The sequence below is a fragment of the Marmota flaviventris genome, chromosome 4 (genome assembly GCF_047511675.1).
Source record: "Marmota flaviventris isolate mMarFla1 chromosome 4, mMarFla1.hap1, whole genome shotgun sequence".
NCBI classification, from domain to species: domain Eukaryota; kingdom Metazoa; phylum Chordata; class Mammalia; order Rodentia; family Sciuridae; genus Marmota; species Marmota flaviventris.
The window spans coordinates 77,445,547-77,589,725 of record NC_092501.1 but is presented as its reverse complement, the minus strand read 5'-3'; the positions used below and the strand labels follow the sequence as shown (position 1 = coordinate 77,589,725).

At 40.2% G+C, this 144,179-nt stretch overlaps 2 pseudogenes; both read right to left on the bottom strand.

Moving 5' to 3' along the window:
• Window positions 1-34,106: 34,106 nt before the first annotated feature.
• LOC114102436 (signal peptidase complex subunit 2 pseudogene) lies at window positions 34,107-102,834 on the bottom strand (annotated as a pseudogene).
• Window positions 102,835-111,298: 8,464 nt separating this feature from the next.
• LOC114102437 (protein NDRG3-like) lies at window positions 111,299-112,800 on the bottom strand (annotated as a pseudogene).
• Between the last annotated feature and the right edge of the window lie 31,379 nt (window positions 112,801-144,179).

Below are 144,179 nucleotides of genomic sequence, written 5' to 3'. Positions count from 1 at the left end.
AAGTGATTGAGGTGATCAACTTAAAAATGTATAAAATTTATTATAACTCATGGTTCTGGAGGTTTCAGGACAAAATCAGGTGGATCCATTGTTTTGGGGTTCTGGCAGGGATGGCAAATAAGAGGGGAGCATGTGGCACAGGAAAGTGCTTATGTCATAAGCCAGGAAGCAGAGGGAACAAACAGAAACAGGAGAGAATGAGGTCCTACAGTCCCCTTTGAGGGCAACCTCCAATGACCTAAGGACCTCTCACTAGGCCCCACCCCCTAAAGGTTCTACTACATCTTAGTAGTACTGCCCTAGGAACAGATCATTCACAAAGGTCCCCTAGGGACCTTTAGGGGATACTCATCCAAACTGAAGTCTAAGCTCAGTGAGGTGGAAACTCTAAAAGCACACAGGAGCAATGTGAGAAGCACACAGAGCAGGGGGTTGGTCATGGAGGTGGGAGAGAATGATAGGCTTAGAGGAAATGCAACCTGTCGGCATGCATGTGTGACAGAAGTGTCCATGGCAGGAAAGAAAGCTGTAGGGGGAGGTGGGACTCACCATGGGGACATCATCTCTTTCTCTAAAATAAGGAGAGTCACCTTTTAAGCAGAACAGGACAGGGTAACATTCACATTTTAAAACTAATCTGCCTGCTCTGTGGAGGATGGACAGGAAATGGATAAAGACGGCAGCAGGGGCATGAGGGGAAAACAGTTTCCACAGTCCAAGACGAGGTGGATGCTAAGGGTCAGAATACAGCCAGCAGCTGTGGGGGAGGGGGCGTGAAGAAAAGGAGCCAATCCTGGAAGGGGCTGGTGGACATGCAACATGTAGGATGCAGAGCATGTGGGGAGAGGGGACAGGGTCCGAAGAATGACTTCCATGTGTCTGGCTGGGGAACAGGATGCCTGATCCCCTGCACAGATCACACAAACTTCTGATCTTCACAGACATGGGTTTTGTATGTTACTACCTCATCACTATTTCATTATTTCTCTTTTTAATACCCAATGCCAAACATTATTGATTGACAAATGATTAATGCACTATCATGAATCATCTAGAAAGAAAATCCACGTTTAGTTTGACTATGATGTTCTTTTTAGGTAATGTTACATGAACGGGTAGCAGCAGAATGTTTAAACTGTTTATTCATTACGTAGGGATACCTCTTTAAGATGGAAAAAAATAATTCTTATAAATATGCAGAATCCCAGAACAGGAGAGCAATGGTATTTGTGGTGGAGGGTTGTGGGGAAGATGATGTTTATAATCATAGCTATTTCTTAGCATCCTTAGGATTTGGCTGAAATCTCATCTGTTCTTATCAGAGCGTGGAGGCACTGCGTTGGCCCTGTCCATTCTCTCCTGGCTTCCTGATGGGCTCATGGCAGAGGCTGGGTTCTTAGTCCAGGAGTAAGAGGAAAAAATAGTCTTTTAGCTGTGAGAAGTTGCAATGTCAGAGGTGGACAGAGCTGCTGAACTCCCACGATGTATTAGAGATTCTTCATGTACAAGTCTAACGGAACTGCAAAGACCATTATGATTTTAACTATTTTAAAGGTGAGGAAATGGGATTCAGAAAAGAACCTTGGCCAAACCCCTGAGTGGGGAGAGATGCTTTGAAGGCAGGAATGTGAAGTTCCTGCTAGGACCCTACTCTGAGTCGAATCCCTCCAATTGTCAGTGTGGCGTGTGGCCCTCCAGCCAGCCAGCACTTCTTCATGAGTGAACTCACGGACATGGTCAGTGGAGTTCAGGGCAGGGGCCAGGCCTGGCTCCTCCATACCCTCATTGTGTGGTCTTCAAAAATCAGTTAACCTCTTGCTGCCTTGTCCTCCTCATCTGTGAAATGGGGATCGAATTACTTCACTGCAGGTCCCTCTGCCCATCTGAAGTTTTGATGATTAATGGTATAATGGAAGGGATGTGTCAGCCTCAGGGCAGACCCATTTATTATAGAGCAGAGTCCACTTTTCTTCTTTCCTCCACACTCTGTTAAAGATGTTAAAAAAAAAAAAAGTAAAATAAGCTAAGGGGGAAAATTTTTCAGAATCTCATTGCATAACATTTAATAATTACAAACTAATTTACTCTAAAACCCATTATCTTAGTTAATAATGTCAGATTACTCTGAGAAAAACTGACTTGGTTTTGGCGCTAGCATGATTGTCAAGAGCTTAACCAGACTTAGTTCTTTTTATTCCCTAAATAAAAGGGATTATGTGCAAAGTGACATTTCAGATTACCATAGTTTCAAAACACCTATAGGGCTCTGAGGTTTAGTCATTTCTCTAGGGAGCCTGTGGGGAATAACTTAAACAATTCCAAACCAACTTCAGCTTGCTATGACATTTTCCATACATTAAGTCTGCATGAATTTGTATGTTTCTCTTAAAAGTTAAAGCTAAGAGTTAAGCACAGAGCAGTGTTATCAATCATTAAAAATATTAACAAATACTCACAAGAATCATTAAATTGGATACTTAGTCATTGTTCTATGTGAGGTAAGGTAAATGCTGTCTTTCTGAGGTTAGTTAAGAACCTAGAGGGACATATATGCAGAGGTCCCCGTTAGTATCTACAGGGATGTTTTTCTAGACCTCAGCCAGAATACCAAAATCTGAGAATTTTGATGTAATATTTGCATATAACCTACATACATCCTACCATATACTTTAAATCATTTCTAAATTATTTGTAACACTAAATACAATGCAAATGCTATGATGAAAGTTAATTGTATAATTTTAGGAAGTGATTTAGGGAGAAAAAAAATGTCTGTACATATCAGAACAGATGCCCTTTTTTTCCCAATGTTTTCCATCCTAGTTGATTAAATCTGCAGACATAGAATTTATAGACGTTTAGTGTTGACAGTAGACAGATCATATCAATCCAAAGTGTATGGTGCCCAAGGACAGCTGCTTTAAGAGGACAGCATGAGATTAGAATTCAGCAGGGCTCCTTTGTGTGTGATTTTGGTCTGAGAACCTATTTTTGCAAATAGTATCTGATACTTTCCTGGATACCACAGATTCTCTCAAACATTTAACACACTCAATGGAAGCCTAACTGTGTGCCAGGGCTGGTTGCAGAGACCAATAAGGCACTGGACTTGCAGAAATCCCAGAAGCCTGCAGGTGGGATGATTGGTGGGGGCCGGGCAGGGGCATTTCTTGTGAAGAGGACAGCCCGTTTCTGTGCTGGCAACACCACAACCAAAGTGAGAAGTGCTTTTGAGAGACCACAAAAGTTTGAAGTTTTCTATGAAGCGACCCGATTTTCAAATATGGGTAATAGATAGCAAAAACATAATTCTTTCAACACCATGCACTGTGTTGGGCTAAATCAAGCTAGTTAGTGACCTCTGGATGTTATTCCTGCCCGCAAAAGCTCTACTTCCATCAGCAGCCCCATCATTACTCACCAGCAGCCATTGGGCCTCTGGGTAGAGATGCTGCACATGCATCTGAACACGTGATGACTCAATCATGGTATTATTTGATGACATAGCTGCATTATTTCTTAAAGAGAGCAATTCTGTTATTAAGTAAGAGAAGGCATTCTAATCTGAACATAGTATTTGAGGGAACCAAATTCAAAATGAATATATTTCATCAATCCAGCCAATATATTCCTGTGCAATATCTTTTAGTTTTTCCTTCTTCCTGCCACAGAAGCCCATAATGCATTATTTAATCTCTCAATCTGTTCATTCTAAGAGCTTTTTCTTTAAAACAAAATGGAGAGAAGGGAGTTTGGAGTCATTATTGGAAGATGGTTTCCTGTGCATTTCTGTGTTATTTCCCTCTGTGATAGACAAATGGAGAGGCAGAGTCCCCATCAGCAAGTCCATCAGTCCAGAATGAGACATATGTCCCCTAAATGGCAGTCTGACCCATTGTGGTAATCCTGGTATTCTGATGGTCTTGGCTTACCATCTGTCAGTGACTATGCCTGCCCCAGTGTGGCCAAAGCAGACAAATATGCTGAAGGACATTGCACACATCTGCCCAGTATCCAGTTAGGCCAACAATTATAAGTTTTGTGTTGGGGATGCAGAGAAGCAAAAGATTTAGTGATGCTATCAGGAAAAAAAAAAAAAAAAAAAAAAAAAAAAAAAAATATATATATATATATATATATATATATATATTTTTTTTTTTTTTTTTTTTTTTTTCTCATTCTTGTGCTTATTTAGATACACTGGGCAGGATACCCTGGGAGGGTTTAGCAATCTTTCCTACAGCTCATAAGCTAATAAATAGTAAATGCACTTGAAGAACTCTTATGCTTATTCACAAAGGAAAGTCTAGGTGAGGCAGAGAAAAACAGAAGGCATTGACTGTGTCTCCTTTGAGATAGAAGACCACCTGTCTCATGGAAACACAGCTGGTCAAGATCTCTGGCTTGTCTCCTGATGGGTGTCTAAGTTTGAGGTGAGGAAGAGCAATTTGCAAGATGGCAGCAGCTTAATGTTAGCAATTCTTTTGAGGGAGAATATTTGCTGAATTGATACTGTCTTTCTTTTTGAGTAACACCATCTCCTGCTTTGAGAAGCTGTGGGTATAAACAAGAGTTCAGAAATATTTCAAAGCAGTGAGAGTTTATTTGCATGTTAGTGAAACACAAGAATATATATTCATATTTGAGAACCACAAACCTGATTAGCCTTATTTTGAAGTCATTTGGGCACTCACTATATAACCACTGCAACTGAATATAGATATTGACAGAGACCTCTGAGAAACCAAGGCTATCTGCCACAAATAACGTTCCATGACTTAATGAGAACTAATGGGAACTTAAATCAGCAGAAACTACTCATGGTTTAACCAGTTTCTCCAGGAAATAGGTTTACTTACAGGAACTCTAGATAGTTACTTATTTTCTCTGTCACTCAGACATCTTTTTTCTTTTAATTTTAGCAGGGAAAAGCCAATGATGTTGATATTGCATTTACCAAATACCGTTAGCTCTATTATAGAGAATCAATAGCAGATTAAATCACAAACCAGACTATTATCAGTCTTTGCTTAAGTAATGGACTTTGCATAAAATCAAGCTACTCATTCATATGTCAACCTTTACTAGCAAACCATATATATATATAATGGATTTAAAGGTCTTTGGAGGATTAATGCAGGGACAGAAAGATATGTGCTTATTTATGGTATTTCTGAGCATGCTTTTAAGAGCAAATGCCCAATCTTTGGCAAAATCCCTTACTCGGGGGTATTTTAATATCTTGTGGTTTCAATCTCTCACATTCTACTTGCTTAAGTCCTCATTAGGGTCTCAAGTTTCCCAGTCACCACACAGCTACTACAGCTCAGATTTAATCAGCAGCAGATGCCCATGAGGAAGAAGGAAGGGCCATCCCTGCCCTCTGGTAGCCCTCCCATTAATGAAATATTCACCAAGAAAACAGTGTCCGAATGCAAACAAATAGCATGGACCAAATCCTTGCTCCACTTCTAACCTCCTGTGATCTTTGGCTTCTGTTCAGTAATTGCATTTATTTTTACTTCATTAAAAAATGTGAGAGATGGAATTTCATTTAGGTCTAAAGTTCAAAGATTTACAGCCCTGATACAGCAGGGAGAGTTGTCTTGGCGTTTGTATCAGTTTGGGGTTAGAAGCCCTGGTCTATTTAAGATGTGTTCTTGCAAAGGAGCTAGCAACTTCTCCTCATATTTTGTCAGCAATTTTCCAACAATTTAGAACATTCTGTCACAATCATTTTTCTCACTTGATCTTTTCAATCACTCTGAGTTAACTGTGGTCATTTTCATTTTATAGATTTCAAGTCACCTCATTTTCCCAAACTTTGTAAGATTAAAGATAAAGTGCTTCTAAGGCATCCCAGATTGAAATAAGCAGCTATTTCCATTCATAGGTGTCTATAAACTAAGAGTGCCCCTTCCTTGTACCAAGTCCTTCATGCTGAGCTGACAAATACAAATATTTAAAGCCTTAATCCCAAACAGTGTTATTTATAATGGACACATCAAAAAAGAGGCAAGACATTAACAATTTTACTATTACACATTAAATTGAAAATCCACTTTGATTATAATATTTTACAAGTTCAAATTGTTAGATATAGTTTAAAAACTATAATATATATTTGTGAATTATTATTTTCAAGATGAGAATCACCCTTGCCAGATATCTCCCATTCTGTGTCCCCCTATTTCCACATGTAATGGAGCAATGCTCTATCACTAAATGGGGAATGTATCAACAAAAGGGAACCAGACAGTTGCCCCTAACAGTATGGCATTCTGAAGAAATTACTGAATCATAAAATCATGTAAAATATTTACCAAAATTCCCAAACAGAGATGACAAAACTAAGGTTTAGAAAGATTAAGTATCTAAACCAAGTTAAGATTACTATATATGACAGAAATGTAGGGGTATTTAGATTAGCTTGATGAGTAACAGACTTGATGGATGAGTCAAGAGCACAAGAGAAAACCACTGAAAACTACTCTAAGATAATATCTCACTCCAGTCAGAATGGCAGCTATTATGGAGACAAACAACAATAAGTGTTGGTGAGGATGTGGGGAAAAAGGCACACTCATACATTGCTGGTGGGACTGCAAGTTGGTACAGCCAATATGGAGATTCCTTGGAAATCTAATAATGAAACCAACATTTGACCCAGCTATCCCTCTCCTTGGACTATACCCAAAGGACTTAAAAAAAAAAAAAAAAAAAAAAAGCATACCAGGGACACAGCCACATCAATGTTTATAGAAGCACAATTCACAATAGGTAAACTGTGGAGCCAAACTAGATGCCCTTCAATGGATGAATGGATAAAAAATGTGGCATATATACACAATGGAATTTTACTCAGCAATAAAAGAGAATAAAATCATAACATTTGTAGGTAAAATGGATGGCGTTGGAGAAAATAATGCTAAGTGAAGTTAGCCAATCCCCCCAAAACCAAATACCAAATGTTTTCTCTGATATAAGGAGGCTGGCTCATAGTGGGGTATGGAGGGGGAGCATGGGAGGAATAGATGAATTCTAGATAGGGAAGTGGGGTGGGAGGGAAAGGGAGAAGGCAGGGGATTAGCAAGGGCTGTGGAATGTGATGGACATCATTATCCAAAGTACATGTATAAAGACTCAAATTGGGTGTCAACATACTTTATATATAAATAGATATGAAAAATTGTGGCATATATGTGTAATAAGAATTGTAATGCAAAAAAAATACAAAAGTACATGTATAAAGGCATGAATTGGCGTGAACATACTCTCTATACAAAGATATGAAAAATTGTACTCTATATGTGTAATAAGAATTGTAATGCATTCTGTTGTCATGTATTTAAAAAATCAATAAAACTAAAATAAATAAATAAATAAAATTTTTATAAAGAATTGTAAAAAAAAAAAAAGAAAACCACTGAAATTGGACTTGAGATGTGCTCTGGGGACAAGAAATAGGCAAGTGCTAACCACAGCAGCAGATGCAGACTGAAGACACTGAGTACAACGAATATGTATTGCAAATATGTATTGTTGTATTGCAACAAGTGGTGACACTTGTTGAGAAAAGAAGGATGCTGCACCATGCAAGAAGTATATTTTGTGAGCTTGTATTTTAAGCATCTTGATGTACACAGCTGCCAACGGAGTGTCTGGCTCAGAAGGGCATTGATAACAAAGGCCATGAATTCTAGGTCAGCTGAATGGCCAGGACATCTGGGTCAGAATTCTTTCTCAATAGGAGCATACATGTGCTTTTAGATCTTTTCCCATTATGGTCATGAGACTGACACACTCAATGATAGTTTTATCATACTGAAATTATTATTATTATTACCAACTATTCTCTCCTTAAAATGTTTACCTTTTCTTTTCACTCTGAGTTGAAAGCAAATTCTCTAAATATCAATCTTAACATTTTTTTTTCTTGTTAATTGTTTATAATGGCTTCCAAGAGTGGCTCTGAAATTCAATATGAAAGTGATTGTTTTTCATTTCCTCTGCTTATTTTTATCAGATGACAATTAAAAAATAACACTTTGTCCTTACTTGTCCAGATTGAACAAAATTGTTCAGATCAGGCATAGTATTAGGACCAATTTATGACTTCATATTAATGTGTTCCACATTTAGGATGACAAATTTATTTGAAATTAAGGACTGTGTGAGACATAAATAATGGTGTCATTGGTAACTTGTGGAGATTGTCAATGTCTCACCCGACGAAGCGTCACAAGGTTGAACTTATTGAGACTCCAGCCAGAGGGAACTGGCCTCCTTATTTCTTTTCTCTTCACATGGACAACTCTTTCACCATTTCTCCCACAGTAGAACTTTGTAATGACTTACATAAACATAAGAGCTGGCACTTTAGAAAAAAAAATCACAACTATATGAACATACTTGGCTAATATAAAAGAAGAAATAGGGGGAATAAATCTAAAAACCTAAGAATGTAAAAGAATATTAACCATATAGAGACCTCACAATTTAAAAAAAAAAAGAAATCCAAATTCACATGTTTTAAAATATTTGTGAAGGGAGCTATTTCCCAGGAAAAGAGAAATGACTAAGATTAGCTAAAGAAACATAAAACTTGAAAGAATTATAGTAATAGAGATAAGGGTGACAAGAACATGGTAAGAATGTCTCTCTGGTAGCAATATTGATAATTTAAAAAAATACTGGAAATGTTTACATTATATTAACTGTTCCAGAGAATATAGCAATGTGTAAATTTTCCCAAATTACTTTTCATGTTAGCATAACTGTGGTATCTAAATCTGAAAAACTAAAACAAATGAGAAAACCTCAGGCATACTTCAGTTATAAATGGCAAAGCACAAATTTTACATTGAAGACTAGCAAATAGCACTCAGCAACAGATTTCCAAAATAACACCCATGTCTAGGTTTTCCTCAGGAATGCATTGCTGACATATTAAAAATAAATCCATTAGTAGAGTACTTACTATAAACTGGCCGAAAGGGAAATTATACAAGTTCATTTGAAAAACTATCAAGGGTCATTCAATAAATTTCAACATATATTCATATGAAAACTGTGGGAAAATCAGCAACGTGAATGAAAAGAAATATGTAATGAAATTCTACATTATGATAAGAAATTCTTGAGGCAAGGGAGAGTGTTTTTTTTTTTTCTATTATTATTTACTGTCCTTCTGGAAGTTCCAGACACAATGTGGAGATATGCAGACAAAATAAGAGACGTTAAGGTGAAAGTGTTTGCAAGGGTTAGCTCATGGATCACAGTGGCTCTGTGGTTGTCATGGTCTGTTTTCTACTGCTATAACTGAACACTAGAGAGTGGATAATTCACAAAGAATAAGAGTTTATTTGGCTCATGCTTCTGAATGCTGGAATGCAAAAGCAGGCAACTTTATTTGGGGGATCCTTCTTGCTGGAAGGGACTTTGCCAAGTTCCAAGGTGGCACAAGGCATCAGATGGAAGTTAAGTGTAAGTGCTTGGGTCTCTCTCTCATTACTTCATCTTATAAAATCTCTAATGGAATCATGGGGCTGCAGCCTCATGACCTCAGCTGATTCTAATTCCCTCCTAAGGGTCCCACCTCCAAATACTGCTAACATATGACTTGGATTCACTTGGATTAAGTTTCTAATACATGGAAGTTGAGAGGCACTTAAGCCATAGCAATAGTATGAACAATTTTATATATATATATATATATATATATATATATATATATATACACACACACACACACACACACACACACTTTCACATATGACATTTCACATCCGTATGTGAAGCTGGTCATCCTAGTCCTTTCCCCATCATGGGGAAGTACACAAGGAAAGGCAAGTGGTGTCAAACTCCCGTTTACCCTTTTGTAGTGATATAAATTGTGTTTTCCCCAGATTTATATATTAAAGACCTAATGCCTAGTTCCTTGGAATATGATTGTATTTTGAGAAGGGAGTCTTTAAAAGAAGTAATTAAGTAGAAGTGGGATTATTACAGGGGGTCCTAATCTAACACGAGTGGACACAGACGTACACAGAGAGGAGGCCATGTGAAAACACAGGGAGAAGACATCATCTGATAGCTGAGGAGAGGGGCCTCAGGAGGAACCAACCCTGCTACACCTTGAATTGGACCTCCAGCCTCCAGAACTGTGAGCAATAAGCTTGTTGTCTTCAACTCTGTCTGTAGGTCTTTGTATGGCAGCCCAAGCATGTGAGTCTATCCATTTCCCTCAGTGTGCTTATGTGTTGTCCATAGGTGTGTTCAGTATCTTGGCTCCAGCTGCTCTGTGACCCAGTGTGCTGCACAGACATTTGGTGGCAGAGCCGTGAGATACTCTGAAGCTCAGTGATCACCAGCTGGCCCAATAAGTCCAGGTTCGGAACTGCTGCAACAAATCTATTGAGTGGTGTTGATGCTATTTTGTTGTGTCACAACCATGATTCCAATGAGAGGAGATAAACAGGCTCTTCCTTTCCAAATTCACACTGCCCTCTGTAATTCCAAATTTTCTGTCAGAGCCATTTATCTGGGATGACTCATGTGTTGTGGCAAGCATCTGGTGGCTGCAGTGTGGTGGGTTTCTCCCTCCCAAAGTCCACGTGGGTTAGTCATTTGGACTAGTGTCTTGTCAAGCTCCACAGGTTCTGTCTACTCCCTGACCCCATAAAGTGGGTTCTGTCAGTCTCTCAAGATCCTGAAAGCTCCTGTGTTTCTGGAATATCTCTGACACTGATGGTGTTAAAAAAAAAAAAAAAAAAGTATCTTTAAGTTCTGACTAATGTACTGAAAACCCCTCCCCAAATGAGAGACAATGTGGTCCTAACGAGGAACAGATGAAGGGCACAAATGTTTTAGCCAAAACTCCGAGAAAGTTGAGAAAGAGGAAAATACCAATATTGCCAAATCTTTTTGAGCTACAAGTTCAAAAACAGGTTTCATTCAGCTATTGGTTTACATTTGGTAATTCAATAAGAATAGCATGCTTTTATAATTATGTCAAAATGAATTCTATTCTCATGTATTACTAAAAAGAACCAATTAAAAAATAGCATTGCCCCATTGAGGAGTGCTGAATTATGTAGAGTCAAGACAGAATTTAATCAAGAAACTACCACTCAGATACATTGAGGAGAAGGCATCTTCATTTTTTCATGGAGCTTAAGGTTCACTTTTTCTTAGAAAAACTGCAGTAATCCAGATGAAAACCTGTGACTAATCACCATGTTTAGCTGGGTGGGAAAAATACAATGTAGCAAGACGCCAACTGAGAGTGTGATGTCTTTGTTCAGACAATGTCACACATAATTGCTTTGCCATAAGAGCTCTGAGCTGTGTAGGATGCTCCAAATAGACACACAACAATAGATTCCTTCACGTCTCTCTTCATTTGCTTAACTTTGCGGAGCCGCCAATCCTTATTAGTGCTTTTCCCTGTGAAAGTGTAAAGCATTGTTGCTGGAGGGGTTCTGATGATAACAACAAAAAAACATAACAAAAGCTGTGAAGTTTCTTCTCTCAGCTCTTGTGCAGGATCACAAAGACATGTACATAAATCTCTATAATGCAAAACCCAATCATTGGACAGTCAACAACAATACTGGTTTTTATCAAATGACAGAAGAGGAAGTGGTATCAGAGATGTAGGTTTAGGGATGAGCATGTGGCTCAGTGGTAGAGCACTTGCCCAGCACTGCAAAATAAATAAATAAGATAAGATAAAAGGGAGGATGGGAGGGCAGGCCCAGGTTTGCCTTTTTTTTTTAACCTAATCCCACCTCTTCTTTTTCACCAGTGTCTCTACCTCAATTCTCACCCTGAATTTCGAAAAAAATTTCCCAGAAGCTATAAACATTGGCTTAAAATGAATTAAAAATATTTTTAATACGTTTATTTTATTTAGTTATATGTGCTGCTGAGGATAGAACCCAGGGTCTCACAAGTGCTAGGCGAGCGCTCTATCACTGAGCCACAACCCCAGCCCATTGAAAATATTTTTCAAACATTTCTTAATGATCCAGATCCTTTCCCCTTGTAGTATATATTTTTTTTCTTTTTTAACTGATATGAAAAGAAATCAAGTTCATTAAGAAAATGAGAAAAATATAGAACAGCAAATGAACAAGAGTATACAATCCTATAGTCTCACTCAGGTGGCTGACATCCACTAGGACTCACATTGTGTATGTCCATACACAATTTTCTTATTAAAATTAAATTACATAGACTGGATTATTTGTCTGAGAAGAATGTTCCAGAAAATGTACTGAGGGACATCATTTGTTCTAGCTGTTCACTTCTTAAAGTTTCTACACAGCAGGAAAAGTTTCTGAAAAATCAGCAAAACTCTTTAGAGATTTTGATAGTGTATAATATGTATATTTGGACTTCATCTCAGTTTCCTGGCATACAACTCCTAATATCTTCAGACATAAGTTACTTTTATATGCTAATGATGGACTGATGGCTGGCAGCCCTTAGGTAGCTTTAAGATGTGGCTGGTCACCAGAAAGATTAGTAGGATTAGAGAGCTGGGACTTTCAGCCCTGCTCCCAGACTCAGAAAGAAAACAGTGACTGAAAGATCAATTGATCACCAATGGCCAATGATTAATCAATCTTGCCTTTCTAATGAAGTCTCCATAAATCTGGAAAAGGACAGGGATCAGAGAGGGTAGCACCCAGAAAAGGTGGGAAAGTTCTGCCCCTTCCCACATCACCTTGCCCTATGCACCTCTCCATCATGTGATATTCTTTATTTCTTGTATTTGCTAGTAAATTAATCAAATTGGAGGGGGATTACAGGAATGCCTATTTATAGTGAATAAGTCAAAAGCATAGTTAAAACAACCTGGGACTTGTGATTGGCATCTGAAGTGTGTTGAGGCTGTTGTTGGAAACTGAGCTCTCAATGGGTGAGTTCTGATGTTATCTTCAAGTAGGCAGTGTCAGAACTGAATTGAATTAGAGGACACATACCTGGTGTCCACTATGGAGTGCGTGTGGGGAAAACCTCCATGTATCTGAGGCCTCACAAGTATGGGAGAAACTGAGTTGGGTATTTCTATATTCTCAGAGTGATGGATCAAGATTTATAAAACTACCTACCAGGATGCATCCAAAATGACCCAGTAGTTAGATGTTTGTTTCTGACCCAGGGGTTGTTTGACTAAATTGTGTTTCTAACTTGAATAAAGCTGGTTTGTTAGGCCAACCCACCTAAAACTGAACTAGTGTTGCCAAAATTGTGTACAACACATCCAAGAGGCTTTCTCAATTTTTATCTTAATATTCTTTTCTAGAAAATTTGATCTCCTTTGTCACTGTCTTCTCCTTGGCCCCATGAGAATATCCCCTGATTCTTCACCTGGCTTTCTGTTTCAATTTATGTGTCTTCAAAGTCCCTGCTCCGAGAAACTCAAATCTGTTGGAGAGAAACCTAGGGATGTTTGTGAAGTGTGTAGTACTAGTAAGTACCAACCAACACCCCCCCCCCAAAAAAAATAGGATGTACCTACTGTTATTTTCTTAGTCTCTTTTTCAAGGATACATATAAGGTACTTTAAAAATCTCTTTTAGAATTTAAGAATCATGATTTGTAAGCTCCTTTTCCTCACATAAGAATTGAGGTTACCAAGATGAAGAGGGTGCATGTGATTTGCCTGTGTACAGAGGTAGATTTGAAATAGGTCTAACTATTAGAAAGTTATTTTCTGTACAGAGCTGGTTGCACTATTAGGATATGGCAGGCGGTTTTTGTATGACAATGAAGGAAATTTTAAAAACTAGGCATAAGGTTAAAATCTCGCTGAGTTTTCAAATTCAACTATGGCAAGTTCTTTCATAAACCTTAAATTTACAAATGTAAATAACATTCCTCTGGGTACTGCAGAGCTATTATTTAGTAGTTAAGAAAACAGACTTCCAGAGGAGCAATTGTTTTTGTGAACTTGGTTGGCACAACAGTATGTGTTTTGTAAAAAGTCAAAGAAACATTATTTACAGGGGGCCTGTTGCACAATGTGGCTTCACATGTGTGTTCGCACAGTTGAGGTTCAAAGGCCAGGGAGAAAGTGTTCAGATCAGGATTGGAAGGGACCAAAGTGCCTCTGCTAGACACCAACAGCTTTGGATCTGAGCTAATAGATAGTAATCAATGGTAATCAATCTGAGGGGCTGTTATTACTGGGTGCACTTCCCCTTCATTTAATCCTCAAAACAAACCTGTAGTACACATCTTTTGGAGATGGAAAGATTGAGGTACAGAAAGAATAAGGACCCAGCCCAAGATCACCAGCTAATCCATGGAGCTGAGCCCAGGCAACCTGGTTTAGAGTCATTCTAAGACATTGCTTTTTCTGTGGTCCAATGTTCTCAGATCCAATGCCAAGAGTATTAGTCCAGAAAAGCAGTCCCTCTAGTTCTTTATAAATAAAAGAAAATGATTTTGGCTAAAAGAGAGGAGGGAAATATACTGTACTCATTTCATGTCCATGTGAATTCAGGGGCAAGTCCCAAGCATTCTCTTCCAACTGCATGGTCAATAGAAGGGAGAATGGCCCTCAATTGAATCCACAAGTGTGGCCCCTTGGCCTATCTACATCATCAGATCCACACCCTCAGTCTCTGCATTTTCTGACCTGTACCTGCCTCTCTCACAGGAGCCCCCTTCCATACCCAGAGTATGGTTTCACTTGTTTACAGAATCAGAACAGAAAATGCTGGGAATACCACTGTGGTTCCAGGAGGAAGCCCTACCTTCTGCTAGGGAGGGTCAGCGAGAGCTGCCTGAAGAAGGTGACTTGGTCCTTGAATGCAGGTATGATATCCATCAGGCAGCAGTGAGTAAGGAAAGATTTACTTTAGGAAGAGCAAAAAAAAAAAAAAAAAAAAAAAAAAAAAAAAAAAAAATCTCATGAGCAGAAATCCCAGCTCTTAAAGATTGGCACAGTCAGCTTGGCACAGATGCATGAGAGCTCCCAGGAGCCCAGGAAAGGGCTCACTGAGAATAGTAGAGCCAAGAGTGATGTGGTTTTTCAACCCGTCTGTCTTCTGCATCCTGTCCTCTCCAAATCTACATAAAGCATATGTTTACATGCTCTGTTATGGAGGGATCCTTATCTGCCTATCCCCTTCTAAAAAGGTGATGAGGTTAGGAAGGCACATAGTGGAAGAACCCAAATGCCAATCTAAAAAGTTTGAAGATCTTATAATAGGAGCAGCATGTGTGTGGCAGGGGGACTCTATAAAGTCCTTTGTCCCAAAGAGTGATACGATATAGGCAGGTATTAGTAGACCTGAGGCATGTCAAATAAATGGAAAAGGGAGGAAGGAAGAAGAGGAAGAGAGAGGAGAGAGAAAGGGAAGTAGTAAAGGAGGGAAGGCAGGAAGAAAGGGATAGGAAGAAAGAAGACAGTGAGTAAAGGTAGAGAGGAAGGGAAGAAAGAAGAAAGGAAGGAAGCCAGGAAGGAGAAAGGAAAGAAAGGAAGGAGGGAAGAAGGATAAAAGGAGACAGGAGCCCTGTGCAGAGGCAAAGGTCATATTCAGGCAGTGGAGAGAAAATGGAAGGCACCAGAATCTTCTGGATGCTTCTCTCTAAACAGCTCATCCCTTGTGGAAATTGTACTGTCCCGGGTCACCCACTCCACCTCCATGTTCCTCTCCACATCTCACAGGGGGAAAGGGGAAATTTGATATTTTGCAAAAGAATAAATGATCTCATAGGAGGAAGGCCAAAATAAGTGTTGAAATTGGTGAAAGATGGGTCGTCAAGCAAATGCTTGAGAAAAAAAAAGAGATTATGTTCCATCACGAATACTATGAATTCAAATCCTGTGAGGTTATTCACTGTTTTCATTGTCTTGAAATGTAAAACAAACACCAAAAAAAATCCGATTCATATCCTTAACCTCTGTCTTGCCCCAGCTTTGTGCATGTGTTATACTAGGCATGACTGAAACACAGTGATGAATAAGATGCAGGCCCTTGATTCATGTAAAAATGGGGAAGGGTGCTCATAAGTGGTGGGAGAATGAACCTCTCAAAGTCCAAACACTGTCAATACCCACTGAATTCATCCCCTCATGTGCAGTGTGGTTTTATTGTGGGCAGGGATAGAGAATGTTTTGAAATATTTATATAAGACAGTATGCAGCTTTGCAACCTTCACCTACATATTTGCCAATGTTGGTCTGATCCTTGCTAATTGCAAGTGAAGGCCTCTGGCGAGACATTCCAGATCCAATGTCAACCGCTGGCAACAGTACAAATGTTGGAGAAAAACCCCAGCACAAACATGGTCCTTTTCTGTCCATGGGAAGAGGCCTTTTCAGAGAATTGGAGGGGACAATGATTCTGACCAAACTATGGGAATATGTTGCAAGACAGGAAAGAGTCTGCAATTCCAGCTGGAGATCCCACCACCTTAACCCAGGATTATGCTGGTGTCCCATTTCAAATGCTGGCTCCAGGTTTGTGGCTTTTGAATTTTAATAAGGATGTCAGAGCCTAGAGGATTGTTTGTTCAATGCAAAGCCCAGTGTCCCAGGCTGGGTAGATCTGCTCAGGAAATGGACATCACCTTGCAGAGGCTCTTCCAACTTACCTGGAAGAGGAGGTACAGAGTGGGCCTTGCCTCTTGTGCATGGAGCATCATTTATGTAGAAATTTCCCTTCTACATTCACATTATAAAGGGAAATGTTGGCTTTGATTTCTTTAAGAAGGAAAGTCTGGCTGCAACCAATTCAGTAACCCATTGTGAAGTTGTTTCTTCAAACAAAGGCAATGGTGATCTTTGTACATCTCAAAGTCATGGGCTCATCTAGGCAGTCCTTTGGCCAGTGGGCCTTTCTTCTTTGTTAGAAATTGAATAAAGGAAGCCCACACCCATAAACAGACTGAGTTGTTTGCTATTTGTCAGTTTCTTGGATTGCATGAGAATCCTCCAGTACCACCCATATACCCCTCCTACTACCCATCTTACAGCATCATGGTGTCTGGAAAGCAAGTTAGCTTAAGGCCAGAGGCAAAAGCACCATTAGGGGCTCTCTACCTGCATCACCCATCACCAGAGACTTTATTTTGAAAGGAATCTTAGGGAAATGGCAAGGGTAGGGATGCTGATTGGCTTCCCAGAGAAGGATGGTTTGTGCAAAGGATGGCAAGGCCTGACACTTTCAAAGAGGCTCCACAACCTCATAGAGTCACCTTTCCCATGGAACACTTGGTCTCCATGATCTGGGTACCACAGATCTGGGTATCCCCTCTAATTAAGGGCATTCTGAGGCCCTGTTGCTGGTAGGGACAGGGTCTCTAAGGAAAAGTAGAGGGACAGGGTCACTGGGCAAAGTCCCCTCAGACATTTCCTACTGCAACCCCAGCTGAGCACCTGGTATCTTTATAGTGGGCACTGGTTTTACCAGTTCAACTAGAAGGTTTCCTTTCTATTTTAGGACTTTTTATCACTCTGCCACAAAGAGATATATAAACTGACTTACCAACAGTGGACTACTTGTTCCTCCCTAAATCTATACAGAGCATCACGGTGCAACAACTACTAAATCTCCCTCAGGAAAACATGGATAATCTGAATCTAGAGGAATTGAATGTGTGGTGAAAACCTTTCCACAAAGAAAACTCTGGTTCCAGAAAGCTTCCCTGGTGAATTCCATCAAGGAAAAACTGATACCTGTTCTATAAAAACCACTTTCAGATAATGGAAGAGAATGTAGTTCTTAACTCAAACTCTGAGGTCAATGGTGATTCCAATCCAAACAAAGGCATGACAAAAAGAAAATAAATCTGCATATCAATATTCCCCAAGAAATAAGATACAGGGATTCTAAACAAAATGTCAGCAAACAAAATCAAAGATATACAAAAAAGATATACATAGTAGTCAAGTAAATTAAGGTTCATCTCAGGAAAGCTGTGTTGGTTAGTGTTTGAAATCTATCAGTGTAATTCACTATACCAACAAGCAGAAAAGAAAAACCATATGATCATTGAAATAGATGCCATTTTGTTGTTTTTGTTACAATCTCTTACCGTTCTTCCTGATAAACTCTCAACACACTAGAATAGAAGGGAATTTCTCAATTTTATAAAGAACATCTACAAACCTCATGCTATTATTATACTAATTAGTGAAAAATAAAATGAGCTTCTTCTGAAATAAGGATAGGAAGCCCTGTCTCATGAGTGCCACTGAGAGCTGTACGGAAGTTTCTAGCCTGTACATCCATGTTGAAAAGGAAGAAGCACAATCGTTTGGTTTTGTTTAGTTTAACAATTTTACACACAATTTGACTGCGTAAGTAGAAAATCTAAGTAGTAGGAATCTACTCAAAGCTACTAGAACTAATAAGTAAGGTTAAGAATATTTGTTTAAAACAAGATAACATACCAATTGTAAAAATCTAAAATATTTCTATATACTACCATGAATAATCAAAAAAATTTTAAAACAGCACTGTTATACTACAGTAATGCAGCCACATTCATGTTTATAGTAGCACAAGTCACAATAGCTAAGCTACGGAGCCAACCTAGGTGCCCTTCAACAGATAAATGAATAAAGAAAATGTAGTGTATATACACAATGGCATATTACTCAGCCATAAAGAAGAATGGCTTTATGACATTTACCAGTAAATGGATGGATCTGGAGACTATCATGCTAAGTGAAATAAACCAATCCCCCAAAACCAAAGGTTCAATGTTTTTTCCCTTATGTGGATGCTGACCCAAAATAAGGAGGCAGGGAGAATAGAAGTTCAGTAGATTAGACAAAAAGGAATGAAGGGAAGGGAGGGAGGATAGGAAAAGGAAAGATAGGGGAATAAATCTGACATAACTTTCCTATGTACATATATGAATACACCACAGTGAAACTTACTATTGGGTTCATCTGCAAGAATAGGGTCCTAGTTAGAATAAGATATATTCCATGCTTGTATAATTATATCAAAATGGAGTCTACTGTCATGTATTACTAAAAAGAATCATAAAAAATATTCTGTATTCTAAAGATTCTATATTCTAAATTCTATATTAATTTAAAAAAACAACACTCTTTATAAGGGCATTGAATAATGTCAGTGATAAATCTAACAAAATATATGAGAAATCTATACACTGAAAATTGTGGAGAGGTGTAATTTGTTCATATTAGAAGGTTCTATATTGTTATAATTTCAGTTCTTCCCAAAATTGATTCATAGATTAAAAGTAATTCCAATAATAATCCCAGAAGTTTTTATTTTTTAAAACCTTACAAACTAATTCTCATAAACTTATGGTAACGCATAGGATCTGAGATTTTTCAAACACAAAAAACACAGGTGGCTGGCCAATGCAAATTAATTTGAAGACTCATTATAGAGTTAGAGTAATCAAAACAGTGTAGTATTAGAAAAAAAGATAGAAAAGTAGTTCAAATGTAACAGAATAGAGTTCAGAGACAGACTGAAAACTATAGAAACAACTGATTTTTGACATAATGTGTAATGTCAATTTGGAAGAGCAAAGATCACCTCCTACAAATGGTGCTAGAATGAGTGGAACCATATAATGCAAACAAGTTTGATCCATATACAAAAACTAACTCAAAATGGGTCATAGATCTAAATGTAAAACTCCACATTAAAAAATTTAGAAAAAAAAGAAAATTTTTGTGAAGTTGCATTTTGTAATGCTTTCTTAGATATAGCAGCAAAACCCCCACCCCATTAATAAAAAGAAAGATAAATTAACTCCCTTAATATTAAATGTTCTGCTATTCAAAAGAAGAGAATGAAAAGACATACTATTACTGGGTGAAAGTACTTGCAGAGCAAATATCTAATGAAGGAATATACACAGTATATAAAGTACTCTCAAAAGTTAATCATAAGTATGCAAAGAACCCAGTGAAAAGATAGGTAAAAGATTTGATCTTCGCCAAAGATCAAATAACACAAGAAAAGATGCTGGACAGAGCCATTTGGAAAATACAAACTAAAGTCATTAAAATCCACCGTAGGCAGAGTAGATGCTCATAGAAAAGAGTGACTGCACCAAGTGCTGGGTACATGTGCAGAGGCCAGGGCTTTCACACACTGAGGTGTGAGATGATGAGACTTGAGAAAACAGTTCCAGTTTCATACAAAGCTAAACAAAAACCTACCAAATGATTCAACCATTTTATGCCTGGGTATTTGCTCAAAAGAAATTAAAGCATATTTCTATAGAAAGATGCGGATAGAGCTTTATTTGTAGCAGATAAACTGCAAACAATTCAACCCTCTATCAACATGTCAGTGGATAAGCACATTGTAGTATATCTGCTGGGTAATAACTACATTGCAGTAAAAAGGAATCAACTATTTACCTGCAACAACATGGGTGAGTTACAAAATAATATAGTGAGTGCAAGAAGCCAGAATTAAAAGGCTTCTTTTTGTGTAGGATTCTATTTACAGAAACTCTAGGAAAAACAAACCAAATATTAACAACAGAAAGAAGATCAGTTGGATTGCCTAGGTATCATAGGCAGAGGAAGGGGATGGGGTTTAAATGGATATAAGGAAACTTTTGGGGTGATGGATGTGTTCACTCTCTGGCTGTGATGATGCTCCATGAGAATATACTAGGTCAAAACTTATCAAGTTGTACATTTTCAATATGTGCAGTTTTTTGGTATATGAATTTTATCTCAATAAAGATGTTAAAAGATAAGAGATAATTAAAACAATAGTGAGATATCATTACACACCTGTTAGAATGGCCAAAATCCACAACACTGACAACATCAAATGCTGGTGAGGAGGTGAAGCAACAGGGATTCTCCTTCATTGCTGGTGGGAATGCAAAATGGTCCCCGCACTTTGGAAGATGGTTTGGTGGCTTCTTACAAAGCTAAGCATGCTCTTGTCACATGATCCTGCATCTATGTTTCTTGGCATTTGCCTTGAGTTGAAAACTTATGAACTTATGGCCACATAGAAACCTGCACCTGAATGTTTATAGCAGCTTTGTCTATAATGGCCTAATCTCGGGAGCAACCAAGATGTCTTGAGTTAATAGAAAGATAAATAAACTGAGGAATGTCCAGACAGAGGAATATTATTCAGTGACAAAAAAGAAATGAGTTATTGAACCAGGAACAAACATGGAAGAAGCTTCATGGCATATTACTAAGTGAAAGAAGCCAGTTTGTGTGATTCAAGCTAGGTGCTTATATGGGTCAACTTTCTGCCCAGTTTTTCTGTAAGCTTAAAAGTGCACTAAAAAATAAATTTGATTAAAAAGTAAAATAAAAGGAGAGAAAAAGAAGAAAAGGAAAGATGGGGAAAGAGGGCAGGAGGAAGAGAAGAAGATAAAAGAAAGAAAGATAGGAAAATATACAGAAAGGATTCTCTGGATTAGGTGGCTCTGTTGTCCCTAGGCTTGGGCACAGCTTTTCCAATATCTCTGTGGCCTCTGAAAAAAACAAAACCAAACAAAAAAACATTTCATATGTACTGATCTCTGTAACATGCTCGTACCATGGTAGAGAACTTTCTGTTATTTCTTAGTGTGGTTTATAAGAAATTATGATGAGGTCCATTCAGAGCTTCTTCTCTGCTATCTCAATGCTCTTTGCACCTATAGTTATTTTTTAAATATTTTTATTAATTGTTGATGAATTTTTAAATTTTATTTATTTATGGAATGTGGTGCTGAGAATCGAACCCAGTGCCTCACACATGCTAGGCAAGTGTTCTACCACTGAGTCACAATCCTGGCCCTGCACCTGTAGTTCTTATGCCTGGAGTACCCTCTTCAACATTTTTAATTCTATCTAGGTCTATAGGTCAAAGGTATATATTATGGACACGAGAGCCTTTCCTTTCTCCACTCCCAGGCTGCATTTGATTGCTTGACATCAGCCATAGACTCCAGTTTCTGATTCAAAGCCAATTTGAAATCACAGTGCTGCCTAAAAACAGAAGATGAAACTTGGCCTTTTCATTTCATCTCATTTGCAAAACCACCCCAAAGTGTCGTGGAGGTCTTTGAGTAAAAGCCAATACCAACCTGCATGGCTGCCTGACCCTGTTTTGCATCAGGCCCCAGCTACCCTTAAAAATAACACAGTGAACACAAAACTTGCAGCAAATTACCTGCCCTGCATGGTTGTGACCTCCAGGGCAAGGAATTCCCTAGATCCTCCTGACTTGCTGGGTTCATAACCAGGTTGCTGCCCATTGCATTATAATGAAATGAGTTACTGTAATTTTGAAATCTGAGTGCAAAGAGCAGCAACTTCAACAGTGAAACCCGAACTCAACACAATTCCCCTTGGAGGCTTGTGGGTTCTTCTCTAAAATCCACGAGCTCAGCTTCCCGGCTTTGCCTTGAGTCTGTCTATAAATTACTTTTATAGGAATGTTATCACATTATTGAAAAATAATAAAAATCCTCCTAGAAATGTATTTCTTCTGTTTTTGTAGTCTTGCTGTGGATGAAAGCCTATGTGTTGCCTCTCCTGTCCTCATCCAATCTTCTCAAGCCTTTTAAAACCTCCTTCTATATCTTTCCCATAGTCACCTTTTAGCTAAAGAACATAAAGTATGCTCCAAATGAAATAATATTACCACCGGATTATTTTTGTATCTCAATATCTATATAGGGAGCTAACAGCTGGATCAAAGAATGCAATAACATGTGGATTTTATTTGAGAGTGGATTCTTATCAACAGGGAAGCTGCTATCCTCTTTGAGTTGCTATAAAATGGTTTTCAAATGCTTGAGGTCTCCAGTGCTCTTCCAACTTTGCACACTGCTTTTCTTTTTCCTTCTGAGAGTTAGAGGATCATCCCAGGGCTGGGCTTACCCCATTCCTAGGAGCTGGGCAAGTTCCCTGAGAGTGTGCTTGCAGAACCCACCTGCATGTCCTTCCCTGGACTCTTTAACCTGCTACTCTGGGAAGCAGTCTGGAATTAGAAAGGGCAACATGGCATGTGGTCATCACAGACACCTATAGCATTATTTGTGACTGGGACCATTGGAACCATCTCCCCTGAGGCATGCACTTTGAGTCTCCACACAAAAATCCAAGTCTCTCTTGCCAGAATGAACTGCCCAACACTAAATCTAACCATGTCACTCCATATCTAATATCCTCAGATACACCTGCTATTTGCAGGATAAAATCCCACATCCTTCTCTGAGAAGCCAGATGCATCAAGACCTGGCCCTGCCTACTTCTCACCTGATTCCTGACCCACTCTGTCTTGGATATTCCAGGCTGTGAGGCTTCAGCCCCTGCCAGTCTGACAGTGCCCTAAGTGAAACACACACACAAATTATATCTATATAATATATATAATTTTCTGTAATATATCTTATATATTTTCTGAAATATATCTTATATATTTCCATATATATATATATATATATATATATATATATATATATATATATGTATATAAAATTTTTCACACTAGAAGAGAATAGAAATCCACCCAGGTGAAAATGAGACTGAGTGGGTAGGAGTCTTGGGCAGGGGAGAGACCTGGAGGCCCAGGAGCATTCCCACTCACACCTCCTGCTGTGTAATTTGGAGTGTGTGAGTCTGCCATGACCATGGCAACAGCGTGCCATACACTGGGTGGCCTTAACATCACAAATTTATTTTTTCACAATTCCATAGTCTGGGAGGGCCAAGATTAAAGTGTCAGCAGGATTGGTTTTTCCCAAGGCCTCTCTTCTTTAATTATAGATGGTGTTTTCTTGTGTCTTCACATGGTCTTCCCTCTGTATGTATCTGTGTCCTGATCTCCTCTTATAAGGGCACCAGTCATGTTGGCTTAGGGCCCACCCATAGGACCTCATTTTACCTTAGTCATCTCCAAATCCAGTTACATCCTGAGGTTCTAGGGCTTCAACCTAGGAGTTTTGTTGTTAATGGTGTTGGGGGTGGTGGTGGGCACAGTTCTGCCCATCATGACTGTATGTATGTGTGTGGGTCCTTTCTTCTCTCTAGTTTCAATTAAATCTCTTCATCTATAACATGGAAGAGACAAATATACAGGAAATCTTGTGGGTCTTTTACATCTTTAGATTTTTCTGGATTAAAAATCAAACAATGTGAAATAGAAGTTTATATATTTAGATTCTTGTGTGTTAGAAAACAAGCCAGGTGTTTCAGACCAAGTTACTTGTGTAGATGCTTAAATTGTCCTTCTTTTCATATTGTGTAGTTTTTCTGTTCATATGGAGAGGTGGGGGGTGGCGGGGAGAGACAGAAAGAGAGAGAGAGAGAGAAACAGAAGGTGAAAGGGAAAATGCTTAGATTTGCAGGTCATCCACAAGTAGGAGAGACAACCTTTTTTAAACCATGAATGGCTAAGAGACACAGAGCAAGTAAAGGAAAGAAAGTAACAGTGCTAGCAGTGTCCATGTCCCAAAGGGACCACAAAATTCCATTTGAGATCCACAGTGGCTGGAGAAGTAAGTGGCCACTCAAGAGGGGCCATAGTCATTTCCTTCCTTTCTCCAGTATTTTGGGATTGCTCCAACATATTCCTCTGTCAACAGTAGAGAGATTCTCCATCACTGCAGGAGATGTCCCTCTGGAGTGCCTGAGGTTGCAGGGCATGGGCTGGGGAAAATCTCTTTTTGGATTTCTCTGAGTCATCCTGGCAAGGTATCTGTCTTGGAGAATGTGAGGCATGGAGCCCAGGGGCTGTGGTGTGCACTTTGGGATGAGAAACACCTAACTCTGCTTTTTAAAAAATTTCTGGTGTATTTATTTTGGAAACTACCTTGTAGTCTATCCTAGAGGGTTGGCAGTAACTTGCTGGTTTTGAAAACAGGTAGTACTCTGCTTCCACTTCAGGTCTAACTATAGAAACATGTTTCTTACAAGGGCCAAGGGAGTGACGGTGGATTCTGGATTCTGTCATGAATAGTATTGATATGGCCACAGTCACATAGATGCCCATTATTAATTCCCCTCTGTTCAAGCCCATATGTGAACTAAACACAGAATATTCTGCTAAGGTTATACAAAGGAAAGGCTAGCCTGGTACCTCCTGAGGTTTCCTCTTGGGGGAAACTCTTTGACCCTTCCCCCAGCTTGGACAAGCCACTCTGCCACTCGTGTTCCTTCCTGAAGTCTCCATGTGTAGTAGTGGGGACTGTGCACATAGCACAGTCCATATTCATGTATCAGAAATATGTACTATGAAATGACTTGTTTTTCATGGATGCAAGTTACATGTCTGTGACTGGGGCAGGGGCAATCTAGCCAAGGTAATTAATTCTAACCAAAGTATTTATAGGCTGCTTATAGGGCTGAGTACCTGGTGACTTGCCAGTCTCCTTATGGACTGTGAGCCCAGCAAGCATCAGCTACCTGTGCAAGAGTCATGGTGGGGTCCCAGCTTGTACCTAGGGCCTTTGATGAAACAAAGAGATTGACAGGGATCTGAGTAAGAATCTCTGAAGTGAGGGCAGGAGAGGGAATGAGTGGGGCTCCCAGAGTTGGTATGAAAGTGCTGAGAGCCACAGCCAAGTGGGAATGGCCCCTGGCATTTTGCCAGAAGTAATGGTTGAGAGGTGAGCCTTTGGGATGATGATGATTAAGTTAAGCTGTCTATAATTGCTGTGACTGGATGATGCTGGATTGAAACAGGCTGTGTATTCAATTGTATATAGACCCCTGCTGTCCATCTGGGGGGGGCCTACTTTGGAGTTCTCGAGGGGATTCCTGGGGAGTTTGCATTGGTTGGTAGAGGGAGTTCCGATTGGTGTGTGGTGTTCCTGGAAGGGCCGCGTGGGTGGTGTTCGCTGGAGTTCGGGCAATAAAGGAGTTCCTGTTTGAACCTACAAGTGCCTGGTGGCAGCTTGGTTATTTTGTGCCCAGCCAGACTAAGGCATGAAAGCAGAGGAGAGAAGGCCTAACAGGGTGCTTGAAAGCATGGGACAGATGTGTGACCTCTAGCAACATCCTCACCCTTGGTGTCCTTGTGTTCCCTCGTTTAAAAAAAAAAGTACAAGAATAGCAACTTTGGCAAGAGGGTCTATAGGAGAATCAATTGAGCTCATAGTTTTTTTATTCACTGCTCATTTTACTTAAATTAACAGTATGTATTAAGTGTGTACAACATGATGCTTTGAAGCATACAAATTGTAGAATGACGAAATCTATGCATAGTAACATATGCATTACTTCACATAGTTAGGATTTTTATGGTGAGAACACTTTGCATTTTTCAAGAACACGATATTGTATGTTGTTATTAACTGTAGTCACTGTGTTGTCCAACATTTCTCTTGAACTTATTCCTTCTGTCTAACTGAAAGTTTGTATCCTTGGATCAAGTTCTTCCCAGTCCCATTCCTCATAACTACCCTACTACTTGACAGCCACCATTCTACTCTCTGTTTCTATGAGGTCATTTCTTTAAGATTCCACATATGAGTTAATATTTCTAAAGTGCATAAAATACCACTTGGCATAGAGATGGCAGGATACAAATGTTGAATAAACAAATAAATAAAAGAAAAAGAAGAAAGAACATTAGCCTTGACAATGTAAAGTTAAGCAAGAATTAATATGGAACTGGAAGGTAGTATGGGGTGGGGAGTTTAAGGGAGAGGGAGGTGGAGATGCAGCTTGCCCAGAAGGGCCTTGAGGAGACCCCAATGATGGGCTTAGCTTTCCTGGGCATTCATAGCCTCCCAAATGCATCTTCTGTGCACCTGCATCACCACTACTGCCCTTACTGGGGCAGGTGTTAGCTAAATGGACTTTTTTTTCCAAATGTATTTAGGAAAGAAACTTAAGGCTATCGACTGTAAAAGGCCACTTATCTCCCTGAGTCTCCTGGTGTGAGCATAGTTACTACCTCCTCCCTTCATGTGACTTCTGGGTTTTCCATGTAAAGAATCTTATAGCAAACCCACCTCTGGACAAAGCAAATTGCTAGGTCTCAAGGCCAAAATTCATGTAATTTGTGAAGACTGAATTTTCTAGTTTGTAAGAGGTAGATAAGAGGCAGAAACAAATGTGCTAGGAAAATTGTGAGGTCCCAGAACTAGCAACTGTGGCCAATAAACCTCATTTTTTTGCCCCCAGGAGGCTGGAAACCATGCATGCCCCCGCAGGATGCAGCCAGAATGTCATGAAAGCAGGGCATCACAGCGGTCTTCGGTTCTCTCCTTGAGGATATGTACCATGTTAACCAGGAAGTCTCCCTCCATCCTCTTCTGTCTCAGACACTCCATGGGTTCTCACTCTAGAACTTCCTCTAAAGAGAACAGTCTCTGTCTTTCATAGTTGAGGAGATTCATCCTTTCTGAATGCAGTCGTTTCGTCTTATAAGGCAGCATGGGAGAGAGGTATCCTCTGACCATACCACTGTGGGGCCCAGGCTCAGGGCAGGCCAGAAGCTGGGGCTCTGAAGAGCAGATTTGGCCTCAGATCATACAGGGTGTCTGCTTAAACTTTTAGAGTTCCTGGGTACATGCTAGAGTTTGAATATGGGTTGTCCCCTCCAAAAGTTATATTGAAGTTTAATTCCCATAAGAGAGAGTAAGAGGTGGGTCTTTCAAGAGGTGTTTAACCCACTCATATGATTAACAGATTGATAGGTTAGTGGATTATCTTGAGAGTGGTTTTGCTATAAAAACCAATTTGGCTAGGTCCCTGTGTGATTCCTGCCTCTTGCCGTGATGCCCTGTGTTGCCTCAGGACTCTGCTAGCACGAATGCCATCACCATATGTGACTCTTTGACCTTGAACTAGAAACAAGAGCCAAAATAAACCTCTTCTCTTTATAATTTACCCAATCTGTGGTATTGTGTCAATAGCAATAGGAAACAGGCTAAGATAGGTTGAAAGGGGCTTTGTATACCCACAACCATAACCTGTTTTTGAAATACCTAAGTTGTTTTAAAAACTTACATTGGGGAAAAATGATAGGAATACTATAAAAAATACCCAGGGGGTTGTCAAAATAAGAAATAAAACCCATGCTAGAGCCTGGTTCATTCAGTTCTGTACTGTGCTGCCTCACTGTCATAAGCTGAATACAGCTGTGTGGGTGAGTGGGAAGGGTTGTGTCACACAGACTGAATAGGCCAGAAAGTCCCCACTCATCTTGCAGGAAATGTAAGAGACAATTAGCTTCCAATATCACAAAAAGCACAATCTGTGAGATAGGATAGCTGGGCCCTGGGTTTAGCAGTGAAGGAGCAGTCACTAGCCCTGGAGCTCTTAGCCAGGAATGTTGTCCCTGGGCTCCAAGCCTGTGCCTTCTTGCTTAGGGAGGCTGGGGACATGGGGGGGGGGGGGGCTTTTGCCAACCTTTGAGCCTGTTGTTAATGATAGAGTATAATATTCTGCCTGACCAATACCCTGCTTCTTCCTTACACTTCCTCTAGAGCAGTCTGGAGGTCTTCCTACTTCATAAGTGGATAGGTAGGACTCCTCAGGGATGCTTTCTGGCCTTATTTGACCTTCCCCAAAGAAAGTGCCCACCCATGGCTTACCTTTCCTTCTGTCTCATCCAGTGAGCATGCAAACAGTCCTTGGTGAAGAGTACAGATGTGTGCATATGTGGGTAGTGACCTTGGCTATCTCCTGATGGCTATCTCTCTTCTTGCTTCTCCCAAAGGTAGGATAACAGAGAACAGGAAGGGAAGAAGGACACCTTAGCAGAGCTAAGGCAGATCTTCTGTTTTCAGTCTTGAACAAGAAATCCCCTTACATCTCTTTAGGTAGTACATGGATGATGAGGACATTATCCATGTACTTTTATGGGAATGGGATTCAAACAAGGGACATAAAAGATCCCCTCTTCCATCCTGGATTAGTTCCCTGACCCCCTCGCCTTTGGCAATTCAGCCCAGAACCAAATGAACTTTGAGATAGGACCATTTTCATAAAAATAGTGGCTTTTCTGTACTTAGAAAATTCAGCCAGTGTCTGGTAATACAGAGCTGGCTGGTACTGGGTGAGTAGGTATGCTTGGGGTTGGAGTCATTACTCTGGGGGGCTCTGAGAGGGCTGGAGCAAGGCCTAGAAAGAGGGCCTTTTGTATTAATTTGCCTGTGAACAACTTTATCTTGACCATGAGTTCTCCATCTAAGTGAGCATCTCCACTCCAAGAAGGGCAGCCCTCCTCATGGAGTGTTCCCATGGTACCTGGCTGGGGGACTTCATGGTAGAAAAAAGGCCCACCCACCCATCAATAGTAAGAGTGTTTGTGGTGCAATGATGTGGGCCCTGGGGAAAATGAGACAGAGAATGAGTTAAAGTCAGGTGGTAGAAAAAAGGGAAGAGGCACCAGCAGATGAGAAGAAATGGGATAACCCCATCATTACTCCTCCACACCCTATTCCATCCTTAAGCAGGGTGCCCCCCTGGCTCAAGCATGCATGGTTTTGGGTATAAGGACAATATACAAATGGATATTGGTGGTGGTAGCTTTGCTGAATTTGGGGGAGGTGATCTTGGTGCCCTCTTGCAGTCATGCTTGATGACAACATACAAGATCTCTTCCTTGATACAGTTTGCCCAGTGGGGTTAGGTCTCTATCTCATAATTTTCACTACCCTGGAGAAGCCTGTAGCAGATGAGGCCTTAGGTAGGTTTTTGATCATGTGCTAAGTGGTCCTGGGCTTTCCCTGATCTTTACTCAGCTCATTGGATTTGGCCCAGACATTGGCAACTAATGTCCTCCTATTCACTCCCTCTTTTAGTCCAAGGTGGGTGGCTCCTTACAAAGAAGGTCCTACAGAAGTTGGAGCCACTAATAAAAGGTGCATGTGAATTCCTCTGATGGGAACACAACCCTTGAACTGAATGCATTCAAACTCTTCTACCTCTTGGTTCAAGGCAGTCAGTAGCTCTTCCAGAGTCAGGTGGGCTGATACAGTGAGAAAAACCTGCAGTTCACAGAAGAGTTCTGTTCTTCATCATCTAATCCTATGACACATCCATGTATAACATAAGTTGTGTTTTCCCAAATTGAAGTTTAGAGGAATCTAGTCAATCAGTAGGTTAAAAAGGAAATCAGGGTTTGAGATGTTGGAAGAAGCAATTCTCAGAATTCATCAATTCTCAGTGATGTTTTCTTCTGAGACTCAAGACTTCACATTATGAATATATGATGGCTGCAAAGGGTGGAGGGGCTTGAGTCACAGAAAAAAAATCATTCCTGGATTTTAGGTTTTGCTTATTTCCAGAGACCTAGAGCCTGAGGCAATGAAACAGGATTAACACACAAGGGCAATATTAAGGGTGACATTGCATCCTCCCTCCAAATTTATATGTCAAAGTTCTAATCCCCACTACTTCAAAAGACAGGGTCTTTACAGAAGCAATTAAGTCAAAATGAGGTCATTAGGGTGTACCCTAATTCAATATGACTCTTCATAAACAGGTGAGCTTTGGACATAAGAGACAGATGTACACAGAGGGAAGACATCTCCAGTTCTTAAATGGTTTTTAGTAAATAGCTTTTATTATTGTTATTTGAATCCCCCTCTTGTAGAACTGAGTAGTTCACAAGGTTCAGGACAATATGCGTAGAGTCCATCAGAATGATCTGGAAAACAGCTCTCTTTGCCACACTGGATCATATCCTTCCTCCAAGTTGTCATGGTCCACTCACCATTCACATGAAATGGAAATAAACCTGCAGATGCAGTCAGTTAATTGTGAATCAAAAAATGTTTTAAACAGGCTTAGCCTACCAAGTTGGAGCTATTATTATTATCTCTATTGAAAAAATGGAATTCAATACCCACAATAAGAAGAAACAAAAAAAATGTTGTTAGAAGTAGAATTTGTAGAGATGATAGGACTCAGTGCCCTTGGACAAGGAAAAAAGTGAAGTCTGAAGGTAAGACAAAGCAATTCCCAAACCTTGTGCATTTGTTTATTTCTTTGCACAAAAATAACCTTATTTGGACTTTATGCAAAGTATACATGAATTGAAACATCACATGTTCCCCATAAATATGTATAATTTTTATGTATCAATTTTTTAAAAAAGTAACCACATAAGGAGATGGATGTGTTAATTAGCTCAATTTTGGTAATCACTTTACAGTGTATGTATGTATCAAAATATCATGCTATATGCTGTAAACATATACAATATTTATTTGTCCATTATACATTAATAAAGTCAGAAAATAAAATTTTAAAAATAGCAGTAACCATTTATTAGTTCTCATCCATGTGCCAGGCTCTCTCTTAGGAATTCCTCCATAGTTTATACTTAACGTTTACATGATGCCAGAAGGAAAACGTTATTATTAACATCTTGCAAGTGAAGAAAAGCACGGCTTACAGAAGTCACAAGGTTTGTCCAAAGCCACAATTAGTAAGTTGTGGATCCTGGATTACTGTGGCCCTAAAACACATCTGTTTTTCTTCACACCCTTCAATAAATGCTTGCAGAACAAGTTCCCCTAATTCCAGATGGCAGAGTGAGAAACAATGGCCACTCTTGCTAGAATCTAAGAACTGCTACACAGGAGTTTTAGCTTGAGGAATCTGCAGTTCAAGCAGAACCTGTGTCCCTGTGGATTGTGACAGTGAAGACAGTTCAGCATAAAGTCAGGCAGAGAGCACAGAATTTACAGAAGAGTGTCATTGAAGCTCAAACAACACAAGACTTTGGGAGACTGCCACTTTGCTCAGAAACCTAGCATGGTACCACTGCCTGAATTGCATAGGGCCAACAGGGACATCAGAAGGAGCCTGGACAGCATAAGCAGCTCTTATTTTTCTAGAATCTAATGTTTCAGTGGGCCTCAACAAATGTGATGAGCCTTGTGTGCAGTCCATACCTCTGTCTCTATATTTAAAGTGCTAGGTACTAGCCGGGTGCAGTGGTGCACACCTGTAATCCTAGCAGCTCGGGAGCCTAAAGAAGGAGGACTGTGACTTCAAAATTGGCCTCAGCAAAAGCAAGACACTAAGAAAATCAGTGAGACCCTGTCTCTAAATAAAATACAAAACAGGGCTGGGATGTGGCTCAGAGGTCGGATGCTCCTGAGTTCAATCTCAGGTACCCGGCCCAAAATAAAAATAAATAAATAAATAAATAATAAAGTGCTAGGTACTTTAAAATATGGGAGGGAGAAAAGTTTGGGAGCCTGGAGTACTCAGGACCCTGAAAAGGTTTAATGCTGATACTGGAAAATTCAAAGGGGGTGCAGTTAGTGCCCTTAGTTAAAAAGAACGTCTCATGTCACATATTTCAGCACATAGCATCTTCAATCCCTGTTGAAATGCTGAATCACAAGCTGAAAGCTGAGACTCAGAAAGATTTCAGTAGTTTTCTCAAAGTTCCATGGGCTGTCCATGCTTGGTAGAGAATAGCAGTTTCTCAAATATGATATCAAACTGTAAATTGGGCACAGCTAAGGAATTTCTCCTGACACTGGGGGGTACCCCTCAGAACAAAACTAGCTATTGGAATGAACCAGTTAAGCTTGCTTTTTCTTATTTTGAGTCATAAAAGGTGTAGTGAATCTGGAGTAGAAGATGGGACAAGCCCTGTGTCTGGGGCTCAGCATCAAAGATAATGGAGTCCTGTAAACTCTGTGAAGAAGACTAGCAAACTGTGAGCCCGAGGTTGTTGTGAGGAGAGCAGGGCTTCTGGGATGGGCCAAAAGTGGGAATGTCAGCTCTGCAGGGTTCCAGGCTGCAGGGGTAATATAAGCAAATGCATGACCTCCAGCAAATTCTTAAACCTCTTTATACTTCCATTTTCTTCTTGTAATTGAGAATTATTATTTATTCCTGATTTGTGTATGGGAAGATTTAAATGAATTACCTTATACTAATATAAGTATACTAATACAGTAATATGTAAATTTATATATGAGCTGACAACCCTAACTTTTAGGCCCTGCAGTGGTGAGAGGTGGTGGAGATGGGACTTGAACCCTGGAAGTTCAACTCCATAGTCTGTGCTCTTTGCTTCTATTAGTTCTGCCCTAGGCCCAGGCTTTCCCTTTCTGTGTCAGAATGAGCCAAAGATGGGCAGAAGAAAGTGTCCCAGAGGCTTGCATTGCAGCTGACCATTAACCACAGTTGGCATATTTGAGGAATTGGGCAGTGTGGAATGGGGAAGGGAAGTTCATGTCCCTTGACCTATGTATGCAGCTAGAATTCTCCTCTGCTGCTACCTAGTATAGAACTTGAGTGAGTGTGGAGTATCTCTGCAACTCAGTCTGCACCTGTCAAGCATGCTGATATCCAACCTAAAAGGTCCCTGATAAGATGAAGGGAATGTGTGTACCAAGTAGTAGTTACTCCTGACATGTGACAGGTGCTTGGTGAATTCCCAAGGAGCTAGCTGCCTCACTTCTTCTTTTTCTTCTTCCACATCTTTTTTCCTTTTATTTAAAATTTTAGAAAATGGCAGTTAATAAAGGGTACAAACAAATCAACAGAGATATAGTAGTGGAAAATAGACAATATAAAACTAAAAATGCCACTGTCTTCTTCAATTGATTAAGAACCAAAAATGTAAGAGGCAGGCCTGCTTTAAACAAAGTTAAAAGCTGTATTTTGTGTGTGTGTGTGTGTGTGTGTGTGTGTGTGTATGATTTCACCCAAATCAGATATACACACCCCCACAACAATGGTGTGCAAAGGAAAACTCTCATACACAAGAAGTTGTATCCTCAGGGAAACAGTTGTTGAAACAGAAATTAACATAAACTCAGCAACAGGTTACACAATTTTAAAAACTGAATTTTCAAATGCTGCATAGCACAAAGCTATACGACAGAAAGTACTACTAAGTACAAAAGAAAAAAAATCTTGTACAGCTTTCAGCAAGAATGCTTTTCCAATGCATGTTAAAACAACATAATCTGCAGACCAAGGAAGCTACAGCTAGACAAAAGAACTAAAATTTCTCATATCTGTGCTAGAAAATCCTATTTTTCCAGAATAGATGACAATTTCAGGCCATAAAAAGGACATTTTAAACATTTTTCATTTTACCTATTTTAAGTTCTGTTTCTTTTCCGGCCCATACAGTAATTCAGCATGATCCAGCAGAAAGAGACTGCTTTTAGAATTGGCTGCTTTATTTTCTTTCTGTGGCAAGACTGTCATGGAGCCTGGATATTTCAGACTTTTATGCATTCATGACCAGTATCCCGCTGTGGTCAAAAAACTTAGCAATGAACTTGATGAATACAGCTTCCTGCTGCTGCTTTGTTCTCTCACTGATGAAGGTCAGCTTCAGGGTATATTTGTCATCAAACCCTTTGAGACTGGAGCATAGTTGCCAAATATCATCAGGATCCATCTCAGTAGGATCCTTCCTGTGAGCCATAAGAAAGGTACTCTTCTCCTTATATGAGGTATAAATGGTCAGATTCCCTATCATCGCAAAATAGGATATGACTGCATAGAGCCAAACTGGCTTGGACTCAGAAAAGGGGTGCATATATATAATCTCCAGTCAAAACCACTATGGCAAAGAAACAGGAGATGGTACAGATGGTGAGGCCACTATCAGTTAGCCCCAAATTCTAAACATACTTGTACCTTTTTGTAGAATCATCCAAAGAGTTTTCACAGCTGATCTACCCATTTGTCAATTTTTTCAGGCTTATCATCAATCTTCCACTTATCTAACAAGCTGCTGCGGCTGCTGCCTGTACTGCAGCTGGGGCCACCACCAGCCACACGACTATCTTCACCACCACCCCTTCTCCCATCCTGTGCCGCCACCACCCCCTCCTATCTTCTGCATCTCCCTCCCTGCCTCACCTCTTCCCAGCATCCCTGCTCCCTGTTCACTATGAGCATGGGGTTTTCTGCCCATTATCTTTGCTCACTTCTGCCCAGGAAATTTCTTCAGCGTTCCCACCCCCTCATTTGCTCTCCTCATTCGCTCGCTTCCCTCATCTCTTTCTCAAGTGATGTTTGCAGGCTCTTTCTCTTCTGTTCTTTCTGAACACTGGGGTTTCTCTGTGTTCCACCGTTGGCCATCTTCTCTAGTCCTGTCCTTAACACATTATGAGGGGTCATAATCTGCACATCCGTATCCTGACAGCTCCTAATCCTACACGCTCAGCCCGACTGTCTTCCTGAATGCCTTACCCATATTTCCCATGGCCATTGCTACTGATATCCTCTTTGTTATGTCGGAATGGAGACCCTCTTTTTAAATCCCTGTATCAGTGAAGGTTCTCCAGGGATAGAACCATAATAGGGGACAGACAGGCAGATCAAGAGAGAGATGGAAAATGAAAGGATATTTATTAAAGGAATTGGTTCACTTGGTTATGGAAGCTGGGGAATCTCACAGTACATCACCTGAAAGCTGGAGAAACAGGGAAGGTGGTAGCCTGGCTCAGTGATGGGAAGCAGGTTGTAGAACTTTCAGGTCAAGACTGATGGCCTGAGAACCAGAAGGTCCGTGGTGCATGTCTCTGGTCTAAAGGTCAGAGAATCTGCAGTTTGTCTAACAAAGCGAAGGCTCCAAGAGATAGCAGGCAGTGTGCACTGTGGACCTGCTGGACTGGTAGCTGGGGCCTCTGGAGGGCAGAGAAGCTCTGCACGAGGCAGAGTCTGGAGGCTTCCCTGGGCATTTCACTCTCTCATTAGATAATATCTCTATTACCTTATTACATTTTATGAGTAATAAAATGCTTTAAAGGAAAGTCTTTATAGATTTTTGTTTTTTAACTGCATGTCTTTTCCTGGTTTTTTGAAAAGGGAGCCCTCCTTTTCATGTTGCTCTTGGCCCCACAAATAATGTAGATAACCTTACTGTCTAGACTTGAGAGAGTGATTTAAATTTAAAACAATTTTTAAAAAACCAGCAGAGAATTAGAAAATGATATGAAAATGTGGAGTGACTTTGCAAAGGTTGAATAGAATAAAGGAAAATAAGTAAAAATTATACTGTGTGAGAAAGGCTGTTTCCATAAAATGGTTATTGATGAAATTTTAGCAGTAGTGATAAAGAAAAAGACAGTTTTTAGAACTGCAGGATCAGCAAAGAGCCTATGAAATAATAGAAGATACTGAGTTTAAAAACAGCCTAGTGTGTGATCTTGGATGTTGGAAAATAAATTTTTCAGTTGATTTCACCAAACTGAATGATACCTAAGGGATAGGAAGAATTAATTATTAATAGATTATTTCAAAAAGGAGAGAAAATTGGGGAAGGAAGAAGTAAGGGGGGATACACACACACACACACACATTGTACTCTGTACTGTATATACTGTACCAATCTGTACTCTGATTGCTTAAAAAGGGAAAAAGAAAAAGAAACTAGTATTTACTGCGTAGTCAACATTTGATTGTGTATTTACTTAAGGCATTTAAATATATCTATAAGGATTCAGATAGAAAAGATACAAAAGATATTTATAAACATAAAGATATTTATGTATATATATATGTATATATATATATATATATATATAGAGAGAGAGAGAGAGAGAGAGAGAGAGAGAGAGAGAGAGAGAGATCTTTATAAAGATCTTTATATATATAATGCATACTCATTTGTCCATGCACATACATGAATATATGACTCAAGATTAAATAAATAAGATATATTTAAAATTATAAAATTGATAAACAAATGTGTGATCTATACATAAGCTCTATGAATCTATTTGAGAAATCTATATAAATTTACCCATGTATAAATAATAAAATGGAACAAAAATTTATTATTTAATAAATTGCCCTATATGACCCACAGAAACTGGAGTTGAACTCAGGATTCTCTGGTTCAGAATTCTGCAATTTCTGGTAATCTAGCTCCTTTGAATCTGCCACAGGAACTTGATAGTTTGATTTCATTGTTTTATTTTTTGAGTTCAGATAAAACTTTATTCTATCAGTTAGAGCTAATATATTTTTTAGAAGAGATGATTTTAATATTTTGGAAAGTTTCAATAAACAGACGATTTTAAAAATCGCCTAATTTATCTCAAGTAACCTGAAATATTAAAATACAATGCAATTTAGAGTTAAAAACTGAGAACTGGAAAACAAAGATAATACTAGTTATACCTCCAGGCACAAGAAAAGGAGAGGAGCTGCATGAATGAACAGCCAAAGGAAGGGCTCGGGGTAAAAGATGAAGCAAAGACACACTGTGGCTGAGCCTGGGGGAGCTTGATGGTTAATGGGCTGGAAAGGCCCAGGCCTCCAGAAGCACTCTGCTGAGACTTCCTAAGCACAGTCCCACTTCCTGCCCTCTCCACATGACTAAACTTGAAAAAGATTTCTGCCTTTCTTTTTTTTTTCTACTCTTCAGTTCCCCATTATTGGCCACACAAACCTGCTGAAACTGTTCTTGTCTAGGTTTCCAGTGATTTTCATATTCCCAAATCCAATGGTTAAGTTTTTTTGCCCTCGTCTTATTCTATGGCATAACAGTATTTGACAGAGCTGGCTACCTCCATGTTCTAGAAATGCTCTCCTTTCACAGACTGTGTGATGCCACATTACACATTTTTCACCTGTTCTTGTGCTAAGAGCCATAGCCAAGTAATATGATGCATGGCATTTTTGGTTGAAAGGTGACGCCAGCAAGCCATTGAGATGATATGATTATGTTAAGATCTACATTCATATGGATATTAGACCCCTGCTGTCCACCTTGGCCTGCTACAGGACTCCTGGAGAGTTCCCATTGGTTGGGGAAGTACGGTAGGAGGGAATTCCAGAGGAGGGATTTCCTGTTGGTGTCCCGGGAGAACGCAGCGTGTGTTGGTTGGCATATTTTCCCAGGAGCTTACGGGGCATTGGCGGCAGTTTCAAAATTAAAGTTTGTTCCTGTTTGAGTGTCTAGTGATTTTGTGCCCAGCCAGACTGCGGCATTCTTGTTTGGAATCTTTTCTACTTAATCCTGTTTTCATAAAGGTTGCTATCCATTCCACCCATTTGCATGACATTAACCAGTATGTGTATGTCAATTTTATAGCTGTAATTCCTTCATATTAATAATCATATTTTGTAGAATCACATTGGTTACGCAGTCACATGTACAATCAGAAAAATGAGAAATTATACCCCATCTATGTATGATATATCAAGTGAATAAATGCCATGTGTAACTAATTAAAACAAATTTAAAATTTTTTAAAAAATCATATTTTCTAATTTGTTTGTTTATTCTTATTACTTATCTTTTTCTCCATGAAAATATCAGCTCCAACACAAATTTGACTGTAAACTTGGTCACTCAGAGGTAAAATAAATAGGTTCAAGTTCTTAAAATTAGTAAGTGGCTGAACCAGAAATGGATCACAAATCTTCTTAATTCTAGGGTTATTGCTGTATTTTACTCTGCCACTCATAAAACAAAAATTAGAGGGAATTTCTGTGTTTGACCATACAGAGTAGCTTAAAGTAGACCACTACTTCTGCCAAGAAAAATTTAAAAATCCAGATACAATGCAAAATAAACAGCTGTTGAATGCACTGAAGGGATGCCAACATAGCAAAGAATTAAGTGGGAAAAATCCCTGAGAGAAGGAAACCACATAAAATAAGCTCACCACTTGGTGGTTTTCCCCTTAAGGTATCTGCTGAAATCTTAAGCTGTACAAGTCAAGAGAGTATGAAGCAAAGCAGAAACAATTGGATAACAGAAAAAAAATGAGCACTGATATTGGACTAAGGAAACAAAATATGTAGTTCAGTACTCACTAAAGATGAGGAGCTCTGGAAACATCTAGTCTCTTTGTTGAGACAAATGGAAGGCTACCAAGGAAAGGTGGGAAAACAAATAGATTTGACAATGACTGCAACCCTGTCTCATGATAGCCACTCTATGGTTGAACTAAATTATTGTATCCTCCTCTAGTTGCCTGTCTAAGGAAAGGGTGATTCATTATCTCTGGGAGAAAATGGCACCATTCAGAATATCTTTAGTGTTTTATATTAAATGTTTTTTATTTAACCAGATTGTCAGAGATATCAAGAAATAAGACCAATGAAAAACACAATTAATACATTGGAGTTAACACAGATTTTAACATACTTGTGATTAGCACATTCTAAATAAATAGATTATAAGTTGGGAAATGCCATTAGACAACTGAAAGTTGTACTTAAAAATGTGAAATGGCATGTCAAAACAAGATAAAATTAAACACTTAATGGGATAAAAGCAGATTTGACACAGTTGAAGAAAATATTAGTGAACTGGTAAACAGATCAACAGAAAAATGCTGGTAGAGAGATTCTAAATTTAATAGAAGAAAAAATAGGTCCAAATCTCCATCATGTGGGATTAGGCTTAAACTTCCTTAAGAAGACTCCTGTGGTGCAAGAATTAAAATAAAGAATCAATAAATGGGATGGACTCAAACTAAAAAGTTTCTTCTCAGCAAAAGAAAAAGTCTGTGAGGTGAATAGAGAGCCTACATCTTGGAAGCAATGTTTACCCCTCACACATCAGATAGAGCACTAATCTCTAGGGTATATAAAGAACTAAAAAATCTAAGCACCCAAAACCCAAAAACCCAATCAATAAATGGACCAAGGACCTGAACAGACACCTCTCAGAAGATGATATACAATCAATCAACAAATATTTTTTAAAAATATTCATCATTGCTAGCAATTAGAGAAATGCAAATCAAAACTATTCTAAGATTTCATCTCACTCCAATCTGAATGGCAGCTCTCAAGAATACAAACAACAATAAGTGTTGGAGAGGATGTGGAGAAAAAGGCACACTCATACACTTCTGGTGGGGCTGCAAATTGGTGCAGCTGATATGGAAAGCAGTATGCAGAGATTTCTTGGAAAATTGGGAATGGAACCACCATTTGACTCAACTATCCTTCTCCTCTGTCTATACCTAAAGAACTTCAAAACAGCATACTACAGGGACAAAGCCACATCAATGTTTATAGGAGCACAATTCCCAATAGCTAAACTGTGGAACCAACCTAGATGCCCTTCAAAAGATGAATAGATAAAAAAAAATGTGGCATATATACACAATAGAATATTGCTCAGCAATAAAAGAGAATAAAATTATGGCATTTGCAGGTAAATGGGTGGAGTTAGAGAAGATAATGCTAAGTGAAGTTAGCTAATCCCCCAAAACCAAATGCCAAATGTTTTCTCTGATATAAGGAGGCTGATTCATAGTGGGGTAGGGAGGGCGAGTGTGGGAGGAATAGACAAACTGTAGATAGGGCAAAGGGGTGGGAAGGGAAGGGAAGGGGTATGGGGTTAGAAATGATGGTGGAATGTAATGGACATTGTTATCCAAAGTACATATATAAAGACACGAATTGGTGTGAATATACTTTGTATACAATTAGAGATATGAAAAATTGTGCTCTATATGTTTAATAAGAATTGTAATGCATTCTTCTATCATATATAAATTAAAAATATTAAAAAGAGGAAAAAATGCCTGTAGTACAAAGAAAACTAGATGTAAAACACAGAAAGATTCAAAATATACATGTGGACTCAATATAAAATTTGGGCCAGTGGTATGTTCACTGGCCCATACAAGCTGGTGAAAACCAACTGGTGATTTTTATGAATTTGCTGAGTGTCTTATTAAATTGTTGTTATCTTGAAATCAGAATGGAGTATATGTAGCCAATGTTATTGATTAGAATCTTTTTTTTTTCTTTCAAGAAGATCATCTGGGAATATTGCTTATTGGTAAAGCACTTGGCTAACATTCCAAGGTCCTGAGTTTGACCTCTAGCAGTCTCCCCACCAAAAATGTAATGCCAAAAGCAGAAATAAAGTAAAATTATCTCATATGAAAATATATAAATGGAGGAAGGTATGAAAAGTAATGTCAGGGGTAGGTAGACATATGGGCAAATACAAATGAAAATTGAGTATATAAGACAACAAAATAAATAATGAAAACACAAAAAAGCAAGTAGAGTGCAAATGAAAAAAGTGATCTAAATTCTAGAATTGTTGGCAAGTGAGAAAATTTTGTTACATATATGAGAATCATGTTAAAGGTGTATGTGTTTTAATTTGTAGAATAATCACTAAAACAATAATGAAAGGATGCATAGCAACAAAATTAATAGAAGAAAAAATAATCTGAGCATAAACTAAGTAGAACAAATAATAAAAGTAATAGATAATTAACATAAACCCAAATGTATTAGTAATGATGATTAATGTTAATAGTTTAAATAGTACATTTAGAAGGCAAAAGATTCACCCTGGTGTCATGGCATACACCTGTAATGCCAGCTATTGGAAGGCTGAGGAAAGAGGATCAAAAGTTTGAAGCCAGGTTGGGCAATCTAGTGAGATCCTGTCTCAAAATAAAATCATGAAGGACTAGGGTTGTATATCAGAGGCAGAGCACATGCCTAGCATGTGCAAGGCTGACAGATGATAGGTTTAAAAAAATCTGTGTGCTACAAAATTGAAATATATCATATAAAATAAAAATAAAGTTTGAATCTTATTTTATGTATAGGAAGTCCATCAATGTTAGATTAAGTTGTAACTCTAAATCATTATAACTTCTAGAAGAAGATTAAATCAACTCTTCATAAAACTGGATTGAGAAGCATGTCCTAAAACAGTATTCACTGGTGACCAAAAAAGTAAAAGTAAATGCTGAATTGATCTGTGAAATATGATTAAGAATTTATGACTAGAATATACCATTAGCCATGGGTATTTCTTTTTTGTTTGCTTGTTTGCCTGTTTTTTGTGCTGGGGATTGAACCTAGAGTCTTGTGCATGTGAGACAAGCACTCTACCAACTGAGCTATATCCCCAGCCCAAAGCCACAGTTTTAAGAACATTTTCACTATCTATTTATGTATCTGACAAAGCTCTCATATCCAAAATACATAATGAACTCATATTTAAGTAAGAAAAAAGAATCTAAAATTTATAAAATGGTTAAAAGTCTTAAAAAGAAGAGCTTCACACACAATAATTAAATGGCCAATAGACATATGAAAATGCACTTAGCTTTATTAAAATACTAATAACATCACTTCTAGGTGTAGCAGAATTACATATGCATGCATATATATCTTAAGGATACTTATTGCAACATAATTTACAATAGTATGAAACTATAAACAAAAACTATAAACTAAAAAACTATAAACTAAACCATCAGTAGCAGAATAGATAAATAAAATGTAATAAAAATCATACAAAGAAATACTAGGTAGCAATAAGAAAGACTGAAATATTGCTACATGCACCAATATGCTTGCATCTCAAAGACACAATGTTTGAGTGAAGGCAGCCATACCCCAAACAATATGACCAGTATGATTTCATTTTACATAGTGGAGAAGACAGTAACTGGAACTCACCCCAGGGCTTTTAGGGTCCTAGCAATGTTTTTTCCCCCCCCTTTATCTTGGTAGTGGTTATATAAATGCATTCATTTTGTGAAAATTCAATGAATTGAACATCTATGACTTATACATTTGTAATTGTGATATTCTTCAATGAAAATTATTTCTATAAGTGTAGAAAGAATTAGAAAAAATATGGAGTCACAACATTTTTTCCAAAATCTGGAATCCTGGTGGGCAAAAGGCAAAATAATTCCATACAGGTGCATACATTCAGCATATGCATTTCTCCATTTATAGAAGCAAAGGCATAAATGATGAGCATCTCTGAAAACATGAGTTGAATTCTGCAAATGAGCATTTTGATCTTTTAAGTTTTAGCTCTGCTGCATATTTCATATATGCCATGACTTTGTCAGAGCAGGAAAAAAACTCAGGCTTCATCAGATAATCTTTTTTCTTATCAACATCACAGAGAAGAACTGGTGCTCAATTACTTACTTGTCTTTCTTCTCCTCTGGAGATACACAGAAGGAGGGCAGGCTTTCTCCCTTTGGAGGATACACTACCATTAACACCCAACACTATGCCAAGTGTGCAAATGAAAATGATTATCTCAAGTCAATTTTCTGAAAGTCTAGGTTAAAAAAAAAATCTTTCTGGTAATGAGTATTGGGGCTGAAAAGGTGAGAGGAGAAAGTTGGATAGAGGATGGTTAACAGGTAGAGGAGATGCAGTTATATAGAAGGAATAAACTCTAAGGTTCATAGTACAGCAACTCCGATTGACAACTTTTAATTATGTAATTCAAAATAGCTAGTTGTTATGGTTTGGATGTGAAGTATCCCCCCCCACCACCACCAAAAGACTCATGTGTTGAAGGCTTAGTCTCCAATGGGCAATGTACAGAGGTCAAGTTTTGGGGAAGTGATTAGATCAATAGGTCTCATCCATAGCCTTATCAGTGGATTAATGCATATAGCTGAATGAACTACTGGGAGGTGGTGGAGGCTGTGGGAGATGGAACCTGGCTGAGTCGGTCACTGGGGGGCATGCCCTGGAAAGGTATTTCTTGTCCCTGACCTCTTTATTTCTCTGCTTCGAGGCTGCCAGGAGAGAGTTTTCCTACATCATGCCTTTCCACCAAGATAGTCTGCCTCACCTTAGGTCCAAAGCAGCGGAGCCAGCCAAACATGGACTGAAACCTTTGAAACTGAGCCAAATAAATCTTTTCTTCTCTAAGTTGTTTTTCTCAGGTATTTGTCACAGTGACAAGAAGCTCAGTAACACATGAATAGAAAGGAGTTTGAATGTTTCCAATATAAAGAAATGATACGTGTTTTGAGGTGACAGGAGTACCATTACCATAATGAGCTGATCATTGCACATTTCATACATGTATTAAAATATCACACCACACCACATCATGTACGTGTTATGCAATTGCACATAATGTGCAATTGTTATGTGTTAATTTAAAAAAAAATTTAAAAGAAAAAAAAAACCTTTTCCACCATTTGTTCTCATGGTTAGGGCCTTTGAGACATCATCAGGTTAAACTACATGCCAAAATTCATGTAGGTTTTTGGGAGTTGGAGACAGTGCCAGACAAGAGGTCCTGCTGTTACTCAAGTGTTGGGTATTTGGCAGGTCAGACCAAAGTTGAAGCTCTTGATCCTCAAAGATGGTGAGGATGACCCTGGGGGGCGGGGGTGGGCATCTTTCACTCAGCTGTTTCTCACGACATGTTGTAATAGTTCACGTGTTCAGGTATGAAACCACCCGCAGTCCCGACTGTCAACTTCAGTTGGTCTGGTTAATGTGATGATACATGTTTGGCCTGGTTTTGCTTGTTTGTGACTTCTATGTCATTTCTGAAACTTGCTGTCAAAAAAGGTCCTGGTATGACCCAGGTTGCTCTCAGATTTATTGTTAATGAAAACATTATCCTAATGTCTACTCCCCAGTTTGTATCTGGGTCCTTAAACTCATTGTCCTTATCCCAACTGGTAGATTTGGGTGCTCTTAATCTGGCAAGTTTGAATAGTAGACTTTATGAAAGGGAAGAACTGGGGAGATCATCTATCTACCATATGCTGGGCGCTTTGTATAGGGATGGGCTATTTCAACGTTTAGCATTTTCTGTATATTATACATGTTATTAGCCCCAAATTACAAAGAAGGAAAAACTTTACAGTGGATGAGTAGAATAGCTAGGAGATGCTAGCTAGGATTTGAGCCCAGACCTGGGTAAATCTAAAGCCAGTTTCTCTACTGTACTGCCTTGCTATGCCACTAAGAGGAAAATCTGCTGATAGTTGAGACCTTAGCTGAGGCTTCCTCTCCCTCCTTCCCATCATATTTTCTGCATTCCTTAGAAAGACTGCTCTATGAAGAGAATTAAACTATCATGAAGATCTCATCTTTGCCTTAAAAAACCTGTGGTGCTGCTTGGCAGATTCATAATATTGCTGAGGTTTGAGAGTGGCCTCTCCTACGGCCCATAGGTAACGCTTAGGTCTGGCGTTAATAAGTACTGGGATTTAAAACACATGGTGAATGGGGTCAAGGCTACACCATCATCCCAGCCAGAAACATTGCAAAATGTTCTTCCAGCAATCATGCTGACTCTGAAAACTTGACAGCAAAATAGCTCTGGGAGTCTGCTCTACTTGGGGTGGTCAATACCATCCCTTTCATGCTCTAAAAGCAAGCACAGCCTTGTTGCAGGACTTTCTCACCAGGACTAGGCAGAGAAGGATTGAGTCCCAGAGGAGGTTTGCCTGCCTCTATCCCAGATGATGACCCTGGAGAATCCACTCTGACAGTTGAGAGAATGCATCTCAGCCCAGATTCCTAACATCTGTCCAGCTGTGTGGTCACAAGGGCCTTGAGCTGCCAGTCACATGGGAACTTCAAAGCCTGCGTGACCCTCAGATAAACAAAGCAAGAGTTGAGGTAAGAACAAAAATCAGGCAAATATTTGCCATAGGAACTGCTTCTGAACTTTGCCCTGTTGTGTAGGTCCTAGTTTGGCAGCACAACCTGACCTCAGTAACCTTGCTCTCTGCTCCGTATTTTGAGATAATTTGTATTATTCCAGAGGTTTTCCACAGGCTTAGTCTGAATCAACAAGTGATGTTTTGACCCTAAAGCATGCCATTTGGAGATCCTCCACAGGGAGTACAGTAGCTCCTGAGAAGATTGGTAATGGTTTTGTCTTTTTTGCTAAAACTTGAGCTCTTATATGTTATGAAGGTTGTAATAAACTAGAAAATGTCTCAAGGAATTTTTTGAATTATAAAGTGGCTCAAATGAATAAACTAATATAAAATACAACCTATCTTCATTAATTCTTGGTTCTTGCACTGTAGTTCTTAATTAACTTATTAATTAATGTCTGATAGAAAAGAATCTTGATCCTTAAAAGGTGTGGGTTTATTATGAATACCATCATTAAGAAGAAGGAGGGCTGGGAATGTAGCTCAGTGGTAGAGCACTTGCCTAGTACGTGTGAGACCCTGGGTTCCATCCCCAGCACTGAAAAACCAAACCAAACCAAACAACAACAACAAACTAAAAGCAAAACAAACAAAAACAAATCCCAGAAGAAGAAGATTGGGAAGATGAAGAAAGAAGGGTGAGGAGGAGAGAAGGACATGAAAAAGGAGTAGGAGGTGAAGACAAACACAGGAGGAAGGAGATAGAGGAGGAGAATGGGAAGAAGACAACAGAAAGAGGAGGAGAGTTAGAAGAGGAAGGTGGGGAAGAAGAGAACAATTATTTACTGAGTGCTCAATCATCAAAACAATCTTATGGGTTAACACTAGTATTTCACTTTTTCAGATGAGAAATTCAGTCCTAGAGAGGTTTGATAACTTCCCCAGGCCAGGCATGCAAGAGTGCGGGGTACGGAGATGCAACAACAGGATGCTGTGACTTCAGGGCTGCACCCCTGCCCTGTGCTTTTTCTGGCATCTCCCTCTACACACGGGATGACACTGTAGGGGCAAGATCACCCTGAGAGGGAGAAATTAATAAAGGGGCACACAGATCCCCATAATTATTAGCTGGGTAAAAATGAAAAGTAGACCCACCAAGAGATGGAGGGGACCCACAGAGAAGTGGAAGGATGAGGAGATTGTGTTATTGCAGAGATAAGAGAGGATATTTCCCAAAGGCTGAAGGCAGGAGGGACATTTTACTAATCTTTGAACCAACAGTTATGAGGACCTCTCTCTCACATCCTTTCTCCTGAGTAAAGCCTACTAAGCTCTCAGTGACAAAGTTTGAATAGTTTCATTGAAATGGATCTGAAAAGTACTATAAGAAATTGTTATGTGTGTTAAAACTGCTCACCAGAGCCTTAGAGCTGGATATAGCACAAGTTTCTCTGCAGCCAGATAAGGTCTTCCAAGGCAGGCAGGGAGTCCTCTTAGGTAGGAGGCTTTGGGGACCTTGGAGCTCTCCCCTCTACCTTGAGTATCCTTGAGGTCACCAGCTCTGACTTCCTGAATGACCAGGGTTGCTTAACTTTAAGAAAAACTGAGTAAATAGAATAACACAAAACAATGGATAAGAAGTCTTGTGAGATCATCAGGTTTATGATGACAATCACTTGTTGGCTATCTGTCTGGCACACTTTAGGTGCATAAGGTGGAGATTTCTACTTTTCAAAGGCAAGAACCCAAGTCATGGTGCTTGTGAGTGAAGTTAGAATCCAGATGAAGTTGTCTGTACAATGGGCCCACCCTGCTGTGACTCAGAAGTGTATAAGCTGTGCTGAAAATCAAGTCGTGGTTCCTAAGTGATAGGTAAAGATATTGAGGTGTGCCTGGGTCAATTCATTTCTATAACCATGCCTGGAGCCCCTCTAGCCAGGCATGTTGACATATGATCAGCAATATGGACACAGAGGATAACTCAGGTGAGTCACCTTCTGGATGACAAAGATAGTAAGTTAATGGCCAAATGATTTCAGAATGTGATAAGTGCTATGAAACAAATAAGGTGAGGTGAAGCAAAGTGACCCGATCAAAGGGCTATTAAAGACTGAGCTGTTTAAGAAAGTCTCTTCTTGACCTTAGCCAGAACAAGACATAAAAAATTTACCTGAAAGATAATCTTTTAGACTAAAGAGGCCCAAGTTCTAGGAATCAACCCTGATGCTCTAGCATCTTGGAGCTTCCTTCAGGCTGTTGACTTGTTCTGATTCATTAATGCCGCATTCTGATGCTAAGCCCTAGCAGGAGTGTTAATGCCTGGCCAGGGACCTGGGGTCTTCTCACCTATAATATTTACCACAGGGACTAAGTGGATTTCATTTCTAAATCAAGGTAAATACTACAACAGTCAAACAGAGCTGACCTATAATAAAGAAGAGGTAAATTTATAATAAAAACAATAGAATGTGTTGGCTTATCCTTAATGATTTACAAGCTCTTTACACCAAGAGAACTTTCAAAAACATCTTACTTCTAAGACATTGACTAGAACAAGACATTACACTTTTATTTTAAAGCCAGTTTTGGAGACTAAAGAGACCCAGTGGCTATATAGTGCCTTTTAAGCAGAGATGGCACCTGTGAGAGAAACCGTTTCTCTGACAAAATATCCATATGCAGGGGCCAAAACTGAGATGGTACCTCAGCTAAATCAAAGCACAGTGGATTGGAGTCTCATGGGGTAGGAATGATGTGTCAGGAAAGAGGGGAGATAAAGATTTCAGATAGCAGATCCTTCTGCAGAGCTCAGTGCAAATAGAGTATTTTCCCTCCTGAGTTTTATGGGGAAGAAAATATAAAGAAGGGAGATGAGAACAGAGGAGATTAGAGGAGAGGAGAAGAGAAGAGAGGAGAGGTGAATGAATTCTCAGCAGGACAGAGATGGCAGGATGGTAAAATTCTGACTTTAATGGAATGAGCTCTGAGAATTGCAGTGATTACTGGGAGAGGCAGGGATTTGAGGGAAAGCCTTGTGCTTGCTGATGAGGAAATTGGGACTCACACACACTTGGCCCTTGAAGGAAGCTCAGCCGGTATCTCCTCTGTGGATGAGTCTCCTAGGCACTCAAGTCCCTGGAAAGAGACTTCATTTCTTTGGAATTGGAGATGTCCTGGCAGGACTCAGGCCTGAGGTAGTGGGGAGGAAACTCTTGGTCCAACCTGGCCAAGGGCAAGAGTCATCTGTTGGAGGTAGAAGACACTGGATAGGCAGGATTTGAAGACTAACCCAAGTTCAGGTCTCCTTTCCCTCTAAGAAAATCCCCTCCTAAAAGAATTGTCTCTCCTGAAGTAGAATTCTATTCTTTCTTCAGATAGCATTCATCTGTCCTGGTACAGGTGAAGAGATGTTTCCCAGGACTTGAGGGTCTGAGTCATTGCAGTTAGAGGAAGTGAACAGAGTGAGCAGGCTCTCAGTGCTGTGGGAATGCATGGAAAGGATGATGTCAACTCTTCCCTTCCAGGCCTGGCAGGTTTCCTGGAAGAGGGGCAGGTAAAAACAGGATAGGGACCCTGGACACTGCTCTTAGATCTGATTTTCTGGGGACTGTATCTGAGGACTGTATCCACCTGTTGAGGGAGCACTTGGAAGGAAGAGGTCCCACTGCCTCATGTGGACATTTCAGGCCTGGCACAGAGAGGGTATATTAAAGCAATCACAGGCTCAGAAAGTCCAGGGATGTCCTGATTCAGCCCTACTGGCTCAAGCAAGGTCTCACCTCGATTTCTCCATCTAGAGTTGGACTCATGGTTTTGTCATGGAGATAATTCATTGCTAAATGGACCTACCTATGCCTGACCCAGGAAGTGCTCACAGATGCAACATGTATAGCTGCATCCTCCCTGTCCCCACCTGGAAGTTTGGATGGAAAGTTACTCAAACGTGTTTCTCTGTGTCATCTGACTAGTAGTCTTGCTCACCTTTCCTCTCCCAAGCTTTTTCCCTGACTCCTCAGACCCTTGTTCTCTAACCTCACTAACCTTGCAGGGGCTGCTCAGGTGTTCCACTGATGCCTCACTGCCTCCCAAGTATGCTCTTGGGTGTCAGCCAGTCCCCAACTTTCTGAGGTCCTGACCACCATCTCTAGCTTTTTACCTCACAGTCTGCTTGTATTGGAAAATGTCTTTTCCCCAATCATGGTGGGTAACTGATTGTGCCCCTGCTGGCCTTCTTCCTGGTCGACTTCCCCCTGAGATCTTTCCTTGAAGTCTTACAGTTGGTTCTACTGGGTTATTAATTTAACACTTCACCGACACTTGTCTTTTTTCCTTCCTTAAATAGAACCCTCTTGAGATTAGGGTCAATGATCTCATCTTTAAGTCATCAGCTGATTGCCCACAAGACACATCTATGGCATTATGTCAAGAGAAGGATCCCAATGAATGTGACAATCCCCAGGAGAAAGAAAACAATGTATTCTAGAAAGTTTTAAGTTAACAAATGAAGATTCATATTAAGAAGTTAGGAATATTTGTAGAAGAAAGAAAATAATGCAGCACAGAAGTTAATGAAATAGAAAAATATACCCTAGAGAAGATGAGTAGAACCAAGGTTGTTTTGAGAATACTAAGAAAAATGATGCATGCCCACAAGATGGACCAAGGGATCAGTGAGCGTCTATTGATGGTTCTTCAACCATATGCCATCCAGATGCTGGGCTTAATTTGTCAAAACAAGTCTGAAATCCCTGAAAGACATTCCAATAGGAACCTGCTGGTTCATTAACATTTACTTGGCACTCCTCTCCAAGCATCCTCCTACTGCCCCAGGGTCTCAGGCTCACAAATCCAGTGTGCTGAGGAGGAGGAGGGGTAGGAAAAGGGGGGGGGGGAGGAAGAGGAGAAGAAAGATGGGGATGAGGAGGAGGGAAAGAAGAGGATCAACAGGCAGAGCTCTGGAGCCTATTAAGCTCTAACCTTTCCTGGTTTCAGAGATCTTAAGCAACTTGGAAGATAGAAATCCATCCCCAAGTCCCTGAATGACTACAGGTCATGAGAGATCAGAGAGGAGCCAAACAACTTTCAAGCAGAGAATGTAACTCAACCCCACACTTGAACACAAATGCATGCAGGCAGGCATATGAGGAGGTGATATGCTGAAATGCTCCTAGAAGACAACACTGCCTTGGAAAGAGGAAACCAAGATCAGAGTTCCAGCCTGCCACCAAACTGAATAATGAGCTCCCACTGGCTGAGCTATGGAAGCAAAATTTCAAAGCTCTTCGTTCTAAACGGATAACTTGCATTAGAGAGACATTTGCAAATTTTGCTAAACATTTATTGACATACTGTGAGCATCTACTCCAGGACTAATGGAGATGTTTCTTAATTGGTTAAAAGTAAAATAAAGACTATTATCTGGAAAGAAAAACTCTAGTAAGCTTCTTGGAAATAGATAATGTGAGAGTTAAACTTCAAATAAGGCCCTTCCCTTCCGCTTGGGAAACTGTCTACCCAGTCAAAGAGACCCTGAAGTCCCCCTTCTTTCCACCATACACAGAAAGCACAGAGGAAAGTACTTTCTGTGTGTTCAACACTAATTCCTGACTTTCAGCTGAAACTAGGACATCTTGCAGTTCAGCTGGGGGCTGGGGACACTAGATGAAGCAGGTGTAAGTCTTGCCCTTGAGCAACCATGGTCCATCTGGGAAAACAGTCATCTTAACACAAATGTAGGGCTCAGGGTAGAAGAACACAGGTGCCCTTTATGAGTGAGTAAATGAAAGAATAAGTGGATGGATGAAGATTCTGGTACAATGTGTCTTTCAGTGCCAGAAGACAGGTTCTCTTCATGTCTTCTCCTACCAAGACATATTGGATAAAGTGAGCATAAAAAATTAACTCCCACAACACTCTTAAGAGCAAATGTAGACCTGTAAATTATTTCTGAGGACAACAGGAGTGAAAGTGGAAATACAGAAATACAGGAGAACATAACATAGAAAGATTCTCTCTCTCACTCTCTTTCTCTCTTCCCCTCTCTGCCCTCTCTCTTTGAAGCGCTGAGGATCTAACCCAGGGCCTAAAGCATTCTAGGCAAGTATTTATACCACAGAGCTATACTTTCAGCCCTATTTTTAAGTTTTTGAAAGTGTTAATTGGTAAAACATATATAATGTAAAATTTGCCATCATAACCATTGTTAAATGCATTCATTGTTTAGTTGTGCTAGGTACATTCACATTGTTGTACGTCCAGTCTCCAAAATGATAACTTGCAAAACTAAACCTCTATATCCCCATTTCTTCCTCCCCCCAGACCCTGGCTTCACCATTCTATTTTGTTTCTATGACTTTGACTACTGTAGAAATCTCATGCCAATGTAATCATACAGTATTTTTGTGTGTATGTGTGTGTGTCTGGTTTATTTCACTTAGCGTCATGTCCTCAAGGTACTTCTACTGATTCTTGATAAGTATTAGCACAGCATCAAGTTCACAAATGCCATGACATCACTGAGAACTAAATACTGAAAGTGATTGCATCATTGTTATTCTCAACTGATTAGATTTGGTTTGAGCTTTCTTTACTTTTATTTGTTTCCAGTGGGCTATCAATGTTTCAGGAATTCCTAGACTCTTAGGGTACAAGTTCCATTGTGGAAAAATTCAAGTTGTACAAAGCTCTAAATATCTCATTGTCTAGGAACTACTTAAAGAAAGACCAATCAATGCTCTGGGCCTGACATGCTGGACCCATGGACATGCTCTGGTTTTGATGATAATTAGTATGTGGGAGATTTTGTTTGTTCAGAGACTCCTAAAATTTAGGGCTCATGGCTATTTTTATAAGTTTATGTAATCCTTTACTTTACTATGGATTGTATGATTCTGTTTTATTTGAAAGTATAATGTTTCAAAGAGCAAGTTACAGAAATAGTATATAAAACATGTAGATAGATAAATAGTATGATTGAATATATATTTATAGGTCTGTAAAGTTACAGTCTAAGCTATAATAGTACCTAACTCTAGGGAGTTGAGGATTTTTTTGAACTCCATATCATTTTATACTGTTTTATGAATAACTATATATTTTAAATGGAAAAGACTATACAAGGCAGTCATTTGGAACCCAGGATGCACTTACACTTGAAACCATTCACTCACTCATCCAATCAGCCAACAAATGCTATATGCCAAAGTCTACTCCAGATATCAAAATGTGACAGCAGAAAAATAAACAAACAAACTTGCCATGGAAGAACTGACACTTAAAGGGTGGGATTAGATATAACATTTTCTTAAAAATCAATAATATTTTTCACTTAAAAAAGTTTTTCACTTAAAAATAATAGCCAGTGTTTTCTTCCAGAATATTGAAAAAATAAAATTAATTGATAAGGATCCTTCATTAGAATTTTTATTACAGAAATAATAAAGTTTCAAAATCTGAATAGAAGAATAGTAAGTTAAATCTTTTGAGAAAATGGAGAAGATTTTTGAATTTATATTCTGTTGAGTAAATTGTAGTAAGACCTGTGCTTTTAACAAGTAATATATAGCAAATTTTCAAAAACAGAGCTGTCTTAATTTTAATAATAGTATTTAAAATTTCCTACCCCAATCAGTATAAAAAAGATTTCATAGTAAATTAATTCTGCACAGAATTATTAAGAAGAACTATATAATTATTGAAAAAAATCTTAATGAATACTGATTCATTCATGAACTGGTAAGTATTAATTGACCGTACTTAAAAAAATTCTCATTAGCCACTATGTAATATTTTTATCAATCAGCATTTATTACACATTCCAAATTTTCATATATAACTAGTTTGTTTGAAGTAACACAGGGGATAGGTAATAAAGTAAAGCTATTTAAAAATATGTTTTAAAATTTAACTTATGAGAGTGATAAATGCTATTCAGACAATAAAACAATTTAATGTGGTGCAAAGTAGGTGGAAGTCGAATACAGAGCAAGAATCCTTTGGAGAGTGTTAGAAAAGAATTTTCTGAAGATGTGAGTGCAGAAGAAGTTAGTATATATCATCATTATACAAAATACATGTATGAAGATGTGAATTTGGTGTCAACATACTTTATATATAATCAGAGATATGATGAATTATGGTATATGGTGTATTAAGAATTGTAATGCAAAAACAAATAAATAAATAAATAAATAGAAGTTAGTATATGAAGACCTGGACAAAGAACATTCCAGGCAGGCAAAATGGTGTGCCTAATGTCAAAGTTAGAAAAAATTGGCATGGGCTAGGACAAGTAGGGGAGAATCTGGTGAATAATGAGTGGGTCCCTGAGGAGATGGAGTTTGTCTGAGGGATTTATAAGGAGGACAAGGACTAAAGATAACAGAGAAGTGGTGGTTTAAGGATCAAGTCAGTGGTGTCGTGGATGGTGCCTGAAATGGGATGGGGAGGCAGGGGCAGGACAACTTCATGGTCCTCCAGTAGCCAACACTGGAAACATCAGCAGTTTGTGCATTTTTCGTTTCCGTGAGTATTTAGTTTCCAAGCTTGCTGTGTTGCTCTGTTATCTAGTTCTTTCTTTAACCTTGGAGGTGCCCGTACATGAAGCACACCAGCTGCCCAGTCCTGGAAGGCATACTGATTCCATTGAGCTGAGGATGTGATCTCCTAAGAGCTTGGGGCTTGGGAGGGGAGGTGGAAAGTGGATGTAATGGGAAGAATACTGGGCATGGGTTTGAATCCTGACTTTGGGAAGTCACCAGTCATATCTGTTTTCTCATTTATGAAATGGGAGTGATCATTATGTACAATTTACAAGGTGATGGCAAGTTTTAAATGAGCCAATGTGTCTGCAGTGCTCAGATCACACACTCAGCAACTAATTTCTGATGCTAAGGTTTATTTCTCAGGAGAATAACTAAGCTGTGGGTTCAGAGTGATGGTCAAACTGAGGAAGTTTGCTGAACAAATGTGAGGAGACTAAGCTGTTCTGTTCATGTTGCTCTGTTCATATTTGTAAAACTTCAACAGGACTTCCCTTCCCTGAGAAATAAAACCAAATAGTCATATAGAGGTCACTAGAAAACTGGTACTGGAGAAATATGGCTTGTAGCCATGAGTATTGCAGATTAACTAAAGTGATGGATTTGACTTCAGACTTCTATGTTAATTTTGTTTTTTAACATACATTCACCCTGGCTCCTATGTTGCCTCAGTATCTCTGTATTCTGTCTGCATTTGGGATCATGAAAAAGCTGTCTGCTAAGAGAAAAAGAGACAGGGGTTCTGGTTGTCTTCTGTGTGCACGGAAAATGGAGGCAGGCAAAGGAAAAGTCCATGGATGAGTGAATATTCATAGAAGAGATGTGTCCATAGAGAGGTGACTGTCCACAGGAAAGCATAACTACGAATAAATTCAGTGCAGAAATCACATTCATAAGAACAATTATTTTGGCTCTTCTAACTTATTGGTTTGTGTCTTAATTGAGTTAATTAACAGCATGGCCTTGGTTTCCAAATCTTTAAATGGATAGCACCTTAATATATTGTCATTGTGAGAGTTCCTGAATAATTATCTCACAGTTCTTATCAGAGTTCTGGCACTCCAGTAAAAGTCATGTTATCCATAACTCTGCCCATTTCATACCATGGTTACATGGACACTCTTATCCTTGCTCTAGATGCGAGCAAAGAGAGGTAAGCTTAAGTAACTTTCTAGCATAGAAAGCTGCCAGGTGGCAGAAGCAGGTCTTTAGCCAGAACTGTCCCCAGTCCTATGTTCTTTATGTGGGTCATGTCTCTCAAACTTGAATTTAAGCACTAAAAGAGAGGAAAAAATGTGTTTTAAGGTGATATGATGAAAGTGCTTCGGATGTTGTGAAGCCCTATGCATAAGTAGGAGGTAGGCATTGCTTCTAATCCCTACCAGTACAAGGTTCTTCCTGCAAACAGAAGAAGGACCTCCTGTTGATAAATGGACATGAAGTTTACATACAATCTCTAATGCTGCTTCATTGTGAAAAAATACCAAGTGGGGAAATCTTCTCCGATCAGGTTGTCCTGGCCTCACCAGTTTCCAGGACTGTGTGGATCAGGGGCTTGCTCTCTATATGGGTACGAGAGTATTCATTACTCTAATAGCCTCTGCTTCTCTATGACCTGACCCTGAAATCTTAATGCTGCTAACACAACTCAGTGTCTTACTCTGTAGCCAGCTATAGCTGATGGAATTTTGCTCTCCCCCAGGACCACCTTCCCAACCAGCACCCTCCCAACTGTCTAGCACACACATTCAATACTTCTTGTTCTCAGAGTGACTTGATTTTCCTACTTATACTCTTTTAAAGCTAGACCTCAGTGCTTAAAAAGTTCTTCCCATCCAATGGGTATGGGCTCTGTGGTTGGTTTGTTAATCAAATAATCAATTAAGAAAAAAACACAAAAATAATATTTGGGTATCATAAATGTTTTATTTTACTTGAAAATATATACATGAACTTTTGTTCGGTGTTCTTTAGACATCAAGCCAAAGCCTCTTCTTAGTCTATGGTCCCTGGTGAGGATTCCAGGGTGTCTTTCTCACATAAATCATATCTCTAATATATCCTGTGCAAATTCTATTGTTGATTTCTTTAGAAAAGGCTTAGAGATTTAAAACTGGTGCAACACATTCTGATGTGGAATCTTAGAGGCTTTTTACTACTTTATTTTCTTAATAGTTTATAACCACTCCGAAACCATTCAATTCAGTAGCATTATTTTTTTTCACTGGTTCAACTTCAGTATCTCTTTGCAAAACTGACAAATGAATTTTCACAAATTTTCAACTCTTTTTGTGCCCATGATTCATCAGTTTGAATAAATTCACTTAAATAACTTTAATAACCAATATGACAGTTATAAACAGATTTGAGGAAAATGTAAGACTGGTCCTTGACAAGCATCCAGCTTAGATTAGGGAAGATGGGGTGAGTACTACCTATGAGCAGTGGCTCTCCATATGCCTTCTTCATGTTTGCAGTGGGAGTGGGAGGGTGTCCATGGATCCAGAGAACTGGTCAAGGGACAGGTAAGAAAAAAGCTCCTAGTGTCCATGCTGATCCTTTTCTTAGAATATACCCCACATTGATGTTCTAATCTACTGTTCATTCTTTGGTTTATACAACATCTCCTCTGTTAAATCTTTCCTCCTCTTTTGCCAGAACTGTTTGTTCTAGATACATCAACTGCACCCAGAAGTTTCCATTATCATAGAACTTAAGACACCATTTGCAATTGTTTTTCCATTTGCTATCCCCACTACTAAATTAGAATTTTCTTCAGGTCATGCACTTAGAATATTTTTTATCATTTTTTACATGGATTCCAGCACAGTGTCAATTTCCAGCAAATATGAAGGTAATTGAAAGAATAAACAAATCTAAAATAGTGGGGTTTTATTCAGCTCTGGGGTCTTATTCAGCTCTGGGAACACAAACACACACACACACACACACACACACACACACACACACACACACCTACCTTAGACTAAGCTCAAAAGATTGGTACATATGACTGGCCCAAATACATGAAATCTATATTCAATACAAGAAAAGATGCTTCACATTTTCAGAACCTTCTCACTGGAATCCAAAATAATTCCATCCAGTGAGTTTCCCCTTGACTGAAATCTTGGCTGCAAGTTGTATTAATGAGCTCACCAGACCCTACCCTTTGACTGGTGCTGGGGTCTGCTGTGCCTGAGTGTCTGGATTGAATCCATGCTTCTGTATTTTCCCATTTGGGGAAGATTTAGGCAGGAGGGTGTCTTGCCTTGACCTCCTGACTCAAGCCCACTTGTAGCTGACCCAGCTGATGTGGGTCTATGTGAAGACTGATGAAGGAAAGCTGGAGAGGTATTCAGTGACACCATTTCTGGTGATCTTACACAAGTATCCCTGAAGCAAGCCCATGTTTTGTGATATCTTTCCAAGGTGGGGCTGCTTAATATAAGTTTCTCTTAATTCTGAAAACCAAAGTCCTAGAGGACCAAATAGGAGTTTCAAAATTTCCTATATTGAGTCTACCAAAAGATTGAAGAACTTGTTTGCTAAAAAGTCTTATCTCCTATCCTGTTATTTCAGGGTTCTTATGATGGAGTTTCAGATCCTCATCATAAGTGGACACTGCAGTTAATATTTTCCACAAATGGATCAATCAGGTAACTATGAATGTAATGTGATCAGGTTATGCAGAAATAATTCCTTGTGGCAAATATCAAAGCCTAGGCAATCACATTTTTGTACAATCCAGGTGTTTAAATTTGATGAACATGAACTGCAACCTAATACCCCTCATATTCCCAATAGGCAACTTTCCTTCTAATTACCCACAGGCTTGTGTGTATTATTGAGTTCTCCATGTCCGTCACATAGCATGTCTAATTTGTGTTACTCTTGATTTCTTAGATTGGTTGCTTTTGGTTAGGATGTTGGCCTTGAGGCAGTTATAAATGTCTTGTAATAAAATCAGGTGTGAACATCTGGAAAATATTTTCCGTTTTTAATTGTCAGTGGTTATGCAAATAATTCTCCATTAAAACACTCAAGCCAAGATTCCCATTCTCATTTGCATTCTGTTTATATTTCACAGCAACCTAGTAACACTCAATCTGAGAAGTTTTGCCCTGAGCAAGGGAGAAAGGACAACCCTCAGCAAAGGAACTAATCCTGGGTACCTCTCCAAAAGGGGAAGCGTGTCTGATCTTCCAGATTTCTGCTTGACACATTTATAATCCCAAACAAAAACAGAATGAAAATGAGCAACACACATGCGCACACACAGAGACAACTGTAACAACAGCCTCCATGAGGGAAGCCATGCCTCAGTGAGCAGGTTTGTGAACCTTAGACTGGACAGAAGCCTGGTCTTCAGTCAATCATTGTCTCTCTTGTACCCTCAAGATAGCTGTGAGCAGAAAATTTCACTCACATGACATCCACAGGCCCAGCACAGCACCACTGTAACAATAAGGGCCCTGACACATGTGCACAACTACAGACAAATGACACCTGGGGAAGAACAGATTGCCTTGAGTAGTGGAGAACTTGGGGTAACAGAGGGACTGGCACAGAGTCAGAAGTACCACTAGGACCTCTTTTGGAGGTGTTGACTGGCCTAGGTCCATGAGCACCTCCTAAAGACCATGAGATCTGCTTAAAATTATTATACTGATAAAACATGAATAAGGGTTAACAAGATAGACCACATACTTGCCTTAAAAGAGAAAAGATCAATTTTTAATTTTTAAAGTCTATAATAGAAAAAAAAGCTTCCACATCAGTAAACAAAAGATTTTTTAATTTTTTTAGTTGTTTATATTATTTACTCATCTCTTTATGTTTCTGTCCATTATGAGAAGCAGTTATACTGGTCAAAGTCTAAGCTATTTTTCCCTGTAAGGTTCACAGAACTGGTTACTAGCTGGACAGATGGGTGTGGCCCTGGTCTACATCGTCTCCCTCTGTGGGGCTGGAGCCAGGCCTTGTGCCCTGTGGGAGAAGGATACTGTGTGGATATTCCTCAGCCTCTGGAGAGCTCCTCCTGCAGATTTTCTCTCACTCCTCACTTTCCCAGCTCCCACTCAGTACACAATTCTCTTTTAAGATCCCCCAGCAATGTCAAGCCCAGCCCCTCCCCAAGGTTTCCTGTGTTGAAATGCTAGACTCAGCATTCACCTGTGGCCACATGTGCTCATTGTTCACAGTTGGGCTCTCTCCTGGTCCCATAGAAGGAGGCTGGGCCTCAGCTCTGCAGCATGGAGTATTGAGAAGAGGGGCAGACAGGTGGGTTTGAATCCTGAGACCCCAGGATGGGACAGAGTGGAGAAGAAAGAAGCTCTCATTTCCTGGGCTTCAGCTGCTCATTTATTAAATCAACTTAAATTAAGCACACTTCATACTGTAACACTTTTTAGACTTTTAATGTATTTGTAGGTTTACATGCAATTGTAAAAAATACAGAGAGATCCCTAATCACCCAAATGCTAACATCTTGCATAAGAATAGCACACTGTTGCAACCAGAAAATTTACATTGATGTAATAATCATGGACCTTATTCTGATTTTACTATATTTCAGGGTGTGTGTGTGTGTGTGTGTGTGTGTGTGTGTATGTGTGTGTTTATGCACTTCTTTTACGTGTTTTTTTTTTTTTTTTTCTGTGACTACTACAAGTGGAGATGCAGAGCAGTTCCATTGCCACAAGGGCTCTTTGTGTCACTGTTTAGATAGGGCTTTTTTCAGCCAGACATGTGCTGGTGAGACCTGAGAAGTGCTGTGTGTCACGGTGTCATGATAAAATGTCAGCTAATACATGGACCAAAAGTTTATGTCTCCTCAAAATTCATAGGTCCAAATTCTCACTTCCCCAAGGAGATAGTGTTAGGAAGTAGGGGTCTTTGGTAAGTGATTAGGTCATGAGAATGGAGTCCTCATGGATGGAATTAGTGTCCTTATAGAAAGAAACCCAGGTGAGAACACAAAGAAAATATACCATCTGTGAATCAGGAGGCAGGCCCTTGACAGCAAGTCTGCCAGTGCCTTTACCTTGGACTTTCTAGCCTCCAGAACTGTCAAAAATAAGTGTCTGTTGTTTATAAGCTACCCAATTTACTTTCTGTCACCACAGTCCAAGTGGACCAAGATAGCACATGATATTTCCTCTCTTCCTCTGAAGGAGCTTCCTCAGGGGCTGAGGAAGAAATCAAATATTAGCCTACAAGAGGGCACAGGTGAAAGGCAAAATTGGTTGTCAGGATGTCAATTAGAGTCTTCCCTTTTGCCACAATATGTCGTTTGCTTATGGAAAGTCACAGAACTTCCCAGACTGTTTCCATACCTCTAAAATAGGCATAAGACCATACCCTATTGCAGAACATGGAGCTTCTGGGGATAGCTGGCACCGTGGAACGAGCAGGGGAACTCATTCTACCTTCCAGAATGACCCATGCAGCCTCCCGAGAGGCCTCCTGTAGGTTCCTGGTTGCCTCTGCTTTCTTTCTGTGTCCTGACTGAAAACCAGAGTGCCTCAACCAGTCTGTAACCCAGTTATATGCAGATTTTTCCTTCAGGCTTGAGCTCAAACTAGGACCTTGAACATTCCTGAGCACTGATTAAAGTATTTAGATTGTTAATGAAAACACTGAAAGAAAACTGGAACCATCCTAAGCCCCAATTCCACAAATCTTCCTATAAACTCCATACCCAAAGCTCACTGGGGACATGCCTTGGTAGAACATCATTGTATCTTGCTCTTCTTTGTGAGGATGAGCTGCAGCACTCTATAGTTTCCTCTAATAAATTTCTTGGCATTTAGTGTTTCTTTGGAATCCCATCCAGCCCCAGCCTGAGACAGTTTGGGGGTGTGCCCTTGTGGGAAGTCCCTGCTACCATTTTTTTAGTTGACTGTAGCTCCAGGTTTGGCAGGATGAACCAAACTCAAATCAGATAGGCTTTGAGCCTTCAACCCATCACCACCATGCACTTTGAGCATATTCACTTGGTAACAACCATGTACCATCCAACATGGAGACAGAGGGCTTTTCATGGAGGTATTTTTATGTTAACCCCAGGCTTCCCCAAGAATTTCTAAGACCAGTTCTCAGAGACCTTGGAGAAGGAGGTGGGTGGGGCAGGTAGCCAGAAGGTTTTTCCCACATGCAGGACCTCCTTAATATGAATTTTGTAGGAACTATTCTAAGAGGTCCCAGCCCATGATGCTGAGTGAGCTCCTGCTCACTGGTATATTGTGATCCCCACAATGACTGCATTACCATACCACAGGCTCAATGCTCTTTACAGCTGGAAGCAAGCAAATACCACCCCCTGACATAAAGAGGTCAGATATTTAGTTTTTACAAATGCCTTACAAGGTTTGATCCTTCTAAATTTTGGGAAGGTGCCAAAAAGTGACATGACTATCCATTCTACAGGCTCAGATGGAAGTTATTTCAAACACATACTGACTCATGGTAAAGTAACAATAATTGTTTTTCACCTGGGCAAGTCCTTGCCAAGTCCCCAAACACTTTCCCATGGGGTATTTAATTGAGTCCAAGTTACATAATTTAGAGATGTTCATTCCTTTCTCAGAATTGTCTTTTAAAAAATCAGGTGCTTGGTTATACCCTTGAAGCTCTTTGGGGAACAAACTCAAACGTCTTTGGAGCCTGAGTCACACTCTTATGGGACCCCAAGAAGTTTGGGGTAGAGAAGATGCCATTAGCTCACATAGTTAAACAGTGGCAACCATCTCTTAATTCTGCCACCCATTCCCTCACAGCTTCTGTAGTTTTGCTCTGGCCACTTCTCTTAGTATTGTATTCTGTTCACTCAGAATATCAGTAGCCTTCTGACACCCAAACTACACCTTGGTGTATTACTTATCTAAGCCTGCATAATGAGGATAATGCAGAGCTGTCTTCTTGCTTAGCTGGAATATAAAAATGTTGGGAAGCTGCCATGAGAGCCAAGGTTCTTTTCCTTATTATATTTTTGGGAGATAAGCTATCACTATTTGAGGTACAGTATCCCACAAAGTTTCCTTAGATTGCATTTCCTTTCTATGTTGACTAATTTCCATACACAGCCTTTACATCCATTCTCTTCTGATATATTTATCTTTGTTAGATTTATTTGTGTGCTGGCCAAAAAGAAAAATACATGGTCAGAACATCAGCCAAGGATGGTGTGAATGATCCCATCAAGGCAAGAAGCTGCCAAGATGCCAGCTCTGAGCACATATGTGTTCATCCACTGGTATGCTCATGTGTAGGTATATGAATGAACACATATGTGTGCACATACATCTTTGCATGTAGATGCAGGACTCAGTCATAATCAGTGTTAATTCTAAATCCAATCTGTAATCCACATTCCTCTAGAACTCCACTGTCCAATATGGTAGCCACTAGCTACATGTGACTACAAACATTTAACCCTGAACTAGTTAACAACAAAATTAAAAAATTTGACTATACTAGGAGAATTTCTAATCTTCTAGTCACACATGGCTAGTGGCTATACATCAGGTACTGCAGGTTGAGAACAATTCATCACTAAAGAAAGTGGTTTTTTTGTATAGCACTGCTATAGAAAATTCTGAATAGATACAGGTGTGACCTTCTTGCCTTTAAATATTTTCTTCTAAGGTCCATGAGAGAAAATTTGTGTGCTTATTGGCTTTTGAGTCTTGCTTTTTCTCTTAGTGTCTTTATTGTCAGTTTTCACTAATCTTTGAATCTATACTGTATAGTCTATGGTGCTGACATCCACTCACCTTGGTCACTCAGGTGATATTACAATTGCAGATGCTTAAGTTTATCCCTACCAAGCTTCATCTTTAAAGGAACTTTAGGGTATGAAGTGGCCAACAGTGAACCCAGCTCTTGATTCAACATTAGGCTATGTAATCCCAAGAATAAAAAAAGAACAGAAGGGAAATACATTTAGGCTTTAGGAAAGCCTAAGTCCAAATACAAAGTAAGCATCTCCTCTAGAAAAACCACTCCTAATTCTTGATGTTACTGCAGAGAACACCCTGTGGAGCCCCAGACCCCTGAGAATTTAGGCCTCCTGAAATACTTGCAGCTGAGCTACAAGGGCACAAAGAGCACCTCACCTTTTCTTTTCATATGGTTCCCAATCCTCTTCCTTAGTCTGGGGCTCACAGTGCCTTCTTGTGGCCTTGTCTCTGTAGTTTCTCCCTGTGACCACAATGCCAGAGTGGCTGGGGCATCTGTTGACCCTCAGGCTGGGACCCACAGAATGTTGTTGGCTCCATGCTCTTCAGCCATCATTCCCTCCCCTGCCCTCTCCTAAGCCCAGAACCCCCAAGGCCAGCACTGCTCTTTTTTCTTGAAAACAATTCTGCTAGTTGGCACTATCTCCTGTACTGGCATTTAAAAAAATTGTCCTTCATCTCTGATTCAGCTCCATATAACCTGCATCCTAGATTATTTATGTAGAACCAGACTGCGTTCTAAGCTGTGTCTGTGTATTCTCTCAAATCCTAATGAGGTAGATGCTTTCATTATCCACATTGCGCAGATGGGGAACACTTAGACAAAGAGAAGTGAAGCAAGTGATCCTAATTATAGAACTAATTGTGAGTGGAGCCAGGATTCAAACCCAAAGAGTTTGACCTAAATTATGTTGATCAGTTATGTTACAGCAGTGGTTATTAGTTGCTTCAGATTCTCATTCAAAATTATGTGTAAGATACATGCTTTTTTCTTTCCCCCACTGACAACATCTTAGTCTATGTGTCACAATTTTGAGAGAAAACTAAATAAGCCAAAGGATTCTATCACCCTCCAACTGCACATCTCAGTACAGGGCAAGGCCCTGGAGGGCAGCCCCACACAGAATTCAGTGAAGAATCCTAAATGAGCATTCAGATTGCTCCCAGAGTGTACTTAGCCCAGAAGCAAACAGACACGTGTTCTCATTGGAATTTCTGTACCTCCTTCCTAAAATCCCAAGCCAGGACTTGTAGCCTGCCCAGAGCCAAGCCTGCTCAAGCTGAGCTCTGAGATGGTTAGGGTTCTGCAGCTGCCTGAAGAGGAAGTACATATTCATGTGAGACCTCAATCTGCTGGCCTTTAGCCAGGAGGTCTGCTCTGATTTTGCTCCTAACAGGGTATCTATCCATGCCCTGAGGAAAAGGCTCCCTGCTGCTGACAAGCCTACTCAAAACCTTAAAACTGACACATCCAATAACACTGAGATGTGCTCAGAGAGGGGCTTCCATGGCCAGAGCCGATAAGCTCAGGTGGGTTGAATGGAGCAGTAATAGTCTGGGCTACAAGTAGCCCTGAAGCAAGTAGACAGCCTTCAGGGGCAGAAGGAAGGTCATGGGGTAAGTTTGTGACTCTCCAAACAGGTCCAGAGTGTGTACACTGGTCAGAGAAAATTAAAGCGGGTGGGGAAAAAGTGGGGTGGCTCAAGCAGGGTCTCAGGTCTCTCCTAGTGACCTCTGTCAGTCTGCTTCCCTCTTTCTAGATGCCACAGAGGACTCCCATTCTGTCTCAGAAATGTGGGAAGCAACAGCTGTGTTGACTGTGCCTTGGAGCCTTCATCCTCTCACCCTCTTGATGGGGTATTTTACCCCTCTCAGCACTCCACTTCTGCACCAGGGATGAGGTGAGTAATGAGTAGGGAAGTGCTTCATGAGCTGGAGAATCTGATTTCTGAGTTGTTCCCACAGACCCCAATAGGCGCATCATCCCAGCTGGTGGTGGCGCCAGGGAACACATGCATCTTGCTTGCCACACACCTGGGAGGGTAGGAAGAATAAGATCCCCAGCTACAAGGTTCAGACAATTTCAGAGCCTTCTTCTTTTAAGTGCTAGAACCTACGCAGAATTCCATTGGCTAAACCAAGTAATTGAGTTCAGGATAGATTAAATCCAGACACATGTCGTGTTTAGTGCCAATTATTCACCCAGGCAGGGGCGGGTAAGGGGTCTGGACTATGTCACGTCATGCCTTCTAGAGACTGACAGGTCCTTTGAGTTCAAGGTGAGCTGACCTAAAATAATAATAGTCATGGTCTTAGCTTTGTTTCCCTTGGAGCTGGCACTTAGCTTGGATCTGCTACTGCTCAGGAGGACAGCTTCTCCTTACCTTGTTTACAATGGATGACAGAACATGCAGGACCATTTGTCCCTGCTTCTGTGCTCTGGTTCAGCAAGAGAAGTGGGAAGTAGGGAGTGGAGGAACTCTACCCCGTCTACTTCATTCACCCAGGCACACAGCACAGGCTGGGTGTCTGGCCTCCTGTGTGCCCTTGGGATTCCCCATCACTGTCATTGTCTGGAGATAGCTGTGTGGATGTAAGCTTGGGAGGGCGGGAGGATGCAAAGATGCTGTGATTTGCCATCTAGTGCTGAGTTCAGAGCTTGGGAGGACAACAACCCAGGCTTAAAACTCTGCTTCTCACTGTGAAATGACTTAAATTAAGCCATGGCTTTCAGCCCAGGGCTGGGAAGCCCCAGCTGCACCCTCCTCAGGACCACCTGACCTTAGTCTTCATATCAACCTCAATTCACATTCTTCACTCAAAAGCTCAAGAAGGTACAAGGCCAGTGAGGAAAAAAAGCAAGGACTCCAGAAAAGAGCACTTGGGATGGTGAGCTCGGTACTTAGAGTGGGTCAAAACATGAGTCAGAACCTGGAAAGACATTGGGGAGAACCTCAGAATGAACCAGGAAGTGGCAGGGCCCCAGGCAATGAATCTGGCTGTTTGGAAACATGGCTTGTCACCCACAGAGAGGGAAAGGATTCATTGGTGACCACGGGATAATTGAGACTGTGACAAAGGACCAGAAGAGAATCCTGTTTTTGAGCATAGGCAGGAAGGATAGCACTTTTCCTGGAATTTTTCTTCTGTTTCAATGCAGCATTTTCTCACTGTTATTAATTGTTCTCTTAGCAAATGTGTTAATTATTTATTGCTGTAAAACCAATTGCTGTAAACTAACTCAAACATCAATCAACAGACATTTATTGTATCACATAGATTTCCAGGGTTAGGGATCTGAAAGTAGCTTGGTTGTGTGGTGGGGTGGCTCAGGTCGGTGGAGAAGTTACAGTGAGGATGAAACCAGGGCTGCAGCATCATTGGAGAGCTTGACTGGAACTAAAGGTCTTGCTCTCAGGAGGTTGTCTGCATGGAAGCCTTGGGTCCTGGCTAACTGCTGACAAGAGACCTCATTACCACCCACGAGGACTTCCCCACAAGACTGCTTGAATGTCCTTGTTATATGGGAACTGGCTTTCTCCAGAGTAGGAGGTCTTGATGACCAGGGTGATAATAATTCTGAGATGATCTCCTTGTTCCAAAGAGAGATTATCCTTCTTGGTCCACCCTATTCAGGTGATCTCTTAATATAGGCTAGAGATATTTGAAGCCATGAATGTTTTTGTTGGTCTTAATGGAGAAAAGTACCATATTGTGGATGAAGCCCAAGTGTCAGACCCCAAGTACAGCCTCTTTGGTGGAGTTCAGATGACAGCCTTTAAAGTTAAGAGTATCCATAGTCAACAGGCTAAAAGATCTCATCCCTATAACACTAGGACTTCAATTCTACCAAGAACCTGCATGAGTTTGGAAGAGGACCCCAAACTTCACTTGAGATCTCAGTCCTGGCCAGTGCCTGCATTTCGGCCTTATGAGACTCTTGAGAAGAAGACTCAGTCACACAATGCCTAGACTTCTGGCCCACAGAACCATGAGATAATCAATTTGTGTAATTTAGGATAAGTTCATGGTAATTCGTTATGCAGCAATAGAAAATTAATATGCTCAATTTCTGAAGTTGAACCCATCACTAATGCCTTTATTCTATTTGTCCAATGAGTCATTATGTCCACCCATACTTAAGGGGAGGGGTTCACTATTAAAGGGAGTGTTTAAGAATTTTCAGACTTATTTTGACCTGGCACAGACTAGCAATGAATGCCACAGGGCCATGTCGATACACCCATCATAGAGAAGAAGCCCATGCTTCTAACATCCAAAGCGAATTCACACGAGTTGACTTAACAGGCTTAGGTAAGGCGAGGGAGAGTTTTCTTTAAGGGAGTGACAATCCTAGCTAAAGTGTGGGAGGTTGGTGCTCATTCCCCCCCCCCCCTTTTTGATGTTCCCTTGTGAGCAATCTACAGAGTAATTGTGTAGAAGCAGGACGAGGATGAAACATTCCTGTCTTTAATTTGAAAGTTACAATGTGTTAATCAGCCCCAGTCTGAACCTTGCGGGAGTGCTAAATTTGGGAATTATTAGCATCTTCCAGATGGGATGGTGTGAGGGGGGACTAGGGTGGAGTTCAGATGACAGGCCACAGACAAAATATTTGGGGACATTTTTAGCAGGACAAAGCTCAATGTCCTCAAAGCTACATTCTATTTCTTTGCTCTAAAATAACTTGTGTCTTTTTGACAACCCAATCTCTAGTGCTTGTTATCAAGTCAGTCCTTGAAGCAACTGGGTGTTTTCTGAATCAGCATGGACCATGAGAGATCATTCTGAAAAAGCACAAATGCTACTAGGAAGTTCCTTTAATTTCCACAAAATTTTCTATTTTATAGCTACATTCTGCTCCGCTTTCTCTGCTCCTACAGGCTAAATACATCTGAGGGCTGAATTGAGATGTTCCCTGTGGTGGGTGACAGTGGTCTAGAAAAGCCATTACCTTGTGAACAGACAGGGTCCACAAGCCTGAGGCTTTATCTTCCCAAGCAGCAGAGAAGGAAAGCAAAACTGAATAATTTAAGAATGTGTCAGCAATTTGGCAAGTCAGAGAAGTCAAAAAGCCATATGAGTTCATAAATAAGCCACAGACCCTGGCTGGAGTTAGTCAAAATCCCCAAAGTCTTTGCCTATTGACACCAGTTTAGTTTGGTTTTATTTCATTTTTAGCTGTGGCTGGCAGCCTGCATAGAGCTGTGGGGGTAGAAGGGTGAATTCATGCAGACTGCTGTAGGCAGGGGGTAAGAATGGAGACCCCTAAAGGGCCTCAGATCTGTAGGTGGGACTCAAGAGGAACTAGACCACCTCTTGGGACTGGGCCTGGCCTGGAGTCTTAATGAGGCTGCATTATTGTTGATGATGATGGTGATGGAGCAAAACAAAGAGGCCCAGGGGCCAGGGCATGGGCTTTAATTATTTGGTCCAAGCCCCACAAAAAGCCATTCCTACTGGTATACCTATCCTTCAGATCTTGGTGCAGAACAGAGTACTGATGCCCCCACAGTGCCCTTCTCTGGTCTATTCTTGCACATGTCTTAGTATCTTTGTTTATTACAGACACAGGAAACATGGAGAGGAAATCATCTTGCACCATGAGGCATCTATCTATCTGTCAGAGGCAAGTTTCTTGATATCAGCATAGAGAGACCTCTGATTTTTGCCACTTTCTCAAATTGGGCAGGGGAAGGTAGGTGGTGCCAGTTGACTAGTCCCCAGAAATTCCTGAACCAAGTTGGAAAACAGTGGAGAGCTGAGGCTTGACCTAGACTGCTCTATTGACAGCAGGTGTCAGGATAACCAGCAGCCTGTCCTTCTCCTGTACCCTGACCTGAGCCGTTAATTCTCAGTCAGGGCTGGTGTACTAAAAAGTTGAGGTATTACATACATGCCTTTTATTGTTTAATCCTTGAAACAATCTCAAGAGCTAAAGGTTCTTTTGTCCCCTTAGCAGGTTAGAATTCCAAGCAGTGAAAGTCTTGTCCAAGGAGTGAGATCTAATCATTAGCTGAAACAGGACTTGAGCCAACCACATCTCATACAATAGCACCTTCATATCTATCCACTTCCCACAGTAGGAGTATAGACTGTTGCCTGAGGAATCTCTGGGATGAAACCTGGCACATAGATTTCAAATTGGTCTAGCAAGCACCCATAGGAGCCAGGGCAGCATGGAAGAATTGAGTCTATGTGACAGAGAAACAGCTAACCTGGCTGCTGGTTCACTGCTGGACTTGCTTATCTTTAGAGAATTTGTATAGGTTGTATTTCTGCCCCCACCCTTTTTGAGCTACACCCCAGCCTGTGGATTGTATTTTTGATACCCTTTCAAAACTTGATATTTAACACTTGTCCTTCACTACATCAATACCATATGTGGTGCACTGGGGCAAACAGAACTCCCCTCCAAAGATATATGTGTGACTAATTCCCCCAAACCTGTGAATATCACATTATATGGCTAAAGACATGATTATATTAAGGACCTGGTGATGAGGAGCCTGTTCTGGGTCATCCAGGTGCCTAATGCTATCATGGGTGTTCTTAGAAGAGAGAAGCAGAGGAAGTTTTGTCTCAGGTCTACACAGGGAGAAACCCTTATGAAGATGGAGGAAGAACATTGGTGTGATGGGGCCACAGCCCAGGAATGCTACAGCAGCCACTGAAAATTGAAGAGGAAGGATTCTTTCCAAGAGTCTCCTGAGGGAGTATGGCCTTGCTAACACCTTGAGAGAATAAATGTCTGCTGTCCAAAGCTTCTGAGCTTGTGGTCATTTATTATAGCTATTCATAGAGCTGGCAAAACCCACTTCTCCTCTGAACACCCACCTGCTTTTAACTTGACCCAGGAAGGGAGATGTGCTGGCTGACTACTGCTTGCTTGCATGTGAGTGGAGAAGTGAGTGGAAAGAATCAGGAAGTGGTTCTCCAGGCCAGCTCTGAAGACTGCCAATCCCAGCCCAGAGTCAGAGCAAACTGCCCTGATAGACAGCTGCAGAAATTTCATGGAGGTGCTACCAGGACCTTGTTCCCAGTGTTTAGGAACCAAGATGCCCAGAAGTGGGGTTTGGGTGGAAACTAAGGAAATAGAATCCTTCAAAATATGCTGTCTTGCAACTCTGTTTTAAAATTAATATTATATGTGGGACCATTTCCCACTCTAGAGCAGGATATGCTCTCATTCCTTGCACCAGCTGTATAGTATCTCATTGCAGGAAATCACAAGGAAGAAGAGAGGGAAGGTTCTGTTAAAGCTGATGTTAAAGTTAAAATTCAGATTCAAAGCTAGTGTTGACATGTGGAAATAGGCCTAAAATAATCTGAATGACAGCCTTTGTCCAAGAAGAGGGTGTATCTCATGAAAACTGGAGAGAACACATTCTGTTCAGAGAGATGCTAATTTAATCAACATGACATTGAACTGAATTTAAAAAAAAAAAAAGGTGCACAAGAAGCCAAAGCCCCAGACCACACATGAAAAGGAGTTACTCAGGAGGGTATGGAGTTACTCCGGAGGGTATCAGGTGATGTGCCTAACTAAGAATGGCAGGAAAGGAATGTTTGCAAATTCACAAGGGATAAAAATGATTAGGATGTGAATTTGAGATAATCCTCACCCCTCAGGTACATAAGTTCCTGTACATGAAACCAGAAAGGGAATGGGAGGCTTGAGACCATCAACAGGAATAAAGGTAAGCTCAAGCCTCGCTGAGACTGGTGGAGTGGGGGTGTCAACTGCAGTGGCAATGGCAGGTTGAGAATCAGAACCTGTACGTTGATGAAAGGTGGGGTTTTGTGGGTGAAAAGCCTGGATGAAGGAGTTGCCTCAAGGGCCCCTGGCAAACTTGTTCCACCTGCTGTGCTCTCTGAGCCCCATAAGACCCCCAAGATCCTCACCTCTGGCTGGAGCCCTGCACTTGTGCCTGCAAAGAGCCAGCAGTTTCTACAGCAGAGGAGGGAGTGTGGGGGCTGTTCCCAGGTTCTGTGAGGTTTACTAAACCCTGACAGGTTTACTTTCTGACAGGGCTTCTGATGGACCCAGCCATTATGGGCCCCTCCCAGTCCTTCCTGTGTAAAAAGTCTGCTTTGGTCTCTTGCCCTTGTATCTTTGGTCCTTGAGGCTGGTCATGACCTATCTCTTGTTTGTGGCATCTTGAAATGGACTTCTCAATGTTGTGTAGGAGGAAATTAGAGTTTTTTCTCAGTATCCATGTGGGATTGACTCCATGACCCCAAACAGGTACCAAAATCTCAGGATGCTCAAGTCCCTTGTTTAAAATAGCAAGATATTTGCAAATAACCTACCCACATCCTCCTGTATACTTAAAACATTTCTAGATTATTTATAATATCTACCACAACATAAATGCTATGTAAATAATTGTCACACTATATTGTGTAGGAAACAATGACAAGGAGAAATTCTATACATATTTATATACACATAATATTTTTTAATATTTTTTGTTCATGGTTAGTTTAACCTGTGGATTCAGAACCCAAGGATATGGAGAGTGGGTTGTAAAACAGGGTTTCTGTGGACTCCTTGGCTTCCCTTCCTCCTTAGAGGCAGAGCCAAGAGAACCCTTAGAACCTGCATGTATGATTAGTAAAACAATTATTCTGTACCCCCATTGTCCCGTTTGTTTGAACTGTGGTAATAAATCTTATAAAACTAATCAAAACATTATAAACACAAATTGAACGTTTAGTCCAATTGCTTATCTTCCTTTTGTTAATTCATTACCTTCTCTCTCAGTTTTAGCCTTTCCCCATTCAAGCATATTTATTTTATCAAGAAAGGGATGTGATAAGGCAGGTAAAAAGAAAGCAGATTTTTTTTTTTTCTGGACTTGGTCACAGTCCCAAAGAAAGGCAGCTGAGCAGAGCTGAATGGAAAGGCCTTGATGAATGATATAGTTGCAACGAGAGTTAGACACACCCCTTTAGAATGCATGAGGAAGGTGAAAATACCCTGTAATCTCATGTATCTTTTCCTAATTCCCAGAACCACCATTAGCATTTGGAACATGTTCTTTGAGCCTGTATCTATGCAAATGCTATGTTTTCTGAAGAAATATGTGTGGTACTGAAATTTAGTTTTCATTTAAGATGTCAGTGGTATTTTATCATGGCAATCCATATAATTCAATCCATTTTACTGTTTTCAATGGCAATATTTAATTCCATATTATTCTTGCTTGATTGTAGGCATAATTTGTTGAACAAATCCCCTCTCATGGAAAGTTGTATTTTTGCAAACAAATTGTATGATATATCTCATGTACAGAGCATCTTCCACGTACAATTATTTGTGGTTTTTCAATTTTACCATTGTGCAAAAAATGCAGTGTTCAGTATATTACATGAGATATTATAAAATGGGCTTTGTGTTAGATGATTTTGCTCAACTGTGGCCTAATGTAAGTGTTCTGGGTACCATTAAGGTAGGTGAGGCCAAGCTATAGAGTTCAGTAGGTAGAGTGTAGTAAATACATTTTGACTTTAGATGTTTTCAACTTAAAATAGATTTATCAGGTCATAACATTATCATAAGTTAAGGAACATCTGGGTATATGTTTAAGTACCTGAGAACATGTTTCTATATTATAAATTCATAAAGTAGAACCTTAGTCACAGTATATTTTATTTTAATAGATTGATGACATTTCCCTCCATTAAGTTTGCATCAGTTTATAGCCCCCCTCAGTGTATGTTAGAGTTTCAGACTGACCTTTTCAGAAGTTCAGAAAACCAAAACCAAGACTTAGGAACTTGCCCAATGCAGATGAAGCCATCAGAATCCTTGGATGACCCATGTGTGAGGGGATTTTCCTAAGGGGATTGTAAGATTTCAGGACTGAATAGAGACTGAGAAGAGTAAAGGGTGTAAGGATTGAGTGGCTCAGGCAAGAAACCTTTAGTTAGCTACCATGACAGAAGGAAAACATGCATGCGACTAAGTTAATTAAACCAAGCTGTATTATTTTTCTTGGCATTCTTTGCTTCCCCTTTATACTAGTCTTTCTGGAGGGCAGCCTGTGCTCTGTCCCTTGTAAGAAGCTGATATGTCACCCAGGAAGGGGGCACAGGCTCCCCCTTTCCCCCTTGATGGTGGATTCACCCACCAGATTCCTTGATATTTTTGTAACTGGTTTTTAAATTTCATTTCACACATGCTACAGAGGGTTTTACTTTTTCATATGTCTTTTATTAAAACGATTTCTGGAAAACATGCTGAGCTGTGGCTTTTGGAAACAACAGGGGAGGAATGCCGCCTGCCTCATAAAAACATAACCAAAAGCATGTTGATGAGTAAAAGGCTGGGCTTCCAGGGCTGGCCAAGTGCATCTTTGGATTGGGTCCTTCAGAGCAACTGCAGAATCACTGTTATTGGCCAATGTGGTGTTGATGAAGCAACAGCAAAACATGCATTTTTTTTTTCACGCCTGACAGAACCAACTCTTTGACAATCATCTTTTATAAACCTGTGACCACATCAAGAACTCACTGGCAGAATTCATAATGTCTTGAAGGTTTGTGCATTGTGCATTATACCTGGACTTGGTAAGCACTTTCTATTTTATTTTCTTCCATGAAATATGTTGGTGATCAATAGACACAGCTAAATGCATCACAGAAACCCAGGCCAGGAGGGCCATGGGCCCTGGACTCTCCTTCACTGTTGGATACACAATACCTTGGATAAGGCCAAAACACATTGCCAAGGTTCCTGCTTGGCAGAGCCAAGAGAACCCTTAGATGATTTTCTGGACCTATGTTAAATAATCTAAAACATAGCAGGAGTGCCTGTCAGAGCTGCATTTCTGCAGGCTAAAGGAGAGGCCACTGGGTGGTGTCACAATGAAATGGAGAACCATTGGCAGAGCAGGGCTAAAAATCTACAAAGGAGGCAAAGCCAGGTGGGATGATGAGAGTGGGAAGAAGAGAGAAGGAAGAGAAGGAAGGAAGGAAACAATTAGCAGTACTACATGCTGCCAATGGCAGAGATGAGAAGAAAGGAAAAGGTTTCCTCTGTGGTTAGCAATTAGGAGGTTACTCGGATGTTGCCAGGAGTGACCTCAGTTGGATGGTTATGGCAGCAGCCAGAGCCCTCGCTGCTACAGCTTGCTCCTCTATGTTTTTTGTGCCTTCTCCTGTCCCCCACAGAGGCCTCCTGGAAATGATGCTGGTCTCTGGAAGAGCTTGGTTCATCAGCATGTGCCACAATGAGCTACTGAGGACACAGTTGCAGGGACCCTATACCTTCCCTTTGCAGCTGACTGGGATGGTTATGGGGAAATAAGTGCTTTAGTATCTTGCCTTGGGGCCCTCTGTGCATAATAGGACTCTGATGGGGACATGTCTCTGTTAAGAAGTGAGTTTGGAACTTCAGGCAGGGATGGCTATCCACTGCTCAGTTGTAACACACTGTTTCTCTCTCTCTTCTCTAGAGTGTGGGGACCAATCCTCTATCCCCTTCTCTCTCACTTATTTTCTCCACTTCCCTCTGGTCTTCCTGCCACAGAGAAGCATTTAGAGGAAGCTCCCCTCCCTCATCAAGTTTTAAACTCAGTCCAAAGACCTAGTTAAAGGACAACAGACTCCCCAAAACCAGGATGGTGCTCTGAGGATGCTGCAGGGATGTGGAGGCAGGCCCTGCCTGTCAACACTCAGACCACATTCTGAGGCTCTGAGGGCCTCTGGAAGCCAGATCGGAAGCTGAGGACATTTGAGTTCATTGTCTGAGGGTCTTAGAGAGGAAACTACAGATGGTCTCTACTTATGGTTCAACTTAGGATGTTTCAACTTTAAGACAGTGCAAAAGTGATAGGTGTTTGACAGAAACGGCACTTTGATTTTTGATCTTTGCTTGGGAGTAGTGATGTGCAGTACAATATTCTCTCAAGATCTGGGCTAATGTAAGTGTTCTGAGCATGTGTAAGGTAGGCTAGGCTAAGCTGTGATGTTTGGTAGGTTAGTGTATTAAATGCATTTTCAACTTGAGGTATTTTCAACTTATGCTGAGATTATCAGGATGCAAACTCATCATAAGTAGAAAAGCTTCCATGTGAATAATCGCTAAACTGATGCAGCACTTACTATGCACATGGTTCTAACTCTGTGTATGCATTCTTAAGTTAAACCTCACAAAGGATAGAGATTTATCTACCTTTGCCCACTTTAGTGATGAAGAAATTGAGGCACAAGTGTAAAATTGACTTGCTGAGACCTTTAGCCAGTCAGAGGCTGGGCTGTATTCTTAGGTACTTCAGTCTGTGAAAGATCATGGAGATAGTAAAGTCTTTAAAGTTAAACAGAAATTGGTCTCTGCCTGGCCCCCACGACTGACAAATGTGTTATAATATGTACGGGAAAGCCTTGTGTGATTGCACTTCACTTACTGCACTTTGAACATACTTTGATAGTGTTAGTCAGCATTTCGTCACTTTAACCAAAATAATCAATAATTTAGCAGAAGAAAAATTTATTTTGAGATCACAGTTTCAGAGGATCCAGTCCATAGTTGAACAACTATATCTTTCTGGATCTGAGGTGAGGCAGAGCATCATGGCAGAAAGGCATGGAGGAGAAAAGCTACTCAGCTCATGGCAGGAAGTAGCTCTCTACAGGAAGTAGAGAAAGAAGGAGGAGTCAGGGTGGCAAGATTTAATTCCTCAGGGCACATCCCCAGTGACCTACTCCCTCCAGTCATGCCCCCACCATCCTAGAGTTACCACAGAGTACAATAGTCCTTTCAAATTATTAATCCCTCAAATGAATCCATCAATTGGGTTACAGGTCTTTTACCTCCTTCATTAACATAGGAATTTGGGGGGACTCCTCATATTCAAACCATAAAGGTGATATTTTTTTCAAATTGAATGTTTGTGGAAACCATGTTGATTGTTTATTAATGCCATTTTCTAACAGATAATCATTAGCATTTTTCATAATGGATTAATATTTTTCAGTACTGGGAGTTGAATCTATGGCCTGCACAAGCTAGACTAATGCTCTACCACTAAGCTACATCTCAGGTCTAATGAAATATTTTTTAATTAGGTCATGAACATATTTTTAGACATAATCCTATTGAACACTTAGTATACTATAGTACAGTGTAAACATAACTTTTGCTGTACAGGGAAAGAAAAAATATTTGTGTGACTCACTTTATTTGATAATCACTTTATTTTGGTGGTCTGGAATCATATCTGTAGTGTCTCTGAAGTGTGCCAGTATACACCTACACTATGTATATTATAATATGTTTGTTACAACATAAAGTTTATTATATATATGCCTAAGCATATATACATTTCCACATATCAATATCACATTTTAAATCTTTCTTATCTCCCTTAACTTGGTACTGTAGTGAGACCTTTCAGGCGTATGTATATGCATGTACACGTATGTCAAGGACAGGGGAAAGCACAAAGCCCGGCTTCCCCATTCTATATCATTCTGTGTTGCTGAGAGTGAGTACATCATACCCTCAAAGACAGTCTTAACGGAAAAAGCATCTGCAGGCCTCACATGTACCTCAGACACAGGTGACACAGAACTTGGCTTTGACTCCCAGTTTTCCTCTGTCCTTCCCAAAAGGGAGAAGCAGATGAGAGACATTAGACATGTTGATATAATCAAGTGATTTTCCATGCAAAACCAACTACTTTTCACTTTGTGGTTTGTGTCTTGGAGAAGCTAACTCCTCAGGGCAAATAAAATAAACTCTGAACCATAGGCAGCCAGGAAGTCTACAAATGCCATCCCACTGGGCCAACTTCCTTTCTCAGAGCTATGTCATGTCCTCTGGGGAACCCAGCCCTGCACACTGTCCAGCCTTTTGCCTTAAACACAGATCTCCTTGCCTGGTTGTGACTCCCATAACCTCCCGTGGAGGTTTGCTTCCTGGCGTCTTTGACTCTGGTAGCTTTGACTTTGCAAAGTTGCTGTGATGGTGATAATGCAGTGTCACAAAAAACAAAGGAAGCAGAAGATTCCAAAGACCAGTGCCAGCTGCTAGGGAAGCCTTTGTTTCCCTGGGCCACAATCTCATCCAGGCCCAGAGAACAGGCAGGTTTAGCAGGAGACCCCTTCCTCCCTGCCTTAGCTCTGCCTGCAGTGTGTTCTGTGACTTGACAAAAGTAATTTTTCTTCCAGACATGAGTTTCCCATCTGTAAAAGTGGAAACACAGGCTGCAGCATTCCTGTCCTGAATGCTGATGTTCTAGAACTTTGAGAGCCAGCGCCCGGGGGCAATATTACACACTTATGGCAAACAAAAACTTTTCTGTATGAATTCTAAATTAAAGGATGAAATCCTTGCTTAAATTTTGCCAGTTTTATATAGATTTTCCATGTAATAATGTAAAATATAAAGGAAGTGGCTTCATGCCTTCTGGGAATACATGTCTTTTCTTCATCTTCAGAAGCAGGTACAAATTGACTCATATTAATTAGATTTGCAGCTGTATGTTAGCAAAGGATGGTCATTGGTGGTTATCTTATCTCTTTACCCTGGGACCAGTTTTTAAAACAAAAATTATAAAGTGGATATAGGAAGAAATTGGAGTTTTATAATTCTTTATTATCACTTTTTATCAAAGCAAATCATGAGTAGATCTAGATTGTGAATAATCATTGTAATCTGGAAACATACTCAAGATTTTCTATGCATTTAATCTCATTTGTTCTTTATGCTTACCCTGTGAGGAAAACTCTATTATTCTAGTTTATTGGGATCCTCAGTTAAGTAAACTGAGGCATGACCAGGTTTGGGACCCTGCTCAAGGTCACTCAGTTAAGAAGTGATGAAAATGTGCAGAAGTCAAGAGTAGATAGAGGGTACCAGAGGGTGGGAAGGGTAAGGGAATGTAAGGATGGAGAGAGATTGGTTAAGTGTACAAAAACATAACTAGATAGGAGAAATAAGTTCTGGTGTTTTATTACAAAGGACAGTGTGATTAACAGCATTACATTATATAATTATAATACAATATAATTAATAATATTATATTGTAAATATCAAATTAGCTAGAATATTTAAAATAAAGATATAATGTTCAAGATAATAAATCCAGAGTCAATTACTACATAATATACAACACATGTATCAAAATGTTCCACTGTACCCCATAAACATGTATATATGTCCATTAAAATAGATTAATTTTTTAAAAAGAAGTATGGACATCAATTCCAAGTCAGCTTGACTTCAGCTCAGTGGTTTTCACAGTGCATCCCCAGTCAGCAGGGATAGTATCACCTGGGAATTTGTTAGAAATGCACATTTGTAAGACCCACCCAGATCCCATGGAATCAGGAATGTTGCAGGGAACCAGCAATCTATTTCAACAAGTTCTCCAGGTGATTTGGGGGCATGCTGAAGTTTGAGAATTGCTGCTCTAAAATCAAGGCTTTTGCCATTAAACAAGTCACTTTCCCAGACATATACTCTGTGGAAATCAAATCATGTTTAGTTGTGCTTAGTGAGTCACTAAGCTTCTGCATCTCTGAGCAGATTGATGGCTCATCATCCTGGGTGTGGGCTTCTTGTATCCAGATGCTTTGGTTTGGATATGGTTTGTCTCCCTAGGGTTCATTGCTGGAAACTTGTACCCATTGTGGATCATGTGGAGCACGATTAGGTCATGGGTACATCACCCTGAGAGGAGATTAATAGAGTTCTCACCAGGTACATTTTCACAGGAGTGGATTGTTATAAAGAGAAGCTAGGTCCCTTATGCAAGCAGTTGTTTCTTTACCTACTATGTTGTGATAGCCAGCAGCCCTTGTCAGAATGCTGGTGCTATATTGTTTGAAACCTCCAGCCACCAGGATCATGAGCTAATAAATCTCTTTGTTTTATGTTAACCAACCTCAGTTAGTTTTTTATACTTACACTAAATGATCTAAGACACCAACCAAACAGGCAAATGAAACATCTTTCCCTGCCCTTTGCCAATTACATTGACTTTCCTCAGTGTTAGCCATTTTCATTTGGCCAAATTTCATGGATAATTATGTGAATTCTACCTGAATTTATTGTGTATATAAGATCCATATCCTTAAGTCTACATTAATTAGTAAATAGTTAAGAACCAGTCTCTAACTTAATGTGGCTGTCACACAGAACAAGCAACCTAAGAGCAAAGGAAGATTAGAAACAAGTATTTATTGCTAACTGAAAATTTTCAGTGAAGTTAACGTGCTATATTCATAAAGCAATTAATCCACTATAGAAAAAATTCAGTAGCCCTAAGAAATTAATATGGAACATATCTTAAAACAACAAACAGGAGAGAAAATAGATAAAGATGGTATGGTGCATACCCTTTTGCTTCCATTCCAAATCCTGAAAAATTCCAAAGTAAGCATTTTATAAAATCAATAATATAGTTAGGAAAAAAAAAAGCACAACAATAAAGTAGACTAAAAACAATGAAGAATCCTTAAAAGATGGAAAATAGATGGGATCAATTTGATGAAGGAAACTATCAGCCAAATTAACCTAGGAAAAGACTTTTGCAAAAGGTGGGTACAATACACCAGGTGTTGGAGCCCAAAAGGTAGCAAATGAGGAGGCAGGAAGGGATCCTGGGACATAGGCAGGGGGATATATTGGGGCAGCAAGTAGGGCAGCTGGGAGGACAGACCTGACTCCTGCTCCATTGCTGTAATTGGGTGGAGATAGTCAGTTGTGTATTTGGGCCCAAGATTTAGGTAGTGACCTAGCATCTGAATACCCCAGAAGGAGCTAGATTGCCTCTCCCACAGGAGCATAGTGTGTAAGCACCTGGCCATTGACCCATCTCGGACATCTGCTATATCATAACAAATAGGTCTTACCTTACAGTGAATGCAGAATTCAAAGGTGAGCTGATACCAAGAATCACCAAGCACTGAGGAATTCAGTACCAGTAACAGAGGAGCCAAGGTCAACAAGTAGGATGTTCAGGGCATTGTACCACAATAATTCACATTCCTCAGGGATCTGAGATGATATTGATCTCCATGAAGCAAGTGCAGGCTACTATGAAAAAGAAATGATCACAGTTCTTGGAAACATGTATGTATGTAAGTACATGTAAATACAAACACACATCCATTATCATAATATACTGATATACTAAGTATACCACATTGTAAATGAACTTTAACTGAAGAAAATAAGACTAAAAAATTCCTCCTGAAGAGACAAAAAAGAAAAAAAAAATGGGCATAATAATTTGAAAGTTAAGAAATGTAAATAGATGTCTAAGTTCTCAAATATGTCCAGAAGTTCAAAACATGGAAAATAGCAGAGAATATGCAAATAAGTAATTTGAAGAACATTCTCCAAAGTTAGAGAGGAAAGATCACTTATGTTAAAAGATTTCAATAAATGCCCAGCTATAAAGAAAAAGTTGCTAACTTTAATAACATCAAATTTGTAATTTTAATATGACAAAAGCAATAAGAAAGCAAAAAACTGGGCAAAAGATGGGGCAGACTACATGAAGAAAGGAAAGCCAGATTGGCAAGAAATACAAAAGAAAATTCAGTCTCTTCCACGACCAAGAAAAGGCAGATTGTAACAGCAGCAGCAGAACATTGTTTTGCCCATAAGATTTATAAAAATTAAAATAAAGTTGGCATTAGAAAGGATGCAATTGGTGGTAGTAACAAATGGCCTTTGAAGAGAAATTTGACATTATCTGTTAAATTTTAAATTTATTTTTGACATTTTAAATTTTTGGTTGACATTTTAAATTTTAGCTAGAAACTTTGGAGAAACGTTAACATGTACACAAAGAGACATGCATAAAGATGTTCATTGCAGTATTGTTTAAAATAAGAATAAAAGGGAAAAAAAGCAGTTATCCTAGAATGAATTGGAGTTCTGTAGATACCCAAATCCATGGATGCTCAATCCCTTCTATATAAAAAGATGTCATACTTTCATATGCCCTATGCACCTTCTCCTGTATACTTTTAACTATCTATAGATTACTTATGATTCACAATACAATGTAAATGCTGAGTAGCTATTATACTATATTGTTCAGGAAATCATGACAAGAAAAAACTTCTGAATATATTCAATACAGAAGCAACTATTTTTCTTTGAATATTTCTGATTGGCAGTTGTTTGAATTTGTGGATGCACAAATTGTGGCTGTGGAGGACTGATTGTATTCAAATATTCATCAACAAACACAGTTATCACATGGAATTCAGATGTACCTGCACCATGAAATGCAATACAGTAATTTACTTAAGCACCTCTCATTTACTGACCTGAACTATTTCTATGGCACAGGTAAAAAAAGAAATTTGGAGATGATGTGTGCTATGATAAAAAGCTAAATGTTTAGTATATGAAGATGTATATAAAATGATAAACATCTAACTGATAATCCTTGAGGATGGAGACAAAGAATTAAAAGTGGAAACTTTTATTTTATGGGTAATTAAGAGTATTTCAGATATAACATATTGAAAACAGCATATTTCTGTATTCATGTGATTAACAAGATGGAAATCATAACAGGAGGAGTCAGAGGCAGTAGAACAGGTCTAGGAGAGCTGCTGTATTTGTTTGTAGGAGCAAAGCTGAGCCCAGGCCTTCAAGGCTACACTAGAGTGGGCAGTGCCTCCTGTCTCCTAGGAGGTCCATCTCAGGTAGGCTCGTGTATCCTCTCTACAGCCTTGCTGCTGCAGAAATAGAGTTTTGGGTTACCAGCATTTACCTCTGTGTCCCCTTGAAAGAATGCAGCCCCCTGGAGCTGGCCTTGGAGAAATGCGAGGCAGCCAGAGGCTTCCCTACCTTTTCACTTTGTCCCTTAAATGGACACACTAGACTTCCCTAGTGCCACTGGGCCCAGTGAAGGCCAGATTCCTAATGGCTTGAGATTCATGAGAGAGAAGATGACAGAACAAACACACAAACCAAGTGACACTGAGGATATAGAATCTACAGTGACATGCTTCCATCTGAGGCCTATCAAGTTCACACCTGCTGCTATAGTTTAAATTTGTCCCTCAAAATTGGTATGTTGTAAACTTAGTGCCCAGTGCAACAGTGTTGAGAGATAAGACCTGCATGCTGTGATTACATCATGAATTATTGCTGTTATTATGGGGGTGGATTTATCATGGCAGTGGATTTATTGGAAAAGCAAGTTTGGCCTTCTCTTGTTCTCTCTCTCTCATATGTACTCTCTTGACCTTCAGCCTTCTGCCATGGGATGATGTAGCTCAGAGGCCCTCACCAAATATGAACTCCTGGAACTTATGCTTCCAGCCTCCAGAACTATAAGGAAAATAATCTTTATTCTTTACAAGTTACCCAGTCTCAGGTATTTTTTTTTATAGAACCTCAATATGGACCAAGATACTTGACTTACCCTGGTCAACTTTTGCTCTCCCATCACCCAGGGAGAAGGTGAGTCTTTGGATACCTCCCTCCTACAGTGTCTCCAGTCCCACACAGCTGTTCTTAGGCCTGTCCCCTAAAGCCGCCCTCTGTATCTTGCATCTATCATCTTTGCAGTCATTATAGGAGAAAATCCCACAATTATTAGGAAATAAGTGAGTCCACCTTTCACCCATTGAACCTGGATATTGGACTCCAGTCAGCCCCTGGGTAACTCATCAAAAGGCCATGGCTATATCACACCTGAGGGGTTTGTTTGCTCTGAAGAGTGCCTTCTGTGTGTACTGGAAGAAGTAGAAGCTGGCTGGATTCCAGTAGTACCTTCCAAGTGAGCTGTGAAAATGTATCTTGTTATTCTTCCTACTGGCTCCTGGTGTGCAATGCCATGACACACATATAACACATGAGCACACAGGCACACACACACACACATACACACATAGCATCATGCATGGATATACTACACAATTATGTACCATCCATACAGTGCTCACACTGAGTATATCACACACTTACACAGGCCATACATACATACAATATTATATGTAGTATGCACACCAGACACATCACACACATCATATATCTTACCATACCAGACACACACAACATAAAAACATAGCATATCATATATACCACACATATTAATGCCATACCAGATACACTAACCATATGAACATACATGCCAAACACATCACAGCATACACCCACAAATATAACTAAACATGCCATAAACCATGCCATATCACATATGCTATTGTATGTTATACCATATACACTTACCAGGCATACCACACCCACCATAACACACCCTGCTCCCCACACAAACCACCTCAACTTACCACACCATATACACACATCATATATATATGCACTTTACATATATGCAAGGCATATCACTTACAAACACATATAACAAACATTCTCATGTCCAACTCACCACACTAGAAACACCACACACATATCATAGGCACACATACTATCTACCACATCATACATCCACACACCACATATAACTGCACACAACTTACACATTCTCTGTACCCATCACAGACATACGCACACATATATACATAGACACATATATTACAAATGCACCCCACAGCTCCACACACTCACCACAGACACATACCACATACATAGACACAAACCACAGAATGCCACAAAGAACATATTCCAAATACCTAATGTGTATCATCTATACCACAAACACATACTCACAACCACATCACACAAAATTTTAAAAACAAATATCCTTCATAATCTAAACTTAGATCAGTTAAAAGAACAAATTAATTCTAAAAGAAATGACATTGAAATATGTGCACTTTTCCTCTCCACCAAATAACTGCCTTTTATGTTATCATGTGCTTAGTTTCTCATTTTTCTTTCTTAAATGGGGTCTTGGAAGCCCAGACAAAGCCACACTGAATAAATTTCTCCAAACACACACAAAAGAGCCAATTCAATCTTCTCCCTGGCCATTTCTATGACTGTGGGCTATCCAGATCGGATATGGAAAGGTAGGTGGAGGGAAGGAAATCCAAGATCTGTCTTTCTCTTCAAAAACTTGTTCTATGGACACCACTTCATTTTTTACAAATAAAGCAAAATATAAGGTCAAGGTTGTTTTGTTTTGTGTTTTGTTTTTAAAAATAGAAATGTTACCACTGGAAAATATAAATTAGATGTATACCTTGCCAAATTCTGAACACACAAATATGTACAGATGTTACTGGATCAACCTACTGGAGGAAACAGATAAAACAGGAAATGTCAGATCTATGATAAAAGTAAAAGATAAGATAGCAAGAGTATGACTGAACATATCAGTTACCAGGATATAGCCAGCAAATAGGTGGGATAAATATTCTTATCCAAATACAGATTATCAAACAGTGCTTTAAAAGGCAAAACCCAGACATATCCAAAATAAATTGAAGCAGAAAGTTTGAGGCTTTGACACCTAAGAGATGGGCAAAGATCTAGCAGATAAATTCAAATATAAATATAGAGAGGTAAGGAATACTAATGTCAAATGTAGAAAAAGGCTAAACATAGTAAGTAAGTGGGGCTGTTTTTATTAATAACATGCAATCTACAATGATGGTGATACAGTCAGAAATATTTTTATTTCAAATACCAATCTCAGACGAAATTATGCAAAATATAAAGCATTAAAGACAATTAGAAAAAAATGTTTGGTTTTGAAGAGTTTTAGAACATTGCACAGGATTTTGCAGATAAAAAAACAAGAGGACTTGAATAACATAATTAACAAATATGAATACCTTAATAATACAATTAATGGATTTAACATACCAGCTACAAGAAACATGTTGTAATTCATAAAGAGATAAATCACATTCTTTTAAAATATTACTCTATGAATACAATCTTTGTAAATGTTGATCTTTACCAATCTTTATAAGCTCTATTCAATCTTCATAAGCTCTATTTTAAATAAAGCAGACATTTACAAGCTTTCTTCTCTGATCATATGTGATAAAATTAGGAAATAATAAAAAATAGCAAAAAAATTTAAACACATGGGATTATAAATCTATTCTTTCTGTCAAAGAGCCCCGATTTCAGGGAGGATGAACTTTTTAAAAATGCAAATTACTGGCCATCCTCCTTCAGACCCCTTATAAATAATCTAGGTCATACATAATTTTATCAGACATTGATGAAATAATTAAGGCTATTTTGAAGGTCACAAAACATAGAAATCTTAACTATATTCTTACACTGATTAGATAAGGCTAACATCATATTTAAACTAAAACTCAGCAAAAATAAAAGCATCTGTAGACTTCTTTATGAATGTAGGTGTACTTGGCAATACTATACTTTCACACCAAACCCAGGAAAAATTCAGAGAATAATATAACATCAGCTACCCAAGATTTAGTCCTAGGAATATGGATATGTTGTTAGTATGAAATATAGTAATATAATTTTAAGTTATATTAACATAAACTAAATTAATATAATTAATATAAATTAATATGATTGAGTTACTAAATTTATAGTAATATAATTTTTAATATGTTAATGTGATTAAAGGAGAAAATCTAGGTGGTTATCTCATCAGTTGCTTAAGTGGCAGATAACAAAATTTAAAAAAGGCTCCTTGCTGTCTTTTTCTCAATTATGGAAAATTTTAGAGAGTATTCATCAGAAATACTCATTGATCATTACCACAAAGTGAAACATATTAGGGATCCATGGGAAAGACAGGAAGGAAATAAGGATGTCCACACTCAGTATTGCATCTCAGCCATGATTTAGCAACTTCAAGAAGGAAAGAGTGGATTAGAGATGTAGCTCAGTGGTAGAGCAATTGCCTGAAATGCATGAGACCCTGAGTTTAATTCCCAGTACTACAGGAAAAAAAAAATCATATAAATATGGAAAGAAAGAAACAAATTGTTTACTGTATTTAGATAATGCTACTATTACAATACTCTGCAAGATAACCCACAAATTTAACAAAATGCCAGTTGCATCCCAACAGCATATATTTCAAATTTCATCTGGAGAAATGATTTTCTGAATCAGCATGTGAATGCTGAGGCAAGTGCAGAGGCACAGAGGTTGCCTGAGCAGCTTCACAATCTCTCACCATGCTGTGATGTGTTAAAGAACCATCAGGAATACCACAGAGACACACATGAGCTTACATACATGCAAACATGTCTCTTTAAATCTATGGGAAAGGGACTGATCAGCCAGGGAATGTATTGTGTCAATCTCCTATCCATCTTAGGGGAAAATAGTGTTACATTCCTACCTTATACCAAAATGAATTCCAGATGGCTAAATATTTTAATGTTAAAAAGAAAGAAATCATAAAGGCAATAGAAGAAAACAGCTAGTGAAAAGTTGTATGAAGATATAATTATGAAAGTTCTTTCTGAGCACACAATCAAAATTTGAAGGAATATAAAGAGAAGATTAATAGATGTTAATACATAAAATTTAAAGTATGCTTTGCAATAAAACAAAGACCTGCCATGTGCAAGATTAAGAGATAAAGAATATTGGAGGAAAGAGTGGGCTGGGAATTGGAAATATAGAAATAAGGGAATTGTAAATATATACAAAAGGATTAATATTGCTGTTACATAAAAAGATCTTATAAAACACGAAGTTAAACATGCTTGTTTTTGAAACCAAGAAGAGAATATAAACAGGAGATTCAAATAAAACAAAATGTAAATGATCAATAAATATGAAAAAGCATCAGTGAGATATAATTCAAGACTCTGAATCAACTTCAATTAAAAAGAATGATAAATGTTTTCAAGGATTATGTATGTTGTTGCTCATTAACTGCTGCTGGGAATAATTTTAAGATTGATGTGCAGGCAATGGGTACAAATTCAAATTTCAAAGCAAGCTCTGCTTGCTTTGAACTCAGCCTCAGAAACCAGTTCTTGTTTTGCTTTTGTTTTTGTTTATTTAATTTTGAAATGGAGTCTCCCTACATGGTCCACATGGGCCTAAAACTTCTGGGCTCAAGTGATCCTCTCACTTCAGCCTCCAAAGTAATTGGGACTACAGGTGCAGTCACCATAGCATAGGCACCCGTTCCAAGAAAGAATTCTACTCTGCACAGCTACACATTCAGGTAAATGTCATGTGCTTTTATTTCCCCTTTTTTCTTCTTAACTAAAAAAAGAAAGAAAATATTTAAATGGTCATTCACTTAGGATTAAGGGGAACTTGTAACTTCTGTTCTATAAAATATTATACCAAATTTACATATGAACACAATTCTATGCTTACTGACATGAAAGCTCTCTGTAATGACTATTAAAGAAAGGCATCTAGTTAGGGGCTGGGATTGTGGCTCAGTGGTAGAGCGCTCGCTTAGCATGTGTGGGGACCTGGGTTTGATCCTTAGCACCACATAAAAATAAATGAATGGAATAAAGGTATTGCATCCAAATACAACTAAAAAAAATAATTAAGTATATTTTTTTAAAAAAAGAAAGGCATCTAGTTAAAGAACAGTATGTATAAGTAAACAGTAGTGTGGGCATCTTTAGAAAAGTGTGACCCTAAGTATTAGCAATGTTTAAATTATGACACGCCAAAATGCTAAAAGCGTTGTTAGCCTATTGCTTTCAGTCTTAGAATGTGATTTCTAGTCTCTGTCATCCTCAGTTTCTCTCTATACACGATATGGATTTAAAAACCACTAAAATGTTAATAGAAATTTTCTTTGGATGGAGAGATTTAGAAACATTATTTCTCTTTTTCAATTTGTATTTCTTCAATTTTCCATGGTAGGTACAGTAGTCACCTAGGACTGCCATAATTAAATACCACAGTCTGGGCAGCTTAAACAACAGAAATTTATGTTCTCACAGTTCTGGAGGTTGCAAGTCTAAGATCCAGGTATCAGCAAGGTTGGTTTCTCCTGAGGTCTCTCTCCTTAGCTTGCAAGTGGCACCTACCCTATGTCTTCACATGGTCCTTCACATGATCCTTTCATGTACATACTCATCCCTGGTGTTTCTCTGTGTTCAAATTTCCTCTTTTTATAAGGACATGGGTCATATTAGATTAGGGCCCACCATACCTACCTCATTTTAACTTAATTTCCTCTTTAAGACTCCTGTCTTTCCTCTTTAAAGACTATGCTTCCAAACATAGTTTCATGATGAAACATAGTTTCATCATGATTTTGAGGAGAGGATACAATTCATCAAGTGGGCATATGTCAATTCCAGACAGCAGTCCTCCATTTTCCTCAATTTTACTTTGTGGTTTTGTTACCTGCTATCATTCAAGGGCCAAAAATATTAAATAAAAATTTTGAGAAATAAATAATTCATACATTTTAAAAAACTTTTATTACAATATATTGCTATAATTTGATCTATTTTAGGTATTGTTAATCTCTTACTGTGTCTTTGTCATAGATACATATGTACAGGGAAAAAAAAAACAGTACATAGAGGGTTCAGTACTATCTATAGATTCAGGAATCCACTGGGAGTCTTTGAACATGCACTGTGGATAAGTCAGATTACTTTACTCTGAAAAAAAAATGTTCAAAACGAAAGAAGGAGGAAGAGAACAGGGGATTGGGTTGGAGCCTTCCTGATATCAGCATCCATGCCCTTCTCCCATTGCAGAACTGCAGGCCCTGAAGTCAGGAATGCTAATCATGGCACATGCTGTGCCTGAGCATTGGAAGCAGGTGCATGGCTCAAGCCATGCTGTGGTGTGCAGCAGCCATTGCTAACACCCCTATGCACCACTGGCATGAGTCTGGTGGCCTGTGCCAGGAAGGCATCTGTCCAGAGTTCTGACCATGCTTTGAACCTTTTCCCATAGAAGCCTTGGCACCTCAGAGAATTCCTGAGGCATTCTTCAGAGCAATCCAATTCTGAGAGGTCCAGTTCTTTAGAAATGTATGTATTTACAAGGCTGTGGTCCTAATTAGAATAACATATTTCATGCTTATATGATCATATCAAAATGGACTCTACTATCATGTATAAATTAAAAGAACCAATAATAAATGTATATATTCAGGTAAAATCCTCTAGATGAGGCACATGTGCTTTTAGTTCATCCCAAATAGCTCTTTTATTTCTGTGCCACATTACACACTTATGCGGTAAGATTCCTTACTGAAATGTTCTAGACATGGGCTCTGCTAAAATTGTGAGTTTTGCTAAAGCAGTTTCTCTCCCTTGGAGTCATTATGAAGTCCATCAGCTCTGGGGATGCTCTGGGCCTGGAGGGATAGTAGAAGGCCACTCTGTGATGTGCACACCACAACCTGACTTTTGGTCAGGAAAGAAAGCCAGGGCTCTGCATCTTTCTGGGGTTCTTTTGGGATTTCTGATGCTGGATAAAAACAAGGCCACTCAGCTCTACTGGAAATAAAAAGAATTAAGTGATGCAGAGATCAGGATTAACATGAAGGAACATATCCAGAAGCATTATTCTTGAGCTTCTCAGTGGCATGGTGGTGTTTGCATAGCCCCTGATGTAATAAATAGAATCATGGCATTTTGACCATATGCTATGGGTCACTGTGTTTATATCATGGCCCAAGAGACTCTGAGTTCCTGATGTGGAGGGCAATCTGTGTAGCACAGGACCCAGCATAGTGCTTCCCTCATGTTTCAAGCTCAGAGAAGTCCATTGGATGAAAAAAAAATGAGCCCATGCATAACAACATAAATAAATAAATAGAGGTGTTTTAAAATGCAAATCAATTATTATCATTCAATTTATTATTTGAGCTTACCTCACCCTGTATTCATCTGGCTACTTTTTTCTTCAGCAGAAGATGCCTAATTGCTGGAAACTATGTTACTCAGCACCTTGCCAGCCTTAGTGACAGACATACCCTGAGGCTGGGGCCCTGGCTCTGTTCCCTGGAATTATGTGGGCTCAGTAGTTCTGATTCACCAAAGCTGGTTCATTGACTTGTCCTTCTTGACTTGAAATTGTGCCTGACCTAATAATGGACCTAACAGCCCATTATTCTTAGAGTTAAGACCCTGTGGCTATGATCTGAGGAGTTGTGGTGGTCATCATGATTCTAGGAATCTGTTCGTATGTGCTCATTTACAATCTATCATAAAGAATAGCCCATAGATTGCCACATCCCTCACAGCCACCTGCTTCCCACTGCCCTGGACCTAATTAATCTCCCTGTGTCAGAAATCTGTTGGTTCTGAGCCAACTGCAGAAGAGAGTGATGCCAACTCATTCAACCATGCAGAACTGAGAGCTAGCAGCCAGCATAAAGGTATCAAGGCTTGGACAATGAAAAGAGGAAGAAAAGCAGAGCACCTGGAATGTTCCTAGACTTTGGGGCAAATTAGCAAGTATTAAATGGGTGATCCTTGAGAGAAGAACCAACCCTAAGATTTTTAATAGCCCAAATAAGGAAATAAAAATGTCTACATCAAAGGTGGCCAAGACAATGTCAATGTTTAAAGCAGGATATCAGAGAAATATTTGGAGATGCTACAAAGTGGGGACATGTTGCTATAGTGGTGCTCAAAGTTCTTATCTGAAGGCACATGGATCCTTCCAAATCACAGAAATATGCCTACACTGTAGTCACTTAAAAATCCTTGTTAATACAGCACATCAAGAGGAATATAGCATTATAAAATGCACCAGGACAAATCATCTATTGTGTGACACACATGCTACTTGGCATATCTCCAGCTTTCTACATCTACCATCAAATGAATTGAAAATTGAGAAATAGAGGTGTTTCAAATAACCCACATTTCTCTTTTCTGCTCCACCCCCACCTCCCAACTCCTGTAAAAGCCATAGCCCAGGTGCCCCTGTGCTGTGAGGGTAGGGGTATTTCTGAGGAGGTGGTAGAAGGGAACTAATAGGATTATGTTCCAGAATGGTTGTCTGCCAAGAGCAATTCACTGTGAGAGAAGTGCTTCCATTGCCCTCACCATTTGCACAAGCATTTTCCAAAGGTGGTGAAATGGTTTTAATAAGTTATGTGTAATCAAGTATGATTAAATAAGTTATGCCAATCAGGGGCTCTGCTTGGGTGGGCCTCAAATCAGCCCCATTTGGGGGTTCAGCCTAGGCAATGTTAAGATGCATCCCATCAGAAATATCATGTGCCCTTTGGCACTGTCTTAACCCCAGGTTGTTGAATCTTCATGAGTCTTGGTTCCTCATGTATAAAATGAGAATAACAGAGTAATTGTCCCAGGAGCTAACAGGTGCAAGTCCCTTGTCTTGTCATATACAGGGCACCCACTCAGGTTAGCTGTTACTGTCATTGCTATTATTGCTGTCATTAGGTTGTCACTTTTTGAACAGGGTAATAATCCAAAGTATCACATGCCTAAGTTAAATATATTGAGTGATGAATATTTGGAATAAAACAAAAACAAGTATAACATTTCTCCAATTAGGAAGATTTCAGTCCCCCAAAAGAGAAAATGAATCCTAGTGGGAAATAAAAAAAATAAAGAAAGGAGTGCTGAATGCTGAATATAAAGAGACCCAGGTCTAAAATAATCTTTTCTAAACTTTGTCAGTGTAAATCCAGTCCATATATAATTGTATTTCTGGGTTAGTCAAGGTTTTACTGCAAATCCAGTAAAGAGATTCAAAAGCAACCGCCAAGAATATTAAGAAAAAGAATATATTGCATTTTATTATCAGTAAATGAGAACATTTTACTTCAGGGAGTTAGTAATGATGAAATTTCTCCCTTTTCCCATTTAAACTTAAGTTCAAATACACACATCAAAAAAGCATGAGAAAGATATAATGCTTATGAGAGTTGTGTGATGGGATGTGACATGAAAGGTACCTGCACGGGTCATTTCTTCCCCAGCAGCAGTGCCCACAGGACCTCGCTCCATAAGATGCCAGGAGGAAGGTCACTCTTGAGGAGCTGCTATGCCTCTGGGAGGACAGAGCAGAACAGTCACCCTCCTTCCCTGTGGACAGAAGCATGGGGTGTAAATATGTTTCACCCACGTGGTCTCAGTCCATCCCACTTCACCTCATTTTACACCTAGGAAGGAAGTTGTATGAGGCAGCCTTGGCTTCATGAGATCAGGCAACTCGTGCAGGAAGTCAGAGAAGTCACCAATGGAAATTGGCCTTGGTACCTTCTGGTCTGTCCAAGGGACACATCGACATTGGACTTGGACTACTAGCAAGAGGTATGAGCTAGGTTGTATTCATCAGCACTAGTAAAGAGGCCAGCAAGAGGTGGAATGGCAGGGGAAAGTTGAAGAATGGGAGAAGAAAAGTAAATGGAAGTGCCAAGAAACTAATAATGTCACTTTACCAAGTGAAATGTTAAGAGCAAGTTAATGGAACAAAAATAAAAGAATGAGCATATTATTTAAAATTACATTGTTACCAACAGAGGGGCTAGAAATAATCTAATTCTCAAACACTTCAAAGTACAGAGAAAGAGGTTTGGTTGTAAGGAATCAAATCTCCTACCTCAGTGACAGCGTGTAAATAAATGGATCTGTAGAGATAAAACATATTATTGGTTATGAAAGTATCCTTCAGAAAAAGTGAAAAATCTCTGTACAGATGCTCTTTGACCTCTGATGGGATTCTCCAAAATGAAGCCTTGTAAACTTAAAGTATCATAAATTAAAAATGCATTTAATGCTTCTACTTATAGAACACCCCAGTTTAGCAACCCAACAGTGCCGGATGTTCATCCCAGGATTATGTGGCTGATGGGAGATATGGTCGCTGCTGCCACCCACTATTGAGAGAAGATTGTATCACATATTACTGGCCTGCAAAAAGACAGACATTCAATTATTGAAGTACAGTTTCTACTAAATGTGTATCACTTTCACACCATGGTGCAGTTGAAAAATCCTTGAGCCAAACCAGATTAAAACAGGGCCCAACTATATGCAGTTATGGGCTATGGGAGCATCTAGGAATATGCCTGTCTTAATATTTGATTTGTTATAATGACCATGCATTATGTTATTTTACAAAAGGGACATAGGACCAAATTGCTGTGTTTTTAGTCCAGAGGTACTTGCTATCTTCTAATAAAGAACATTTAAAAGAGAAATACCCACAAAAATTATAAATAGCATGCTTGTCATTCTGAATGTCAATTGTTTGTGGACTTTGGTTTTAAAATACAGTCTTCGTTATTATTTAGGCTTGGAGGAGGCAAGAGATCAGGACACAACTGCCATTGGAAAGTCAATTTGTTGTTCAGAGATCCCAAGAGGAGAGGGCCCACGATGCCAAGGGGTCTACATGAGGAAGACTCAGGGTTAGATAGAAGGCAAGGAAGGAAACTAAGAGCATTTTCTATGCTTTCTTTGGGAAGGAATGGAAAAGGCAGAGTAGACAGGTTCAGGATTGGCTAGTTTGATGATCTCAGAGGACTCCAGGGCACAGACTATTCCAGTTGGTTTGTCTGCACTTCAAAGGTGCATTGGCAGGTGAGTTGTTCTAACACTGGGAAGCGCAGTCCCTCCAAGATCAACAAGACCTCAGGATATCAAAGCATCAGAACACAGAAAATTAAATACATATTTAAAAACACCTTTGGAAATAGTTTCTCCTGTTAAAACACACCCAGTGTCCAATGCCTAACATCAGCAAAATAACACTAAAAAAAAAAGAACTGATTGTTAGATACTGTCAACCCGGGCAGTGGTCATGGACTGTTAGCCCATTTGTTGTCAGCTGAGCATTTCCTGTCATCCCTTCATCTGTCTCTGAGCTAGAAGAACATGTCTGGCCCATCCATGAGTAGCCCATCCTCAAGAGTATAACTCTGCTGGTCCTAAAGCCTTGCACAGATAGCAACCATCTGGCTTGGATTCCGCCAGCCTAGTCAAGAGAAATGCCAATCCTGTCCACAGGAGCATGAGACATCTCAGATCACGTTAACAATTAATGCTTTCTCTTTTTTCTTTTTCTTTCTTTCTTTTTTTCTTTCTTTCCTTCCTTCCTTCCTTCCTTCCTTCCTTCCTTTCTTTCTTTTCCTTCCTTCCTTCCTTCCTTCCTTCCTTCCTTCCTTCCTTCCTTCCTTCCTTCTCCTTCCTTCCTTCCTTCCTTCCTTCCTTCCTTCCTTCCTTCCTTCCTTGTGTTGGGTATGGAACCTAAAGCCTTGCACATGCTAAGCACATACTCTACCACTAAGTTACACCCTAAATCCCAATTTTTTTTTAAATTTTTTTTTTATTACCATACCCTAACTTCCATTCCAGAGCCATCTCCTAGCTCTGTCACAAATGGGGGATATCATCTGTATCTCTGAGCAGTTGTCCCCACTAAGATTCTGTAGTCTGTCTGAACTTTGATCGCTGTCACTTCAATGTTAATAATAGTTTCCGTCAAACCCCTGGCCATATGGTAATTAGAAAAAGCTTGAAGACTGGATATAGAGAGCAAAGGTCTCAACACCAGCAAAGGGAATCTAAGTGACAGCCTTTGTTTGGGACCTAGCTAGCTTAGTTAAATTTTCATAACAAAAATACTCTGCTGTTGGAAAAAAAAATCTGGGACATATCAGCCTTTTTCACTTTTCCCAGTGAATGGTTGGCAAAAATCTTGCAAGTTGTTTACTTAATAATTTATTTAAAAGTATAGTTTTGCAACTGTGCGATTTGTTTGCTTCCCCCCCCCCACTCTGAGAATCAAGTGTTATAATCAAGCATTGCTTGTTATGATGGAAGCCGTGTGGACGATTTGGACTTTGAGTGATGTCCACCCCCTGGCCTGCATGCAATTGCCTTACAGGACTGCCCTGGCTCCCTTTTTTACCCTGCTCTCGCCTTTGGCCTACTCTCTGGTTTACACAGCTCTGCCAGCGGGAAGGGGAACCACTGGACATAAACAATTGCACTAATCCAGGTACAAATGAGTTTTGTGTTGCTGCTCATTTGGGGGCTGCTGGCTTCCTAGGAAAAGTGAAATAAAGTGAGTTTATAACAAGCAGTCTATGAACCGTGTTCTCTTTTAATCATAAACAGACAATTTATCCACTGGGAACATCACATGACTCAAAGAATCAGAGCCTTTAGAAGAGTGATTCATCTGGTTTCATATTAGAGAAAGAGAGGGAGAGAGGAAGGGAGGGAAGAGGGGGGTCCAGAAAATAAAAATACTAGAGTTCTCCAGAGAATCAAAATCAACAGTGTGTGTGTGTGTTTGTGTATGATTATATATAGATATAGATAGATACATAAGAGGAAATTTATTGTGGCAATCAGTTTTCTTGATTATGGAGACTGAACAAATTTAGGACACGCTAGCTTGCAAGCTAGAGAACCAGGAGAGTGGGAAGTGTAATTCAGTCCAAGTCCAAAGAACTGAAAAACAGGGTTGGGTTGGGGGGATCAACTGGCATATGTCCAAGATTCTGAAAGTCCTTGAACCAGGAACTCTGATGTTTGAAGACATAGATGCCCTAGCTCCAAAATGGAGAGAAAATTTGTCTTTCTTCTTCCATTATGTTCCACCTGGGCCTTTAATGCATTGGAAGATGCTCACCGTGATGGTGGGGTCCTGACTTCTTTACTCAGTCCACTGATTCAAATGCCAATTTCTTCTGGAAACACCTCATAGGCAAACTCACATAATGTTTTACCAGCAATATTGTTATTGCTTAACTCAGTCAACTTGACATCTAAATTAATCAGAGTCAAATATCTATCTATTGAGAGGTGGAGAGAAAGAGAGTACCCCCAAGATGCCCTAAGCAGGTAATAATGCACTTAGGGGAATTTCATGTGTTCTACCTTCCCATCAGCTCCTGATCCCAGGAGAAGCCACCTGGACTGGCTCTGCTTGTGTGAACTAATCACTGATGATTCTGAACAACAGAGAAAACTCCCCTGGTTACTCCATCCACAGATGAAAGCCTGGAGCTGGCTGTGCACTTTCATAAGCTGGATCTATCACAGATTGGCCGGTCACCGAAGTGCTGTCATTGCTGATCAGTGGGGATATGATGGAGGAGGGTGAATAGAGAGACAGAGGGGGAATGTCCAGGTTTCAAAACTCTGAACCATGCCCAGACATCTCTGTAAAAGGCTGGCTGCCTCCCATGACAGAGAGAGAGAGAGAGCAGAGACTTGGCCCTTTGGCTGTGGGCATCAGTTTGTCTTATCCCTCTTTCTCCTGAGGGGAAGGCAGTTGAGATTGTTGAATTTGCTAGGCTTGTAGGGAGCAGCCTAACAGAGCAACCCATTTGTAATGCAACAGAGCTTACCCTACGGAAACCTGTAGGGAAATTTTCACCTTATTATGTGAAAAGGTAAAAAGCCATTATGGGTATGGAGATTTGGCATGAAAAATAGGACTTTTTGTATTTGTTTTGTTTTATATCCAGGGCTGGTTGGGTTTCATATCATCATCAGCTGAAGCACACAGAGCCCTTGGATGGCTCATTTCTGAGCAGCTGATCCCCAAGGACAAGGCAGAAAAAGGGCCTTCTGCTCTGTCTATCTCTTGGCTTCACATGGGTAGTCTCTTGTAAGATGAGAAGTGAGCAGATGTGCACAGACCCCAAACAAGAGGTCAGGAGAACAGGTTTGGTAGAGGGAGGAACCATCATGAAGGTGTCAGGGGAAATCTCTAAGCCCCAAGTGGGAATGCGAGAAATGCCAGCGCTGTGGTCTAGCCAGTATTTCTGACACAGAGGAAGGGGCGGGAATGGGCTGCATTTGAATGGCCATTGTGCCCTCTGTAGGGGACCCTTCCCTAGGTAAGGTCCACAACCTCTCTCATCCCGCCTGCCTCACTCAGCTCCACGGCCAGCCACCTGCAAGGCTTTGCATTTGTACTGATAACCTATGGTTCTCAGTTCAGGTAAACATCTTGCTTCTCCCCACACCTTGCCCGCTTTCTCAGCTTTCTACCAGTCCCCACCACCAAGCCCGTGCCATCTGCTTCGACTGCAAGTCCTCTGCTAGCACTAGCAAGTTGCCCAGGGAGCCGGCCGGCGCCCATCGGTGAGAGCGCCCTCTGCTGGCTCTATTAGGACTGGCAGGATGGCTGCGTCTCTAGGCTCAACCCGTGGCAGGATGCTAGGAGCGAAACCGCCCACCCACTCATGAATCATCTTATGCCATCCATGGAAAGTAGCTATTCAGGCTCTGCTGGAATATTTGCAGTGACGGAGCTTATTAGCAGTCCACTCCGTTGTTGTCAACACTTAACACTAGAAATGGCTTTCTTATGCAGAGTCCTTGGTCTCTTACTCCATATCTCCTATCTCTGCCCTTTCAGATCACCCTGAGCAAGGACTGCTCTACTTTCCTTGACAACCCTCTGCTATTTGTTTGTGGTGTCATCTTCCCACTTCTTATGCACTCTGAGTTTATGTTCAATTTTAATCCCCTTTATATATACTACTAATTAGTCCCATCAATTCATCTAGTCAGCAAACATTTAATTCTCACTATGTGCCAGGTACGTGCTATTACTATTTGTTTAATCTAAGAGTATATCTTCATGATTTTTGCATTAAATTTTATCCTGTTTTATTAAGTCCATAATTTTATCATGTCCATAATTCTTATCCACATTCCTAATCCAAAAATCCTAAATCCCAAATGCTCCAAGATTCAAACTTAATTTTGAAGCATTTGGGATTTTTGAACTTTGGAATATTTTGGATTTCAGACTGTCAGAGAAGAGATGTTCAACCTGTAAAGTCTCTTTAGATATTCCAAAATCTGAAACACTTCTTGTCCCCAGCATTTGGATAAGGATCATTGTATGTAGATTATTTGTAGATCAAATGTGTTGATCTCAATTTGTAGGTCAATCAAAATCATGTTTTTATATAACCAATATATCTCCAACAGCTTGCAGATCAATTTAATTGTAGCGTTGTTTTGCAAAAATTTTTATATCCTATTGCTTCTGAACACCACATCCCATCTTAACATTCATTTAAAGAAGTGGAGGAGAACCTATAGAGCTCCCTGGGGTCTCTTCTTTGTGAAAGATTGTTCAACCAACTGCTAAGTCTTTTAGAAATTACCCAAGAGGATTTTGCCCCATCATCTTTAGATTGATCAAAAAGCTTTCACCTTGTCACATGTTAAGAAATCCAAAAACACTGAGGCCATCATATTCCCCTGATGTGCAGACTAGTAATTCCATTAGCATTCTCCTTGCCTTGCTGTGTGGTTTTGACATGACACCCTTCATTGCTTCTTGTAGTCTCTAAACCTGTTGCTGGCTGGGCTGGACATTGAGGTCCCATTGCTACACGCAGAGTCATTCTCAATTCTAGCTCAAAAGTCTGTTCCACATTCCTGATTTAGGCAGGAGATTGGGGCTCCAGCATTGTCCTTGAGCATCCCCCTGGGAGGTGGACACTTTGTTTCTCTCCTGGGCTCAGCAGTGCCTTGTCTTGGCTGAAATGCCTCAAGTCATGGGATTTCCCCTGTGTCCCTGGGGAAGCTACTTTAGTCTAATAATAGATGGCATTCTTAACAAGGACTTCCTATTCATTAATCATAAATTATCTTGCACTGATTTTCCGCTCTTATTCTTGCACCTTTTGTTTTTAATATAACTAATACCTAGTTCTTCAGGATGTGCCTGAACATGTGTGTTATGTGAACAATATGTAGAACAAGGGTCCTGTGCAAATATATTATATGTTATGTCCATGTGGAAGTCAAAGCAATTTCATCACACTTTAAAATATAATAAAGTGATGACTGAGGCCTAGATGTATCCTTGGGGAGGGGGAGGAGTGTGTGGGAGCGAGAGGTTGGAGAGATGTGTCTGCTCCCTCCTGCTCTCTGGGCCTCCTAATGTAATGATACTGGGACAGTATTTATCCAACTATTCCTCCCAACTCTCCCACAACATACGGGGCTAATCACTTACACCAGAGACACATTTCCTCTGAGACCTGGAGTGGATGTTTATAGTAATATTTCAGGTTGAGTATCCTTTATTTAAAATGCTTGAGATCAGAAGTGTTTCAGATTTGGGACTTTTTGAGATTTTAGAATATATGGGGATGGGACTCAAGTCTAAGGTAATTTTACACAATACTTTAAGTGCATCTGTATTTTAACTATGACCTATCACATGAGGTCAGGTATGGAATTTTCCATTTGTGGTGACAAAAAAATTTGGATTTTATAGCATTTAAGAGATCAGATTTTTGGATTAGAGATGCTGACCTGTACTATTCTACTGCTAATAACAGTAATTAATATTTGTTGAATATGTATCTGTGACTTTGGATTTGACAGTTTGCTTAATTCTTCAAAACAAACCTATGAGGTAGATACATAATTCTCATTTAGTGCTGAGGAAGATTGAGGCCTGGTGTGCTTAAGTCACTTTCTCACATGAACAGTCCATTATGTGACAGCCAGGAAGCCAGGTCTCTCTGAATCCATTATATTCTCCTGCCAAGGGCTGCCACATGGGGTGTCCACCTGAGTGGACAAATGGAACCTAGGACTGTGCAGTCCAGTGTCTAATATGGGAGCCACTAGCCATATGTGCCTGCTAAGCACTTGTAATTGGTCAGTGTGAATTTAGAGGTGTTGTGTGAAATAGACACTGAATTTTACATAAATGTAAAATACCTCATTAATAATTTTTTATATTTATACCATATTGAAATGACATTTTTGATATGTCAAACTGAATTGTATATATTTTGAACATTAATTTTGCGTTTTAAAAATTCTTCTTGATGTGTTTACTAGAAAACAGAAGTGGCTCTCATTTATTATGGCACAGGCTCTATGTCCATCAGACTGTGCTAATTGAGAGCATGCATTTAGAATGTGATCTCCATATTGTTTGGCTTTTCAAAGAAGGAAAAGAGGGCAGAGATACCAAAAGAAAAGAAAAATTTCCATCTATGTGATAAATCAGAAGGGAACATTATCTAGGTAACTTAGTTTCTTGAACCCTTGAATAGGGTGATTTTGCAAGCTACATTGCAGAGAAATGTGGAGGAAAAATATGTGTTTTATTAAGAGTGAAGGAGAGAGGGCTGGTAGTGTAGCTTACTGGTATAGTACTTACCTAGCATGCATGAAGCCTAGTCTTAACCTAGGCTTAACACACGCACACACACACACACACACACATGCATGCACACGCACATGCATACACACACACACACACACAATGAAGACGGGGTAAGAAGAAAAATCTTAAATTCAAGCTAGCAAAATAGGAAAATTAAATAATTTAAAAACACAGATCTGAGAACTGTTTCACAGTTACTTTAGAAGTACACAGACTCTCATCCAGGGGACATGAATTCTTCCTTCACATAGCTCTGAGCTACCTAGTACCTGTAACCTCTCCCAACACCAGGAGCCAAGTCGTTGGTCTGCAGGTTGACCTCCCACCTGAACTTTTCTACTAGGCAGCTAGTAGCTGCTTCATGACAACTCCACACTTCAACAACTTCCAAAGAACCCAAACATCATTAAGCCATTTAATAGCAATCAGGGGTTGCTGGTTGCTCAGATGTGGTCCCAGAATTTCCTGTCTAGCCAATAATGAAAAAGGAGTCAAGGTCTCTGAGGGGCCCAGCGCAGGGCTGAGGGCACCAACACAGTTCTATAGCCCAGCACAGTTCCTGTTGAAGCCTTGGCAATGATCCCAGTACAGTGTCTGGAGAAAGCTATGAATGTTCTAGAAGTGGGAAGTCTATTAGAGAGACTGCTGCTACTGTGTTTGCACAAAGCACCCTCTGGGCTGCTTCACGAAATTCAATGAGTAGAACCACAGAGAATGGTCCTCACCTCATGAAAACCACATGGAGATAATCCTGGGGTGGGAGAATCCGGAGGAGCAGTGGGAAGTTTCCTGATTAATAATAATACTGAGGTGTGCATAACTACAAGGAAATAGTATTTGTGGAAATAGCGCCCCATATAGAAAGGATGACAGAACAATCCAGAACAACTTGGCTTGGTTAGGGACAAATAAGAAAAATCATGAGTTTCCCAGAGAAGTGCAGGGACCAGCTAAAGGAGGAACAGAGATATCCCTCTCAAGGTTTGAGAATGGATGTGAAGAGCATGTGCTTCCTAGGTGTTGGCCATGAGAGGGTGGCACTCAGCTGGCTTCCTTTAGTCCAAGCCCTAAACAGGAGGCTTATCAAGAATTACTTACATTCAGTTGTTTAATCCATAGAAAAACCTTGTGGTTCAAAATCATTATCCCATTTTACAGATAGGAGAAACTGAGGCTCTGGTTCAAAGTCCACAGCAAGTAAGCGCACACACTTAGCCTTATTCTACTCAGCCCCTAAACTCTGCTAAAAACAATTTCAAAATTTTTCAACATTAAAACAACTCTGGAAGTAGATGGATGAATCTGGTCAGAGTCTTGGCGCAGCCACTTATTAGCTGTTTGACTTGAAGCCAAGTACTTAATTTCTCTAGCTCTCAAGTTTCTTGGTTTTAAATTGGGGGCAATAATAGGACATACACATTTCTTATAAGGATGAAATGATAAAATGCACATAAAATGTGCAGCAAAGTGCCTGACACATGGTGAAGACAGTAAACACTGACAAATGCCTATGTGCGCACGCTTGTGGCCCGTGAGCAAGAACAACGAAGAGTCACTCATTTGACAAAACACTTCTATCCCCAGGTGCCTCCAGCAGACAGCTCTCCTCAAGGAGCTCATAATCTTAAAGGCAAGACAGAAAGAATAAAGCGCAGGGTGTAAATGGCATGAACAGAGGCCTGCCTAAGCAGGAAGAGGAAGTTTTGGACATGAGGGGCTCCCCGGGAAGGTGACCGGTGGAGAGGAGTCTCCAGGAGTCAGTCTAAGTTTTTTAGGCAGGAAATGCACCCCAGGAGCTACATGTCAGCCTGTGACCCCATTTGGGAAGTGTGAGCCATCCTCAGGATGCCTGGTATGGAAGGAGGTTGTACAGTTTTGAGAGTACAGTACAGGGAAGAGCTGGGAGAGAACTGAGAAGGAGCAGAAGAGCAGTAAGGAAGACAGTCATTTTCAAGCTGTGAAATGAGCAACAAAGAAAGTTTTGAATGGAAGGCTGACCAGGTTACATTTGGTCAGGAAAAATGTGATTTTTGCAATGAGGATTCACCTGGCCCACACATGGGGTCCGTGTATACTCTGATTTTAGTTTTTTTTTTTAATCATGGCACCCAAAAACCAGGGAGAGGTAAGAACACAGGGTCTATCTCTGAACGTCCTTTCACTAGAACCAGAGCATCATGGTTCCTTGCTGTCCTTTTCCCCACAAAGATGGTACCCTTTTACCTCCCCCTACCCATCTACTTCTTATGTTTCCAAACACATTGCTATAACCAACGGAGACCATTCCCTGTTGGTACTGGAATCCATCATAGATTCACTTCTGAGCACTACTCTGGAGATCTGTGTGGTGTTAGAAGGAGAGAGGAGAGTGGGCTCACACTGCTGGAAAAGGGGATCCCAGGAAGCCATGAGCTGAGAGGGATGCTGTTAGCCTTCCAAGGAAGCACCAGTTCAGGAAACAAGGATTACAGAGGCACCCAAGAGGCTCTCAGACAGGTTCCTCCCTGATTTAGATCCCCTGGATCCCTTAATGTCTGTGCTGGCCATATTGGACTGGGAGGTGACTTCTTCTTTGGAGTGGAAGAAGGGCATGACTACTAGCAGGCTCTTTGCTTTCACTTCCATTTCTCAGTTGAAGAGACTTGGGCTCAAGGAAGTTCTGTTCTGCTCAAGATGACCCAGTTTACAAGGGACACAAGTAGGGTTCATATTCAATTTTTGCTACCTTAGAGTCACAGCAAAATTCAGCCTTTCTTTCATAAAACATTCAGCCATAAAACAATCAGTATCAGTTTTCCAAGCTTCTTCAACTTATTTTGAATCACTTCTCTATCCACATTGCTTTGAGATGCAAAAGAAAGGAGTTAGGTTTCACCTGTTCCTCACACTGCCTCCCCATTACCTTCCTCCTATAAAGAGATAATTGTCTTAAACCTGCTCCTAGCTAGTCACTTGGCAGCTGCTCTTGCTATAGCCCTAGCCCTAGCCACCACCAGCACTGGCTCCTCCCACCATCTTTGGCCCCTCCCACCAGAATTGTCTCCTCCCATCGGCATCAGCTTCTCCCACAAGGGCCAACCCTTCTTACCTGCCTTGTTCCTTCATAACAGTATCGTCTCTGCTCAGTGGCATTAGACCCTTCCACAAGCATTGTCATCACCCACTGGCATTGCCCCTCCTGCTTGCCCTGACCGTGTCTACCAATACTGGCCCTTCCCATCAGCCCTGGCTCCTCTATGGACTTCCATAACTCTCTTTGCTGCTGGTGACCACAGAGCCCTTCCATGGCCTCTAACATCTTCTTTGAACATTGTTCTTTGAAGCCATGACCATAAATGTGGGGGAGGTGGACACCTTCCTTCCCTTTGCTGTCTGACATCTGTGTCAGAGTACCACCTCAGACTACCACTCTAAAGGAAGCAGAGGTCTAGAAGGTTTAAAGGCTTGAAAGGATGGGCAGGATGAAATGCCAGCAGCATATAGGAAACAACAACATCGAATGTTTGCCAACATGTTTTTCAAATAATTCAGCCACCCTGGGAGTTTCTCACTAAACACATTTAGATGGGCCATGTAACTGTCCCTCCTTTCCTCCCTCCCTCCCTCCCTCCCTCCCTCTCGAACATACCATTTCATGCCTTCTCTGACCCCACATTCCTTTTTATTTATCAGATAACATGTTTTCACTATGTCTTCAGTTGTGTCTTTCCAAATATCATTTTGGGAGCTCCATTTTCCACAGTATAATGGCATAGATCACCCAAGTAACTCAGATGCCAGTTAACAAAATGAATGTGAAGTAATTTTGTTGTTTTTACTCAATTATACACTCATAAAAAACAAAACAATGCTTTACTACCTCTGAGAAGGTGCAGGGTGAGAACACCATCCACAACCTGACCCCATCATACATCCCTCTGGTGCTCTAGTCCCTAACTCTGACCTGAGGGGCATCATTGGTCCCTTCTTGGTGCAGCCTGAAATAGCCAGAGAAAGCAAACTTTTCTATTCTCTGAAGTTTGGGGCTGTTACTTTGCCAGGATCTGTGGACACTGTGCTTGTGGTCATTGGTTTAAGAAGTCCTCTGGCTCCATCTTTTAAATGAGGCAGCTGCAAGTGTTGTAATTACAGTGACATGTTCCAACAACTTCCAGATTTCCTCTTTAAAATATTTTTTCAATTATAACTTGAGTTTATCATTTCATCATCAAATCACTTAATAGAAAATGCTACATTTGGGTCCCATCATGGATAATCCCCCCCCCCCCCAAAGAAAGGGTTTTATTCCAGTAAAGACTGAGTTCAAGAAAGTCTCTGGCAAACTTAAGGCTCTTGAAATCCAACTGTCTTGGCAGGCTGAGCTGCATGAAGTCAACCTGGCCAGGAGGGAGTAGGCACTGTCTTTCCCTACTTCTCTATCCCTGTACCCTAAGCCAGGAGCCCTGTCACCCTGTGGAGAGGAAGAGCGCTTCCATTTTCAACCTGTGGCTTCACTGCACACTGCAGCAGACCATGCTGCACCTAGCCCTGGAATGGAAGGATCACAGGCTCTTTGTGGCTGCAGTTTGTATTGGCTTCCTCCCTGCAGCTGTGAAGGGAAGCAAACCTGTGGAGCTCTCTCCTCTATTTTTCCTATTGTTGTCTTATCATTATAATCACTTCTGACCAGAGAACATAGCCCATTTTAGGTGCACATTCTCTGATCTGATGCCCTATTTCAGTTCATGGAGACATTGATCAAACATGCATTTTGAACCCAGAATATGAACATCAGAGACCTAGAGCACAGTTCTAGCTCCTTGTGCCATGCTGCAGAAGGCAAAATTGGCCCCTATGTGTTCTACATGGTGCATCTTAATCATGAACCACATTATCTGCAGATATGCACAGCACTCTAAAAGTTACCAATCATTTTCACATCTATTCTTTTTCTTTGCTATTCATATAACCACGAAGCAGATGCAATTTTCCCATGTTCCAGAGGGGGAAATGAATTCTAAAGCAGATAAAATGCCTTTTTCATAGAAAGAAAGTGCTGGGTTTTCTGACTTCTGGTCTAAACTGTTTTAGCCATAACAGAATGTATCAAAGATAATATATTTACATATTATTCCATTAAATCACAGGATATCATTATTTAGGCTTAAATATATTATTCATAGTGGGAAAAGTTGTTTTCTGGAACTATGATTATACCAACATAGCTTTGAACAGCGTTTGAGGTGTGAGAGGTCTAGCAAATAAAACTAACTGGTACTGAGAACCACACAAAGAGTTTATGCAACTCAATAAGAGGCATCTACAAAAGACTCACAGGATGATCATACTGGATGTGTTTCCCCTATAATCAGTTACAATGCCAGGATGTCTGCACTCATCATTCCTATTCCCTAGAGATTCTATCATGGTGGCAATTTAGCAATAATAGTTTCTTTTAACAAAAAGGACTCCACTCAGGTTGGAAAAGAGAATTAAAATTATATGTGTTTATATATGTCATGATTATGTATTTAAAAAATACTGAGGAGCTTGCTAAAAATCTATTAAGACAATTATAAATGAATTGAGCAAGTTTTCTAGATACTAATGTATACTGACTATAATATCCACCATTGCATTATAGTAAATAATTTCACTAAATCCTCTAAATCCTCTGTCCTCCTCTCTACTATCCCTAAGACCCCACTAATCTTCCCCTTTCCATACTTTTGTCTTTAGGCTGTCATCTAGTTGTTCACCAAGTCATATGCATTTATATCACCTCCTTGTCTTTTCATATTTGATGGCCATTGTCTGGATGTACCACAGTTTTTTATCTAGTCACTTACTGAAGGTATCTTGATTGCTACCAAACAAGACAATTGCTATAGCAACTATAAATAAAAGTTAATTTTTAATGGAAAAGTTTAAAGTTCATTCCCTATACTATGCCTCTCATTCCCTGCCATCTCTTGATAGGGCAGGAAGTAGAGGCAGCACCAGAGTCCTGAATACCCATGAGTTAGTCTGTTATTTGCTAAATAGGCCATGATTGCAAAATGTTAAAAAAAAAAAAAAATTAGCTATGGACAACAGACTCATTCTTCATAATCCTATGAATTTCCATTGACATAAGGGTCAATGAAACCCCTAACAAAATGAGAGACATGTATTTTAGGAGAATCTAGGGAATGTGTATCTATGAGAGTTCCCAGGTTGGAAGTTTGGGTGTGTCTTGCTGGTTGTGTGATGGATCTGTGTGGCTTGTGAGCACAGTTTCAGTTGCACTCCTAGGTAACAGTTGACCATCACCATCCTGGCTCCTATCTGCTCCTGAGATTTCTACACTACTAGGCATGTACATTAGCCTAACATCATGACCTCCAAGGTCTGTCCTGGCTCACCCTTCAGACTTTCCTCTGCAGTATCCTGGAAGGTAACTTCATACTGACCCCTATTGCTGGGTATCTAGAATAGAAGGAACAAAAGAAGTGAGAGAGGGCAAGGATTCCAAACCAGAATCTCTAGGCATCTGGAGACCAGCTTCCCATTCACCAGCTGTCATATTGTGTGAACCAATTAGTTTACTTGCTGGTAAAATTGGAATAACTTTAATATACTTGTTCTTCTGTGTTTTTTGGGATTAATTTCAGAATCTCCTGTGCCTGCCCAAATCCACAGACACTCAAGTTCCTAATATAAAGTGTAGAAGTAATTTCATATAACCTACCCCTGATATGCTTTAAATCATAATATTATTTATACTATAATAATTATAATATTATATTTAGAATTAATATTATATTTTGTACAATGTAAATAGTTGTCAGACTGTATTTAATGGCCTAAAATAACAAGAAAAAGTCTATACATGTTCAGAACAGAGACAGTTTTTTTCTGATATTTTGATTTGTGGTGAGTAGAATCTACAGATGCTAATACCATGGATATAAGGTATTGACTGAACTTACTAGGAAAATTGTTTTAAAGATTAAAGAAATATGTGCACAAAGGACACAGAAATATGCCAAGTGCAAAGTCGTCTTTAAGATAATCTCTAAATAAGATTCAAGAAATGCTTTATCCTCTAAATGTTCAAAGCTTGGTTCACTGGGTAATGTCTGCTCTGATCCCTGAGAAAGGAACAGTCTATGGGAACAGTTGTATTCTTTGAGGAAATGTTTTGAGGGAGAAAATAGGACATTGTTCCCCTTTTTATGAACGGCTTTTAAAAATAACGTGGGCAATCTCTCCAAACCAGTCTTCTCTACATCCTCTGAAACCAACCAGGTTTTATCTTTAAATATTTAAGGATATTTATTATGTTTTCTGGAATCTTTATTTTAGAGATAAAAATGAGTGGAGGTCTAATTGTGTATATTTATAAAGTATTTTCCATACATTTTTAAAGAAATTAAGACAGTTTACAGGAAAAGCCACATTTATAATTTCAATTCGTGATACAGAGAGGATGGATTTTTACATACACTGAACATTTTATAAAATGTATGTTGTTCTCTTGTATATTAATGGTGCATCCACAGCTACTATTTTAGTGAGCTGTACTGCAAAATCCATTTTCCAGCAAGACTGAAAACTGGTTCCAATTTGGCCTCAGTCTTTAAGTAGCTGTGTGACTTTAGCTTTACTTGTTCTGAAGTTCAATTTTGTTTTTAAAACTTGGCCCCAGAGAAAGCTCCATGATATCAGTTATCCTCCAAAATATTATAAGAATGAAGGTCATTAGTTCAGATTTTTGCAACAATTTCGATTTGCTAAATTCACTGTCTTCTTAAGACATATTTTTAATCTCTTTGATATAAACATAAATATGTATGTATTGTGAGTTTGTGCGCGCGCACACACACACACACACACACACACACACACACATATATATATATATATATATATAAAGACTGGTCAGGAGTCCAATTCCAGGGTACTGTGGTCTATGTATCTCTGATTTTGCTATCAAAATAAATTATTTAATTACTGGCTCTGTGTCATTAAGCAAATGACTTAGCCACTCTCAGTCCATAATGCAAGTGGTCTTTCTGTACCCTTATCCATATTTGTGTTCCATTCAACATTTTCTTCAAAACCTGGTCACCAAAAATTGTTCATCTTGATTTTTACCATAGCTGATCAAAGCCAGCACAACACATAGTTGTTTTCTGGTGGCAAGGGATTTTATTTTCTTTTCTTGTCATTTGTTTTCTTTTCTTTTTACTTATTGCTTGAATTAAATGATAGGATCATATGGCTTTCCTCTTTAGTCTGCTGTTATGTTGGATTCCACTGATTCATTTTTAAATGTTTAACCAGCTTGTATACCTGCAATAAATCTAACTTAGTTATGATTTATAATTCTTTTTATACATTACTGGATTCACTTTGTGGATATTTTGTTGAAGAATTTTGAGTCAAAGTTCATGAGAGGTATCAGTCTGTTGGGTATTATTTTTATACAGACCAAACTTTGGTATTACAAACAAAGCTAATTTCATTTTACTAACCAGTATAATAGTACCCTCATAAAATGAATTGTGGTATGATCTTTCCTCTAGGAGAATTGTGTAAAATTGATATCAATTTTTCTTTAAATCTTGGGTGGAAGTCTCCAGAGAATTCATCTGGTTCTGGATGTTTTTTTTTTTTTTTTTTTGGTCAGGGGGACTCTTAATTTGCAAATGCAATTTCTTTCTTGGGTACAGGACTATCAGTGTTGTTTGTCTATTTCATCCTCATTAAATTTTGGTAGTTTGTGGTTTTTGAGGAGTAGGTCCTTTTCTTCTAACTTATTGAATTAACCAAGGTAAAGTTGTTTATGATATATTTTATCATTCTTTTCAATGACTTCAGAATTAATAGTGCTGTCCTTTGTTTCATTTTGGATATGTGTGATTTGCATCTTAACTTTCCTTTGTCAGCTTTCTTAGATGTCTGTCCTGTTGGTTTTAATGAATTTTTTAAACCACTGATTTTTTTCCTATTATTTTCCACTTTGTGAATTCAGATGTTTTCCTTTTCTCCACTTGTTTTGGGTTTATTTTGAACTTTTCCCCCTCAAGTTTCTTGAGATAGATACCTTAAGTATTGAGATTGTTCTGCTTTTTTAAACAATTTAGGGCTAAAAACCCACTCTAGCACTGCATTACTTCACCCCACATATTTTAATGTGTTGGCTTTTATTTTAATTTAATTATGTATTTTTTATGTTTCCTTTGAGATTTTCTTTTTGTCCCAAAGGTTATTTACAACTAAATATGTGGTTTCATTTCTATGTAGTTGGAGATTTTCCTGTTGTCTTTCTGTTACTGATGTCTAGTTTGATTCCATTATGGTTAGAGAACAATACTTTGTATTAATCTGGTTATCTTAAAAATCTTAAGGTTTGTTTTATGATGAAAGAGTATTCCATCTTGGTCAATGTTCCATGGACACTTAGAAAGAATGTTTGTTCTGTTCTTATTGAGTAGAGTGGTTTATAAACAGCCATCAGTTCCTGTTGCCGATGGTATTATTCAGTGTTTCTATGTCACTGAGATTTTCTGTCTAGGAGTTCTGTTCATTGCTGAGAGTAGGGTATTGAAAATTGTAACTGTAATTGCAGATATGTCTATTCCTTCTTTCAGTTCTGTAAGCTTCTTATGTGTTATTTGAGGCTTTATGTTTTGGTACATGTATAGGTAGGATCTTTATTTCTTCCTAGTGGATTAATGTTTTGATCATTATGCAATCTCCAATTCTGTCTCTAGTAACCTTTTTTCTTTCCTCCAAAGCCTATTTTATCTGTCATTTATATAACTACTACTACTTTTTAAAAAATAATGTTTTCATAGTATAACTTCTTCTATCCTTTTACATTCAATCTATCAAGGTCATTGTATATTAGATTCATGTGTCATTGTACTTTTTACATACTTTTATTTTGAAGACAACATGTTTTAGGCCATGTATTTTTAAACAATGAGATATATAAAGCTTTAGTTAATAATTTGTGAATAGTCATACTCTAGCAGAGTGCATTCTTTAACTCAGTAGAAAGCCCACAATGTATCTAGAAAACTCTTTCCCAAGTCTCAGAACCATGCAATTTTTTTTTTTTTTTTTGGTGGTTGTGGTGCTGGGAATTGAACCCAATGTCTTGTGCCTTGTGCACACGAGAGAAGCACTCTACCAACTAAGCTATATTCCTATAACAGAACCATGTAATCCTAAGCTTATATCTCCATGTTCCCACTAGCTGGGCTCTTGCTTTGACAGTTGGTCTTCATGGTTCTTTCATCTTCCTCCCAGTGATACTTTATGGGTGAGAAATCCCTCATGTAATAGTAAACAGGAAGCCAAAAACAATTTACCTGAACAGGAGAGCCTATTATGTTAATAGCTATTCTTCTCTTCCCTCCCATTTTCTCACCATCTCCATAAACTTTAGGCCATACCTACCCCTTCTGGAGGGACTGAAGGATGGAGAACACTCTCCATCATGGGCTTGGGAGGCACTTTGTGCAGATAAGTGGTACCAGACACTGTAGTGACAGCAGTTTTTATTTGCTGAGCAGAGATCTGGCATTTTGGTCTCTACTCTCCTTTTTCTGGGAGCCCAGTAGTTAAGCCACACTCACTCCTTGGAAAAAAATCCATATTGTGTCAGAATCTCATTAATCATGGGTCTCTAACAGAATACATCCCTCCCTTTAATTTATAGAAATGTATGTGCAAATTGATTTAGACAGAAGAGGTAGCTGGCAACCCTGCCTGGCCCTCTATATAGAAGACACCGTTTCACTATTGGTCACAAGCAAGCAACCAACCAACCAAAGAGTAATTATGATCTTCCATGTTTCTTATAGATTCCCCTTCCTGAAATTTCTCTGAAAAACTCTATTGAGCAATTTGTAACCAAAAGAGATAGCAGTGGCCTACTCAACCTGGAAATGTGTTCTGTACATTTCCCTTAAAAATTCCAATGAGAATACAAAGAAATTCCTATTTTGTTGTTTGAAGGAGCACTTCCAGAAGGCATGTATAAAATGACAGAACTGTGTACACACAAACAGAGACACATATGCTTGCGCACACATGAAGTTGAGACCAAAGAATCTTATTAGATACATACTTAGAGTGCAGGAAAAAATTGGTGTGAGAAGACATAGAGATCAGATCATCCAAAGATGTTAGAATGTTAAAGTAATGGCATGGAAGTAATTTTGGGTACATACAGGGAAAAAGAGTTGGAGGGGCATTGATGGGTAGAAAGAAGGTTAAATCCAGAATGCTTGAGAGAGGCTCAGTGACCGTGCATGTGTTAAAAATAATGGAGGACAGTTTATGGGATAAAGTTATATTATGGAGGGTGGAATTTCAAGATCCAGGGAAAAAGCATCTCCTTAGCAGGGCAGCTCCATGGTTTGGCGTTGGCCCAGAGCATCAAGGGACTCACAAGATTCTTGAGTTCCATCTTAACAATTGCTGGTGACAGACTGGATGAAGGAAATTTCTCCAAAGCCAGTGATACTTAATTAAGGTAGAGTGAATTCAACATAGAGTGAACTGGGTTATGCTGGCAGATAGATGGTAAGTAGCTGATTCCCTGCAGAAAGGATCAGGAAGATTCCCAGTCTGAACTCTGGGTGCAGTCCCTCACAGTCCACCATTGGTAGTTAAGTTGTTTCTATAGATTTTGGACAATAATTGCAATCAACCATAGCCTCAACTGCAGGTAAATTTCCCCTACTATCAGTAAAGAGAATACTTCCATATTTTCAATCAGATATTATGTTGGCCCTTATAGATTTTTCAATCTCTAGGCCTGTGAGTTTATTGTAGGAACCCAGGAAGAGACATAGATTTTTTTTTGGTTGATATTTTGTGTAATACACAGACTGTAAGTTTAAATCAGGTCCAGGTTGGCCTGCAATTCTTCCTATTCAAAGTAATGAGCCAAAATAATATTCACAACATTGGTTGTCAAGCCTGGGAGTTTGGAAGCTGCCCAGTCAATCCAACCTTTAGCACAAGGGTCAATGTTAATGAGCACAAGTCCTTCCACAAGCTCTGGATGACTGAATGCAAATCTGCTAAGGCTGTAAGCTCCAGTTCCAACTGTAATCCTAATAAAAACAGGAGGCAGCATCTTGGCCAGTTCATCCATTACAGGGTAAGGTATCCTGTTGAGAAGGAAGGTTCATCTTTCTGCAGGGAAGGGGTAGTCACAAAAGTGCTAGGGAATCTCTTGCATATCCTTAATGCAATCCTTTAAAGAAGGCATTGAAACAGGATTTGTGGTTAAGGTCAGTGGCATGCTATATCACCATAACTGGTCTGTTTCCCACAAGCAAGCCTCCTATAGCTATGAGACCATCATGGATTTTTTTTCTGTGTCTTGTTCCTGACAGTCATAATTTCCTGGAAGTTTCATGTGTCATTCTGAGGCATAGATACCTGCCTTTCGTGCACTGGCAGTGGTGGCAGCAGTAATAGCAGCCATGATCGCCTTGACTGTGTGTTTAATCTATCTTGTCCATTTCTAACTTTCAACTGGTATACGTAGATCATTTACCTTTAAGGCAATTGTTGACATGTTATGGCTTAAGTCTGTTGTTGCCTTTTGTTTCTTGTTCTTTTGTTTCTATGTGAAAGGCTTATTTCAGTCATTCCCTAGGAGGAAGGTAAAAGCCATAGCACCCAGGACCCAGGCTTCTTTCAGAGTAGAGCTCCCATATTCCCAGGGCAAGACTCTTTCCACTTTTCAGTGAGGAACATTTTATAGAATTTAGTACCTGCAGCAGTGGAGCCTTGGGTTACAGAAATCATCAAGACTAACCATCTGGGGCTGGAAACAACTTCTCAAATTTATCATGGGAGGATTACCTAAGAGAAAATACACTGTGGTGGCTTCATCTTATACCCGCTGCTAGTTAAAATATATATCCCAGAGACATCATCTCTATCTCTTCCTTACTTAGAATTATCTACTTGAAACCTTCCCCACCGTGACCTGTTGAACTAAGATGGTATGCCTTACATAGTGAAAAAGAGTGGAGGCAACTTTCATGGCCCTTATGTGCCTCAAGTGAAATGGCAGTACATAGTCATGAGCAAGTATTTTTCTTAAGATGTTTAGAGCTCTCACAAATATGATCTCATTAATCCTTGAGGTAGACATCAAAGTCTTTATTGCTCTGCCATGAGTAGGAAGATTAAACAATGGAAACTTGCTCAAAGTCACATGTAAGCCAGTACTAGTTGAATGAGAAAACTCCATTCTTAGATATATGAGATAATTGGATATGCTACTTGATGTCTGCAACACTAATTATTTCTGATGCTTAGTTTATAATCCAACTGGACTTCTGCCTTCTCAGAAAGATGTTTGCAGCCTGGTTTGGGGAGAGCTGGCTCAGTCAGGGTTTATTTAGCATGATATATAATAATATATGTGACATACAAGGATGGTATAGACTTTTGCAGCGGTCTTTCACTGGATTTGTTCACTCATTACTTCCTGCATTCATTGAACACTTTTTGCCAAAAGCCGCTAGAGCTGAGCATTGCTTGAGTAAGGAGGTGCAGAGGTAAAAGTACAGCTTGTTGAGAAAGGCAGCCAGGCAAGCAGAGACTTAGGGAGAAGGGCTAAGGAAAATAGAAGGATGAGAAACCAGGAGATTTAAAAAAAAGTGATCTAGATAAAACTTTTAAGAAGTGGCTGTCCTTTATTTAGAATTGGGAAGGCAGCCAAGAGGTCAACAGCTATTCTAAGTAGAGAATGTTCCAGATTGCAGGGAGGGACAGCCAATGCAAAGACATTGACTTAGATCTAATAGTGCATCCATGAAAGGCAAGGAATTCAGTGTGGCTGGAGACCTGGATGGCAAGTGTAGATTTATGGAAAAGCAGATCAAGGGGAGAATCTCGGATGAGACTGAGAGGCCTTGAGTATCTGCCACCTCCAGGACAGTGCATTGCAATAGAAAGAGCACATTCATTAGGATCAGAGGATCTAGTTTCAGTGCCCACGCTGACTTGTTAATGGAATTCCTGTCTTTCCCCTCCTCCCAGCCACCCAACCAGTTGTCCAAGGTGTCCAAGGCATTAAGAAAGAATGGATTTACAAACTCATAAAAATACCAATGCAATGTCTCCTAATAGTTTGTGTGTGTGTGTCTGGATTTAAAATCAGCCAAGTGGAGCTTGAAGCCACTTTGCTCTGGTTATAGGATCTGGTGAAGCTTAAGAAACTGGCTGGGGACCAGGCCATGCAGAGTAATTGTTTGCCAACATCTGCTTCCAAGGTACCTGGAGCCACTGCCTTCAGCAACCACTTCCCGCTGTTCACTTACAATGTGTCTTGGGAACACATTCTCCAGGGACACAGCTCAGCGTTAGGAAAATTGACAAATAAATCTGAGGACAGGTTAACTATATCTACTAATAGCACTTTTCTTCACCCACTCTCCCTGAACTCCTCCCTGGGAAAGAAGCTTCTGGGATCATTATCAGTTAAGATTGATGTCTTTTCTCTTCTTCCTTTCCTTTTTTATTCCTTTTTATTTCCTCCAGGGAAAATGATTTATTGAGTTCAGTAGCCAAAACTGGAATACATCTAATACCATGTCTATTAAGCCAGAACCAATGCACTTACCACTCCGTTTAGAAAGCTGTCTACACCTAGACCCAGTAACAGCTGTGTTGACAGTCCCAGGATAAATGAGGAAAATGTTAGAGAGATTTAAAATGTGTGACCAAGTGACTTAATTCTTTGATGCTTCACTCTCAAGAGTGCTTGAAAAGCTTTGATATTGCTGGAGTTAAATTCAATGACTGCCAAGGGTGATCACGATTTTCCAGGTTTATCTAAGGATAACTATTTGATGTACACACTTCACCAAGAAAAGTACATGCACTGGTACATACCCCTATGCCATAAAACATGTGCATGCACCTTCAGAGAGACATTGTGGGTGTTACAGTTATGCACTTCCACTTGAGAAGAGAGTGGGAGTAAATTTACATTATAACAGCTATGACCATAGATACATAGATGACTAATACTCTCAGTAACTTCTCAAGGAAAGCATTGTCGGTTTCACTCACAGGTGAAGAAACAAAGTCTCAGTGAGGCTGGGTCACTGGCTCAAAGACACTCAGTAACTGATACAAGATTTGTCTATGCCAACCCAGATCATCTTCTACAAATATGAGGTCTTTTACTCACAGAGAAATATAATCATTTCCTTTGCCTCCCATACTCTTCATTCATAAATATATTTATTCATTCAACCTGTTTATACATGCAGGGTCTACTACACACCAGGCACCACTCATTTTGAGAAACCTGCCACAGCTTAGAGTAAACACAATGAGAAGCAGCTCCATCTAGCTCCGAGTTTTGTTTGATCTCACATGCAGAGAAACAGACCATTGTACAAGTCAGATAATCAAAATAATAGAAATTATCAATATCTTTAAATGTCATTTCAATGATTTCAACAGGGACTTTCTTGGTCCTAAGGAGGATCATTCATTTCTCAGGGCTGTTTTAACAAATTGTCATAAACCAAGTGACTTAAAACATAGAATTTTTTTTCATAGTTTTTGAGGCCAGAAGTCAGAAATCAAGGTGTTGGCAGAGTCACATTTGCTCCAAAGCCTCCAAGGGAGGATCCTTTCTTCTTCTTCCAGCTTTTAGCCATTGCTGGCAATCCTTTGCATTCCTTGACTTGTGACAGCACAATCTCAACTCTGTTATTACGTGGCCTTCTTCCACGTGTCTGTCTCTGAGTCCACTCCTTTTAAGGACAACAGTTATTGGATTTAGTAAGGGATACCTGTGTTAATTAGCTTTATGTTACTATAAAAAAATACCTGAGTCAATTGATTTACACAAGAGGAAAGATTTATTTTGGTTCATAGCTCTGGAAACTCCAGTTCAAGATTAGATGGCTCCATTGCCTTTCGTAAAGGTGCTAGATGGCAATGGTGAGGAGTGTCTATTATAATCGGATACTTAAATCTCATAAGGCAGAAACAAAGAGGGGGACTGGCTAGGGTAACACAATACCCTTTGAGGGCATATCTGCAATGACCCAAGGACTTCCCATTAGGCCCCACTTCCTAAAGATTCTTCTAGCTCCCAATAGCGCTACACTGGGAACCTAGCCTTTAACATATGAGCCTTTGAGGGACATTCAACATCCAAACCATAGCAATTCCTAACCCAGTATGACCTCATTATAACTTCAGTACATCTGAAAATATTCTATTTCCAAGTAATGTTGCATTCCAAGGCTCCAGATACACATAAATTTTGAGGGGATACTATTCAACCTGCTAAAATAGGAATGCAATCAGGAAACATCTGGTTTGGCTTCTTATCCACTTGTTTGCTACCAACACCACTGTTTCCCAAGGTTGTGCCCTGCTGCCCACCATCTCACCCTATTCCCCTAACAAAAAATCTTGGTCAGAAAGTCTCTTGAGTGATGCTCTTGCTCAGTAAGTCTTTTTTTTCTTCAGACCTGGATGTTCAGAACAATGGATCAGTATTCTAAAATTCTTAGCTAAGAGAAAAGAAATACCAGTGGAGCATAAGATCCAGATCAGACCAGACTGGGTTGATGATCTTGGAAAAGTTCTGTGAACCTGTTTCCTCATCTGGGTAAGAATTGGAATGTTTAAATCATGGGGCTCTTTAAAGGATTAAATTAGGTAACAATTCAATGTTATCAAATGGTAGCTAGTAGTAATAGTAGAAAATAGAAAGAAATGCAAACTCTGGGGGAGTTACAGTAAGCTCTACTGCCTGGTCCATTATGACTTGGATGAATGAAAGTGGGAACTTCCTTCCCATTCAGTTTGCTCCAAAAACTGGTATAATTTTCTAATCACTGGATCAAGGAGACCCATTTTGCTTTGATACAGAGATATGAAGAGATCAGATTTCCTAATAGCTCTGTCCCTGTTCATGAGCACCACTGCCTTGACACTTTATGGCTTGGCTTCCAACAATCCATAAAGTTTTCTTTCCCTATCTGTTTTGTTTCCTGGTGGAAGAGTAAAGTTAAATGGGTAGTTAGGAGAGTTCCAAAACAGAAAAATGAAGGGAGACATATTATAAAATAATAATAATTAAAATAATGTACTTGAAACAATAAAAAAGATGAAAATAGCCACTGCATTCTATTTATGTCAAAAGATGAAGTTGGAAAGTTAGATATAAAATGATGCCATTTAGAATAAGGTCAATACAAACCACAGATCTAGTAATAAATCTAATGAAAAATGTATAAGATGTTTATTCAGAAAACTCTAAACATTATTGAGATAATTTTTTGTGCATGAAAATTCACAAGTTAAGATGAAAGTTTACATATAAAAGGCCAAGAGTAGAAGATCAAAGTGTGAGGAGTTGTTTTGTTGAGTATCATGTTTTACAAAGCTTTGGTAATGAAGATTTTGTGATATTAAGAAAGAGCACACAAATAGATAAATGACAAAAAAAAAATTCAAACAAACCCAAAAATGATTTATGATAAAGTATTAGGGCAATAGTAAACTAAGTATGTTCATAAAATGGTGCTAGGTCACCTCAGATTTTTATGGGAGAAAGTAATGCAAAAAGTACATTGCAGATGAATTATGAATATCAATGTAAAAAGTAAACTAATAAAGTTTTGAGAATATAATAAAAAGGAATATTAAATGATTTGGCAGATGTAAACATCAGCTAAGTGGGAAATAAAAAGCACAAATTACAAAAATAACTTGGTTAAATTTAGGATTTTTTTTCATTTAAATATTTAACTAACAAAATTATAAGGCAATTTATAAATTGGGAAACTAGTTGATACACAGAAAACAAAACAAAATAAACATAGATTGTATCCAGGGTATACAAACAATTTCTACAAATTAGTAAGAAAAGGCATATAATACAATCAACAAAACAACTGGCAAAAGATTCGAACACAAAATAGAATATCAGTATAGTAAACAAACATAAAAATTTTCAACAGCATTAGTAAGCAGGGAAATGAAAATAAAAACCACACATCAAAATGGCTAAGAAAAGGAAAAGATCAAGTGTTAACTAAAAAGTGGAGTAACCTTACATCTTAAAATTGTGTATAATTTGTGTGTAATTTCGTATAAAAGAATCTAGACACAGCAATTAAATGAAATGAGCTATATCATATATGCTGACATGAGTGGATCCCTAAAACATTATTGGGACAAAAATATGAAAAATAAAGCATATGAAAAAATGTTATTTATATAAATTTAAAAATCACCCATAGATAGAGAAGTCAATATTATATATTGGTTATAGAAGTATATGTTTGTAAAAATATAAAAGCAATGACTGGTGTTATGATTTGGATCTTAAATGTCCCCCCAAAACTCATATGCCAATGTCTTCCACTAGCCTGTGGTGCTAGTGGAAAGTGGTAGAACCTTTAGGAGGTGGGTCCCAGCAGAAGGCAGTTAGGTCATTAGGGCCATGCCCTTGAAGGTGATATTGGGATCTAGTCCCTTTTTTCACTCTCTCTGCTTCCCAGGTACCAGGAGGTGAGCAGCTTTGCTCCTCCATGAGTTCCCTGACATTATGCTCTGCCTTACAACAGGCCCCAAAGCAATGAAACCAATTGGCTATGGTCTGAAACCTCTAAAACCTTGAGCCAAAATGAATCTTTCTTCTGTTTAAGTTGATTATATCAGATATTTTGTTATAATGACACAAAGCTGATGAACACAACTGGAAAACATGTGTCATGCTAATAGTAGTTGCCACAGAGAAGGGAGGTCAGAAATGAGAACGAAGCTGGTTGTTATAGATTTTTGTTCATTTGGGAATGTTTGCTCCCTTTAAAAAGGAAAGAATATAAAGTATATCCCCTAAGACTGGGGTGGTGGAAATATGTTTGTTTACATTTTGATTTTTAGGACTCTTCTAAACTTTGAACTTTTTTTTTTCACAAAATATATCAATGAGCAATACCTAGCTCCAGTTGCCCTGACATTTACAGAGTACCTTTCTTCCATCTCTCCCTTCATAGTGACCGTCATCACAACTCCTATTTGAAAATTCTGTTCTTGTCTTTTCATTCCATGTGTCCTCTGTATCATAGTGGGGTTCTCTCCTTCTTTGTCCAGACCTGTGATGAACACTTGGTTGGATGGTCCAGATAGTCTCCCCTACCTGGCCTGACCTGGGCTTTTGTGACATCTTGCCCTTGCTCAGACCCTGACTTTACTCTTTCACTAGATGATATGTCCCCAAGGCTCCTACTTTCTGGAAAAGATATCACTTTGACCAAGTGATACCATCCATAATTCAGACACAAGAGAGCCCAAGGGGGTGAGGGCCAACTACAGATCAGTGCTGTCATTTTCATTAGAAACCAGTTCAGATTGAACAAAATTGAAATTTCGGGTTACCCAGATCCAAATCCTTTTTTGGTTCAATGCACAGTTCATGTATTTCTCAACTGTGTTGAGGAATATTTCCATTAGAAATGAGTGAAGTTTTCTGTTTGCCTATTTCATCTCTGGGTGAAGAAACCAAGGTTGGGTTGGAATAACAGATCCCACCCTATCCCTTTCTTATTGGGCACCATGACAGCCCACCACTCTTTTGTCTTCCATATCCACTAACCAGGGGCATGGTGTGCATTCTATTTCTGACTTTACTCTTTCACTAGATGATATTAGATTTGTTGGGTGTGAAATTTTGGTGCTCATTCAATCCATTGACTCTTGATATGATGAAGGGCCCATGTGAGACCCCTAAAACTGAGTCTTGAGCAAATCTCAGATTTAGAGAATTCAGTAGGATTTCTGCAAGCTATGAGAAGAAGAAACCCTTTTCCGCTCAAGGAGTTCTGGAGGTAGGAATTTTTCCTAGCAAACTTCTAAAAGGAGAAATTTGAGAGCATCTTTGGATCAGAAAGGGATTTCTCTCTTAGCTGAAATCTGAAACTTATGTAAGTGGATAAATGGAAAACATGACCAGAAAGATATGCTGGAAGCCTGTTGTGGAGGCTTAAGAATATTAGTGTGTCGAATTGACACTTCTATCAGTTAAGAGTGCAAAACACACATTTTTATAGCAAAGGAGAAATGCCATATGGATTGACTAACATCCTTGCTTATTGAACTGTCTTTCAGGCTACCAGGAGACTGGGACTGTCTTCTGCTTTACAAAGTCACTCTATCCATTGCATGAATGTCCCTACAGAGCTTTAGTGTATCCATGCTTTGGGGAAAAGAGCTAATGATGAGCAGTGTTCATTGTTCTTAAACCAAACTCCTTATTGTCTGCATGTCACCTCTGTCCATCTCACACTCCATGTCTTTGTGCCACCTTCTCCTATCGATTTAAAAATGATTATTAGGCACAGATTGCTGAGTAACCAGAGAACTTGACATTTCTGAAGCATGCTGTGAGCTATGAGCAAGTCACAATGACCATCTGCACCATCTTTCAAGTGATCCTTGGTGTAATGAGAATCTAGCCCTGTTCCTCTCACTCACTGCCAAAGAACGAGCCTAAAGAATCTCAAGAAGATAGGATGGCTCAGGTATGATGTCGTTTACAGCAATGTTTATAAGAAGAAATGGGTTAGATAAATTGCAAGCAATCCTACCAGGCTCAAAGATGTGCTTTTTTTTCTGAGAAACTTTACTAATATAGAGAAAATATTTCTGTTAAAATAAGTTTAAAAATTACATACCAATGTGGGTATCTACCTATCTTTCTATCTATCAATCATCTGTGACATAATAGTTTTCATCCTTATCCCTGGAGGTTAAGTTCCAATATCCACAATGGATACCTGAAACCATGGATAGTACTGAACCCTATATACTATACTTTTCTTGCATATACCTATGATAAGGTTTAATTTATAAATTAGGCACAATGAGAGATCAATAATAATACAACTAATAAATAGAATGATCGTAGTAGTATACTATGATAAAAGTTATGTTAATGTTGTCCCTCTCTTTTTTTTCTCTCTCTCTCCCAAAATATCTTGTTGTTCTGTTCTCCCCTTTTTCCTATGGTGATGAGATGATACAATGACTATATGATGATATCAAGTGAGATGAAAGATTTAGGCATTGAGATATAGCAAGAAGCTTTTATCTAAGGTTTTCCTGAGCACAGCACTGCAATACCACAACAGTCAATCTAATAACTGAGATGGCAGCTACTAACTGACTTTTGGAAGGTTGTATATAAAAAAAGGGATGAGTCACATCCCAAGTGGAATGGAATGCAATGGTGTGAGGTCTCATCACATTCCTCAGAATGATACACAATTTAAAACTTACAAATTGTGTATTTCTGGAATTTTCCACTAAATATTTTCAGACTGTGATTGATTATGGGTAACCCAAACTGTGGAAAGTGAAACTAAAGATAATGAGAGGTTACTGTATAAATCATGGCCCCAATTTTATTAACTATATATGTGAACATATTTATCTATGAGGGGCTGGGAGAAGATATACTTAAGTGTTAGTACACATTTGTCTGCATTGTGGACATTTAAAATATTTTTATTTTTCTCTAACAACTTTTCCTTATTTTCAAGACTTCTTACAGTTGAACTGATATTAATTCCCTATTAATAACAAAATGCATTATTGATGGGAAAGTAGTATATTTAACAACGATTTATTGTGTACTTAATATCTGCCTGAGGTTGACCTATTCAAATGGAGAAAGAGAGAAAGAGAAAGGAAAACAAAGTTTGCTGTTCTCCAGAATGCAAAAATACCGTCTTCTTTAGCCCTGGCTGTGCAGTTGAACCACGAGGCTGACAGAAAGATGAGAGACAATTTGGCTGCTCAGGCCAAGTCAACCCCACAGCCCAGAGTATCTGATGGAGTCCCTCAAGGCACCAAGGTAGGAGGCAGGCCTCCAGATTGTGTGTCCAGCCCTGCCTCTGCCTGTGGGTGACAAGGAGTCTTTCCCTAAGCCTCAGACTCTCCTCTGTCCCTTCCATGATCTGTGACTTCACACACTTGCACTGTTCTCCTGAAATCTCACAGCCATGAGATTCTCCTATGTAGGAGAGATTTGCATTCTGCCTTTTAATAAGAATGTCTTTCTTCAAGATCTCACTGTCCAATTCAGATGTCACCACAGCCACAGTTTACAGGATATGGATTCAGTCAAGAAGGCCAAATGTCATAAAGGGTGACCCACTCATTGTAGCATGGATTTTCTCTCTTCTGACTTGCTCAGCCATAAATGTCACTGTTCTGAATAATAAGCTGGGAATAATTACTTTCAAACCCCATCACCGCCCACAGCACCACCACCTGCTTGATTTCCCCTGGGTGTAAGGTGATCCCTGAAGGCTCCAATCACTTGCACATGTCTGTGAGCCATGCCACTTCCCTTCTGCTCTGTGTTTTGTCTTTTTACTCTCTGTATCTTTTTCGGAGACCATGTTCTGTCCCTTTTGCAATTACCCACATTGCAGGGCCACATCTGTTCCATGTGTGTTCTCTGTGTAAGTCCAAATAGAGACAGAGCTCTGCTCAGATTCTGCAAGCTCCATCCCGTGCTGCAGGTCCTCAGGTTTCCAGACACAGGGCTAAAGAGGAACCACCTTCTGTCCCTTTGCCTGGCCCTTAGATTACCTAGAAACCAAGACTTGTCACAATCACCTGCTTTCCAGGTCAGGTGATGAGAAGGATCAAATTGAACTCTTCCAGGTCAAGGAACTGTGTGATTGCAAGGTCTTGCACACGGGTGAACTGCGATTATTATTAGCTAGGAGATACCTATGATTCGCAGGATACAATTAGACTAGTCCTTTTCTAAATCCATGGTCCCTACAGCTTCAGTGAAAGATCCAGATAATCAGGCCACAGAGGAGAGACAGTGACATGGGACTGAACGGTCAACATTTCATCTGTGTGCACTCCTGGCTGAGCAGGCACATTCTCTGCTCTGGACAAACTTGGGCAGTGCAATCTGGCAGGTTTGTAAACCTGCATGTTTGTAAACTCTCATCATGAGACTTTCCGTTTAAATTCCAGTCTAGAATTGAGCATAACTTGAAGGGTGTTATAGGAGGTTGTCAGAGTACCAGAGAGACAATATGGGTATGAATCCTAGTCCACCACTGCCTGATGTGTGTTCTGAAAGGAAAATCTAATCTTTCAAGCCTCAGTTTCTTCATCTGCAGTGTAACAAGAGAACCAGCCTACTGGGTTGTATTAAGTGTAATTGGGTTAATACATGGGAATCCCTTTGCACAGTGTCTGGGAGAGAATAAGTGTTAGCTGTTAATACTATAATGAATATAAATTTAGACCCACCCATAACAGTCTTCAGTTACAGATCAAGAGCTCTCAACACTCTAAACATTCTAAAATGAATACAACTTCTCCTAGACCACAGATAGGTGCAGAAATGTAACCAAAAATCAGTCAGGAAATTCTAGGGACTTGTCTTATGGAGACTGTACCCGCACCATGGTCAGTTTATAGAAGAGCTGGAGACTTCCACCTTTTGAATCCAAGAAAGTGAGAGATTCAAATGATGTCTGGGCAGAAAAATGTAAGGCGGGATAGGGCAGGTGAGATCCAGACATCGGCAGGCTCTGTGTCCAGGAAGAGTCTAGCAGCTGGTGGCAGATTTGCAAACTGAAGAAGGACTCTCAGCCCTACTGTCTCCCCTTACTGCTGTGTGACTTGCTCAGGTCCTTCATCTTCTCTGGGCTTCACTTCCTCTTCTGCTTTGATTTCCTCCTCAGGTTCTAAAGGACCGAGAGCAATCCAAGAGGCAGGTGACCTTTGTTACCTGCTGTTGCTCTGACTGAGAGTTGTTATTGTAATGGTGGGATGAACATGGTTCTTGGTGTCCAGTCTTTGGAGAGGATGAGACACAAGAATGGCCGGTCTCTTTTCCATGTGGTCAGTCCTTCTACATAACTAAACCAAAGGCAGAGGACATAAGATAGTAGGGCTCTTTACCCAGAGGATGGAGAAACCATTTTAGTCAGCTCTGATAGAAGAATCTGGAATGTTTTTCTACACTAGATGTGGGTCTTTATCTTAGATCTTCTATAAAAAGGGAGTTAAAATGGGAAGGGGGAAAGACGTCCTAAGAAGAGGCATGAGGAGACAAAGGATCAGGAACACACTAGAAAGCATTTATTAGTTTTTTGCACATATGAACATCTACTATATTCCAGGAGTTGGGTACAAATTTGAGGAAGAAACAGCCCTAAGCTCAAGATGTTCCTGGGGGCAGACAGGGACTCAGATGAGCCAGAGAGATGAAACCATGATAGGGAAGCTGAGAGCAACCAAACATACCGAGGCCTGCAGGGATAGGGACAGGCCAACCAAATGCCCCAGTTTGTTCAGGATCACCAAAGTTTAGCAGTCTCATGTTCCCTCAAACTGGATCAGTTAGTCCTTCCAACTTGGGGCTTTGCATTATGAACTATAGAGTGCCCAGTCAAAATTTATATGCTAAAGCCCTAAAATATGACTGTATTAGGAGATGGGATCTTTAAATAGGAGACTAAGTTCAAATGAGGTCATTAGGGTTGGATCTGACCTGATGTGACCAGTATCCTTATAATATGACATCAGGACACAGACACACAGAGAGAAGACCTTGTAAAGACACAAGGAGAGTACTCCATTTGAAAACTCAGGAGAGAGGCTTCAAGAGAAACTAACCCTCCCAACACCTTGGTCTTGGGTGTTTAGCCTCAAGAACTCTGAGAAAATACATTTCTGTTGTTTAAGCCACCAGATTGCTGGTACTTTATTATGGCGGCTCAAATAGTCATCTAGAGCCTTTGGTAAGAGCTAGACTTGAAACAAGATGGGGTAGTCATTCACCCAAGGGGTACAACATGTGCATAAATAAAGAAATATATTTGTGGTTTAGTAAAATACTGGTACAAGTGGTTATGTTGGAGACATAGGCAGGTCCTTCATAATAAAGGCCTCATATGCTAAACTGGAGAGTTTGGAAATTGTCTACAAGGACAAGGAGAAACTGGAATGTTAAGTGGACTTGAGATATATGATCAGGTTTGAATTTTAGCCAATTACTATGCTAAGTACAGCAGTGGCCTGTGGGCCCAAAGAGACTAGATGCTGACAGAGAGCTCCCGTGTGTTTTCAGCTCAGGATCCTGTCTTGGAGGGAACCAGCTGCACAGAGCCATTTGCTTTCACCTTTGTCCTTGAAGACATGTGTCTAAGGCAAGTTCCTTTGGCCTATTGCTCTCAGTTTTCCCAAAGGTAAGCTAAAATCATAAGTCATTACCTTCTCAGCCCACCCACATTGGCAAGGCTGGGTCCTCCCCTGGAGCTCCAAGTAAAGATTGTGAAGACAGGACCCCAGCAGTCAACGTTTTGAGACCCTCCTGCTCCGGCTCTTCCTTCTCCTCTGCTCTTTCTCCCCATACAGGAGTGAGAGGGGCAAGTGTGACATTTTCAAGCCCACCCACTGTGTATCCACCAGGACCTCCAGGCCACCTCTATGCTGGGTGCTGCCTCCTTATTCCTAGGGGAGAAATGCCACAGCAGTAAGCACATGCATGCGCAGTGAAACTGCAGCTGACATGTCACACAGTGCAAGCCCCGGAGCAGCTAACATAAGCACAGGTGCAAAGCAGAAAAAAGTGAGGGGCGAAGGTCAGCTGTGCATCTGTGCTGAGCCCAGGCGAAAGCTGAGCATTCACAGAGGACATTTGCTAATGGGGAAAGTTCTCCAACACTCATCCCGGCGGGGAAAAGCAAACATTCTTGAAACAGGTGGGGAGAGTCTTAGCTTTGGGGAAGGTTCAGAGAGAAAAAAATTAGAGATGCTATCCCAAACATTCACAGGCTGGACACTTCTAGGTGGTGCTGAATCCCACGTTCAGGAATGGAGAGGGGCCCCTCTCCTTTTACTTTCAAGGACTCTGCTGGGACATTGGTAAGTATGCTGAGCTACAGGTTCAAGTCAAAGGGCAGGTGACTGTCAGAGACAACATTAATCCTAATGCAGTTAGAACCAGTGCTTGACCATATGTGCTCATAGCGGGTAGAAATCCATTTGGAAAGGGCCCTCTGAGCCTCAAGTCTCTAAAGGCCAGTGGACTTCACACCATCAGTGAATTTTATTCAGTGCTGAATGGCTAATTTATTAAATGACTGGTTTGAAGATTTACCAAAAACATATAGAAATATATGTAGTAAAGTCTTCATCAATGTACATGGATGGATTGGCAGTCCCTTAGAGTCTGTAAGATCAAGGCTCATTCTCCCCAGATCAGGGCTCATTTTCCTCTCCCCAACTCCAAGTTAGATGTCCAGGCAGAGCTATGTGCTGACCATCTTGTGCCTTTCCTCAATCAGAGAATTCCTCTGTGCTATGGAACCCTCTGGGATCCCTATAACAGCACAAAAGGAACATTCCTTAAATATTTATACATCAGTAAGAACTGTCAAATTCTGTATAAAGAGTCAAAAGAATCAAGTTGTTGACAAATCTGTATATTTGTTATGTTCACTGAACTGGCCATTTGGGAAATTGATTCTTTTGTTTGTTTGTTTTTTATTGAACCAGAAGAACAGCTAGGAATAAGCCAGCAGGAGAAAATGAAATTGCAGTATGGTAGGAAATTGGGCCTAGAGAGGGGAAGGAGGGAGTGCTCCATGGATTGGGCCAAGCACAGGAGGTGGAGGGAAGTGGCAAAGAAGGAAAGAAGGAGGGAGGAGACTGAATCTACTTCCCATGCTGAGGATGGAGAGCTTTTGCCATTCTCAAAATGCCTTCCCTTCCTTTTTCTCATTTGATCCTCACACAATCATGTGATGTGAAAGGCAAATTTTAGATCCCATCTGCAGATGAGTCAACATGCCAAAAGAGAGATGTGATTTTCCAAGGTTAGAGTTAGTACTTTACAGAACTTAGAGCTCAAACCCTGTTCTTGAGACTCTGAGATCTGCATTCTTTTCCATCTCACAGATGGACTGACAATGAAGAAGGAGAGAGAAACCCAAAGGAAGGGCCATGAGTATTTAATTCACTACTATGTTCTCAGTGCTTTGCACAAAGCAGGTGCATAGAAAATATTAAATGAATGCATGAATTAACAAAAACAAGAGAGATACTAATAGAAATAGCTAATATTGACTCTGCCAAAAATTATCTCATTTAATTTTCAAGCATCTGTGGTCAGTCCTAGTATTAAACCTAGCCTTGCTTGCTCTTGGAATGGTTGAAGAAATCAATGGGCTTCATAACAATGCAACAAGGCTTGCAATGAAGCATGCAAGTCTCAGAGAAAATGCTTGACCAAGCAACGTTTTGCCAAAGGCAAAGTGTAGAGTAGCTTGATCTTGTAACAGGAAACAGAGTCTGTAACTGAATCCTTGAGTCCTGTTTATACTCAGATTCCTGGGCCATTTGGCTCAAATATTTAGAGAACTAAATAGGTGACTGTGCTCAGTGAGCAGAAGCTGTGAGGGAGGGCTCACACTCCTTAAGATCAACAAGTCCAAGGGCCTCGGGCATCATTCCTGCCATCACTCCTGCCCTCTGTCCTTTCTGTTGTGCTAGTTCAGCCATGCATTGACTCTACATTACCCTCCCTTGGAGACAGAGTCTGCTCTCTCATTGCAGCCTACTCAATAACCACAACCAGGTGATATGACCCTTTACATTACCTGGGAGTGGAGGGTCTCAAACCTGAGCCTGCAGGTTTTATTAAAACACAGGTTGCTGGGCTCCTCTCTAGAGTTTCTGATTTGTTAAGTCTAGGGTGGAGCGGAAGAATTTTCTTTCCTTGCAAATTCCCAGGTGATGCTGATGTTGCTGATCCAGGGAACACACTTAAAGAAGTAGAGCTTTAAGTGAAAATAAAAGTCTTGACCAGGAATTTGTGTATTTAAGGATCAAGTGGCAATCTGTGCTGCCTATGTTTTCTCCACAAATCTCCTTAGCACACTCAGCTATTACTTATCAAGGTTATGTGTGTGTTACTGCCTCCACATATCCTAGACTCTGCTTTGATTGCCTACCTCCTTTCCCCTCCCCAGTGTCTTTGCCCATGTTATCTTACACAGACCCTTCCCTACTCTGCTCTAGGAAGCCTTTTCTGGCCTTTTGTAGCAGGACATGTTCATTCCATATTTGCTCTTGGAATGGTTTATTTATTAATTTCTATCTTCTGGCTTTGGGGCTCAGATCCTGTTCTTGCTATATTTGTGTCTTATATGCCCTGTTAAGATGTGGGCTTGCTGATGAGCAGTGTAGCACAGTGGTTTAGTGCATTGACTTTGGACTCTGACTGAGCTGGTTTCAAGTCTCATTTCTGCCCCTGATTAGCTGTGTGCACACTCATGGTCAATTCAGTCTCTTGAGGTCATGGTTTTCTCATCTGTAAAGGAGAGAAATTTAAACTGCTTGGGACGGTTTAAACCTATTTTCAAATTCTTTGCTACTTCTCCCTTGTATGTGGACTGGCCTTTGTGACTTGTAACCAACAGAATGTTTGGAAGTGATGCTATAAGATTCTGAAGTGAGTCATAAGGGGTAATAGAGTTTCTGTCCGGTTCCCTGGAGATGCTCTTGCTTAGAACCCAGTCTTTACACATGAAAGAACCAAGCAAACACCTAGAGATCCTTTGCAGCTTTTCGGCAAATAACTCTAGCTGAAGTCCCAGTGGATGGCCATAGTGAGTGAAACTCAAGGTGATTCCAGATCTCATCAAGATCTGTCTTAGTTTGTTCTATACTGCTATAACAAAATACCCAAGGCTGAATACATTATAAAGAAAATATATATATATATATATATATATATATATATATATATATATATATATATCTCACAGTTTTGTTGGACTAAGCATATGGTGTTAACATCTGTTTGGAGCTGGTAAAGACCCTCACTATATTATGACATGGTAGATGACATTATGGCAAGAGTACATGCAATAGGGAAAGATCTTATGGCATGATAGGAAGGAAGAAAGAGCTGAGACAGCCAAACTTGCTTTATAACAGCCCATTTCACAAGAACTAATCTACTCCACTAGAATAGCATTAATCTTTTCTCAGGGTGGTGCCTGCTACCATGACCTAATTATCATCCATTAGACCCTGCCTTTTAAAGGTTCTGCTTCCTCAGTACCACCACATTGGGTAACCAAGCTTCTAGCACATGAACCTTTGAGAAACACATGCAAACCATATCCAAACCACAGCACCACAACCTCATGAGACACACTGAGTCTGAGCCACCATGGCTGAGCCTAGTAAGCTCTAGAACCAAGAGAAGATATATATATAAATTTGGTACTGGGGATTGAACTCAGCCACATCCTCAGCCCTTTTTTTGCATTTTATTTATAGACAGAGTCTCACTGAGTTGCTTAGGGCTTTGCTAAGTTCAGAGGCTGGCTTCGAACTCATGATCTTCCTGCCTCAGCCTCCTGAGCTGCTGGGATTACAGGCATGAGCCACCATGCCCAGCAAATCAAGATGAGGAAATAATCATTACTATTTTGCCATCACTAGACTTTACAGTGATTTGTTCTGCAACAGTAAGTTTCAGAGACACTACTTTACAAGCTTTTTTTAAAAGTTAGATGAGACAATGAAAGAATTTAGTACACAAGCACAGAGCAAGCACACAGAAAAAAGTTACCTTTCTGTCCATGTACTCTACTGTCCCATCTACCTAACGCACAAAATTTGGGTTTTGCTTGTATATTCTTTCAAAGTTGCTTACTTTGTCATCCAGGCATTTATTAGATACCATAGTCAATATTCCATGAGTTTCTTCCAAAGCTCAGAGACAATAGGTCACCTGATGACTTGGTTCTACAGGAGACCTAAAACAAATGTGACTGTGACTGTCCCTTCTTTCACCTCCAGTGGGAGATGCACTTACAAGCTATACAATGGAGCTGGGTTCTTAGCATTGGTATGTTCTTTGACTCTGCTATTCCTCAAATTTCTAGACAACTACTAGGAATCTCTGTCCTTTGTATGATCCTAGTTGCCAAAAGGGCATTGTAATTTCACCTCCATGAATCCAGGTTTCATCAATGGGATGTCAGGGAGTGATCTCTTTGATTTCTGGGGCTGAGCCAAAGGAGGCCTGGATACTTCAGCCTTCCACTCTTGGGACTGTCCCTTTCAGGACTCCAAGTATTAGTCGGCATTCTCTAGACAAACACAGCTAATAGGATGTGTGTGCACGTATATACATGGAGAGATCCACTTTAATATACTAGTTTCCGTGATTGTGGATGTCGGCTAGCCTAAAATCTGTAGAGCAGGCTGGCAGGTTGAGGCTCCAAGGAAGAGCTGGTGCTGCAGTTAGAGTCAGACACAGTCTGGAGGCAGAACTCTGTCTTCCTTAGGGAACATTTCCCCATAAAGGTCTTCAACTGACCCGATTAGGCCCACTATATTTTGAAAAACAATCTGCTGATTTAGATGTTAATTTCATTTTAAAAACACTTTTATAGTGATATGTAGCCTGATGTTTGACCAAATATCTGAATGCTATGACCCAGACAAGCTGACAAGTGCGCTCTCTCTCTCTCTCTCTCTCTCTCTCTCTCTCTCTCTGAATCTAGCTGCTGTGTCATGAGTCATTTAAGCCACGTGGAAAGGCAAGAAGCAGGCACTGTGGTCAGCAGTTCCACAGGAACCCAGGCTGCCAGCTATCCAGCCCAGACACTGAGTGCAGGCGCCTGCAGAAGATGGGTCCAGGCCCTAGCTGTGTGTCACTCTCTACATTCAAGTGTTTCCAGAAGAGGCCCTAGAGATCACAGCAAGAGACAAGCCCCTCCCATTCATCCTTGTTCAGACATAGGATACTACAGAACCCGTGAGCCCAGAGATACAGTGGTGACTTCATGACCCTATACATTTGGATGGATTTCCACACAGTAATATATAACTGGGATACTAAATTTTTAGGAGAAAAAGCTCCGATGTAGTCCTCAGATTCAGGAGAGGGAGGATTTTGCTGGCACAGCTTCAAGGCACATCTTGAAGAAATGATTCTCATTAAACCATATCACAGGACCTCTCACCTCTTCCTGTCTCATCTTTCTTATTTTCCTTCTCCAGAAATAAAGCCTTCTCTGAACCAGTCCCAAGAAGTCTCAATTTTGAAGCATAAATTCACTGATGTCCTTCATTTCATTTTCTCCTATGTAAATGAGTTGTCATACACCAGGTCCACAGAACAGACAGATCAAAACTTACAAAGAAATCCAATTATGCTTAGGCCACAAAATTCTTATTTGATAAGAAAGCAGCATAGCTGAGGACATAGTGAGGACTGCTCTCCTAGGGGAAAAAATGTCATAATCAGTAGAGATATTGAATGATTCTATTAATCTAGAAGCCCTCTCTTGTGAAATTGTTTGGGGTGCTAAGGACTAAAATCAAGGCATTGCACATGCTAAGCACATTCTCTACCACTGAACTTCATCCCCCACCCTTTCTTGTGAGTTTTTATGGATTGCACTTGAGCTGGCTTGGAGCTACCTGTCATGAAGGACAGAAGAAACATACACAAATGATGAGGTTGCTTTTGAGGGAAACACATTTCTTTAGGAATAAAAGAGAAACTGATTATTTGCTTCCCAGTCTACAGTGCCTAGCCTGGGAAGGGAGGATAGATCTAGAAAACCTGGCTCTGTTTACATATCCTGATTGCAGAAAGACTATGGTTTCATCATTTCTCTTCCTGTTGAACTTTTCTGGGAAATAATGGGAGACTGGCATTTAATCCTTGGCATATCCTTAACATCTGAAAATGGTTGATGGGGTTGCAAGGATGCAGTATGCAACATGGTCTATCACTTCCACGTGGAACATGAATGATCCTCAATCAAGTGGAGAGAACCAGGGATGACTGTCCAATAGATGAGGTGAAGGAGAATCCTAATTCCATCTGTTTCCCTAGGAGAATCTCAAAGCCCTCTGTTCTTTGTTCAAACTCAGTCAGAAGAGCCATTCATTAAAAGGGACCAAAACCCAACCTGGAATAGTACAAAAGGAAGCCAAGGCAGAGGTGGAGAAATTAAAAGACACATCCAAAGAGAGAGTAGGGGTTGGAATGCAGTTAGTCCATAGGTCTGTTCATCTCCTCTGGATGAGGAAATGATCTTGTGAAAGGGCCTTTGAGATGCTGGCCAATTCAGACTCTGATAAAGACAATGAATAAAACAAGCTGGGATTAGTTTCAAAGACTTCTGGGTGACAGAACGGAGATCCAAAATTAACCAACCTAGAAAAATGGACAAAATTTAACAAAATGAAGATCAAAGATGAAATCTTTGATCCTGAATATGTCTCTCAAACCCTGCTGCAGAGGAAGGCGGTAAGAACTTGATAACTTTAGGCATCCTAGCCACCAGATTAGCAGGGAGTTAAGGAGACCCTGGGGTGCATAAATAGCTTCAGTTCTTAGAATATATAGGTATTCTCTGCTCTGCTTGGGACCCAGCCCTTCCACCTCCATGTTTCAGGGGCTATTGGTCAAAAAGGGCAGAATACCTCAGTGTCAGAGGACAGGGCAGCCCTAAGCCCAAGGACAGTTAAGGATTTTTCCACCACCCTGAGGGCAGGTAGGGCTGAGGAACAGGTAGGATACTAACCATGTCAAAGACCCCTGCTAACTCTCTTTCTTTAGTTACCAGCATGGTACAGGGGAATAAACATCTCTAGGTTTATGGTTTGAGGCCCTGTATAAAAGAAAGGCTCATAAAAGAAAAGCATAGACATTTATTTAGTAAGTTTTATGTGCCACCAAAGAAACAGGTAAGCCTATGTATTTTCATATTTAATTTTGATGGAAAGTAGAGGGCCATGAAGAGGTATGTTTGAAGGACAAAGGGTCTGATCTAATAGACTGGAGGATTGGCAAGGCCCATTTGTTCAAGTTCTCTGTGACCCTGTGGCTTCAGAGATGAGGATGTTCCTTGGCTACATGACACCTTTTGAGTCGGGGTTGGATGACTTCCTTCATGGGAGAAAGGTGAGGGGAAGGTAAGAGTGATTTCTATGATTTGTGTAAGTGGCCCCCAAAGGCTCATGTGTTCAGGTCTTTGTTTTCAGACAGTGGTACCATTGAGAGGTGGTGGAACTTTCAAGAGGTAAGTAAGACCTAATTATAAGTAAGTTAGGTCACTGCAGATGTTCTCTTGAAGGGGACATTAGGATCGCAGCTCCTCTTCTTTCTCTCCTTTTCTTCTGAGCTTCCATGAGATGAGCAGCTTCCTCTGCCCCAAGCTCCAGTCATGACACATTGTTGCCATTACAAGCCCTAAAACAACATGGCCAAATGAAGATGGACTGAAACCTCTGAAACAGCTCAAATAAACCTTTCCTCTTTTTAAGTCGATTTTCTCAGGTATTTTGGTACAAGGACAGAAGTGTTGTGTTTTAGAACAGCATATCCTCAATGCCATCAATAACTCCAGGGCATAGGCTTTGGTTTTTTTTTTTTTTTTTTTTTTTGCATTTAAATTTCTATTCTTTCTTCTAAGTTAGGGCTTAGAAACCTCGAACTAACACAGATTCTTTTGACTATTTTGCACATTATTAAGTTCCCCTGAAACTCTTTTGGGGAAGAATCTCAAAGATTTGGCCAGGGTATGGAAGATAAAAGGAAGAGGGAATTTCCTATGGTTAAATGTAGATATAAGTGCTATAATTTAAAGCACTGATTAATCTTTCTTGTAATCAGCTCAATACCAATAGTTATTAGGTACAAGCCTAAAAAAATGGCTTTTTAAAACAAGGTCACCTTAAACCCTTATGTACACCAACACAAGATGATGTGCTTCCAAATGTCAGTCAACTGAGGAAAGAGAGAATTTGAATTTTAGGAACTTAAAGGAAATAGAAGGATCTTGCCTGGGAACTTATAATTATCATATTCAATATTATAGCTCACAATTATCTTTTAATGATCTGGAATAATCAATTCAAAGTTTTAAAGGGCCAAAGTTGTTTAACTGTGAAGAGGGTCATAATGCATATTGGAAGAATGATTCATTATTTCTGTTGTGGGATTCTTAGAAGTGTGGACATTCTGACCTCAAGTTCAGGCTGGAGAGATACAGCTGTCCCCACTGAGGATGAGGAAGGAAGTTGACCTGTCTTTAAAGATGGTTCACAGTGGACTCTAAATAATGGCTTCCCTTTTAGTCATTTGCCAATGAAAATGTACAGGAACAGTGGGGGGGACCCCTGCAGCCTGAGATCATGAGAGTGCACATTCCTCCTCACTCTGGAGCCTGGTGCTGCTGGGATGCATGACCAGGCTATGGTCACACATGAATGCTAAGTACAGGGCACATTTAAGAGTGACCTGGAACTATTTTCAAAAAGAGAAACCTGACCTTATCCCTCAACAATGGGTAGGATTTAAACGTGCCAAGAAATGACAGCTTAAGCATGGAGATACCAAATGTCAGAGTAGGTAGAAGACACCTGTGGAGGCTGACTGAGAGCTGAGGGGAAGATTCTTCTGGAAAGAGGTTGGGAACAGATGAGGACATCCTGGAATGCCAGATTTAAGGGCCTACCATTCTTTTTTCTCTAGGCTTTAGGTAGTTAAAAACATTGCATGAGAGCCTGTTTTATATTCTTTCATGAGATAGCTAGATCTAATAACAAGAGGAGACACAGGAAAGGATCAAAAAAAAAAAAAAAAAGGTTATTACACTTACAGGTCCTAGAGAAAAGAGGTGTGACGTGGTCCACATGGGCAAGCACCAGAGTGGCCAGGAGGAGGAAGACAGAGTCAACAGGATTTATTGGGGTTTCTGTGGGAATGGTAAGATAAGGCAGGGTGAACAGCTTGGGATTGGCTAGTTTGAATAATTTTGGTAGGCTTTGGGCTATAGGGACAGCCTCTATACCTGGCTATCTTAGCTCATCTGAGCTGCTATAACTAAATAACATATGTTGGGTGGCTAAAAAAATAACAAATTTATTTTGGGGCTGGGGCTGGGGCGCCCAAGACCAAGGCACCAGCAGATTCAGTGTCTTGTGAGGTCTTAGTCCCTGGTTCATAGAAAGATGGTACCTTCTCTCTTTGTCTTTACATGGTGGAATGGACAAGTGATTTCCTTTGGTCCTCTTTTCTAAGGGCACTAATCCCATTCATAGGGTCTCTGTCCTCAAGATCTATTCACCTCCAGAAGGCTTCATTCACCTAATACTGAGAGTTAGGGTATCATCATATAAACTAGGGGGCATAAAAACCCAGACCCTAACTCTGGCCCTGGGATGATTAAAATAGATGGATATTGCCTCTTTGGGTGCATGAAACAGACAGAAGAAGTAGAGTTCTATGTTTGTCAGATTTCCATCACTTTAACAAAATACCAGAGCTAATCAAATTATAAAGAGCAAAGGTTTGTTTTGGCTCACACTTTTGGAGATCCCAGCACATGTCTGATGGGCCTCATTGCTTTGGACTTGTGTCAAGTCAGCTCATCAGGTGAAGAGCAAAACAAATCACCTTAAGGCCAGAAAACAAACCAACAAAACAACAACAACAATAGCTAAAAGGTAAGGAGGAGGAAGGGTCTCACAATCTCTTCAAAGGCATGCCTCCAATGACCTCCTAGAGATTCCATCACTTCTTAATGGTGCCCTGGTGGTCAAGGCTTTAACACAGGGTCTTTTGGTGACATTCCAGATCTATGCTACAGTTGGCACTGAATGGTTTGTTTGCATGTCAAAGGCAAGCTCCCTGCTGGGCACTTTGCTCCCTCCTAGAATTGTCTAGTCCCAGGAGTAGCAGTCCCTCCCCAGGCAGAATGTTTTTTAAGATGTCAAAAGGTCACGGTATACATCAAATTTATAAATATAAATAATATGGAGCACAAGAGAACAGTGCAGTGATCAGGAGCTAGTTAGGTCTTGCTTCATTGCTGTCAAGCTTTGCCACGCTGAAACTCATGCTGAGTCGGAGAACTTCTGTCATACAGTGTAAAGCTTGGAGATGGTAAGGATCTAAATTAGGGCTTTGCAGAAAGAACAGGGAGGATGGCAGGGGAGAAGGGCAGGGACTTGCTGAGTTTCTCAATGAAGTGATTTCCAGGGAGCAGATGGATATGTCCTCCATCAGTTCATTCACTTAGTGAACAGCTGTTGAGTACTTACTGCCTACCAAGTACCAAGAGAAATAGGGAGGGGACTACTGTAGATATAAGAAAGCAACTTTCTTCTTCTTTTTAAAAAATTTTTACTATATTCCCTTTTATTGCTGTACATCATTTGGTTTTCAAACGTCAAATTTTAGTAAGACTGAGGTGTCTGAAATGCATCAAGTTGGCATTAGCAATAAAAAATGTGAGACTGAATTTTGAAAGTGAACATGCAACAGGGTATGGGAGATCTGGGAGCAACAGATAAGGATCAGTTGAAAATGATGAACCCTGCAATAGGGGCAATATAGGGAGGAGGGAGAAGAGGTTGGAGAGACTCTGTAAAGGTGGAGCTAACCCCTTTCTTTCTCCTTCCTAGCTGTACATGAAGTCCTCAGGGGATAGATAGCTTATGTTTTGTTTCCTGCAGAGCCCAATGCTAGATTGCATCAGTGGACAAAGTGGGACCCTCTGTCTCAAAAGCTTAAACTTCTCATCCTGCCATGGCCCACACAAGTGTCTCTGCTCAGCAACTACCAAATTTCTTATTTTTAGTTTTTAAACCAAACATATCTATGCTTAAAATGGATGTAGACATCTGGTCCTAGAAATTGGTTGATTTAGGACTTCCTGTTGGCATCCACAGTTGAAGTCATGCAGGTCTGAGACACCAACTAGAAACACATATCTCCATTCCCATCACCTCCTTCCCACTCAGGCAGCAGGATGTTCACTAAAACATCTTTCTAGATGGAAAGAACCCTGGAGAATGAGATTCCGAATCAGAAAAACAGGCAGGATGAGAAGCAGGGTTGCCACAGGTTGGGGGGTGGGGGTCAGAGCCCCATTCTTCCCTCTCAGACACCAGCTCCAGAAGGAACACAATCCAGGTACTTTTTCTGTTCTTGCCACTTTGCACTTGAGGGTCACATCTCCTGCAGAATGGCCCTTGGCCTAGCTTGGAAGGCAAAAACACAGTGAGTGGGAACAGTAATGGGGAGAGAAGATTCTATAAAATGGAGAGGCTGTGCTGTTTGGGAGTTGGAATAGGTGCTGTGCTGGGAAATCAGAAAGCTATCATGTTAACTACAGATGTGAGGAAGTCTGGCATAGGCACTCAGGGCCCTGCATGTACCCAAGGACCAGATGGCTTCAGTGTCTCACAGAACTTTAGGGAGGTCTGAAGTGTTCACAGCTTTTAGAGAAGCAGCACGTGAGCATCATGGGGAGCCAAGCAGAAATATCTGTACTATCAGGCATCACCTTGGGGAGGAGTGTCTAAGTTGTCTTTGAGAGGTCCCAGTAATTCTTGGGCAGACACCACAGCCTCATTAACTGGGTTCTCTTTAACTCCCTTCTCATAGAGCTTCTGCTCAACAAAAGCACTGTCCCTTCTGCAAGACTCAGTCAATAATGGAAACACAGCTTAGAGCTCATTATTGTCCCAGGTATGCAGCTTGGTTCTGGGCCTCACCTGTATTCCCTGGGAAGAATCCACAGCCTGAAGAGAGGCCCCTGATGGGTTAGGGAAGGAAACAGATCCTGAACACAGGCCTGAATGGTGAAGGTGTTCTGTGGTTCTCCCCAGGAGCCTGCTTGACTGTGAGGTGATTACCAGCCATGGATCCCTCATGTGAGAGCTGTGAACTACTGTTGGGTGGGGATCAGCCCTCAACCCACAAGAGGAAGAAGCTTCTGGACTATGTTTCTTACTTATAGCCAACATGATCAGCTTTCCTAAAAGGGGCCTGCAGAAAGGACAGAGCTCAGGTGTTCTGTTCCTTAGCTCCATTTGACAAGACTTTCTTTCAGGGAGAAGCAAATGTTGATATATGATATGAATCTGCTTTGTTCAGATAGTGCTGGAAATTTTTCACTTTCCTTTGTTTTAAATAAATTTAATGCTAACCTTGATCCCCCACTTTTCAAGAAAGACAAGATATCCAGACTCAGCTTCAGGGTTCAGCCTACTGGGGAAACAGTTCTGGCCTCTGTCCCCTCGTTGCCTTTTCCAGACTAAGGTGGTCAGGGCTGACCCAGGACTCACAGTGACTGCCCTGGACCTCCACACAATCTGCCGGGCAGTTACTCTATTCCTCTTACCAGTCACATTGTTCAGTCAAGAGGATTGTGGTCAAGAGGGCAGAGGACTCCGTTGTACTTAGATACCCAGAATGTTCTTTAAGTCCAACATTGTGAGTTGAGAAAAGAGTCACTCCCTGGTCTCCATTGAACACTAGCACTTATCATTTCTTGATATTATGATTTTCTCTCCATCCTCACTACTCAAATACAGTCAACCCTCAGTATCCACTGTTAGGTCTGTAAGTGGCGACTTAGAACAAAGCAGCCAGTGAGGGAAAAGAACATCAATCAGATGCCGGCGGAAATGCCTGTCAATCAGCCAGATCTCCTGACTAACACCTGTCAATCAGCAGGACCCCCGGCCAATCCTGGAGTTCAGCCAACTCCCCTGACCAACTCCAAAGGGGTAAGGGACCCTAAAAACACCTTTTCCTGTCCCAAGCCCTTCCCTTCCTGCCGTAAGCCCCATAAAAGTCCAGTCCGGTCGAGCTTCCACGCAGTTTCTCCTCAGACCCTTCTCCTGTCCCCTCTGTGGGTCTGATCCAGTTCCGCCCGGGAGTGATATTTCAATAAAGCCTCGTTCAGCGGCCCTTTTAAGTCTGCCTCCTTTGGTCGCTGCCCGCCTCGCCTGATCTGACATCCACAGCTTCCACATCTGTAGATTGAAGCAAACAAGGATCAAAAATATTTTTTAAAGAAATTGCTTCAGTACTGAACACATACACCTTTTCTTGTCTTTATTCCCTAAACAATACAGCATCACATCTATTTACACACCACTTTTATTGCATTATGTTCATAATTAATCTAGAGATGACTTGAAGTGTACAGGAGAATATATGTAGGTTTTATACAAAATGACACCATTTTCTATAAGGGATTGAACATCTCTACCACGTGACCAGCGCTGGCTTCATTAAAGAAGCTTTGATTCATGAGTAAACGCTAGGGAGTTTTAAATTAAAGAGACAAGACTCTAATTACCTTTAAAACCATCTCCGGGTCGGCTTCTCCTAGCTCCCGCCTCCAGCCACCTAATGCCGTAATGAGGTTTACTGAAGAGGCAAGAGAGAGAGAGAGAGAGAGAGAGAGAGAGAGAGAACACGCCAGGGAGTGGACTTTTATTGGGGAACAAAAAATTCCAGGGAAAATCCCATCCAATGAAAGTTAAAGGGGGCAGCATCCCAAGGTCAGGGGTGACAATTGGGTCTTCGGGGCAGTGGCCAGACACGCCTCTGCACGGACAAGCCCTCAGACCTGGGAAAGGGTAGGGAAAGCTCTAACACAGCTATGTCTAAGCGCCTCTCACCCAGCCAGAGAGATAACTCAAATCACCTGCGAGGATGGCCTCCCACAAACATCCATGGGGTTGATGTCTACAGGGATTCTAGAACCAATCCCCTGAAGACACACTATTGCCCCTGGTGTATGGGCCCTCACCTGCGCTTCCTAAGACTAATAGAAGGATGGCTGCATATGCTTCATGACGTCTGGCCCACCATAGTTCATAGGACATGAATTCTAACAGCTCCCAAGTTGGTCTTTTTACTTTATTTTATAATGCTTCCAATCCAGTTCTGCATTCTGGTCAGATAAGTTTTTTCAAGCATAATTTGGATACTGTTGTTCTTCTGATTATAAAAGTGTCAAACTTCCCTGTAAGACAAAGTAAATTTTTTTGAATGATAGTCCCAGGGATTAGAGACGAGAGTCATAATTCCACTCACAAGGAGCTCCTCATCTAGTGATATCAGATAATATGCACAATGCATTAGTTCCATGCTATGGGGACAGATAAGCATATAGGGGTCCAAGGACTCAAGAAAGGCACCTAACTGTCCCCATGATGTAATTCCTACCTTAATCAGCTGAAAGGGGAAAGAAATATGTCAGTTTGGCATGGACATCATCCACTCCTGCTAATAGAACCCCCCTTTACCTCTGGACAACTGCCCCTTCCCCATTTGCATGGTCTTCGGGACATTAGCACTCAAGATACCAGCAGCTCCCACCATCCAGGACTGAGTACATATCTCTATATGGCTGGTCATGTTGTCTCTGCCTTCCTCACCCCCAAAATTAAATATTCCTGGCATGGATTATTATGCACTATGGTCCCATTCCTTCCCCATTCCTATAGCTCTCATATGCATGATATCTTGCTCATTTTTATGACTGTTTTCTTCCTCAAAGTTAGAGGTGTCATATTCTTATTCTGCAGCAACCCCACACATTGTCTATGAGAAAAGGCTTAGGAGCTAGCAGATTTTAACAGGCTCTACCACGTAATGATTGAATGGTCTTTGGACTTGGCTCCACCTAACCAAGCCTCAGGTTTTCAGTCTGTGAAATGGGAATAAGACTCACCATACAAGATTATGAAAGAGTAGAGGAGGTAGAGTTATAAAGCAATCATTCAGTAATGGATGAGACCCAAAGAATTTCTGAAATTTAGACCCAGCATGCAGCATGAGCCCAATTCAACAAATTAGTCTTGAAAGCCTAGGAAATACACCTTTGTTTTGTGCTGGGTACTTGAAACAGGTATAAAGTTTTCCTTCTCCCAGGGAACTTTTTCTTGGGTCCACTGAACATGTGACCTGCCCACATGCCCACTTGAGAACTCCACTAAGATGGGTGGGCATTACCTACAGACAACTTTGCTGCCTGATTTGTGGAGTGTTCCATTTACAGATACTCTGGTCTTCCCTTATTCACTCTGAGTTCTGACAAAAACTTGAAAGGTTGATATCCTCCCTCTCTCTGTTTTACTGAAGTTCAAAATGGTGAAGGACTCTCTGAAGGTCATGGAGCTAGCCACTACTGGTGTGGCTTGACCTGCAAAAAATGTTTCTTTCACCTTTCAGCAAGGCCTTTTTAGTTTGAAAATTCTAGCATGCCCACCCCTGGAGTAGCAGAAACTCACTAGGTGGGCCTCTGTGTTTTGGGAGGTCATCATACTAGAGAGCAACAGGGAGGCTGCTGGGTGGTGATTCCTAAGGGAACAGCCATCTTCTTTGGAGAGAAAAGCCCAGGTGAGGATATGGAAGTTTTCATATCCATTTCTTAAAGGATGGTGCTCCCAACTTGATGTTTTGCAGGCAGGGAGCCAATACAAGAGGAGGTCTGAAATGTGGTAGGCCTTTAGCTTTTGAAAGTTCCAGTTGGTTTAGTTGGTTTATATTAGGGAAATTACACCATAACTTCAGCACTCCTTTGTCTCTTCCTCTATATCACACCCGCTCCCTTCCTCTCCTCTTCTTATTTCCTTTCCTTGCTAAATCCTTTTCTTCCTAGAATTCCTCTCCTCTCTGTTCCTTGCCTTCCCCTTCTCTCTCTACCTCTGCCTCTGTCTCTCTCTGCCTCAGTTGCATGGTGATTGAGTTAGGAAGACATGGAATCCATTCTCCTGCCCCAGAATTGTGGTTTCAGACCGACAGAGAAACTTTGGGGGAAAGAGACTCAGAAGAGTTTAGCACTTATCAAAAGCACATCAGAGTCTGCAAAATAGACTTCCTGTTTATATAGTCCTTCTCCTCCCTGGAGGCTCAGCTGAGCCTGACCAGCTGTGGCCTGGGCAAGCCGCCTCACTCCAACAGCCCAGGATCTCACTGAATCTGTGTCAGGCCCCTGCCTTCTACCCTTGGCCACAGGCTCTCTAGGAACCCCGAGTGGTGCATCCCCAGGGTTCCCCACACCTGCATGCTGGCTTCTTCTGTGCACTTACTCCTTGTACCTCTCCAGTCTTTCTCCATTAGGGGAGTCCTGTGGGCATGTTTTTATGGAGAAAGGTGCTGGGACATCTCATAATCCCCCCCGGTTGTGCAGCTAGTAACAGAGAGGCATAGCTGACTGGGAGTCCCCGATCCCCTGTCCTTGAGGCAGGAGTCTTTGTCTCTGACCTGGGACAGCACTTGAATTCACATCCACTAGCTCCCATGCATTTATTAAATACCTACTATGTTCTCCATGCCATTCCAGGGATCTAGTGACACAAATGGAAAAAAAAAAAAAAAAAAAAAAACAAGGATTCCTTCTTTTACAACCTTATGAAACTCACAAGCTAAATAAGACTGTGGGCATGAAAACAAACTGTGAAGAAACTGTCACTTCATGGTCAATTGTGAAGGGGTGATAGATCTGGAGCAGAGGCAGGCTGAGTACCAGTTGCTATCTGCCCAGGGCAACCAGGGCCTCTTGGAAGGGGTTTCATTGAGTTGAGACCTCAAAGAGTGAGGAAGAGACAGTGATGGCAGATGTAAGGAGCTCTGGGAGGGAATTTGGATCTTACTCTAATGGTGTGAAAAGCCATTAGAGATTTTCCCTCAGGGGAAAGGACAGGAACAAATTTATTTTTTAAAGGCAAAATAAACTGTCAGAAGCTGTTAGATCCTGGTAGAGTCCAGCACCACAAAAGACCCTGTTGCATGGCATGTACCATGTGGCTGGGAGCCTAGCTGTGTCACTGATGACCTTGTACCAAGCCCCAAGCTACTGGGAGTCACACAAGTGAGCTCTTTGGTCCTCCCAGGGATGGGGCCATTGTTGAGCTGAAAAGAGAGACTGTGTAGCACAGCTGTTTGAACAAGGAAGCAGCTTCAGTCTCTCAGCCTGGAGGTACAACTTGCTTCAGACTGACACTCTGTACCCTCATGCCTGATGACTCCCTTATCATGGCATCAAATGTGCTGTGTTGACCCACAAAGGAGGCAAAGCCCTCTACAGTGGTCACAGAAGAGTTAGACGAAAATAGGGTGGGCAGCAAGGAAAGGGCACCATCATAGAGGAATTGTTGCTGTGTCCAACTCAAGGACTTCTGGGGGACTCAACCTAACTTTCGTTTAGGAAAAGACCCTTCCTGGGCAACAACAAATATTCGAAACAGCTCCATGTTTAATGAACCCAATCATAGGGCCCTCAGGTGATCCACAGAAGATGCTCATCTCACACCAACCACCTGGGATGGCAGTCAGCATTCTGGGGACCTTACTAGAGGAAACATTCTTCCTTGGATATCAGGCAATAAAGCCTCAGTGCACTAAGCGAACTGTGAATGATTGCAAATGCAAGACTGTGGACATTCTGTCACCCGTGATACAGATGTCGATAAGTGGACTTTTCTACCCTAACAGGAACCAACTTGAACCTTGGAGTCTTATAGCAGAGGACAAACAGAATACAATCTGAAAACAATGAGAGAAGTCCAGGCTAGGCTGAACTGAAAAGCAAACACTTTTTGCTGACCTTACTCCATTAAAAAGAAATTACAAGTTAATAGAAATAGAGTAGTCCCTCCTTATCCCGTGTTTCTCTTCCCATGGTTTCAGTTACCCACAGTCAACCATGGTTTGAAAACATTAAACGGAAAATTCCAGAAACAATTTACAAAATTTAGATTGTATTGGTAGCAATGTGATGAATTCTTGCACTGTTCTACTCCATCACTCCTGGAATGTGAATCATTCCTTTGTCTAGTGTATTCTCACTGTATATGCTACACACCTATTAGTACCACACCTTGGTTATCAGTTTGATTGGTCACAGTATTGTAGTACTTGTGTTCAAGTAACCCTTTCATAATATCCTAATGCTACATCAAATTGCCTATGTCAGTCACCTCGTTTCATCTTATCACACAGACATTACATCATTCTTACAGCATCCTAAAAAGGATGCTAAATACCATCCTGGGTTTGAAGCTCCCACTGTAGACTGTGAATTGAGTTGGTCTCAGCAAATTCTTTAGGTATCCTTACAACTCACAGAATTAAATTGTCCCCGTAGGAATTTTTTATACACAGATGCTAGAGCTGGGAGAGCTTATGTCCCTGTCAGGGTTGAAACCTGAACTCAGAGTGAACCAAGTGAACTCTGAAGGGGAGCGCTGAATGCTGCTATTCTATATCTCTGCTATTTATTTACTACAAGGATAGCACATACTTGTTACAAGAAACGCTAACATCGTGGAAAAATGTAATTTGAAAGTGGGACAGTCGATATCAATCAGGATCCCAACAGAAAACAGATGGCACACTCAAAAGTATCTTCTCAAAAAAGACTAATAAAGGTACTCAGTGCAAGCAGATGCCAGGAGGGTAAGGGTAGCCCAGTACAAAGTCAGTGAGTGCTGTGCCCAGGGCACCCCTAGACAGAGCTCCAACCTTCAACCATCAGAGACCTGAGTGACCTGGCCAGGAGGTTCCAGGAATAGATCTCCTAACCTCATCTCTTCCCACTGTGCCCATCATCTGCGGATAATACAGAGAACAGTGCCTGAGGGGTGGGGTTCCAGACAGAGGCCAGAACCAAGAGAGTGGGGGTTAGGTCCAAAGGGGACATCAGGTTTCCACACAGCCTCCTAGAATTCCATTCCATAAAGCAACCTCTG